A 144179-nucleotide genomic window follows, 5' to 3' on the forward strand; every position below is an offset into this window, starting at 1 on the left:
GCGCTACGGACACTCAAACAAGGACCCACTTGCCCACTCTTGCATGCCTGGGTTGGAGTCTGGCTTCTCTTTCTGCCCTTGGGAAGTCATCTGTGGATTTCCCCTCCTGGGTCCAGGGGACTCAGGAGAGTCCCCTCTGATCTGCCAAGGCAGGAGCCACCAGGCCGAGCCACCTCCACTCCGCCCCAGGTGCTGGGGCTCAGGCAGGTCTGGCAGTCTAGGTAGGAAGTACTGACCTCCGCGATGCGACCAGAGGCGCAAGAGGAAGACTGTTCGCCACACAGCAGCTCCCGCCAGGAACCGTTAGAAATGGGCGTCAAGCTCGAGTCTCTGTTCAGCTGTCCGCGTCCTGCATGCGGAAGGATTTGGGGGAGAGGGGGGTGGTCAGCAGAAAAGGTTCGTTGTGCCCCTGCACTGTGTGTGACCTTTCCCTTCGTTGCCACTCAAGGACCATTCCTTCCTTGAACTGCAGCGCCTCCTGTGGGGAAGTGAAGCCAGCACAGGGATTAAAGCGTGAAACAAGGTTTGGAAAAAAGTGAGCCATAAAAGAGATCATAAATATTTGTACTAAACAAATAATACTTTGTGTGTGTGTGTATGTATATATATGTATGTGTGTGTGTATATATACACACACACACACACATACATATATATAAAGGGAGAACAGCTAGGTAGAACACCATAGGGCCAACCTTTTCTCCCCTGTTTTACCAGAGCCTGGTTTCCACAGTTGCCACATCAGTGCCCCTGTCTTTGAACATCCTGTTAACTGTAATAGAACAACATGGGTTATAAAGATCGTAGGGCTCTGGGTCCCTCCACCAAAACTTTATTCTGGTAGCGGTGTTTCCTAGTTTCTGTGCTCATTTCCTCATTGTCAATCAATAATCACTTCTGGCTGCTACCCCCAGCAGGCATCCACACCCACCTCTGCAGTCCCCTTCGCCCAGGTGAGCCCACTCCTCCTCCCACCCCCTTCCTATGACTTGCTTCTTCCAAGTCCCGGCAGCTTAAGGAACAGAACATGCCTTCCTTTTAGGATCGCAGGGGCTGATTTCAAGGCTGGTGAGCTGACACATATTCCCGAAGTTGGGGTGTGATAAACAGGGCTTCATAAAAAGGTGGGGCGGGAGCTGAGGTGGACCCAGGGCACCAGACTGAGGAGGTGGCTCAGCGTCTCCCCGGTGCAGAGAACAACAAAAATACTCAAGTTTGACAAAGCACCGTGCGTGACACAGGCGGCGTCTTAGGAAGAAGAATGCAATTGGATGCCCACGATCTGGAACGTTATAAAGAAGAACTCTTTTGTGCAATAATTCATACTTCCTTTGTTTTATCAATTGTTGGTTGGTATCAGCTCATTTAATTACATAATGAGTTATTCATGGTTTAAGATTCTTCAAACATTCAAAAAATTTACCAGCCCTGGCCGCTGGCTCATTTGGTTGAAGCATCATCCCATTTACCAAAAGATCGTGGGCTTGATTCCCAGGCAGGACACATACCTAGGTTGTGGGTTCAATCTCCGGTCGGGGTGCATATGGGAGGCAGCTGATTAATGCTTCTCTCAAACATCAATGTTTCTCTCTCTCCCCCGACCCCTCGCCTTCTTCTCTCTCTAAAATCAATGAACATATCCTTGGGTGAAGATTAAAAAGATAAAAACTTATCCTTCCTTAAGGACACTGAACATTGTCCACAAGTAATCATATTTAATTAGTCAAGTTCAGGCGGTAATAGACATCATTCTTCTCTTCAGTTGAGAAAATTAATACAGGTACCAGGTGGTCAAGTAACTTGCCCAAGCCCACTCGACCGGAGAGTGGCCACGCGGGGACTCTGTGTTGTCCTTGACTGACATCAGCCCCTGGGACTAGGCTGCGGTTACCTGGAAACACACTTTGGGATGAACCTCAAGTTGGTGCTGTGGGGAGGCTGGCCGATGGCTGTTTACCAGGGTCTCTGAGGCTTCTGGAGGAAAGTTAGTGGGTATGCCTCCCTGAATTAAATGTCCCAGCCCCAATTCAAACCCAAGCAGCATGTTCTCTAGGTGCTGGGGTGAGCTGGGAGCTTGCTTGAAGGGGACTTAGGAGAGGAGGCATTGATTCAAAGCAGATGGGGCTCTGACCTGCCCCTGACCCTGGGGAAGGACCTGTTCTGCTTGGTAACAGCGTGTGAGGATCTTGCTGCTGGGGGGTGGGTGGTGGCATTGGCATTGGGAACCTCTGTCAAGCCCACCTCCATCCCTCAGTGCTGTGCCATCTCCGCAGAGCCCTGGGAGGGGCCAGGCCAGATCCCGCTTTCCAGCCCCTGGTTTTCAGCATAAAGGAAACTGCTCCTCCCAAGGAATCATTAAGGAACTGATAAACATCTGTCGCCAAGTTGGTAGAACAGAGAAATCACTCAGACCATCCCCAGTGATGTAGGTTTGCCCCCAGAGGCCATCTGGCATGGAGTCAAGAAGCCCGTGCCCATTTTTTTCTGCGCTTGCAGTTTTCCTAAAGGCCCAGGCATGGGAAACTCGGCAGCACCCCTGGCCCCTACAGCCAGGGGGCACAGCGCTATTTGTCCTCCCGCCTGGGAAAGAGAAGGGTCCTTTGTGGAGCAGCTCGAGGAGGCCCCGTGCCAAAGGCGCCTCTCCTAGCCCTTGCCAGGGCTCCCGGCCCACAGAACAGCCCGTCAGCTCTTTTCAGGGCTGAGAAAGCCAGGCTTTCTGCCCGCCTTGGCTGGGTGGAGGGACTTGGGTCACTGGTGGTCGGCCCAGGATTCGCACAGAGGGGAGCACAGAGGGATGGGAAATGTCAGACCTCTCCCTGATTGAGGATCTAGGCGCCTAAGAGCTGGAGGAAAACTTTGAGGGAGCCCACTCCCCGCAGGGCTGAGAAACGCTGTTGGCCACGGTCCCACAGCCTCACATCCAGGGGGCCGCCCTCCCAGAGCTGGGAGATCTGAGCCAATCGGGCACTGGCCTGGCGCCTCTGTTTGCTGGACAGTCCCTGCGGCAGCCCCTCCCCCCTTGTCACCTTGTCACCTGGCTCCTCCGGGCAGCACTGCACTGCCCCTGATGGTCATACCCCAGGAAAAGGTTCATTTCCAAAAAAAATTCCTCCTCCCTCTCCATGCAGCCGCCCAGGCAGTCGGCCCCCAAGGCCACCCCTGAGCACCCCTTCTTGCTCCAGCATCTGTAGGGACCCAGGTCCCGGAGCAGCAATTCCAAATGCTCTGCGATGTCATTGAAGGCCGTGACCGTGGAGAGCAAACAAGGACTCAAAATCAGGCTCTGCCACTGTCTCACAGTTTCTACATTGGTCAGGCTGCTTAATTTTTTGTGCGCTTCAGTGACCGCATCTGTAGAATGGAGACAGGAGTTTGCACAGAGGGAGGCTTTAAGAATTAAATGAGAACATTGAGCACGCACCCAGTGTCATCCTGGTCACTGGCAGCTGCCGCCCTTTGGACTCCTCTGTCCCACCAGGCAGGCCCCTTCGCTGTGGGCACTTGCTGACTGCTTTCTTGGGTGATCTAGGCTGCAACTGCTATCATTTCAAGTAAATGCATTTCCTCAAACATTCCCTGGAGACCTACTGTGTGCAGGCCTGGGCCGCGTGCTGCATCCTGCCCCTGTGCTCACAATGGAATGAGAGACAGGGAGAGAAGTGAGCCCAGAGGAGCAACTTCACAGGGTCACGGGCAAGGCACAGGTGTGGCCTGGAGAAGCCGGGTGAGGGGTTGGGCGCTTCAGGAGCTGAGCATCGTCTGAACTCCTCCCGTACTCCAGCAGGAATCTGGTTCCACCTCCCATGCCAGGTCTGGGGCTTGGGCTCCATGGCAGGGAGCCAGGCTGGGCAGACAGACTCTGAGGGGCAGTCTGAAGCCAGAGCTCAGAAGAAGAGAAGGGCACTTGCTCTCACTTTCCCCTGTCCATTCGCCATGGCTGAGCAGGTTTCAGGAGGTGAACTTACTCAGTTCAACAAATAGTTGTCGAGCGTTTAATGACATTGCCACCCCAGGCACCTGGCTGGTGTCCCAGGCAATTCCTAGGTGGGGGACGGAACTCCACTTTTATTTGTAGGTTGAGGACCAAATCGAACCTCCAAGTGCAGCGTGGACAGGCCAGCTGCCGAGTGGTTAATCGGAAAATCTGAAATCCAAAAGGGTCACAAATAAACACACTTTGATGGAAGGATGGAAGGATGGATGGACCTTGGACAGGCACACTACTGTTTCTCCAGTCATCGGAACACACTCCTCCCAAAGCAGTCTGGGAGGTCGACACCTCCGTTGGGAGACAACCCTCTCGGGGCAATAACGAGGGCAGGAGGGCTGTTACCGGGCAGAGCCGCTCCGTGCTCGACAAGGCAGATGACACCCTGGGAGCAGAGTGGGCTTCCTTGTCAAGTCATTTACAGCTCTTTCAAGTTCCCATTTCCGTCCTTGAGAGAGAAAGACAGACATCTTGGCTACATTGTTGCTTCCAGAAGTGTCCTATGGAAAATAATTTACCGAGCTTAGAGCCCGGTCATTTTCCCCCATGACCGTTCTGAGGGACGGTGGGCTCTGGGGTCTGAGACCCGAGATCTGGGTGTAGCCACTAAGATTTGGAGAAAGTGGGGTTTCTGTTAAGAATAGCTGCATGGTTTAGTGGTTAAAATGTGGTCTTTTAAGTCAGACAGAGGCTGATTCTAGAGTCAATATGGCTTGTCCGTGTGATGGAGTCGACCATTTGTGCAGCCCCGACTCTCCTCAATGTCCCCCTCAGACATCTGTGTGGCTTTCCTGATGCACCTCCCACCCCCAAGAAGAGCCGTGCGGCTGAGCAGCGAAGGTGCCAGCTCCCGTCCCTCTCTGCGTGGGCGGGGAGTTCTTTCTCTCCTCCCACCCCCCACGAGCTCAACATAACTTTGGTCCCAGCTACTTGGATTTTCCCTCTTCCCTACCTCCTAAAGAAGAGTTCAGTCTGCGTCGGCCAAGTAATAAAAGGTTTGGACAACGCTGGAAACAGGGGCAGCCAGGAGGTGCAGAGCGGTGGGCGGAGTCTGGGGGAGCCTGGCAAGTGGGGCATTCCGGGGCACCTGCCGTCTGCTGGGAAAGAGACAGAATCGGGACGGGCTGGAGGAGTTAGGGATTCGTTCCCCAGTAATATTCCTTAATTCTTCCTTGAAAGACAAAACGTAACTTGGTTTTAATTAAGTTTAATTAATTTTGGACTGTGTGTTTTTAAATGCGTCTCAGTGCATAAACTGGGCTGTACCCAGCCTCAGAATGTGTCTGGGTTGCAGCGGTACCTTCAGAGCCCAGGCTGGAATCTGACACACACCAGGTATCTCATCAGGGGGGTTTGGGGAGGGGGCCAGAATGACAGACCGCCTGAGCCCTGGCGGCAGGGGTGGAATAGGATGGGGGAGGGTGGGGATGGGCAAATACCTGAGCCATCCCCAGCATCACAGCCACAGCGATGCCACAATAAAGGGAGCTGTCGTAGAAAGGTGCAGAAATCTGGACAGATTTGCTCATCTTGACAGTAGATCATTTAGGGGTACATTTTCTGCTCTCAGTAATCCCTGGAAGCCATCTTTCATCACATGACAAAGACTGCGCCAGCCGCCCATGCACCATCCACCCACACAGACGCCTCGGATTCTCTCTCCTTAGAGCTTAGAATTGGGATGAACGCAGTGGTCACAGCCTGGGCCTGTTCCTTAGCCCAGACCCAGCAGCGGAAACCTGTCTGCAGAGACAAGGAAAGAATGGAGACACGGAAGAGGGAGCAGTAAAGAGGCCTGTGTGCCCTGCCAGGGGGCGCTGCTGGTCGGAGAGCCATACCTTACATCCCCTGTCCCGGCACACACAGGAGGCAACTGATCGATGTTTCTCTCTGTCTCTCTCTCTGTCTCTCCCTTCCTCTTCTCTAAAAATCAATAAACAACATACCCTTGGGTGAGGATTTAAAGAAAAAACCTGTTGAAAAATAAGCTGAACTAAACAAGCTGAACTTGAGTCCTTTCTACCCATTGACCCATCATGCCCTTGTTGCCCGGGCCACGGCCACCTCCGCGACATCCCCTGCAGGATGGGGGCCCTGTGGAAGCAGGGCCTGAGAGCCGCTGGATGCGGTTGAGTATTTATAACCACTTTCCTGGATTTTAAAGAAAACCAGTTAGGATGCATAATGAGGCCATGGAAATCCCCGTGCTTTCTGCCAACCTTTCTAAGAATACAGTAGATCTGAGAATTCCCAGAATTCAAAAAAAAAAAAAAAAAAAAACCCACCAAAAAACTGCAAATGTTCAGGCTGATGAGCCTGGCAGCGGGGTACAAGTTTCCACCACATAGGGGACTGTACCATTTGTCCTCGTCAGTGATGGGACGCTCTGGAGAGCGGAAGGGGCCCTATGAATCACCGTTCCAGGACGGCAGATTTATACACAGCATGTCCCCGGCAAACAGGGACATGCAGTCACCTCCTCCACAGGCAGCCGAGCTCCCTGCCAGCTGGTTGCCAGCCGGCAGACCCTCTAGTGCAGGCACAAGCACGTGCTGGTCCCCCCAACCTTCTCCACGTGGCCGGTGGGGGGCAGGGTGGGGGCGCCCCCACACGCGGGGACCCCTCAGGGGGTGGACGTGCTGGAGCAGGTGCACATTCCCCCTTCGCTGTCACTTCAGCAGCAGAAACTGACCCTCCCTAACAAGTGCCCTGTGTTCCAGAAGAAACCGGAGTTGGAGGTAAATGTAAGGGGAGGCTTCCAAGCCTTCCTCCCAAATTACCAAAACGATTAAATCCAGGGCACCACCCAGTCCGCACATGGGGTTCCTGTGCCCGGTGGCCAGGGGCTGGGGACCCAGAGAATGGAGTGCCGTGTGTGGGAGAGAGGAAGCCCTCGGCCACGTGTGCTGTTTAGAGTGACCGGCCCCAGACTGGGGAGGCAGACAGGCACCAGCGCTGGGGGTGCGGAGGAGGGAGGGGGGACTCTAGCTGGGGAGGCCAGGGACACTTTGTCTGGAAGGCGCAGCAGGCAGCCAGGTGGCAGACGAGGAGGGGGACCCGGCTGGCAGAGAGAACGGGGTGTACGGCTCAGCGACGTCCAGGAAGGGCGATGAGAACAGTCTTGATAGACTCACCGGAGGAGATGAGCAGAGAACCAAGAGTCGGGGCACATGCCAGGCCCACCCAGAACTGTGGGGGTCGGGCAGGAAGACAGATAAAGACCCCTGGCCCCTGGCCCACCCTAACCCTCCACCTCCATCTCTTTCCAAAAATGGCCTTGTGAGCGTGTGTGTGTGTGTGTGCACACATGCGGACACGTCGGCCCAGTCCCTCCACACCAGCCTGCAGACCTGGGCCACCCCTAAGGCGCATGACCAAGGTCTTGGGTGCATGACCGTCACACCGTCTTCCTGGGAGGAGATGACCTAGAGAGGAGGCATCACAGACTTGGATGCAGGCTCAGGGTGCTGGAGTAGGTATTTTGGAGTCCCAGCACCCAGTGCTTGGTGGCAAAGAGAGTCCACAGGCTCTGGGCAGCTAGGTTCCCTGAGCCGCGAGGACACCACGCCTCCTTTGTCAGAGGCACAGCTTCCCTGGCTTCCTGTGTCCCCCGTCCGCATATGCTGCAAGGGGTGTGTTTGCAGACGGAGGCTGCCTGATCACCATGGTGACGGAAACGTGCTGCTTGCACAGCACAGGTGTCCTACATACTTAGAGACAGCAATTAGAAAGGCTGCCGTTGCATCCAGTTGGGGCACATTACTGGCTGGTACGAGCATTATGGTGCAGTTGCAACAATAAATAATAACAAAGAGGTAAATAACCATGGGTCGTGACCCTACCATCACATTTGCGATGCACAGGAGACCGGGCGCTCCCTCTCAACCTCTCAGTTCAGAAGAGCAAATAATTAGCAACCAAGACATTGAAAAAATGTAGTACTGCAATCAATTAAGTAATTCATTATGAAACAATGAAACTAAATGTTTGAAACAGTGAGATTTTCCTTTGCAGAACTGTTTGGAATTCAACAAACTGCCGTTCATTAACCAGCGTATTCTGCTCCTAATCAAGCTTTCGTTCCCTCAGGCAAGTCCCATCTCCCAGACTGTAGTCATTCAGCTGCTTTGAAACAAAGAGAAGGTCAACTTGAGGTTGAAGCCAGGACTTGGGACACAGTGATCACTGGCCCCTGGGAAGTCCTAACTGCCCCACATCTGAGCAAGACACAATGGTGATGATATTCCAAAGAGGGGGTGCCAGTTCAAGAAGCGAATATGCAAGGGAAACACCCAAATCCTGGATCCGTGAGCCTTGAACTCCTCACCTGCCTCCAGTGGGAAGGGCCAGGCCAATGGTGGTAAAGGGAAGGGTTCCTCCAAGGGGCCACCAGCAGAGAGCCCCACACACTGGGCCCCACCTCTCCACCTGGGGGCCTGGCTGCCTGTCCTCACCTCCAGCCAGCAGGCCTGGGCTTTCCTGGGCAGCTGGGACAGCTCACTCTGTCTCTCCTGCCGTAAATGGCACCTGGGGCACTGGTACCTGGTGCCCACAGCAGGAGCAAAGGCAAGTGGCCACATGTGGGTGGCCAGCACCTGCAGAGTTCTCCTGGGCAACAGACGACACCCAGTGAGGGTGTAGGAAGCTGCAGGAGGCACCACCAGGTCCTGTCCCAGGGGAAGCCTGGAGAAGGGAAGGGGCAGGAGAGAGGCAGCCAGGCCCTTCGGCACTGCAGAGCAGTCCCCACAGCCCGAGTTCAGCCACCTGCACGATGGGTAACTGCAAGGGGGCTCAGGATGGCCGGAGCCCAGGGCACTGGGGGGCAGTGGGAGGGGACAGGGAGTGGGCATGCTAGGAATCCAGACACTATGCTGGAGCGGGGGGGATGTGGGGTCTTGGGAGGTATTTTAGGTAGGGTAGGTAAAGGAGGAAGGGACCAGGGTCAGACCTGTGTTCTAGAAGGTCAAGGCAGCTGAGGTTGGAAGCCCAGCCTGGAGAAATCCAGGAGGAAGGCCACCAAGGAGGCTACCGGAACCACCCGAGCAAACGCTGGTGCCTCTGTGCGGGTAGTGAACGCCACGGAATCGCAGATGACGCTTTGAGGGGTAGACTTCTGGCATGTGAATTCTGACGACCGAGGGAGCACAGGAGGGCGCGGACGCCAGAGACATCCAATCACTGGGACGCCCTCCCCTCTGCCACCCCAGAGCCAGGCTGGTGAGCCCAGAGACTCTCCGGGAATTTTCGATGGCACTCTGACCTGGATCCAGTGTGCTCTCCTTGTGACAAGATGAAAACATCATTATCTTACAGTTAATAACGTTTGTGCAAAGAGCAGCCCTCAGGCAGATTCTCTCCCTGGGCCTGAAGTTCCCTTCTACTGCCTGCCATTGAATGATTTTTTTCTTACTTTGAAAACCGCTGAGATTAACAGTCTTCTATGCTGATTCGAGTGGTAGATGGGTAATAATAATATTTTGATTGTTGACTATATGCCAGAAAACACAAAAATTGCTTTCCATTTATTTATATTGCAGGTGAAATTCACCTAGCATACCATTAACCATTTAAAAATGCGTAATTCAGTGACATTCAGTGCATTCACAAATGTATAACCATCAGCTCTCTTGAGTTTCAAGACGTTTTTTAAAAAAAGGTTTTATTTATTTTTAGAGAGGGGAAGGGAGGGAGAAAGAGAGGGAGAGAAACATTAGTGTGTGGCTGCCTCTCACATGCCCCCCCCACTGGGGACCTGGCTTGAAACCCAGGCATGTGCCCTGACTGGGAATCAAACCAGCCACCCTTTGGTTCGCAGGCCTGCACTCAGTCCACTGAGCCACACCAGCCAGGGCTAATTTCAAAACCTTTTCAAAACCCGGAAGAACACCCCACTCCATTAAGCAGCCACTCCCCATTGCCCATCCCTCTGTCCCCTGGTATCCATGAGTCTGTTTTCTGTCTCTAGGGATTTGTCCATTCTGGATATATCTTAATAATATGTAACCTTTTAGTCTGGCTTCCTTCAGTTAGTGTAATGTTTTTGAGGGTCATTCAAGGCATAGCAGATATCAGGACTGCATTCCTTTTTCAGAGCCGAATAATATTCTGTTGTATGGATATACCACAATGTGTTTACCCATTCATCCGTCAAAGGCACATATATTACTAACTCACTTAGTCCTCTCCACAACCTGGTGAGGACTGTTTTTACAGAACAAGAAACTGAGGCACAGGGAAGTGAAGTGATTTGCCCAGAGTCATATGCGAGGTAGAGCAGGAATTGGAACCCAAGCAGTTTGGTTCCCTTCAGTGCTCTGCTTCTCCACAGAAGAGCTGTCCCTTGTTGGGGTCACAAAGTGACACTTGAAAGACCCATGTAGAGAGCTTAAAAAAAAAAGTGGGTGGAGCTGCTATAAATGTTGGTAATTTGTTCCCAAGGAGGAGGAGAAAAACAAAAAAGAGGAGAGGGCCGGGAAGGGGGAGACCGAGGAGTCAGCAGGGGAGAAGGCACTGGGGCCAGGGTGAGGCGCTCAGGGAGAATCTCTCGAGACAAACACTCATTCCGCTGGTTGCAGCCAAGTTCTTCCACAGGCAGCCATTTGTTTTCAGTGTTACATTAGAGGGACTGAGAACACGGGGAGATCTTTGCCCGTGGTTTGGGTCGAAGGAACCGCAGAAACCAACAGCAGGATGCAGAGAGGAGAGCGACACTTGGCAAAGAAACTAATCCTGTGGGAAATCGATCGCGAAAAAACACCAGGAACTCAGAGGAGCCTTGCCTGGGCTTCAGACCTCTGCGGTCAGTGGAAAGGTCTGGGTCAAGTTCACCAAGGTGTCCACAGGTCCCAGACTCCAGTCACCATGTGGGTCGAACCGTGGGAATGAAGGGTGCCACATCTTTCCAGGGAGGAGCTGCCTAGCCCGGCTTCTGGGGAGGCGTCACAGACGTCTGGGTTCTCATAAAAACATCACGTGCTGGGCCCCCTTCCACCAGCTGGTGGAAAAAAGAGGGAGGTGGAAACTTAGCAAGTCTGTCCGGAGGCTATAGACCCAGGGTTCATGGAGAAACCTGGCTCTGCCAAAGCTTCCGGAATTTGCCCTGTTGCGTTTTATGCCGTCCTGGGCCCCAGGCCTTGGTAGGAATGAGCAGGGACAGAGTTCAGAAAAGGTTGACCAGAAGTTCGGCCTCCTTCTCCCTCCTCCCCCTTTCTGGGGATGGTTTGTCTTTGGCGATGGAACCGGCCAGCAAGGGGGAGGCCCTAGAGCAGGATGTCCAAGGGTGGGTGCCATAAACTGTCTCCCACTCCCCACCACACTCACCCGAGAGGCTTTCAGATGCTGCCAGATTTGACTTTGACTCTCTGTGTTCTCAGCTCTTCTGAGGCCAAGCCAGTGTGATGCTCTGCCAGCCCCGCTCACCTGCCACGGGGAAACCTAGTTCCAAAGGATGGGCCTACGCGTCCATTTGCCAAGGTGTGCCACCTGTGCGTTGCTTCACCGTGGGAATCGCTGTAGGCCTCCTGCCTGGACCATACGTCTAGGTGCACACCCAAACCCTTTTAGCACGAATTCCTTAAACTGTACGTAGGTGCAGAAGAGATGGTGCCAGTTGTTCCCTGCTGTGAGGATCTGCACCAAGTTCATGGCCCTCCCAACTCCTTTTACTTCCTAAAATCCAAACACAGCAAAGCAGCCGCAGGAGCTTGGAGCCCCATCAGCCGCAGAGGAAGGAGCCTGCCGCCTGGGCAGTGCTGCCCCCTGGTGGCCACTGGGAGTTGTGTTCCCAGCTCTCCCAAGGGGGCGTCCTGCCCCCCACCTGCCTCCTCCCCCTCCATCTTCTTTCTAAGACAAGGCAGGGCAGCGGTTGGGGCGGGCCCGCCTCCGCCCCACGCAGTTCCCATGCCAGGTCCCTGCCAGGCGACGCCACCAGGTTTTTCAAGCCCGCTGTGTGCTGTGACGACCCCAGGAGGAGCACACGAGTGCCCGTCGTCCCAGAGGCTCCCATCCACTGGGGACACGGGGAGGACACTGGGGACCCCACATCCCAGTGCCTCACTGCCACCTGGCCACACTGGCGCTCCCCCCAACCCCCCCCCAGGGGGCTGCAGCCCTATTGTTCTTGATCCCCACCCCAAACGGGCACGGACGGTGATGCCCTCCCCTGCACGCACACCCTGCTTCTCCACGACCCAGCCCCGGTTCCTGAGCGTGTCCACCGGGCCCTCAGGCCGCTGCAGTCCCCGTCCACTTCCGCGCGCCCTGCTCTTCCCAGGCCCGGCCTCCCGGGGCTGTTCAGGCCCCTCGAGAGTGCTGAGAGTCCGGGGGAGAAGCCCCACCCCGGGGCAGGACGGACAGGGCCCGATCAAGACTCAAGAGGGGCTGGAAACCCACCACCCCACCTCCAGTTCGGAGGAAAATGGGGGCAACAGAACCCCAGGCTCCGGCCAAACCCTCCTGTCCCGTGGTAAGACATCGGCGTCTCTTTAAAACAGGTTAAATCTCCTGCTTCACGAAGGTCCAGGGGCTCCGCAGCAGCCCTTGCAGAGGCAGCGCCCACTGCCCGGCGCACGCCTTCCCCGGAACCTCGCTCAGAGCCCCGGGGCCCAGCGCCAGGGCTCCGCACCGTGTCCCTGGGCCTCGCTCGGGCTTTGTCTCCGTTCGTTTGGGGCGCCTGACAGCGACAGGGGTCCCAAGGTAGCTGCCTCTTCGTTTTATGCTGCTCCTTCCCACGAAAGGCCAGCTTTTACCGGCGCGCTCCGCCGTCTCTGCCTCCAAACGCAGTGGGGGCCCCGAGAGACGCTGACCTCAGCCCCCAGCCCCGGGCCGGCCCCCGAGGGTGTCTGAGAGCAAGTCCCCGAATGTGCACGTCAACACTGTTTGTTGTCTGACTTGAAAGTAAACCACACGAAGCCTGAGTCGCGGGATCACACGAGGTTCACCCCCGGGAAGAACAGCCCCAGCTCCCCAGGTCCCAACCCGAGAAAACAGCTGCGCCTCGGGTCGTGAGAAGTGCGGCGCAGGCTCCCACCCACACGGGGTCTGGGCCCGCGAGCCCGTGGCCGCACCCGGCATCGGCCACGTGGCTTCATCACTGGCTTGTCCCGGACACGGGACACTCTTCTGTACCCACGAGCAAGCGGACATACACTCACGCAGGGAGGAGACCAGTGAAGTTCAAAGACAACAGGATAAAACGAGGGGAAACTCCCAGCTCCGCCGAGTCCGTGCAGCAGCGCATGCCGGGCCGTCCAGCCCTTCGCCCCCCGACTCTGCTTTGCTGCTTCCTTGGAAAAATCCAGGGCGACCGGCGGCTCCGTGCAGCGCCCCTCGCCTGCTGTGAGGAGGGGGAGAAACCCGGCATTGGTGGGCACCCACTTCCTCTGTCGCCCCCGCCTTACGCCACAGACGTCGTTTCTCAGAGGCGTCAACCATTCAATCCCAGGGCATTTCCAGGAGGAAGCCTGAGCGGCCTCAGATGCAGGCGGGTCCGCAAACATCGCACCCCAAACAGCGGTTGTGGGTGGCCAGAACCCACAGAACCCAAGGGTAGCGGTTTCGGGCTACCCTTGGAGGGCCTGGCCTTTCACTCGACCCTCCTTTGCTAGCACGAGACTGTTTCGCTGGGCCCCGCACCCCATGGGGCTAATGTGCGGGCCAAGAATGGTCTTCATTCTTCCCGTGACGCTTTGAAAGGCTTCAAAAGGACACAGGGAATTGTCAGCCCGTTTTCTGCTGCAAACAGCTGACACTAAACTTTGAACATTCCATGGAGTGATCCCAAATCATGGCAACCAGATTTGCTTGAAAAAGCATCAAAGTTTTCATCAGAGATACTCCGATTAACCATCTCGGCCTTATTTGCAAAGAATGACATTTTTTGTAACTCCCATTACTAGCACCATACAAAAAAAACGCTTTCCCCTCAAACCACCGCATTTCCATGCTGTGCCCTTTTGTTGGAGCATACTTCATTTAGCGACTCCAAAGGGCTCTCTCTGCGCACAAAGCAGCAGGCACCACGCACGAAAAGCAGCCATCGCCTGGAACCGGGGAAACGACGCTCCTGATCTGCACTCACCCAGCAGTCAGAGGTAACCGCCTGAGCCCGGACGCCCTCGCACCTGCGGTCAGAAGTAACCTTCACTCCAAACCAGCACGGGAGGCAAGGCCCTGTTTTACCGCCGAAGGAACATGTGCTCAGAAGGGAAAAGCCACCTGCCCAGCTCAAACACAGCCGGGATTTGAACCCAGGGGACTCACGTTTTCTAGCGCACACACGTGGCCGTACAACAGGACTGAGGCTCACAGGCCCCAGTGTCAGCAAGCCTGGTTCCCACAGCAGCTCCGCCAGTCTCCACCCGTCTGCGGGCGAAGTCGCTGAACATCCCCAAACCCGTGTCCACTCTAAAACGAGATGATCTGGTTTCTACTGAGGGGTAAATGAAGATAATGCAGATATACCATCTCCCTAATATGTAGACAGTTACCATCATTACAAAAAGAGCAGGAAAATGAACTACACTGAGCTCTGCTTACATTTGCAATCTTTTTGATAGAAAGGATTTCAACTCACTTGGGTGGCAGACGACAATTTTTCTTTTCACATCCGAGAGGACACACAGCAGTCTTCACCAGGGTGGCCCTGGGGATTTAACAAGTGACTGCTAACAAGTCTACATACTACTTACGTCACTGGCTTCCACGGTGGAATGTGCTAGATAGTTCGCTGGGGCTCAAGGAGAGCGCTGAACTTTCTCCCACTCCTTCTGCTCTTGCTGCATTACCAGGCCACCCTCCCCTTTGCTCTTTTTTCTCACCTCCACATCCTTAGGTCACTTTCTCCACGAGGGTTTTAAAGGCATGAAAGGTACAGGGAGTCAGAAAGTGAAGGTGGTAATGTGTGACAAGCTAATGGCTCCGAGAGGCAGGAGTCTGTGTCTCCTCAGCTTCCAAGATTACAAACTGAGTTACACAGAAATAAGGCACATGCCCAATTCTTTATCAGTATCCCGTTACTTGTGAACTTGACAACGAAACAGTTAGACCTCACACCACTAGGTGGCAGTAAAACTCTACCACGCGGTGCCCAACTTGGTCCTAAGCGGGAATTAGAAGGCAGTGGTTAATGAACTACTTCACTGCATCACGCTTCTGACAAAGGGGACTAGGCACTGCCTGCCTGCGGGCCTTCCCTCATGCTTTCCTGAATGTTACAGGCGTTGTGGACAGCGTAATCAGCTCTCTGAAACACAGGCCTGTGGCAAACACAACCCTCAATACGCTTGAAAAGCCTGAAGTTAATCAAAAGACACAGTAAAGTCGCATAGCTCCCGTTTTAGGTTCAAGGAAAACCTCAGGTGTGATGATGGACGAAGACTTGTGACAGTTTTCACTGGGGTGGTAGAGTAAAGGTGACTTACCACGAGATACAGAATGAGAACTCGTTTCTAGAAGCAGCTGCACTTCGCCCGTTAGGCAGGTGGTCTACACAAATGTCTTCATTCTGCACTCTCCAAATGAACACATTGTTCACCACTCCCTAAAACCAGACTTTTCCCTAGAGGTTAACCCACTCTAACACAAGAATGAAAACGAACAAATGAAGCCCCCTACATATTTACTATAGTTATTTCTGAGTATCTGATTCTGGCTTAGAATAACAGCCAATTTAGTTCTAAAAGGACTTTGGCACTATTATGCTGTCCAATGGAAAAAAAGACATTTTAGGTAACAAAACATTTTCCAAGACAAGTTTTAACTAGTGATGGCAATCAAGCAAGGACAAACGTTTACTGTAGTATCCCTAAATCGTGTTTTAATGCCCCATAAATCTGCTTTAAAAAGAGTACCTGGGGGAACTTACATGTGCAGTGAGGATCCTAAAATGTGAATAATCTTCCTAAAATATATTTTACACTTCAGATCTACCTGTCTTTTAAAAGCAACAATATCTTTCAAGTATACTATTTAAATCCTTCAGCCTCTGAAGAAAACAAAAAAATTAATCAGGATTATCAGTTATTTCCTACCACTTGGATCCTTAATTTTAAGTAACAGACATGGCAGAAGTTTTTAAGATAATGAGCTGGCATACATTCATTATACTTAACATACGATTATGTTAATAAGCATTATGTTAAAATCGATATAATCTGACGATAGTGAAAAGAAATCATACCACCCTCTTTCCCGATAAAAAATTTGTTTCCAGAGACTAAAGCTTACCTAATGAATGTGCTGGGGTTTGTTCTCAGAAATAACATTAATGAGAGAGTAATGAGCAGAGAGACACTGAATCTCAGAAGAAAATCAACACGTACACCTAAGTGAAACATACAAAAAAAAAAAAAGAGTTGCAATCGTAGAGTTGAAAAGTTTCTTCCCCAAATATCCTAGACTTGTACAGCAACTGTAGAATATTTAAGACCCACACTCTATTACATCACAACATTGTTTATTATGTGAATTTTTTACAATACAAACAAAAAAATACAGAGATGCAATATATGAATACAGCTAAAAGCAGAATGGTGACTTTTTTTTCTTTTTAAGAGGCCATGATTCCCATTTCTAGTAAAATAAAGAGACTGCACATAGATAGAAATAGGTTGGTCGTTAGCTCCACAATTTTGCCTAGAAATGATCTATAAATGCATTTTCCCCCTGCTACTTACCATAAAGTGTAAAAAGGGAATTAAAGGAAAGTTTCCTTTAGATGCTATATTCTATTTTAGCAGGGCCAATATATGGAAAATACCTAAATTAAATGTTATTACAAAAATGAAGCAGTAATGAGATTCAGGCTAAAGAGGGCACTAAATGAGAATAATATATAAAGAATCCAAAACAACAAACAAACAAACAAAAAAGGCTGTTATAAAAAAGCTCTAGGTGCAATGGTAAGCATATACGTTCTTTTTTCCATGTGTATTTTTAAACAATGGAAGTGTCAAAAAATAGGGTCAACTGTGTTAGACTAAATTACATTATTGTATACGCTGCATTGGATGGAACCTTTGTATTATAATTATCAGAGAGAAGCATAGTTTGCATCATATTATGGCAATTTATCCTCGGTGAAAACCTTTCAGAGTCCTTTTATTTTGGAATATCCTGTAAACAGTCAAACCACCAGAACATGATTGTACAATAGTAAAATGTTTTCTTGCATTAAATTGAAGACATCTGTTTAATTAAAAAAAAAAGAAAAAAAAATGTAGGAAAGGTACTTAGAGCTGTTAGTTTCTAAGTACACAACACCCTAGACAATTCAAGGCATCTTAATCTCCATCAAGAACAAAAAAATAATAATAATTTTTGTCATGCTGTTAAATCCATCATTAAGGATAAAACTGGTGCAAATTGGTCAAACGGATCCAACAAACACTGATGTCCAAGCTGGCATATTGGCAACTAATACGTGACTGGTGGTCAACAGAGGGTTTAAAAGATCTTCCCTTTCTTCTTGTTCTTTTCCAAGGTTCTAAATGATTAAAGAAAAACAATCAAAATGACTACGTCATAAATATTGTAAACAACATACGGTAGCAACAGCTAGCCCAACTACAACTGTGTAAAATTTTCAGACACCACTTTTTTTTTTCAATTTTTCATTTGAAAAATTGAAAGACTTAGATGTGAATGATGAGGACAGTGCTAGTCCCTAACAGTATTGCCTTAGAAAATCAAATATTTGACATAATTCCCGGATAAATACAGTAAATATCTGGCAAAACCCCATTTTCTATCTAACGAAACCCCATTTTCAAGATATGAGACCAATTCTCAAATAAAACAGTGCAAATTTAAAAGAAAACCAACTAACATCTAACAGGGTATCCTTTTCTCCTACTGCTATTTCCACTCTGAAATGCATTTGCTTTTACAGTTATATTTTCCTCTTCTTTGGGGAAAAAGTTCACAGAACAAATGTCTAATCTTGAAAACGTTTAGCAGTGAAACTAAACTGTAGAATTCTTATAGCAATTCAACTTTTCAGTTTTAAATGGGACTAATGAGGGAGTAAAATCCCCAAGGTACAGATATTACTGAGTTTTTTAATAAATAAAAAGCAAGCAACTATTAACTATATTAGGAATTAGAAGCCAAATATTTTATCTTAAGAATTTTACCCTAAATAAATAACTGAACACAAGTAAAACATACCTCTAAATTCATGAAAGATCTTTTCAGTGGTGTTCTCTACATGCTCACCCCAAATGGAACACAACCGTATGTCCAACATTTGGAGGGGGAGGTAAGAAACTGACTATGGTGAGTTAACTGGGAGAATGTTATAGTTATAAAGATTGTTAAGTGATGGAAAATGATTGTAGTAAAAAAAAATTACTATTGTATCAGACAGATTACATTCATTTATATTAAAATATTCATCCATAAAAAAAAATTCACCCATTAAATAATCGTGCTTTGGATGCACAACAGTGGGTGATATCTTTTAAAATGTTACTCTAAAAAATAAATAGGAAAATAATTCTTTAGCCCTGGCTGGTGTGGCTCCATGGATTGAGTGCTGGCTTGGCAACCAAAGGGCTGCCGGTTCGATTCCCAGTCTAGGGCACATGCCTGGGTTGCAGGCCAGCTCCCCAGTAGGGGGCTCATGTGGGGCAACCACACATTGGTATTTCTCTCCCTCTCTACCCCTCTCTCTAAAAATAAATAAAAATGAAATCTTAAAAAAAATAAAGTATTCCCTCTTAAAAAAAAGAAAAGAATTCTTTAAAACATTCACACAGACATTTCTTGGGAATCTTGGTATTAGTTACCTTGAAGAGTTCTGTTGTTCTAAAATACGTTGTTGGGCTTCCCAGTTTGCTTTCTCATCCTCAAACTGACGACGTTTTTCCTCTAATTCTTTGTGCTGTGCTTCCAAATTCTTTTTCATTTGCTCATGGCGCCGCTGGAGCTAAATCACAGCATGATATATAAAATAAAACTGGTTAAGAACTCAGGAGCACAAGTGCAAATTACTCACCCTAGTTTTTGTTAGAAGGACGGGCACTGACTTTTTGTGCTGTGAATTCAGAGGGCCATCTGGAGAGCACTGACCTTCCTCTTCCCGTACGACTGGCCACCCCCAGGAAAGGTCATCCACCCAAGAGTGTGATCTTGAGCAACAGGGAAAGGAGGGTAACGAGCTTACAGCTGTACAGCACCGTGTAACAGATCTATCCTGTCTCATTTTTTGTTACTCACAAACATGTAGGAAGCTTGGCAAGGAAGACACAACTGTGTTAATGAGCAAACAGTTTAGAGTTTAAGTCACTTGGCATGATCATTACCCAGAAAGTGGCAGGAAACCAGGATTTGAACCTGTCTCCTAATTCCAAGTTCAGAAAGCTGAGACAAGTGGAAAGAAAGCAGAGAGATAAAGACCTGAGAGTTCCAAGATCATGGTAAAGTCCCCTGATGGCTTTGAAACACGGTTCTCAAGTATCAGTCTTCATACAAATCACCTGGAGTGCCTGTTAACAACACAGAATCCTGGACCTCACCTAACTGAGTCAGGGTCTCTGGATGTCTAGAAATCTGCATTCTCAACAAGCCTCAGTGACATGAATGCAGGTGATTCTTCCTACCTTGAGAATTAAGGTAGGAATGCTGGCTGAGAGGTGGCAAACACTCATGCAAAGTAACTAAAGCAGAAACAAAGAGCTATCTAAAGGTTCATTAAATAATTTCATTTAGACAACAGTCAACCTACTTCTGAAGAAAATAGTCATGCAAAAAAAAAAAAATCAGATTAAATCTAACGATACTGAATACCTAAGAACTATTCGAAATCTTCAGATGTGCACCAATTACGTTCTATTAAAGATCATATTACACTGGTGAGTTAACATCGTGAATTTGGATAATAATATAACTTTGCATACAATTTGTTTTCTTAATTATTTTGTAAACCCAAAAAGCAACTTCATATTCATTCCGATCACAAATATTTCATTCAATTCCTACAAAACTACCTAAGATAAATTTAAGCAAATTTGAACTAACATCTTCCTGGTGACAGCAAACAAGTTACGAAAAAAACATCATAAAACAGGGAAAGAGGAAAACGCCAACAGTTACTTAAAAGACAAATGGGAGGGCATTAAACACACAACTCAGAAGAGTTACTGCCAGGAAGAAGAGAGATGGATACTGATGCTGCCGTGTTTAAGCTGGGCAGCAGGTTCACAGGCACGCATCATTCTTTTCCTTTCCTTTCCTTTCCAGTCCTGTCACATGTACGTATCTTTTCTGTTAACTACATTTATGTCAAAAGTACAGGTCACAATCCCTCACTCTCAAAAAACCCGCTGGGTAGGAAGGATATGTTTCAAAGTTCAGAATTTTTCAGATTTTAGAAAGATAGTACTACTCACGAAGGTATACATACTATATTTACGAAACACCTTGTGGGCTTTCTAAGGTACCACCTACAATCAAATAAATTACTACTTTTTTGCAGTAAAATATATAAATATTCACGTGAAATAAAACTATTAGTTCTATGTCTGGTTTTGCAGTGTTCAGAGCTTTTCAGGATTTGAAATTGTGGACTTGTCCAGTGGCAACGAGCAAACAGAGTTAAGCGGGTTTAAATAACAGCTTAGAACTCTGCAGCACTGACCAAGTCAAGTCACCCCTCCTCCCAGGTGGAAAAGGGAGATGCGCAGGAACATCCCCCGTCAGGGCTAGGGCGTGGACAGGCAACACCGTACGTGGGAGGCACTCAGTGCTGTGCCTCATGCACGGAACTGCTGGTTATTAGCTGCGCTCCAAATATTTCTAGCGTAAGTGAACTTGAGAAAAACTGTATTAAACCAGGTTAAATAGGTTTCTTCACCTATACATTTGCATACTTATATGGCTTATAGTATTGGGGGGAACTTGGTCCAGATCTCTCTACAGGTAAGTCCTTTCAATGGTAAGAAAGATTTCATCCATCGAAAGAGCATGTTTCTGAAAACTCACTTGCACCATTCACAGAAGTCATAAAAACTCTTGAAGGTTCTTTGGCTACACCTCCATGACTATTTGTTTATAACACTCTTGGGAGCAGGCCCTAAAATATTTCTATATCAAAAACAAATTTAACTAATTTTAGATTTTCATTAGAAAATCGAAATATGGAGATAATATTCATGGTTCCTATTTTTATTTCCTTTCTGATATAGATTATTTATTAATTAGTGAAGGGATAGAGACTCATTTAGATTTAATAATAGGCTGATAAAAAAACCACTAACTTAATCTCCAAAATGTTATCTTAGTAACAGGTGCCAGGAAGCTAGTCCTGTAGTACTTAGCAGTCTCAAGCAAGAAGGAATTATTCCACGTCCCTAATGAATTAAGTCTAAGACAAATACAACAATAGTGAAAAGTTTTTTTTTTAATTAAGAGATTACATGAAAGGCCCAATAACATAAGAAAATTCTAATGTGAAATAATATTTCCTCAAATTTACTGAATATTTTACTCCATGCATTCTGTCTACTCAATGGATTGGATTACGAGTACTTTTGGTTGTGGATTAAATCAAGAAGGGTTTCAGTATTTTTTATGCAGTAATCACAAAAGCAAAGAGATAATCTGTAAGGATATAACAGAATAGATCTGAATCTCCTTATATATTGCATATTAATGTTATCCCATATATATTTAAAAATAATTTTGAGCACAGTGACAACAAATCTGTGCTGAGAAAACTTCGTACTGAAATCACTGATCTGTTCCGTGTTCACCCATAGCCTCCTTAGAGGAGTATCACACCCCTTCATTCTCTCCCCTCTGACTACAACTTACCCAGGCACGCTCAGTTAAGACAGGCTCTTTCTTCTCATGCGCATGCAAATAAGTCTGATCCACTATTATCCTAACACTAGTTTTTATTCTTACGTCCACTCAAAACTCTGATCTCTACTTTTCTTATCTTGAATATGTAGAATGACTTAAAATTCCATTTTTCGTAATGTGCTCATTATGACTAGTAATTCATTGTAAGTATTCTATTATGTCTTTCTACCAAGTACACTCGTGTCCACTTACATTACGAAGTGTATATATGTCCTTGTAAATACAGTGCTTGCTCTCCTTTCTCCATTTCATTGTATTAGGGTGTTATATTCAATTTGGAAAAATATTTACAGAAAGGTTATACTATCTACGAATTTTATTAATATTATTCTGACAAGGACTATTGTGTCTGTAAGAAGTGGAAGCATTAGGCTGATCACCTCAGCTTCAGAGTCCTTCAGTTTCTGAACTTTTTCTTTGACCTTCATCTCGAACACCTGCTCCATCTCCATCTCCATCTTCTTCATCTTAGCGACGTGCTCCCTTCTTTCTTCTTCCATTTGTGCCAGAGGGCTCCTGTTACAGATGTGAAGAGTCATCAGTACATGTCCAGAAATAGAAAGTTAACACAAAACTCTGAGTGATGAGAACAAATGAGATACTGTATGCCATTACTGAAGTCTCCACTGCTTCTTGTAAATATGTTTTAAAATAATTTTTCAATTATTCTGATACTATCATAAGTAATACAGACTTGATGTTTCACATATAAATATGTTAAAAATTCTCTAGAAATTTCTAGAACTTCCAAAAATTTTGTATCTAAACTTGAGTCTCTAATAAATAATTGTGAAAATAGATCTAAACAACAAAGGCAACCGTTAGTGGGATACTTCTCCAAACCTAGTGCTTATCAATCTAAGGACGACCCATTAAATAAAGTGTGGAAGGAAAACGGGAACATTCCAAAATACATTCACAAAATGGAAAACTAGAAGAAAATTGTTTCATTTTGTATTTTCTTTAAACAAAATGTTAATGTGAAAAAAGGAATTGAGTTAATAAAGTATATGCAGAATATTTTTAGTTCTATGAATCTCCAAGGGTTATAATCTCTTCTTCTAAGACAACTACTGATATTACGATTATACTGTTAATTAATAATAATTCGAATTTATTTTGGTAACTGAAATGACATGCTGGAAATGACTACCAGTCAATACCTAGAGCATTCTTCATTTAGATAGATAGAGAATATTTCTAGTCGACTTTGGTAACTTTCATGCTCTTGAAAATGTATTCCGCCTAACTCAAATATTTCACTTCTTAATTTTTAAAGATGTTCACAGTGATAAAACATACACAAACACACACACACAGGATCAGAAGCAAACAAATGTCTTGATAATTATTTTTGATATGCCAGAAAATAGATACAAGCATAGTTAAACAAAAGTAGTTCAGTATTCCATTGACATTAAAAGTCCACCGGCTCAAATCCCTGCACAATTTTGTTCAAAATATTCATGTTGAAAAATAATACACGAGCTTTATGTTAAAGCTAGTATATTTACAGACCCGAGAGAATGCCAAAGTATGGGTAACCTACTACAGCCCCGGGGCCAGAAAAAAGTGTGCCCTGTGGCTTTGAGGAGCTCTGTAAACTAGTCAGCACTGGGACAACTCAGCAGGCAGCCTCTTTTCTGACTCTGCTGATAAAACATGTTTAATTGGCCCCCACAAACAGGCTTTGACCACTGAATTTTACATTTTAAATTGGTAAATTTTACCTCAATGAAGTGATTAAAAAATTAAATCATGGCTGAAAAACAAAATCAGGTCTTATAAATACCACCCACAACTTCGAGGCGAGTCAGAATCCTAATCTGACAAACACTGGATATGCTATGCTGACTTCTCTCCTTATGAGGCTGAGTATTTCCGATCCTTACAGCACCCTTCCTCCCTATGAAAAACGAGGACAGGAGAGCTCCAGAAGAAACAGGAAACAAGGCTACTGCTTTCTCTTAGCAAAACAGAACAAAGACGTGACGTACTGCTGTGATCAAGACTGGCATGTCTTTGCAGTGAGTGTAAATCAGAACAAAATGGTATTTGACTAGCAGATATTTCTTCACCAAAAGAAAACTTACAAACCTGCAGTATATTTTAACGATTAAGCAATGAATCAGGAGTTCTGAAAACGAAACTAAGCCAAACATTAACTTAGATTAAGAACCTGCATTCAAAAAGTGCAGTTAACAAGTAACAGAATTTTAAATGTAAATCATTATTTCAATAAAAGCTGATGAGGCCCTTTTAATAAAATATTTCTCATCTTTGCAGCCTCAGAGCTCTTGGACAGAGTGTCACCGAATCCCCTGAAGTGACATGCCAAATACGCATGTGTTCACGTGTGTGCACATGGGAGCATTTTTCTGGTGAGAGGGTCCAAAGCTGCTGTCAGACTTTCAAAAAGGGTCTATAATCTCACTTCTTTCTCCCTCCTAAAACTGTTTAGAGAATAATCGAATAACTATTTTTGAACTGAGTCTTAGTAACAATATAACTGTAAATGTATTTAAGCAACTTAGATTATCCAACAATACTGTTGTAAATTGAAAGCAAATAGTTCAACACTGTAAATAAATTTAAAAAGACGGAATTCAGCCCTGGCCCATGAGGTCCAGGTGGTTGGAGGGTCGTCCCAGAAACTGCAAGATTGTGACTTTGATTACCAGTCAGGGCCCAAGCTTAGGTTGTGGGTTCAGTCCCCACTCACATGCATATAGGCTACCTATTGATGTTTCTCTTCCTTTCTCTCTCCTTCCCTTACTCTCTCTTTACAATCAATAAGCATGTCCTCCAGTGAAGATTAAAAATTAAAAAAACAATAATAATAATAAATTAGAATTCAGATAGAATTGTAATTTTAAAGTTAAATATATATTCCTACTTATAACAACCTATCTACAAAATGCTCTTTTAATTTTATCCTTGTGAGGAAAAAGGCAATTCATGTAAATTTAAAGAATTCATAGTAAAATTTGCATGTGAAAAGGCTACCAGTTTACCAAGAGTAAACACTGTCATCTAAATTATTATTTAAATGACTCAGGAAAATAGAACACTTTTATAGCAGAGAAACATGCTGTAGTGTTTTGAAATTTGCTTTTAAATTCAAAATTTAAATATTTAAAATCCCTATATACTAAACCTGCTATGTCTTCGGAAAAACAAATAGCCACTTACATGCCTTCAACTGTGTCATATCTAAAAACACAACACACAGAGACTTAACATACTTAAGTAAACCGCACCAAAAAGAAGCAATTAAAGGCAAATTCATAGATTTTACAATTAAATAAAATATGTTCCCTAAAAGTTTATGGCAAAATTTGATGCTATTTTCTTTTCCAAAATTGTTAGTGATTATACCAAGTTATAAAACTAAACATGCTGCAAAATCTTCTTCTTCCGGCCTGCTTTAATTTCTAACCCTATGTAAATGCACATATGTGTACCTTTAAAAGAAACTTATATTTCACGTTTGTGGTACTTTAAGTTTTTGGCCTTGTAAAAATACGACTCCTGACCAAATGAATTAATATGCCAGTATCATATTTTACAAATGGTCACATATACCCAAAAATGAATTTTTGAAACCTCTCACCACTCAAAATGATCTTTCAAATCTAATTTTTAAATAGATCTCTGTCTCACTTCCAGTCATCTTTATTAAAGTGATATTTAGAAGTAATGCAAAATTATGCTTCTAATATAGAAAACAAAGGCAAAAGGATCATTTTTAGTCATATTTCATTTTTTTTTCAAATAAGACCATTTTAATTAGATGGCTGGAAAAAAACATTTAAATTATATTACCTGCCTTTTTAATGGGAAACTCTTCTTCACACTCGGATACACTAAAGCTTATTAACCTAAACTTGTCAGAGAAATTTAAAACAACTCAGCCAAAGAAAAGAAAAGGCGTGGTGAAGTTTTACCTTTTTTTAAAAAAGGATAGAACTTAACGAGAGAAATTAGGATTCAATGAGACAAGCTCAGCAATTTTTCAGATTTTAACTACATAATCGAAATGCTGGATTTTCTCCCAGCTTTATTAAGATACAATTGACATAAAATACTTTGTAAGTTTAAGGTGTACATGTGATGTGTAAATCTTGTTGAAGTCCTTCCAAAATATAATTGTTCCAGGGCCATTCATGTAGCAGAAAAACATTTTCAGACATAAAGACCAAATATTTTTATTTTTAATCCATAGTTCAGTACACTCTACAGTCCATCCAAAACTGCCTCACAAAATTAAATATTAGATGAATCAGTTTATTTTACTACTCAACACCTAATATTAAGAAATTAGCTTATATTCTAAAACCAAAGTGTGACTAGTACTCTATCGAGTGTACAGAGCCACAAAAAGGTTAGTATGACTATATATTTTGAATAGATTCATACGTATGTGCAGTTGACCCTTGAACAACATGGTTTTGAACTTCTACAGAGATTTTTTCCCCCCCATAAATACCTCAACTGTTTTCAATCCCCAGCTGGGAGTCTACAGAGGCAGTAGGCTGTCTGCATGCATTACCTATGTCATTTTATATGAGACTGGAGCATCTGCAGATTTTGATATTAGGGTGGAGGGGGGCTGGAAACAATCCCCTGTAGATACCAAGGGAGAACTTAAGCTTTTGGGGAGTCAAAATTTATACATGGATTTTTGACTGTACAGGACTTGGCACTCCTAACCCTCATTTGTTCAAGGGTTAAAAGTGTATGTGTATATATTGTATAAGGGCCATGAAAAAACAGGTCCATCAATAATCAGATGAATAAATGACTACATATATATATTCTCAAATTGCCTGTAAATGCTACTTTAGACAGCATATAAAGTAATAAAGTAATCAAAATGACTCCCCCTCTTTTTTTTTAAAGAACCAAAGAAATTGTCTAATTTAGTGGTCTTCACACTGAGGTCTCTATATGAAATCTTCCAAGAGTTACTTCAGCTTCTGCAGTTTTAAGAGAAATCAACTTCCAGATCCTCACCTTTCATACAGTCTTGCTTAAAGGGACAGGCCTGAAATTTCCAAGTTACCGATAGCCCATCTCTCACTCTACAAAAGAAAGGCTTTCTCTTACCCATCCCTTACTTAAGGTACAAAGTGGCAATTTGTTTCATGACTTAATGAACCTCTTCCACTCCAAGCTCCCCAGCGCCATTATCAAAGGATGCACTGCTACGGAGGGAAGGGTTCCATAAAGGTCATACAAATAGAACATCGACAAGAAGCCTAAGCTCACTTTTGCTTACTTCACGTATTTATTAGCCATTTCTTTCAGTTATTCACGGATGGGTCTTTAGCTATAAAGACCCTTACATGTAGCACCTTACATCAGCAAAAGCACCATAAGTTGCTGGCAGGACTTTTCTTTTTTTAAGTCAACTGGAATGTTTTCTAAAATTGCTGATTTTTAAGACAATATAAGATATACCCCATGGATAAAAGTTCCAACAGACTTCTTTCAGATTTAGTATGTATTATGCAATAAAGTAATAAAACCTAATTTAACATAACATCAATACCTATTGTGACAGTCATTCCCCAGGTGGTTCAATGTTTAAAAGTATTTGTTTTTCTACTTACTATTAACATAAAATAATATACTAACTCCTAAGGCAATCTGCTTTTTAGCAGTACAACCATTTTCACAGGCACAGTTTGGACATGATTCATCTCATCAAGAAATACATTTCCAATAGAATTCTACTTTTCATGTTTTCACCTGGGTTACAGTTTAACTCAAGTGATCTACTCCAGAATTCTGTATATGCAGAAGAATTTTTAGCAACACTAAGTTTTATTACTTTTCTCTGAATTACACCTCACCTTTCTGCAACCAATAGCAGAAATACCCCAGCACTACTTTAAAAGCTTCATTTTTGAAATACAAAAACAAATAATTTCTTATATCTAAGTAGCAAACAAATGTTTAAAAGAAGAAAAATAAACATTAAGTGTATACACTTAATGAAAAATATATAATGATAGTATATTTCCCTTTAACATATAAAATTATCAGATTTAGTGTGCTTTTCTTAAAAGTTAAAAAGTTCTGCCCTGGTTGGTGTGGCTCAGTGGATGGAGTGTGGGCCTGCAAACCAAAGGGTTGCGAGTTTGATTCCCAGTCAGGGCACATGCCTGGGTTGCAGGCCAGGTCCCCAATGAGGAGTGCGCGAGAGGCAACCACACACTGATGTTTCTCTCCTTCTCTTTCTCCTTCCCTTCCCCACTCTCTAAAAATAAATAAATAACCATTATGCTGTACACTTGAAACTAATGTTGAATGTCGACTGTAATAGAAAAATAGGGTAAAATAAAAATGTAAAGACCTGACTGGTCTTTTAAGAATATACTTAAAAATTAAACAAAATAAAGTGGACTAGGATCTTATTAACAATATTTATTATGATGTATCCTTACATTTGTATGATAAAGCTGAAGCAAATTTTGCTTAAAAAAATAAAGTCTTTTTCTCATGTGCTGAACCTTACCTCAAATACAATCTTGTATTTCAAATACTAAAATATTGTTAAAGTAATAACAAAATCAATTTTCCCTAGAAGTCAAGATTTTGCAAAGCATGAATTACTAATCACCTATGTCAGAACCACCTAGGGTGCTTATTAAAAATACAAACCTGGCCCTGGCTGGTATAGCTCAGTGGACTGAGCATGGGGCACCAACCAAAGGATCGACAGTTCGACTCCCAGTCAGGGCATATGCCTGGGTTGCGGGCCAGGTCCCCAGTGGGGGCCATGTGAGAGGCAACCACACACTGATGTTTCTCTCCCTCTTCCCCCATCTCTAAAAATAAATAAACAAAATCTTTTGAATAAATAAATAAAAATACAAACCCACAGGCCCATCCCCCATCTACTGAATCAGAATCACCTGCTAATTATTGAACTTAGAAATTTACTTTTAAAAATCTCTCTCACAAGATCCTTGAAACCAGAAAACCCAGGTACTCATTACTGAAGTTCCTCAAATAAGCATGCTATCATCAGCATAGGAAGAAATTCAAAGTTAAGTAAGAAATTAGAGCCTATGACCCAAAAATCATTAAGAAAATATGGAAGAAAGTAAACACAGAGGTAGGTCTAAGATCAGTTTTAAAAGAGAACTGCTGGTAACTGCCGGAGACTATTCATGCTTTGTGTGCTTTCTTCTGAAATGTAAAGGCCATGTGGAGACATAACTAAAAAAGAAAAAAAGAAACATTTTCTTTTCCACTGTGAGGGACGTTGGCCACTGTAGAACACAGTACTGCTATGAGAACTTGCCTTTCTCATTATTTATTCAGATGATCCCCCAGATCACCCTTTAAGCGTAGTTAACACTTGGCTACAAATGTACACACATTGTTAAAATGGGCTTCATAACACTTATGATCCTCAAGGATCCCAAGTAAAGAAAAACAGGGCACAGACATTGTTACCACCAGTGCCTTCACACATCTCCTTTCCCCAGCCCCTGGTGAAACCACCACTCTGCGGGGCGAAGCCTGCACTCCAGAGTCACTCACAGCACTCTACCAACAGGGGGAATCCGCACTCCAGCTGACCGACTCCGTGTAAACACACAACAGGAACAGAGGAAGTAGTAAAGGTGACCACGGCTACACTCATCTAAATGTTCCTTTTGTCTGGTCCTGTCCTTTGCTTCTATATGATGTGAGTGAAAACTCTGCTATCCAAAAGGCTTATTTTAAAAAGACATAAGAAAAGGTAGAAGCTCTACATTTAGTCTCCTTCAGGAGACAATGAGATGTTTATCTTACAAGTAAAATGGGTTAAGAGATCTTGATAGAAACTTTTCTTCTTCCCTTAAAAAAGTATTTTCTAAAAGAGCTGTTTTCTAATTAGGCTGTGTACAGATTATGAAGATGATGGCAAATGACCAAAAGGGAATACAAGGCTCTTTCTCTTAAAAAACACGGTAATAAAACACTTCTTCCAACAATTAAACAGTAAAATATTAAACCGCCAATACAAAGCCTATCAATACAAATTTCTGCTGTTGTGCATACAGAACATTCCAATATTCTATTGAGTAGCGAGGAGAAATTTGATGAAAATGAAATAATTATAAACTCCATAAACAATACTTTTTTTGAAGGAAACAATGTATACTTACTTAGTAAGCTGCCCTTTATTCTTGTTATTATCGACTCCATTATAAGTCACAGCCGCCAGTTTTCTGCTCCGGTAGTTCTCATAGTGTACATTATTAGTGACATCTTTCAAGTCCTGCATATGTGTCCTGTCGTAAATAACAGAACAAGAGTTTGCTTCTATTAAAAAGCAGAGCAAGGTACATACAATGCACTCACGTGACACCAATGGAAATTTAGGTTCTAAATGACAATTTAAGAGCCATACATCCCCTCAAAGCAGTTACTAAAGATGACATTCTACAGAAGTCTTTACCTTTATACTACAGTTTAGTGCTCACTTAACATCACTGATACAGGTTCTGTGACTTTAAGCAAAATGAAGTATAACAAAACCATTTTTACTACAGCCTAATAGATATAAACAAGAGTTAAGTTCCTATGGCATCTCAACATTATCACAAAACAACATTGAACAAAAGGACATTATTCAAGGATCTGCTGTATAAATTTTATTTTACTAGAGAAGGGAAGTAGATCAGCTTCTACTAAAGCTCATAAAACCAAAAGAATTTCTTTTCTTTTAGCTGTATTAATATTTGAGTTTTTACTATGGCAATAAATTCCCAGGGACACTTTAGATAACACATCAAGTTGAATTCAAACTGGGGAGTTTTAATTTGGAATAAGTTTCTGTTTATTCAAACTGTCCACTGAATGTGGTATCTCGGTTAAATGAATGTTTGCACACAGTATTTCTGTAATACATAAAACCAATACATATAAACTGTACAACACATAAGGCAATTTCATCATTCCTCAATGATGTGAGATCTAAAGACAGCCTGAGCTGCCGCAGGAGCTCCTTGCACAAAGCAGGTTCTTGAACACACGTGGTGTGGCAGTACTATGTATTATCCGATCCTCCCTTTCCTCACAATCCATTCCTGCACCTGCCATCTGTGGTCTCCACCATTTAAATAAAACTCCCTCTGGGAGACAAACATAAAGGTGCACTCTGCTTTTATTCTTCCCGATATCCAGGAAACATTTACTATGCCCTTCCCCTTTGCGAACAGAATGTGATGTTCAATCACTCTGGTTCAACTCCTACTATCTCACATTTCCATGCAGTTCTCTGATAGTTTACTTCCCCCACCCAGTTGTAAGTCTGGGTTTTCCACAAGTCTCCTCTCTCTTTATACTCTGCTCCTTGATGAAGTTATCCTCTCTCTGGCTACCAGGTACACTGAAAGCTCTACCCCTCCTCCACTTCAGCCAAGTCAGGCAGCTCCTTACTCCAAGCATAGCCAGTGGTTGAGAATAAATAGCTTGAGCTAATTTGTCACTGATTCTCCAGACTTGGAGTTCCACTGCTTTGGAAGCTCTCTTCTCAGCCATTGAGTCAAGACAATCGCTCCTTGGTTGTCACTCATTTTTTTTGTTGTCAGTGTACATTATAGGTGACACCATATAATCTCTTCAACTATAATCTCCCTGTTATAAAAACATGCCTTCAAACATAGCCTTCCCTTCCACTTTCCCCAAACCTTTCACATTAAAGAAGAGCAAAAGAAAAGTCTTTTCCTTTCTACTTTCCTTAACTCCATCAGTGTTAAAACCTCATGAGAAAATAAGATGATAGAGACATTTTTCCTATATATCCCTAGCCACACAGGTTATTTTGTATTTTTGCTAATGACTTTAAAACCCAGGTGAAATAATCCAAGTTGTCTCCATGCACCACTTGCTTACTTCAGTGCTAGAATGAAGACGATTTAAATTAGCTACATTTATATAATGCAAAAACTAATCTGTCCAACTCTACCTTTATTTAAGAGGGAGAAAAAGCTTATTGTTTTCATCATTGCTCACACTTACCTTATCAACATATTTCTTAGAATTGTGAAATCACAATGCTCACCATTTTCAACTACAAGAAAGAAAAACAGACCACATACATTATTTCCACTAACCCCAGGCTTTTCAAAGGATATTTCACAGGAAAAAATGGGGTTAACAACAATAAGAGAATATACAAAATAGCTTAGATCAGTTTTCATTAAGGTTTTATTTTTGCTCTGTGCCTTTGAGTGACAGCTGCCACTGGCACAGTCCCAGGGCAAGGATGCACCCAAGGGCTTTTCTTTCAGCACCAGCTACCAAATCCTGGCCCCACTGCCTGGGGGAGGACCTGTGAAAGTGCTGTTATTAAGGTAATACAGTAGTTAATTTAAGGACAGGCCAGGCAAGTCTCCTACAGTATTACTTTGTTATAGTTTCATCCTCAGTGATAAAAATATATAAACCTAACAAATGAGCTCTTCAGAACAACACTTTTGAGATTTTGAAAGGGGAGATCATATGTTCTTCTTTACTGGTAGGGAAAACATTAATTCCATGATTAAATAAATGCATTTTAAAAGTTTAGTGTGGGGTGGGGGAAGTAAAAGGGAAAAACATCCTTAAGCTAACTAACCAAAATGAAACTTCCTTCTTTGTGGGGGAAAAAACCTAAAGCTAGAAATACAAAGCAAATTCTTCAGCATAGATATCAAGGGTTGTACAAATTCAAAACCTCAGCTCAGCAACTGAAGGTTACCTAGGGATAAGGGAGCTAGGAATGAGTACAGTGTCACTGGTAAAGTAAGTCACCGATAAGGATGGTAACTTGGAACCATACCCTAAAAATTACAGAAATTTTCAGAGTAATAACAAATAGATAAAACAATCATGATTCAATCTTAGTTCCAAGTTACTGTAACACAGAAGATCTTAAGCTTTTTATTAGGTTAAACCAATATAATAAAAACAAACTTGGGAAACACATCTATATAACCGGGAGACTTCTGAGATTTGATGCTACAGATACAATTTTACTGGTGTTTAAAACCCCTTACAAAATTAGTAGAGGATCTCTTAGTCAGGGTTTATTTTAACTCTAAAGATCTGAGGCCAAAAAAGGCAACATTTGTCCTGAGGAAAGGAAACCATGAATGCTTTAATTGGGCTTATTAAAGTTGTTCTCAATCATTCTTGAATGTCCCAGACCCACTGGAGACTCAGATAAATGAATCTCCTTTTCTCTAAAATTGTGTTCACTATCAGAAAGTTTATCAGATCCCTTAGAAGCAATCTTTGGAGCCCTGGTAAAGAACACCTGCATTATGTTTTCAAATGAGAAAACAGAAATAGACCTAATGATGGGGTGGAGGTAGGAGGGTGGGGCACTGACAAGTGACTTCTTAAGTATTATAGTGTTAGGATTTAGTGCGTACTTGTCTGACTTACCAGGACACAAAAATCTGAGCAACTGGAACGTTTGAGAAAATGAGGCTAAATGAAATTGAATTCACAACTACTTTAGAAATTCTAGAATGTATTAATACAGTGAGCTCTTATAGAAAGTCGTTCACTAGAGAAAACCTTACCTTCAGCAACACCCCAAGGATACTGCCTTCCTCTGACCCTTTTGCCATTAACTTCAATGATAGTATTACTACCTACCACAGCGAGAGGTAAACGGTCCTATAAAACAAAGTATTCTTGTTCAAATACATCTTTGTAGTCCTCGCAAATTCAAGAATAAAAAAATCACATTATGTAACAGATTAACAAAAAATTAACGTGATAGTCTCTACATTCACTTTTATAGGGCATCCAATCACTATTTAGTAAACTGCCATTACATGGCATTCTCACCAAAGTAAACAATGAGTAAAATTATATTTTCTCTGAAAATTTTAGAGTACTAAAGCATATACCGATCAAATTATTTTCTAGAAAATCATTCCAAAAAGAAGCTGTCCCACACAGAAAAAAATAAAAAGGGTTAAAAAAATATACTGGCAGGTAGAGAGGAAAAATGGCACTTGTGACTAGCCTACCTACTTGGTGATAAAACCACCCCAACAGCCCTGGAAGCAGGAAATATTACACTTGCTAAAATCTGCCACTGGCAGTCCAGTGGCAGATCTGGGAGGCTGAGTTACATTCATCCAGACTACCAGAATAGTCTTTCAAAATTCTTGTGGCTCCCAGAAATACCTAAGAATTTTATGTAAAATATACAGACATTTTATATAAAACCTCAAAAATTCTTTATTGGCAAGGTATGAATATTTCATTATTCCAAGGAAATTATTTGCTTATATAATGCCATTAATACATCATTTTTAGGTCCAGGAAACTAAGGGAACCAGTATAAATTAAAAATACAGAAAATTATGTTGGTATAGATTTTTGGTTGGTTTTTACAGAAGAACAAAAGAGAACATACTTTTGTCTGGCTCTTAAAACCAAAGATTAAGTAAGCATAATAGTGCTTAAGAATAAATCCTCTCCCTTCTCATTATCTGTTTTTTAAAGGGAAAAATTATATGAAAATGGGTAATTGAAAACCATGTGAAGACTGTTAGTATTCATCTCTCTATTCCACATAATGCCTTATTACATACAATAGTCACTCAACAAAGTTAATTGCAAAGTTGAATTCAACATAGAATAATCTCCCAATTCATTCTGTAAGCCAACAATTTAAAAACACTGATATTTTTGGTGTTTCTAGTGGATATTATAGTGTTTTTAAGTACCTCAAACATTTTAGCATGTGTATGAGAATGAACCTACCTTTATCTTTTTAACAAGCTTATTTTCTTCTTCATCATCCGTCTCTGGAAATTCGTATATTTTAATTTTATGTTCTTGGATTTCTTTCATTATCTAAAATGGAAGAGAAAATTAGCAAAAGAGCACTACACATAATTAGTAGTACATTAGCTTTATTTTTATTATACTTTACTTAAGTTCCTATGAGCCCTCAGCTTTAGATCCTTTACTGTTTTTCAATGATGTAAAAATTGTAATCTAAAAACAAAGTATTATGCTGGTCCTTAAAAAAACTATCAAGTTGAAATATAAATACCATTGCCAAAGTTCAGTTACTTCAGAAGTGTTAAAGTCATGTGGTTACAATACCAAGAGAGTTCTAAACACCATGTCAGATTCCCAAAAGGGCTTTCTCTAGTTGACTTCTACTATAATGGCTTTAGGTCCTTTATTTATAAGGACTGAGATTCTTTCTCTAGATAATGGCTCTCTCTGTTTTACTCAGCTGAATCAACAAAGCTTAAGCTCACCTAAAATTTTTAGCAGAATTTTGCTAAGATAAGTAAAACTAAATACAATATTGGCTTCAGAAGAAAACTTTCACACTGTTGGAAAATATCCTTGCACGAACATGTGCACATGCACAGGTCAAGGAACAACAAATACAAGATCAGCAGGCACATGGAGAAAATACGCCCTGGAAATGAAGGAGCTAAGGGAAGGCATTAATGAGGAGAATGCAGAAAAAAGAAAGACAAATTATTAACATCAGAAATAACCTAGTTCAAATTAAATTATTTCATTCAAATACTCTAAATTCTAAATAGAGTATGAGTATCCAAATAATGTTTAACTACCTACCCTATTCAAACTCATGACAAACCAGTAACTGACTGCCTAGAACCAGCTCCCCACTTAGTTCTATAGTGTGGGAAGCTACACTGCAGCTAGTGTGGTGTTTTAGTGCTATTTTCACTGCAAGGGTTCCCCAGCAGCAGTAAAGGGAACCTAAACAAAATGTGTTACATGGTTACTATACTATGAAGAAATAAAAACTACCACTGAAAAAAGAACAGGACCACACATGTTTTACAACTGTGGTATGTACCTATATAGGAAAAAAAAACCATGAGACTAAATAATAATGTGTCAAATGCATGGCTAGAATAAGAAAGAAACACTAAAAGCTAGCTTTTAGAGCAGAGGTTCTTAATGAGAGGTTGTATATTAAAAGGGCCTGAATGAGCATCTTCAAAATAACAAACTCCAAAGCTCCATCTTCATCTACAGAACCAACTGGTTAAGGACACAATACAATAACTAATTCTGAAAAAGTTCTCTAGATGAGTTTGATAGGCACCCTGGGTTAAGAACCACATTTTTAAGCTTATGAAAAAAAAACTGTATAACCATTACAATGTAACCAATTTGGAGATCATTGCTTATTCATCATTTTTGTTAAGTTCTTAGTACTGTTCCAAAGCAAGATACATAAAAATCAAGATAGAAGGGGAGAAATGTATATGATTAGTATTTGGACTTATGAATAGCACATTACAAAATAAAAATGGGAGTGAATAAATATAGAGAAACATATACTCTTGGTGGAAATACCAAATATAGTAAAAACAATGTACTAAAACAATCTAAAATTTTAAACAGATTTAACACAATTTCAAAACAAATTTCAACAGGTTTTTGTTTCTGTAACAGGTTTAAGGTATTCTAAAATTCACATCGAAAAAGGTGAAAAAACAAAGTTTCTTGTTACAAAGGGAACAAGGAAAATAAGAGATAATTAACTCTAAGTCTATTTTTTAAAATACTATACAAAATAGCTGCAGTTGAAAAAATGTAACATTGGCCTAAAATAAAAATAGGCTACTGGATGAGGCATACATAATTCTAGAAATTGACCCTACAGTTCATAAAATACATGTAACAAACCAAATACAACATTGAGAAAAAAAATAAACCCCTTCTTTAAAAAGTGTTCAGCTTCTATGGAAAATTAAAAGTTAAAGAAATGATTAGGTACCACTTTATTCCAAAAAACTTTTTTTAAATAAAAATGACAAACAGTGCTGGCCAGGCACTGAAACAAATACACCCATTAGAGAAGGAATTTGATTGTATTATTGGGAAAGCACTATGACAAAAGGGGGCGAGGGGTAAAAAATAATCACACCCTTTCAAAAAGTGATCTTCCTAGAAACTCAGTTCATGAAAATAATTCTAAAGGGTGTGGGGAGGGGTGCTGGTAAAAGTTGTACAGAGACATTTGAAATCGCCCTTAGGCGACAAAGGATGAGGCCCTATGACAACAAGATCTTTGAGGAGAAAACTAAGGCAGAGGATTATTTTCAAAAGTTATTTGTAATACAGTATATACAACCATTCAGAAAAGTAGCAAGAGAAGTACACTGTAACACATTATACTGAAAATAAGAAAACTGCAAATCACATGAATGGTATGAGAAACCCAAGAGTTCAAGCTCATTCAGCCCACCTGTTTTTTAAACTGTTGGCACTCCTCCGGTGTGAGTGTGTCCGCTTTGGCAATAAGTGGAATGATGTTCACTTTTTCATGCAAACGCTTCATAAACTCAATATCCAATGGTTTAAGTCTGAAATACAAAATATTTAATATGACTGAAATGATAAGTTTGGAAAAGCAGCTTCTTCACACCCCCAACGCTAAATGAAATACACGGGGAGCACTTCACTTGGGTATCAGAAACAGTCCGTGAAGATGCGCCGCACAGCAATGGTTAGGGAGGGCGGGACTTGTAAAAGCACAGCGGCGGCTAAGAAGGCATTGACTCACTCCTGTCCTGGTCATAGCATTTTTGCCCTAAGGACGAATTAGGAACACCTGAAACGCTCCTAACAGGCTTTCCTAGAAGTGCCTCTATATTACTAAAAATTTGAGAAATCTTTGTTTTTAAGAATCCCATATTCGGTTCTTGCTACCAACTATGTTCCTCAGAGAAAAGGCTCAAAAGAGAATCTTCTTCACCACCCCTTAACCCATTACAATATGGCTGCCCCTCCACTCGGACACTGTGCTTACAGGTCACCGAAGACTTGCCAGCTGCTAACTGACAGAGACCACAGGCTTTGCCATGCTTTTTAATGGGCTCATGAGGCAGCATTTGGCATTATTCCTTCACAAGCTGCTCCCTTAGGGTACTTTTCAGGACCTCTTTGTTAGCTGGTCCCTTAAGAGGTATTCTCTACTAGGCCTTCTTCTCTTCTTATTCTTCATTATTATGCTTATCATCAACTACAATAATTTCTATTATCCTCTATGGGTCAATGACTTCCGAATCTTCACACCGATCCAGATCTCACTCTTTATGTTTCAGACTTGTGTTCACCCAGTAGAAATACTACCTGGGCATCCCATTTTGGATGCTCAAAATCAAAAGCTCACTGGAAGCTCAAACTACCCCACTTCTGTGTTTCTGTTTCAGTGAATGGCACTACAATCCACTCAATTGCTCAAGGCTGAAGCCCATAGTCTTCCCTTCTCTAACTCTTACTTCCAAAGATTCACCAAGACCTGCCGAACAAAGAAGTATGTATGTATCTCCATTTCCACTACCTTGCTTCAGGCCACCAAGACCTTAGCTATGGATGATTACAAGAACCTACCTGGTCTCCCTTCAAACCATGCACAGTACAGTCAGAAGAGGCTTTCTAGAATCCAAATCTGGAACATGATCTGACTTTGGGTGGTGGGCACACAGATCATGTATCATAGAAATGCACACTCGAAACCTATTATGATCTTATTAACCAGTGTCACCCCAAGAAATTTAATTTAAAAAGTAATTAAAAATAAATAAAAATAAAATAAAATCCAAATCTGATTGAATAATTCCCTGACTGAAAACCTTACCAGATCCCTTAGCTATTGTGGCCTACAGGCCTCGGAAGACGTAGCCTCTCCAGATGTCCTCATCCCTTGGCATTCCTTCACGTCTTTTGCCATCTCCCACTTCCAATATGCCTGCCTTTTTGAACTCTCACCTTTGGCCTGAAGCGGGCATGCTCCATTCCCATCCTCCTCCTCCTTGGCCTGCCTAATTCCTATTCATCTTTAGGACTTGGCCTACAATTCTCATTTCATCTGGGAATCCGTCTCTAACTTAAAACTAGGCAGGCACCTTTCTAAGGAGTCACAGCCCAATTTCCCATAGATTTTCCTTTTTCCCACTAGATCCTCAAGAGCAAGGGTTTTGTCTCATTCATCTGTATCTACAACACCTAGTATAGTGTCCACACTGGAGAAGGTGCCCAAATATTTGCTGATCAAAAAAGTAAACTACTGTGACTTCATTATGTCCTTGAATAACTCTAAATGAAAACCAAAAATATTCCTCACATCTAGAATATATTGTAGACTAAAAATCAGTATTTTACAAAAGGAAATAATATAATGGAAATATTATGCATAAAAATATCATCCTGAAGTGGTATTCTTTAATTTTTATAAAACCATGAGAAAAATGAAGATCTAATTATAACTTTTACTAATATTTTTAAATAAAGAGATAAAATATATAAATATATTTATAAATATACATGGTTCTCTTAAAGTACTACAGTGTGTGTGAGAGAGAGACAGAAGGAAAGAAAGAAAAAAATAAAAAAGATGGGGGCCCAAAGACTAATGAGGTATTCCTTTTCACTAACAAATAATATTATACCTCCTAGTAGTAGTGATGCTGACTGGCAGAAGACAGGGGTCAGGAGGGGAAGGGGCAATAAGTTAGCTACCTCCTATTCTAATTCTCCTTATCTTGAATCCTTTGGAATCTGATATTGGCATTTAGAGAATAGGGAACACTACTCAAAAGTATGACTGGAATAACACTGTATTATCCTCAAACAGCACCCTTGCCTACGAGTGCTAACTGAAAGAACCTATCCATCTGCGAAAAACATTTAAATTTTGCTTCCTTCCATTAATCATTCATACAACACTAAATATAGAAGCTTTGGCCAAAACAATCTTAGATTTGTACATATTTATGGTTCATTTTTCAGATTATACTCATGACAAATTAAAATTACTATCACCATCACCTACTTAAACCAGTGACAGAAAAGAATTCAGTTAATTAAAATTTTAATAAGTCTTAAGAGTATTTAATATAAAATATTAAAATCAAAACCCAAGGTAAACAAGATTTCACACTTAAAAGTAAAACAATACTTTCTGAATGTTTATTATATTATTGCAATTTTTGAATAGAAAGACCCCCAAAATTAACCATGACAAGAAGTTGGGAAAGTCAATTTTTTAAATATGAAATGTTTATATTTAAATATAAAACAACATTTTATATTTAAAAAATTAGGACATTTAAATCAGCTTAAAAATTAAACTTCAGAAAAAAGGTAAAACCTTTTATAAAAGCCCCAATAAAACCCTTCTGCTCCTTTAAATTAGCATTTAAATTTCAGGAGCTTACAAAATGTCAACAGTAGAAAACATTTAGTTCACATGTACATTGTTTTCTGTTTGAAATTTTTCCTCTGTCCATTTAGTTCTATTTCAGGTCATGTTTCCCCACAAGTTTAGTTTTTAAATGTTGTTTTTAAACAATGGAAAGTCCTTTAAGAATTTATAGAAGATAAACCCACATTAGAGGGAAAAGGCTATTTATTTAACCTCAAAGTCTACAACAAAATAAATAAATAAAGGGCAAATGACAAATATTTATAATAAATACATATATGTGTGCAAGTAAAAAACCTTATATAAAACTCACTGTGTGACATTTTCAGTGGCAATAAATATTCAAAAGGGTAAAAACACCATTTTAAAGTTCAAGTCCAAGTCAGTTTTATATTTTAATAGCAATTACCAACCACTGAACAAAGAAACTGAAGCAATTGCTGAAATCATAAATTAACCCTGTGTGTTCAGTGATGACACTTGGTAGGGTGAGATGGGGTCCTGAAAATACACTGCTGGAACAATTTGTAATTACTCCAAAAACAGGATCTTACTAAAAAAGAAATCCAGGGACTACCCATAAAAGATGGAAAGGCCCTGATTCACCTATCAGATTGCCTGGAATTTTAGTTTATAGTGAGCAGGCAATTTGCAACTCTCAACACAAAATTCAGTGTCCTATTCTTTCACTTAATACATAGTGAAATACAAATGGACTTTCACATACAAATGGACATAACTTTGGTCACTTCCAAAAATAGTTAAGCTGAGAAACTATTCAAAAGCACATTTTTATACATCGGAAATAAAAAATTTGAACTCCCATTCCTTGTGACAAACAATAAATGGCCCAAAGCCACTACACATCATTTGAATCATATCAAAAATTTTTGCTTAAAAATATCTTATTTCCCATGCAATTTTAAGAAATATATTTTCCCCTAGGGAATAGAAGAAATGTGATTTCATGAGAATTACTAAATCTTGGAGAGAGTCCAAAAGACCTAAAATAATAAAAGTGGATACAAACTGACCAATTTCTATTGACTTAACTGCAGATTAAGATATTACTCTGTTGGTGTACAGGGAAAAACTCTAACCAATTAAACCAAAATGATTAAAAAATATATAAATTCAGCGAGAAGCTAACAAGAACTAATAAAAGGCCATACAGCGTGTTCCATTTTTTTTTTAATCCTCATCTGAGGACATTTTTTTTCCGTTGCTTTTAGAGACACAGAGAGACAGAGACAGACAGACAGATATAGATTGGCTGCCTTCCACATGCATCCTGACTGGGGATCAAACCCACAACCTAGGCAAGTGCCCTGACCAGGGATTGAACCCGCAACCTTTCCGTTTTAAGGGACGACGTTACAACTGAGCCACACCAGCCAGGGTGTGTGTTGTATTTTTGAGATTACTTTTTTAAAGCCTTTTGAGATGAGATAAATTTTGTGTTTTATTCACTGTAGACAAATATTAGAAATAAAAGGACATTTGCACCACTACAATCTGACAGTGCAAAAAAGTGGTAAAGTACATAATTAAGGCTTTATGTAGTGATCATGCTCAACCAAGACAGTAGTAAGGGGCAAAAGGCAGAGAAACAAGTAGGAAATAGGAAAGAAGGAACTTTTATGAAGGAACTGGTGCACACTACTATAACCTGGGTGTCGGATTATATAGTCTGATAATATGTAATAGTCCAGTTCCTTTTGGTGAAGAGATGGTGGGCTTACAATAATCAAGTAACTGAGTTATGTTAAGTCATTTACCCAAAGAAAAATATTAAAGAAGCGTAATTACAAACATCTGCAGTTGCCAAGATATGCATATCTACTCAAAATGACAGAGGAAGTACAAACAACAAAAAAGGGAGTACAGGCTGGCCTTACAAGCAAACAGAACAATCACACCAGATGAATGTCTAGATATTCAGTTCTTAACCCCTGATAAACAGGTTAGTACTAATGATATGATACTTAACAAGTGACTCTGATGGCTAAGGTGAAACAGAAGGTAAACAGATTTAGCGAAGAGAGAAATGGCACATGAAGACTTTGGTACTTAGATTTTTCTGTAACCTACTCTGGCAGATCTATTGTAAATAATATCTTTGGGGTTTCTTAGAATATATCTAAGGTAATCGTTATGGCTGGTTCTCCTTATTCAGTGGTTCAATTAGTGACAGAGTAGTCAAAAAGTAAGCTAAATTAGCCACAGTGAGACATAACCATGATTGAAACATTCCATGAAGCAGGTAAAAAAGCCTTATGCATGAGAAACTAAGAAGTAAAAATCATTGTTAACTTACCTAGGACTTAAAAAGTTTTTTTAATAAGCCATTTGTACATGGAATTTGGGACTTTACAACTGGTATAGACATATAGTAGAAATTTGTCTCAAATTAAATTTGTATCAGAGAAATAAGGATTACTAAGATATAAACCCAAAGCTGAGTAATAAACAACAACGAAAGGTTGTCAGAAGCATCAAGGCACTGACCCATGTCCTGAAGGAGCGATGAAGTATAAACAACACTGCACCCTGTTATCAGGCATCTGCCGTCTGTTCACGCGGGACTCTGCATTTAGGTAGTCCTCAAATTTACTGTCAATGTAGTCGATAACAGGCTGCCAGCTAGAGAATGCAGATAAACAGAAAAGTTAAGTTGTAGCTCTACATATAAATGTACAACCGATGACTTTGTTAAAGGACAATAATCAATAGTTTTAAATTGACAAACCAATCTAACCAGTAATTATTCTACCTATACTGACTTAAAAACAGGTATAAATTATGTTCAAAAATCTTTATTTGTTATTTTTAAACTTTCCAAATGAAAGAAAATTGTTTAGAGTCAAAACATAGCTAACTTATGATCATATTATTTGTACTGATAAAGATATCAATGCTAAGACAATTTGCAGTATGAAAAATTATATACTGAAAGCATTTTACATTTTAAATGAAAAGATTAAACAATATAGAAACCTCACGATAAACTTATTTGGGTATTTTAAAAGTTGACAGAAATTTACTTAAAAAAAAAAGTGAAACTCAAAAAAAATTTAAATACCGTTTATAAGATGCTAAGATATTACTACCAACTAAAATGTCACAGACGTTTTCTTCATTTATGACACATGGAAAACCAAAGGTCTAAATTCAGAATGTGAGAGAAATTAGAATGTGACAGAAAATAATGTATACAAATGGATAAAATTATAGTAGAGGAAAAAAGTTTTAAAATTCTTATATATATGTTGCTTTAGAATTTGTCTTCATAATAATCCTAGGATAGGTTATTATTTCCATTTTGTAGAAAAGAATATCAGTTCAAAGAAGTAAAACAATACTGACAACTAAGTGGAAAAGTTGGTGTATGAACCCAAGTCTTAGCATTTAAAGTTTAGTGGCCTTTACTAAGGTGCAAAACTTTAAAATGTGAAACAGGACATCTGAACACCCTGAACCCCAAATACAATGGAAAGCAGTGATGACACCCCTTTCTTACCAATTACTATTATCCACTGCATCTCCAAATCCTGGGGTATCAACTATTGTGAGTAGCAACTGAACCCCACCTTCTTTGATTAAAACTTTGGATTGTTCCACCTGTAAGAGTAATTTGTGCAGATGTTAATACCGGAACATTATATCTGTGGTTTCCTACAAGGTAAGTGGTGGTGAGATCAATCAAAACCAATCAAGAAGCTTTTTGCAAACTAAATCTACCCACCCCCACATTTTTAAAATCAATTATTTTGGACATCGGAAGTCCTGGTTACTTGAAAGAAGAGCACAATGTAAATAGTAGGTTTATGGCTCACAGGTGGTATAAAGAACGAACAGATAAATGGCAATAATCACTAAAGCTATATCATACTTATATAACCTAAACGCACATCTAACAATACAAATAAAGAATGTTCTTAAATGATTCAGTAAGTCAGAGATTAAATGTGATTAAGCAGACAAGTACATCTAATGTACCACTTACCGTAAATGTTTTCCTGGACTATCTCCATCTACTGTGGTCCAAACCAATTACTAACATGAACTTATTACCATCCCCAAATCTTTCTCAGTATGTATGTAATTATTTACACTTGTGTTTATGTGATGGCTAAGATCCAGTTCTCTTTCTAAATGTGGTATTGCACATTTAGGCCAAAGCAATCAGCAAAGGTCCAGGCACTGAAAAAAATGTATTCTGGTAGGGTAAAACCCTATAAATTCTCTGATTAAAATCTTCAGTTCCCACAGAAATGGAGATCATATGGAGGGTTATCAATAGGGGATTGGGAGGGGGAGAGAGGGGGGAAAGGTACAGAGAATAAATAGCATAAATGATAGGTGGAAAATAGACAGGGGGAGGGTAAGAATAGTGTAGGAAATGTAAAAGCCAAAGAACTTATAAGTATGACCCATGGACATGAACTATAGGGGGGGAATGTGAGAGGGAGGGCGGGCAGGATGGAGTTGAGTGAAGGGGGGAAAATGGGACAACTGTAATAGCATAATCAATAAATATATCAAAAAAAAATCTTCAGTTCCCTGTAAAGTTTGGAGAAATGTTCTATTTGAAAAAGATTATTGGACTTAAACAATAACAACAGTTCTTTCTACAATCTAAGATTTTCTGTAACCCTAAGCTCTGTATCAGAATGTATAAATCATTCATCTTCGGCATATGCTACTGCTAGATAAAGCAAACACTGATTTAACCAGGAAAGAATAGTAATTTTCCCATTCATTGTACATTTATATCAAGTGCTTACTAAGACTAGAGACTCCTCCAGGTATGCATAAAGGCTAATGTAAGAGACAAGAATTATATTAAAACTTAGAGCATTAAGTGCCATAATACGGTACAGCTTAAGTACAATACTACCAGACTTAGGGTAAACTGTAATCACAGACATGTGAAAAGCAACTTCAGTATTTTATGTTGATTAACAGAGTTGGGAAAGGAAAAATGACTAATTTCTGGGTAAAAGAAGTTTGGTGTACCTTTAGAGATTACAGAAACGATGATGTCATTCCATTTTCCTTTGGCATTTCTTAAAGATTCTAGCTGCACAAAGAGACTGAGGGGATGAAACTAAGATTGCTGAGAAAGTAAGTCTGTAGCAGCATTATTCAAGAAAGCTTTGAAATGGTGGAAATGTTCTGTATCTATACTGTCCAATACAGTAGCCGCTTGCCCATGTGCCTACTTAGCACTTGGAATGTGACCAGAGTAACTGAGGAGAATGTGTAATTTCATTTAATATTAATTAATTTAAATTTAAATAGCCACATGTGGCTTAGTGATTACTGAGTTGGACAATGCAGGTCTATAGCAATTAAGTTAGTCTGTTAAAAAAGAATCTTGTTAAAACTGAAAACATTTCCTGAGATTTGGATATGCAAGTCCATGGAGGAGCTTCTAATATTTTAGACAGGTAAGAGGCAAAGGTCTTATCTTTTAGACTGTTCTAATCCCGGTATAAACTCAGTGAAAAATTTGGACATCCCAAATATATTTATTTATCTACCAAGTACATATAATTGGCAATCTGAACATTAAATATTAGTAAGTATTAATTTCTCTGTAGTTTAAAAAAGTAAACATCAAAAAATATGGGCTCTAATATTTTTTGGTCATCTTCAGTACCAATGATGGATGACATCACTTGGGAAACCAGTTTCATACCATAGGGCCAAGATAATACAGCTTGTCTGATACTAGGTTACTCTAATAATATGAGGGAGGCAAAATAACTGAGAAAATAATCAGACCCATCAGTGTTACAGGATCAAAACTAAAAACAAAACAAAATACCTTTAGGTGATATTATCTCATGAGGCTTAAGAAGTTCACATTTCATATACCTGGTAGTACTCTAGTCAAATGACAATCTGGTTATATGTCAATTGCATTTTTTTTTTTTTTTTTAAAGGAAGACCTGGCCCTGGCTGGTGTGGCTCAGTTGGTTGGGCATCATCTTGCAGGGCAAAGGGTCAACTGTTCGATCCTAGTAAGGGCACATGCCTGGGTTGTGGATTTGGTCCCCGGGTGGTGTGCATGTGAGATTCAGCAGATCACTGTTTCTCTTCCACATCGATGTTTCTCTCCCTCTCTTACTCCCTCCCTTCCCCTCTCTCTAAAAATAAGTAAATAAAAATGTTAAAAAAATAAAAATAAAAAAATGATTTGATCAAATCTAGTAACTGGATATATCTTGAATTCATCTCCATCTCCTTCATAAAAACAGGTCACCCATTTATGGGAACTGTCTTGAAGCAGAAATATCCAAAGTAATCACACCACCCTTTTACCCAATAATTCTTCTAAGTGACATAGTACTATATACTAGAAACTGAGGCAAAAATATAATTTTCCATATGAATCATCTCCCAATTTTACTTCAAACCATTTCTGGTTCTCTTATTACTAAACAAAACCCATTTCTACCTTCAGAAATAAATTGTATATTAATTACACATACTAACAGCTTAAATTTTAAGAGCTTTGTTTCCTTATTTTTATTTAAAAAAGTTAGTTTGTTGACGTCGTAAGAAAAATGACAATCTGTATCTTACATACTTTAAAGAGTCTGTTTATAAAAGCTTCTTTTCTTCTCTGGCCTATGAAGTTCTGTGTATCCATACATGGTCAAATACAAAGACAACAGCAACATATGGAAGAAATCCAGAAAACATAACTGTAAATGAGTACCCTTCACAGGATCCAACTGTATCCTATCATCTGATTCTGCAAGTATCCTCATGGGATCCATGGAAAACAAATCAGTTCAAGTCCAGGAATTTCAAACTTTTCTTAACAAATCTATTCCAAATGGCCACTTTCCCATGCACTTTACTTAAGCAGGTCACATCAGCATATTTTATGGCATCACTCAGAGCTCTCGACGATTAAACTCATAATTTAATACTGAAGGAATGAATCAAGGGCATTTTCAGCTCTGTTTCTCTCTGAAAAATATGACTGAAGTCCTTATATTGTTTATGTATAATTAATTTACTGAGGCCGCTTTTGGATTCCTAGATTCCAGAAATCCCAAGCACTGTTTTCTAATATTGTTTCACTTTTCAATCTGAGGGGAAAGTCAAACCTTCCATGTTTATACTGCTTCATTTCTTTCATTTTCAAAGACTGTTAAATACAATAAAATTTTCTAACCTAACGTTTAAGAGCCATTTGTTATGGTAAATAAAAATGTAAATTAATTATATTAAATTTTGAGAGGGTTAGAATTTTCTATCAGTAGCTTATTTCTACTACACTTCCTCAGTGTAACAGCCAAAGCTCTGCAGAGACTTCAACATCCTAAGCCTGAGACATTTCATTTCGCTCCAACACAAAAACTATGTTAATTATTTAATGGCTTAAAAGACAAACATCATCTTAAATACTTCATTATGTTCCACAAGAAACTAAAAGAAGCAATGACCAGTAGATTAGTTAGGCCTCAAGACTACTTTGTTCTCATCGACTCCCAGAACTAGTTCATTGAGAAGTTGATCTAAAAATTCTAATTGTGCCTTCTACTCTCTGAACCCCTGCACCTCATTCCCCTGTCTCCTTTCTGTGCTGGGATCTGGTGATCCCTTTCCACTGCAGTCATCTTGACAAATGTCTACACCATTTCCCCTGTATCGCCAACCTCTCATGCCTTAGAGACTGTGCACAGCATGTAAACACTCTCAGATCTTTTTTGAAAATAAAAGTCAATTGACTCTCTCAGTCCCATACGCTCAACCTCTAGGTATTCCCTCTCATTCCTTCCTTCACAGCTCTCCCATCTTCACTTTTCAACCCACTGCCAGCTTGCCCCCCATTCCTACTACTTCACTGAACTCTACCTTGCCAAGGTCACCTTTATAGCACCTTATAGCAGCATCTTTCTCACTAAATCATATTTGCTATGTCCTTCACTTGATTGTAAGATGCTTAAGAATTTTGACTGTGACCATCATCACTGTAGCTGCATCACTATAGCTGGTATAAAACAAGCACTCAAATGACTGTTCTGTGACTGACTGGTTCAAAAAAAACCCCACCCAAATCGGAGAAACATCAACAGGATTAACCTACAATAGTGATTTACAGGACTTCACTGACCAAGAAAAAAAGTTTTAAAGGGAATCAACATAAGGTTCCCAACTAAGAACCTAAACAAAAATCTAACACTATCATTTCACAAAGGAAATTAAAATGGATTTAGTCTCAGAAAAACGGGCAGTCTTTCCCTAGCAGATAATTGGCAACCTTTCACTGACATGAAATGATTTAAAATCTTTAAATATAACAAAATCATAAAACTTGCTGACATACATAAAATGTTTTTCTTAAAAATATTGTTAATATTTGAGGTTGGAACATAAAGTGGAGCTCAAGAGTTCAACTGTTTCTATCACTTCCTTTTAATTAGCCTGTTGGAGAAAACACACACATATATGTATTTTATATATATAAAGAGAAGTAACATGATGCTATTTCATTTAATTTGAAATACTCTAAAAACTAAGGAAAAACAGCTCAGTTCGTTCTCTCAGTTTTCCCACAGAGAGGATGAAACAGTTTGTAACAGGCCCGAAACTCTACAGAGCAGTGGCTCTCAAAGTGTAGTACCAGACCAGCACCCGCATAGTCTGGGAACTTATTAGAAACGCAAATTCTTTGGGCCCCACCTCAAACCCACTAAACAGCAAACTCTGGGGTGAGCGACTAAGCAATCTGTTTTAGCAAGCCTTCCAGGTGACCGTAAGGCACACTCAAGTTTGAGAACCACCAGTATAAAGAACTCCGGGGACGAGAGAATCAGCTCACACTGGGAAACGCATGGCTTGTGGTCACGAAGCCCAAGACAGGTGGGAACTTAATCTCAGAGACTTCTATCTAATACTGAAAACTTCACTGAAATCAGAACCACTTATATATAACAGGAAGCCCAGAATCATCTCTCAGTTCAATGTAGAGAGCTTCTTCTTCCTTCTAAGAGTGTGACTGTAAGGGAATTTCTTTTTAAGATATGTCTTAAAAATGTATCCTGTAAGTAAATAGTTCTCAGGGAGGAGATTATGAAACTGGTGGTCTGTATTAAAATTTCACTCCCTATTTTGCCACATCATAGGATTTTTCCCTCCCCCTCCCCCTCCTCCTTCTTTTTCTTCTCTCTCTCTCTCAACAGTAGGAAGTGTTCAGAATGATTTCAGGTCAGAGAAATTGGAAACATTTGCCTTTTGAAATTCAGGATTGTATGCTTCTCCTGATCTGACACGTCTGGGCTGAGAAATAATACTTCTGACCACTCTCTACTGAGAGAATTTATGAGCATCCAAGAGCAGATCATCTGATAGATTACTAGGCCTGGTGAAGAGGCAGTCAACTGCAAAAGAAAATTACATTCTATTCTCTAACTACACTGAATGACTTGGAACAAACTGTGTTCTCCCCTAGGTAAGTGGGGAAAGAGTTTCAATGATCTTCAACTTGGTTCAGTATTCAAGGAATACCTCCATGGTACAGTCAGGAAACAGGACTTCTCTGGGATTCTAAATCAGGATCAATTCAGTTCTGAGATTCTGTAAGTCTTATTTTGGCAAAAAGGGGGAAATTTAACAGTGGTACACAGGACTTTGCATCAAAAATCTTACCAGAGATACTCTCAGGCCTAATTACTCCTTTGTTTTTAAAAAAGGAAAAGTCAGGAAGATAATCACAATAAAAGAGGACACTGTTGAAGTATCACCTTAAAGAAGGGTCAAATGAGTTTAGACTGCATTATTTTGGAGATAAGCCAATGAAAAAAGAATTCTAACAAATTAAATTGGGAGCCTCTCCCAGTGACTTTAACAGACGTAGCCTGGGAGAAATTATCTGCAACTTCTAAAATGTAAGGGACCATTACCTAGATAAATAACTCTTCCAGATCAGGAGGGAAAGACTGAAAATATTAAGATGGTCAAAGCACTTCAATGATATCTGAACACTTAGTGAGTATAAAAAACATGTACAATCATGTAAGAAATAAGAAAAATAAACAATGAAATACTTTTATGTGTGTGCATGCACACACATTCATAAGAAAAATGAGTGCCTATGTCCACCAAAAGATACATATAATATACAGACTGCAGCACAAATAATGCCCCTTTTTATTATAAAATCTTCTATTACAAAATCATAAGCATGTAACTTTGTAATATAACAGTATCACCCACAAGGACACCATATTACATTTTAAGTGAAATTTTCAAATTAAAACTATAAATTATCACACCCATGTTATACCCTACCAACCTCACTCAAGCAGGCATTACTTCTGCTGGACCCTGTACGTATTAGTCAAAAACTGAAAATCCAAATGCTCATCTACAATAGAAAGAATATGGTATGATATATTCCCATAATGGAATGTTATAGAGCAATGAAAAACTACTGCTATGCAACATGAATAAATAGCACAGACATACCCTTCAGTGAAAGAAATCAGACACAAGTATGTTTAGATGAACAAGAACATCCATAGAGACAGAAGTCAAAAAGGTATTATTTAGGGATGTAATACTGAATGTGGGAACAGGCACAAGGAAGCCTTCTGGGTGTTAGAAATGTGTATCTTTATCTGGGTGGTGGTTACCTGGATATAGAAATACATACAAAAATTCATCAAGTTCTCCTTAAATTTGTGTCTGTCAGTATACAATGTACACAGCGATGAAAAATTAAATTTTTAAAAATGTTGCTCAAGGCAAAATGAAAATAAGGTCCTCAAATTAAAAACTATTCCATTTAGCCCTGGCTGGGTGGCTCAGTTGGTTGCAGCATCATCCCATACACCAAAAGGTGGCAGATTCAATTCTCAGTCAGGGCACATACTTAGATGGGGGGTTCAATCCCTGGTCAGGGCGTGTACGGGAGGCAACCAATCAATGTTTCTCTTTCATATCAATGTTTCTCTCTTTCTCTCTCTTGCCCTGTCCCTTCCTCTCTAAAATCAATAAAACATATCCTCAGGTGAGGATTTAAAATAAAAGTTTAAATTCTTGCCTAGAGTGATCACAAAATAAAACAAGCAATGTGGTATCAAGTTTTCAGAATACACTTTTGCAGGTAATCTGAAATCTGATGCTCTATGAGGGATACAAAAATACTCCTAAACAGAAAAAAGCTTTAAATAGGAGAAATAAAATATTCATGTCACAATTACTTCTCAGGGATCTACTTTCTATTCTGCATCTTGCAGTTTGATATACGATGTCTGTTCTGAAGGTATCCAGCCATGTACTACAAAAAAGAGAGACATTTACTAAAGAAAATACAAGGTACAAGAAACAGTGTACATAGGACAATGACGCCTCAGTCCCCTTCAAAGTAGGTACCTTTGGACCTCACACAGTTCTCCCAATTGCCATCAGCTGCCCCTTCCTATTTTCCTGAATCTCATCAATGATCTGAAATCTCTTCCCCTTCAAAGGTGATTTTAGTTTTGGGAAAAGCCAGAAGTCGCAGGGAGCCAAATCTGGGCTGTAGTGGGGCTGAGTCACCTGGGTGACTTGATGTTTTGCCAAAAAAACTTTTCATGGGACGTGGAGCATGAGCAGATGCATTGTCATGATGAAGCTGTCCATCACCAGCTGCCCATAGCTGTGGCCTTCTGAATCATCCGAATAGTTCCCACAGAGGAATGTTCAAGCTTTACACAAAGTGTGATGCAGATTCATTGCTCTATTTGTTCAATCATTTTGCATGTGACGGCCACACAGTACACATGCTCACTCAAAGGTGTCTACCACCCCCACTGACTAATACAGTGAAGTCGTCATTGTTCACACATGTGCATTCCAGTCCATTCTCCTTGGGTGCCAGGTTACATCACTGTGGCACAAACCATTTTCATAATATTAACAATGGCTGGACTTTTTCCAGCTAGACCTCATGTTTTTGCCTGAAATTTCCAGACTGTCCTTCCACCTTGTGCACAAGGATAATCTCTGCCAATCCTTCAAATCCTGCTTCAGCATCATTACTTCAGTAAAGCCTCCTCCAGACAGAATGGTCCATAGCCCTCCTCTCTGCTTAGGTGCTGCTTCAATCCGCCAACAATTTTTTCAATCAATGAGCACTGATACCCAACAAAAATGTAATGTAAGCCACAAAAGTAATTTAAAAATTTTCAGTAGCCACTTAAAAAATAACAAGTAAGATTAATGCATTTTATTAACCTAATATAACCAAAATGTCATCATTGTAAAATGCAACCTACGTAAGAAAAATTATTAGATACTTTACACCAGGGGTGTCCAACCTTCTGGCATCTCTGCGCCACACTGGAAGAAGAGGATTTGTCCTGGACCACACATGGAATATAATGTGACACATAATCACAAAAAAATCCATTTTAAGTAAACTTACGATTCTGTGTTGGGCTCCACTCACAGCCATCCTGGGCTGTATGCAGCCTGTGGCCCACAGGTTGGACGTCCCACTTTACACTCTTTTTTACATACTAGGTCTTCAAAATCAGACATGTATTTTATACATGCATAACACCTCAATTCAGACTACCCGTGTTTTACGCTCAACAACCGCATGCGGCTATCAGCTACTGTACTGGGCAGTGAAGATCTAGAGTCTGTATGTAGTATGGTGTATGGGCCAGCAGAACAGCCACCATCTGGGATTGTGTGAGAACTGCAGAATTTCAGTCCGCCTCAGACCTACTAAAACAGAAACTAAATTTACCAAGCTCCCCAAGCGATCTGATTGCACATGCAAGATTGAAAAGTACTGAACCAGACCATACATAGCTTGGGAGCCTTAACAAATTGCTACTGCCATTCAACCTCTATGTAGTAGTATATTACTAACTAACACAGAATGCTGTAATTAAATAATAATGGCTTTTCCGAGAGTTCTGTTTTCTCTATGCTGCTGTTCAGCAGAACTTTCTACAATGGTGAAAATATATATGCACTGCCCAAGTGGTAGCCATTGGCCACATACAGCTACTGGGCACTTGCAATGTGACTATTGCAACTGAGAAACTGAATTGTTTTTTTATCCTCACGTATGAACATGCTTATTGATTTTAGAGAGAGGGGAAGGAAGGGAGAGAGGGAGGGAGAGAGACATCAATGTGAGAGAGAAACATGGATCAGTCGCCTCTTGTACGTGCCCCAATTGGGGACTAAACCTACAACCCTGGCATTTGTCCTGACTAGGAATTGAAGCCATGACCTTCAGTTTATGGGACAATGCTGCAAGGGTAGAAAATGAATTTTTAACTTCATTTACTTTAATTCATTGAAACTTAAATAGCCACTTGTGACAAGTAGCTAACTTATTAAAGACAGTGTAACTAACTCTAAGAGTATTACTTACTCCTATAATTATTACAGTGTAATCTCTATTAGGGTCTTCAGGACAAATTTGGAAGGTTTTATTCAACATAACTCCTCTGATTGGCTGCATTTCTTTCTTTCTTATCAACAAGTTTACCACTGTATACTAGTGGAGGCCAACTCTGAAACCTACCTCTAGGGAAGCTTGATAAAAGTTATAGTATGTGATTTTTGTGTGCTAACATTATTCCAGCTTATCATCAACTAACAATACTAACACACATACCTGCACTGTCTTTTTTATTCTATGGGAAGGACCTGGATACTCTGGAGAATACAAATCTGTGAGGAACAATGAGTTGATTAGCGTTGACTTTCCCAATCCAGATTCACCTGAAAGAAACAGGGGGGAAAAAATCTGTTAAAGTGAGCCGTGTTGACTTTAATATTCATCCAATCCTATAATCAAACCTGCGTATGCAAGTACTTCTTGGTGGGACAAGAAGGTGACATTAGAAAATATCCTATGAAGACTTCCTATTAGAATAAGTTCTTTGTCCTCATTTTCTTATCAAATTAGACCCACATTTCCAAGGATTATTTTTAGCTTTACACTTTTACAATCTGTGTTCTTTATAAGTAATATATCTGATGCATTAGCCTCCATTTTATGAGTAATATATTCCTACAGGTAAAAGTCATAAAGGAAACACTGGCTTATATATTGCTGCTTTAGTGAAATAAAACATAAAAATGTAATAATTAATGAATGACCAAAGCAAAGAATCATACAGCTATGAAAAATAAGAATCTGCTGATAAAAAGAAAAATAAACAAAAATGAACCACAAAAATAATTCTAATTTATCCACCCATATACCATACAGCCTAAGTATAAAAGGTGCTTCTCTATAAACTGGACTCAAAAAAATGATAGACAATTACTTTTTATACTGCTTCTGCCTGAGGTAGGGGGTAGAAATGGATCATGTAGTCTTCTTGACCCTCCATGTCAAGTCTAATATATTACACCATATGCAGTTAATTTTTATCAAAATATAAATAGCTTCAGAATATATATAATACAAGGTTAAAATAAATTACAAATCATATTATAACATATTATATATCATAAATATAATTATCAATGAATATGGCATAGGATTAAATAATCTAGTTATTGCTAGTTTAATAGTCTTTAGCCTAAATAACTGATTTCACAATTTTAACCTTACTATTTCTATATCTAGGTTGAGTTTTCATATTTGTTCTCAAGAAGGTAAGAACCATTCTAGGTGGTCTGGGGCTCATCCCCTTTGAATGAGGGGATGCCAACTATTTCCTAGATGTAAAAATTCCAGAAATTTCTAAGTCACAGGAAAGTAACTTATAGTTCTCCATGCCTGCTTCTTTCTTAACTCTTATAACCCAAATAAAGGAGGAAAGACTAGGATAAAACCCAAGCATTTGCAGATATCAGAAATATCTACAATATTTTCATTTAGAAGCACAAATGAAAATTTTAGGCACTGATGAAAATATTTTTGATGTTAAATTCGAAAGGATGTGATCTTTCTTATAATTTAGAGTAAATGACTCTACACCCAATTCCACCTATTGGTTACAGTATCTTTCCTCAGGGCAGTGTTTTCATTGTATCTACAAAATAATCCTTGGAGACAGTTATTTATGACTGAGGGAAAAACCCTGACTGGTATGGCTCAGTGGTCCAGCGAACCAAAAGGTCACTGGTTCCATTCCAGGTCAGGGCACATGCCTGGGTTGTGGGGTGGGGAGAGACAACTGATCAGTCAATCAATGCTTCTCTCGCACATTGATGTTTCCCTCCCTTCCTTTCTCCCTCCTTCCCCTCTCTCTAAAAATAAATAAATAATCTTTAAAAAAATAAATAAAAGAAAAACTTCCTACCCAGAGAATAAACATATTTTTCAAATACCTACTGAATACTTACATAATGTGATCATATATTTGACTACAACGAAAACCAAGGCTGAAAAACTCAGAAATCTACAGATCATATTCTCATTACAATGCAGTGAAATTAGAAGTTAACAACAAAAGAGTATCACAATCCACATGCTCACCTAGATATAAAACATCACCTCCCCTCAACTCCTCTTATCTGAAAAATTACTCAAATACTAAGAAAGTGAATACTACACATGAAAACCTAAGGGATACAACTGAAGTGGTATTCCGAGAAACACTTGTGCTTAAACAAGCCTGAAGAAAATAGATCAACCTTCGGGGTAGCTCTTGGCAAAATGTTAACTGGTATGGCTTTTCTGAGACACAATTTGGCAGCCTATCACAATGTAAACGCACATAGCTTTTGACCTAGCAATTTCACTTTTAGAAATACACATTATACAAGCATTTATGTTTGTGCCTAAAAATCAAAAAGCTTAACTAAGCATTGTTTGGATGTGGACATCCATATCCACAAATAGCAGACTGAATAAACCATGATAAATATGTACTATGGGATGCCACATAATTGAAGGATGAGGTAGGTCTTTCTGTACTGACATGGATATGTGTGTGAGGAAAAAACACTCACAGAATAGTATTTATAGCATGGTACCATTTAGATAAAAAATACTTATCTACATGGAATGAACGGTGTATGTAAAGTTACACAAAAAGATAGAAAGCTTCTAACAACTTAATAATGCTTGTCACTAGAGAAGGAAATGGGACTGAAGGAGAAGGAAAAAGGAACTTCACTGTTTTATTAAATGTCTCTAGAATTTACTTTTAAAAAAAATTGTTTATTATTTTTAAAGACTTTTCTTTTGGAGGGAGTGGGGAATATACGTGAGACATATGACAATGGGTAAAAGGGAAAGATTGGAAACATAATGACCCTACAGGATACTAGCCTCAAATTAAATAAAAAGGAATGTTCAGTGCAGTGAAGCTATACCTAGTGTGAACATTAAATTATTTATTAATTCCTCCTTAATAGTCACCTCCCTACCAAAATGTCAGAAAACCTATAACCATAAGACAAAATATAATGGCCTTGTCCTAACACTCTAAAGGTGCCTTATAACTACAACTGGTTCTTCCTAATTGGCTTCACTTAGAAAACAATAGGCACTAATGCAAAAGAGAGCACTATAATTAGTCCCACGAATTCAAATTCTACTTAAACACAACTTATGAGACAACCTCAATCAAGTTTATCTTTGCATTATTTAGGAAACATTTAAGAATAACAGCATTCAGTGTTATACATCCTACATTAAGAATAAAAAATTATTCAATAAAATATAACAGAATGTCTATGTGTAACATTCCATATATTTTCCTAAATTTTTATTTATTGATTTGAGAGAGGAAGGGGAGGGAGAGAGAAATATTGATTTGTTGTTCCACTTATTTATGCATTCATTGGTTGATTCTTATACGTGCCCTGACCAGGGACTGAACCCACAACCTTGTGGTATCAGTCAAACGCTCTAACAACTGAACTACTGGGCCAGGGCCGCATTTTATATTTCTTTATAACTAATGTTAAGATCTGTTAAGTGATCCAAATTAATGACCATTTTACGTTTATTTGACTTTGAAACGCACTATATGCATTCTGCAACAAAGCCATCATTCCTCATTTTACTGGATTTTACTGGGAAATAATTTAAATTTTTTTCTGACCTTGTTAAAACAATATAGTGTAGTAAGACTTACAATTTAAGATGTCATATTCTTAGTAAAAATTCTAAGAGTAACTGAAGTCTCCTACACCTGTGCTTTAACATGGTATGCAGGCTAAAATAACCCACGTGCTCTCTCTCTCTTACATCTAGCCCCTGAAAGCTGTGCACATCCCATCACTGTTTAAGAATATTACATTTCAAGCCCAAGAATAAAACATTCATGAAATGCTTATTTGTGAGGCTTTGAAGAAAGTCACACCAATGGTTGTAATAGTCACACCCACATTTAAAGATGGCCAGTGGAAAGAAGCCAAGAGGCATTAATTATCACAGAAAGTGAGAAGGAATTGCAAGGAAAAGTGGTCAATACCACCAAATAAGCAGTTAAATAAAAAGTGACCAAGGGATGAGGTGGCCTTTTATGACCTTTAATAAAAGCAATTTTATATTAAGAAGTCAAATGGTGATGAGTTAAGTAATAGACGGGAAATTCAAAAGTACAGATCTATTCAGTAAAATGCAAAGGTCATACCACCCAAGAGGTAGATAAAAATGTTATCTAGGGAAGGTGCTATTCTTTGTTTTGCTTTTTAATATGCTTATCTCTGAAGATTTACTCTAACAAGAACAGTTTAGATTATACTGGATACTGATTATTTCCAAGATTCCATACATATATGTGGCCTGGGATTTGCTGTAAGACTATTGCATCTTCTCAGAATCTATTAGGGTATCCTTGACATAGAGACTATGTACATGCTAATTCTAAAATGCAAGCTGAACAGGTCCCCTATGACCTGGTTTTGTAATTATCTAAACAAGTTACTCTAATTATAGTAACTGACCACTAGCTTAAGAGTTAACAATTCTGCTATATAGTTAGTAGCAAACATTCCAACCAGCCACTCAACAATTATCTCATTCACTGAGTTAAAAATTTTTTACTCCCTATGCACCTAAAGTTGGGAGGTCTTAAAGGAGGATGTTTATGATATTTCTTGCTACACTCATATAAAAGTCCTCTTTTTATAGCCCAGTTCAAGAGGATAACTACTTTTATTAAACAAATCCTGTTACCAGAAAAAATCAAAATGTCTACATGAAAAAAATTTTTCGCAATTATTTCAAAAATGGGTTACCATCATTCTATGGTTAAAATGTACTGTCTCACTTAGGCTACGGTCTGCCATCTTTTGGAGGCTGTAATTAAGTTTCTGTTAAGTTCTTCTACTAAAGTGAAAGCACTCAAATCAACAGAACTTCCCAGACTTCCTCTTTGTTGGCATGGTTGCCCTTCATGAGGATCACACCCAGGGTAAGTATCAGGATGCCGGTCTTCAGCACATGCTTCTCACCATGCAGCATCCCATCATAGGCAAGGCCCATTTTGATGCGGAGGCCATAGTAGTGGCCTGTGGGATCCACTTCCTTCATTCACATCAAGGCCAAAGATTATCTCTGTGAGCTCAGAGGCTCTCAGAAGATCTCAATGAAGTGGTGTTCATACATTTTTAAAAAATTGATTTTAGATAGAGGCGAAGGGGTATGGGAGAGAGAGAGGGGTTGATTTACTCTTGAGCAGGGAGCACATTCCACAAAGTGATGTTAAGGAGTGCCTTTCAAAGATGAAGTGAATTGACTTTGATCTTTTGAACTAGACGACTCACAGATTCTCACAGATTCTTTCAAGTTCTATAAATCTCACACACAAAACTTTATATCCTAAGGACCAATGGTGGGTTGCATGAATCACACTGGTGATTGTGTGAATCTGTATTTCTTTAAAAAAAAATTCAAGTATGCATAGTAATGACATCCACAATAAATAATTGTTAGTTGTATAAATATGCTTAATAAAAAGACAAAAAAAAGTTTAAATCAAAGGCATGAAAATTAAAATGTGGAACCTTACTCTAACACTACATTAATCACATTATTTTACTTTATTTGGCATTCTTAAAGATTTCTACTCAATACTGGCAACAATGAGACAAACGAACATTCACATGTCTGTGGTAACTATATAAGTTGGTATAACATTTTCATTTCACACCCTTCATCATGTCATCTACTTCTTTCTGGGAATCGAACAGGTAGGGGAAAAGACTGCAAAAAAGTTTTTTAACAGTGCATGTGGGGGGAAGGAGAGGACACTTTTAGGTAACACAAGGAGACAGGCTAGGTATACGATAATATTCCTATAAAAATAATATTAATCAACCATTGAGAATCACTTTTGAAAACCCATTTTACATGAGAAAATGTTTGCCATAGTGTTAAGTGAAAAATGTATTTTAAAATGAATATGGTAATTACAGCTATGCACTGGAGACACAAACAACATGCCGTAATCAGCAATGGTGATCTCTTCTCTCTTTAAAAAATTCCACCTACTCCTCTGTATCACATTTCTTATAGAAAACAATTTTGTAACAAGTACGAGTTTCTGCAGGAAGAATAACTTAAAGCTACATATATCTTAATAGCTTTGTTATACCAAAAGACATTTGAGTTGCCAAAAAATACAACTATATTTCAAAGCAAATATAATTTGAGTCCTTTCTCTGAACATTAAAGATTCTTTAAAGCAGTGCTCTTTAAACTTTAAATTGGCAGGGAGGAGGGAGATAGGATGTATAAGGGGGATAAATGATAATGGAAAAAACTACAATAAATAAACAAACTTTAGAATGCAGAGCAAGGGGATGCTCTTTCAAAATGCAGATCCCCACATTCCTGGAATGAACATCTTGAATAGGCAGTCCACGTTAATTTTGATTAAAGGTTTCAGAGAAACACAGACTTAGAATAATAAAAATGTAGTTCATTTGATTTCTTTGCTTATTTGTCCTTTTATATGACTTAAATTTTATAGTTTCCTCCTTAGACCAAAGTTATCTATAATGATGGCCTGGACCAAAAAACACTACTGTTAACTGCTAAATGACATTAAATCTGATTTTATTGAAACAACTCAACAACAAAAGAAAACACCCTCCTATGTGAAAAAATTATTTTTGACATTCAAAATTAATATCTTAACTGTCAACCTTTAATTAAATACTGTCCCTAAGATTCTTTTTATCACTGCCATTAAGTACCTGACACACTCAAGGGAAAATAAGATACTTAAAAGGTCTGCAAGGGACAGCCTTAATATTGTGGCAACTATAAAGCAAGTACACCCTTAATTAGCGATGTCACATTAAGTAACTTGAGCACAATACTTTAATATATTTACTGAAATGCACAAGATAGGCAATACAATATATTTTGTTAACAAGAATGCAAGCTACACATCTTAATCTTATTTATAATGGGGGAAGAACAAATCCTTAACCATTTTCAAATCAGCTAAATCTAACTCTCACCAGGAAAGAGCTTTGCCCAGCCATCTACGCTGAACTGCAAATTCAGAGCACAACATGTGTTTACCGAAATGTTTGTAATTGAAGGAGTTCAACACAGCAGAAGTTCAAAGTAAGGATTAATAAATATTTAACATATTAGCTGCCATATCATTCTCAACCATCTCTGATCTTTGTCTTCTCTTCATTTCTGGTATTTGGATCTTTCAATTAGGTCATAAAAATATAGTAACACATATACGCTTACAATAATATTTTGTTTAGTTTACGGATTTATTAGGCACATTATTATATACACAGTATTTACAAAAGGCACATTCATATGCACAACCGTCTCAAGCCCCTATGAGGTGGGGGGGCAGTTACACATAAGGCATGGCATTGCTGTCCCCTTGTTTCCACTCCACCATCCACATCCTCAGGTCCTTAGTGTGCGGCTCTTGTTTTTAATCTCGGTGCAGTTCCTGGTTCAGGAAGACTAGGTAAATGTTTGTTGTGGTACCGAAACTGAGATTCAAAGTGATCTGTAGAAGGTCAGAAAGCTCATTTGTGGCAGAAATTGGAGATTAAAACTAGGCTAAATATATTCTTTTTGTAACACCACTATGCTTAGTATTATGAAATAGATTTAAGTTAAATATATGACTGATTTTTATAGTATGCTAAAAATGAATAAAAAACATTAGTATAACTAGCTCTTTTACAAAATCACCAAAATATATTATACATTTGAAATTTAAGTACAAGAGAGAGCTATTGGTTTCAGGACTCTATCCTGTAAGGCAAATAAGATGTTAACTCCAATAAGCCCAAATAATAACTCTCCTGACTCTTTACACCTTAAATGAACACTACTAAAGCAATTATTAAATTCAATTGTAATTAGTATGATGCATTTCCCTGGAAATTCCCCCCAAATCACTTTGAGGGTCAAAGTGGTTGTCTTCATTTTATATCACCTGCTTAGTCCATAATTCCTAGCACTTTACTCCTGATCAGTACATTTCGTCTGAATTACTAATCATTCAATTAAAATTGAAACCTCCAGAGCATGACAAGAATGCTACGGAAATCGCACCATTATGTAACTGCTGTGATTATTACCCTGTAACATAATAAGCAATTCACAGTCTTCTATCATAAAATCTTGAGTTCAGAATGAACCACAAATCTTGATTCACAATCCATTCCTTGATATACACAATTTCCTTGTGTTTATCATCTGCTTACTTGACAGTTGTAGGCAGTGCAAGAACAGAAGAACCAAAGTCTAAAGCTTTCTTCCTTCTAAATATTAACCCATTTGTCTCAACCGTGAATAAATTTGGAGGCCCTCCAAAAGTTTACCAAACTCAGTTTGTCCATATATGTAAATATAACATCTACAACACTATACATACCTGCAAATAATTTTCATTTCCAAGCTAAAATTCTCGTTAGTTTTATCTCCATTAGTCACTTTTTTCCAATGGCAGCCCAAAATTACAATTTTACCAATTTTTCTGCCTTGTTTTAAGCATTAAAAAACCAATTTTTTTCTATGTAGATGTCACTTAATTCTACAATAGAAGTAAATATTCATTTTAAACCCTTCAAAATTATTTCGGCTTCCTCTTCCACTTCCCTTCCAAGTTTTCAGTCCAGAAATCATTATCTGGGGCTGAAAAAGGCAGGTGCACCTGCTGGAAGGAGAGTCCCAGTAGTCCAGAGAAGGGTGCCAGAGCTGGCCAGACAAAGGTTCCACGGGGGCCTGGGGGAAGACCTGAACCCAGACAGGAAAGGCGGGCACCTCCGTGAGAACAGAGGCCTAACATGGGTAGCACAGCACTTGAAGGGGGTGAGCAAAGTCATTGCACAGAGAGGGGAGGAGTATGGGAAATAAGGCAGAAGATTAATTATACACAGGGGATGGATCAAATAAGCAAACATATTAAGATAATGGTTTTTCATGATCAGAAGGACATTACAACTATAGAAAAGATAAAAAGAATGAACTGAAATTGGAGGTTATCAGTGTAAATTTAATGGTTTTCAATATATATATATAGCTAGATACAGAGGTCATATAGATTGTCCTTTGATCGAGGATTGGGTAAGGAAGGTGCGTCACACATACACAATGGAACACTACGTAGCCGTAAGAAAAGATGAAATATAGCCATTTACAACAACATTATGCAAAGTTAAATAAGTCAGTCAGAAAAAGCTAAGAACCATATGATTTCACTCATATGTGAAATACAAACTGAAACTCGTGGCCATAGACAGCAGTGTGGTGGCTGCCAGAGAGAAGAGAGTGGGGCAGGTGGAGGAGGCCTACAGTGACTTTATAGATGGTTTGACTTCAGGCAGTGGACACAGTGCAATATACAGGACCTAGTATCACAGAAATGTACACACGAGACTTTTATGACCCTACTAACCAATGTCACCCCAATAAATTTAATAAAAAATTTAAAAATACTATGCAGATATTAAAATCATAGTTAAAGTGTTGACGAGAATTTCCATTCTGTAAAATATTTACTGCAGCATTATGATGAGATCAAACACAGCAAAAACCATTCAAATGTCAAATGAGAAAGCAATGGCTAAAATCTGAGATAGCCCCAGTTGAAGTATTATGCAGCTGTCAAAAATCCCTAGTGACTCTAAATAGATACCACCATGTTTATTTACTTCCTAGAAAGTAACACAATTTGGCCCTAACCAGGTAGCTCAGTTGTTTAGAGTCATCCCAATACACCAAGGTTGCAGGTTCAATCCCCCATCAGAGAATGTACAAGAAGCAACCAATGAAGGCATAAATGAGTGGGACAACAAACCTCTCTGCCCCCCCTTCTCTCTAAAACAAATAAATCTATTTTAAAAAGAAAATAACACGATCTGTAATTATTTTACATATTATTTTCTTTTTTGCCTATCTCCCTAAATTAACATAAACCCTATAACCCTAGTAACTAGTAAACCCTAGTAAACCCTAGTTACTTTTTTCTACACAAATAACAGCATAATTATTATAATTTATAACTATAATAATGTAGTATTTATATAAGAAGAACTACAGAATGTGTTTGAGAAATATTGAGAGAGAGAAGCAACCAACCGCATATATTTTTAAAAATCGAGCTTGTAGTAATGGTTTTGGGAAGACTACTTAACCATTTAAAATATAAACATTAGATTCCTGACTCAATCTCACATCTAAAAAACCTGCATGGATTTAAGATTGTAAAATAAAAAAAGTTTAGCCTATATATCTTAAAATCTTGAATGCCCAATAACCTTGAATCAAGCAGAAGGACATCAAGGACAAAAAACATAAGAAAAAAACATTGCATGGACAATATAAAAATCAAGTTAATATAAAACACAACACAAAGAAAATTTTGGAAGAAAATGCCAATAACACACAGCAACAAAATAATAATACCCTTAAAATATTCATAGATTACTAGGGGAAAAAAATGAAGACAGTTTTTGAAAGTAAATTAGACTATTTCAATTACAAAAGTACCAATACAAAAGATAAATAAACATGAAAAAATAATAAGTTGACCAACAACAAAATACAGGTGAAAATAAGATGCCAATCATTACACATTAAACTGGCAAAGATCTATAACGTCCTGCACTGAGAGTATGCAGGACAGAGGGTGCTGACAACACTTGGTGATGTGCAAAATAGTGTGCAGCCTACTATAGGGCAATTGGTATTATGTATTAAAACCCTTTTCAAGACAATGCTTAAGCCTTAAAAAAAAAAAAAAAAAAAAGCAAATTTTCAAAGCTTTATCATAAGGAATTCATTAGATGTGCCGGCAGATATATCTGTATCCGTATTTATTTGTAACTGCCCTGATGTTGAACAACATGGCAATTTTAGGGCATTACAGGGTAGAACAAAAAGTAGGTTTACAGTTGCTCGTATGGCAAATAACACAATACTTAATAATACAAGAATAAACTGTGTTTCACGTACTCACAACTGTAAACCTACTTTTGACCCACCCTGTATATTCAACCTACACAAGCCATTCAAATCTAAGATTGAATCATATCCAACATCAAAAGATGATCATAGTTTGCTGCCAAATTTTAAAAAACAATCACACAACATTATAGATACATAAAAACAAAAATACTATATGACTCTATGCTTAAGAGACATCACTGGTGATGTATTTGTTAATGTTTTCATTTTGCTCTTCTGCATTCCTAATTTATAAAAATAAAGCATTATCTTTATTATAACAGCACTTTTTTAAATATACAGATGAAAAATCTAGAAAGAATACTAAAATTAAAATAGTGAACATGTGGAAATATGTGATTGCCCCCCACCCTAAACTTTTTCTGCTTTGGTTAAATTATTTCCTTTAAATGAGATAAAATTCACAGAACAGAAATTTCACCATTGTAAAGTATACAATTCAGTGGTTTTATAGTCACCATGTTGTGCAATCATTAGTGGTTAAATTACTCATAACTTTTATTAAAAATAAAATAAAGAGTTCAGAAAAAGTGTTTTTTAATATTACTAGAAACATTTCAACTATCCAACATCTTAGTTTCAGAATTAAATATAATACCAATAAGTGCCCCAAACCCTAGAAACAAAGTGAGGCAGTATTACCTTTCAATTTGTTCAAATAACTCTGGGTGTTACTAGAGCAATTCAAACACGAACAAGAAGGTGGGGGAAATGACAACTAAGACAGTCACTGTATGTGCTATCACTGACTGAATACTCCTAAACTTTTGCTGATAAATCATACACAAAAAACATTATGATAAACCTTGAATCCCCCAAATGGATAAACCAACATGTTCTAAGCTCCCTTACACTAAAAAAACAGAAATACCAATTTGTTAGTCAAGACATTTGGTGTAAGTCAAATACATTATGACAAATCATGTAATTTTTAAAAAAAAATCTCTACCACAAAAATTTTATAAAATTAAAGAAATGATCAAATGATCACAAAATAATAAAAAAATAATAAAATAATAAATAATTAAATTGTGGATTTTTATCTTCAAAGGATTCAAAATAAAATATTTAATATCACTTGTTTTTTCAAAATAATTTCTGGTCAGATAAAGCAATCTACAATCTTTCTGAATTCTACCTCCTTGAAAAATTCTAGTAAAATCAGGACCTTACAATTAACATTTTATTCTTAGAACACAGTCAAATCTAATTTAGGAGCACACAAAAACAGTCAAGTTCCAAGCACAAACAGGTTTGATACTTTGCTGACTTAGAGACCTAAATGTCATTAGGTATGCCTGACATACCTAAGGGCTTTACACCAAACTTTTTAGTTTTACTTTTATTTTAAGCCAAGAATTCAGGTATTCTTATTCTGGTGGCATTCAAGATCTTCAAAATCCAGGCTAGGTTTTCCAGCCTTACTTCCAATTATTATAAAGTTACATCTTAGAAGTCAAACCCTAAAGTCAATGGGCAATGGCAATTAATCTTGAAAATACCTTATATCATCAACTAACCCCAATTACATAAAAACTGGCAACCTGTTTTTCTTCCTGTGGGAAAACAAATCCTGTTTCTTTGAGCACATAAAAAGTAAACTAGTTTGTACTAAGATGCCATATTTTTCACTAGGCTAACATTCAGCAAAGTGAGATGATTACAACATGAAAGTATGTGTAGAAGCTAATAATGACTGCGGGAATAAAAAACGCACCTCTCCATCCCTGGCTGGTGTAGGTCAGTGGACTGAGTGCCCGCCTACGAACCAAAGGGTTGCTGGTTCGATTCCCAGTCAGGGCACATGCTTGGGTTGTGGGCCACGTCCCCAGTAGGGGGTGTGCAAGAGGCAACCACACACTGATGCTTCTTTCCCTCTCTCACTCCCTTCCCCTCCCTCTAAAAATAAATAAATACAATCTTTAAAAAAAATTCACCACTTGTCTAATTCTCATTCACTCATCTTGCTGTCTTTTTGGTTTGTTTTACAGAAAGCACATCTTTATTTACTTATTATTTTTCTTTTTACAGAAAACATCTAGTTGAAATAGCGTAGGTTCAACCCATACTGGATGCACTGTACTCCGCACTATATCCAGCACCCCCAAATGAGCCTCTGCATAGTGCTTAAGAACACACCAGAATAAATGAGAAACAGACTGAGTTTGGTTCTGCCACCTGCTAGCAATGTGACCATGGCAAGTAACCAACTCTCTCCATGCCTAGGTTTCTTCATCTCTAAAATGAGGATAACAACAATATCAACAGCAAAGGGTTGTTGTTAAGAATTTTACCTAGAATGCTGCCTGGCACATAATATTATATAGCTGTTGGCTATTACTCTCCAACTGGACTGCCACTTCAATGTCTATCCCAATTCTATTCTTAAAAATCTTCCCTAATTCCTCCTCAAATATGGCAATAATAATCTCCAACCAGGGACAGGCTCTCTTATATTCCTTAAACTTCTATGACTCTTACCACTAAAAAATTTCTATATGATTCTATTGGCTTATACTCACTTGCTGGAAACATTACTTATTTTTTGTGTACTTTATGTTGTCATAAACTATAGGCTCATTTAAGAGAGAAAATATGGGGATACTCAATATGTCTCTTTGATACAAAGAAGTCATTCAAGAAAGTATTCAACAAATATTGCTTATGAGGCTAGGTTACTAGATAGAGGTTTTTCCAACAAAGAAAAAGGAGTGCCATAAAGAAAGCAAGTGTTAGATATAAATTCACAGTTTGTATCAATGTATAAGTCTTAAACCAAAAATTGTTATAAAAGCCAAAACTGCTCCAAGTTTAAATCTCAAAAATGAGGACTCAGCTCTTAAGTAACAGCTTGCATTCTCTAAGTTAAAATTACTAAAGCAAGGTTGGTTATGGCTTTCTATGATTTGCAAACAATGCTGCTAGATTTGGCCTAAAGTCTGAAAACAGACCAATGTATGACACACACTGTTAAAAGGTGATATGCAACTATGTAGATGAAAAGATTTAGTCCTTGCACTCAACAAGTCTGCACAAAGATAGCTAAGTACACAATAATGTTCAAAGTGCAGTGGGGAAAACCCCCATTTTCCTTTACCTGCAGTTGAAGTCTTATCAAGGAAAACACAAAAGCTGTCATTCACAAAAAAGACTGACAAGAAAAACTAATGAATAAGATATATTAAGAGATTGCATATTTTCTCTAAAAATCAAGATCGTATGACCATTAAATTTTTTTTATCTGGAAAAATCTCACAGAGATTTTAATTCCAATATCTGGCCTTCATCCTCAGATATTATTCTAAGTGTATGTTCAAGAAGTTATTCTTTAAACTAAAATTTTAATATTAAATAATTTTTGAAAATTGTTATAAATAATTCTCCTAGTGGACCCCAAAGTTTTCTTACAAATTAAAAAAAAAGATCATATATTTATCTACAGTTTTTCATTTAAGATCACTAACATTACATATGTAAAGGTAAGACGTACTATTTCTTCACATATAATAATCATGTTACCAACGTACTGAAGAAAAGGCATGTTCTACAGATGTTTAGTCCATCCATCCAAACCCACGTCTACTCCACAGCAGTAATTTGCAAGCTAGGTATATTACGCTTCTACTCAACCAGACACAGGCAAGTTTACTAACCAAAATATTCTGGTCAACTGATAAAATATTCTTCCCTTCAATGAAGGAGTGTTTTATAGCTAATTTAATTAATCTAATTCAATACCAGGGATTGACTGTATTAGTAAAAATTAATGCACACTACACAAAGACCCAAAATAAATTCAATTTTCTTTGTCAAGGATAGTCAATCCATTATCCTGCCTTTAACCTTCTTAAAAAGTATAGAGAAATACAATAAAGTTGCATCATAGTTAGGATTTATGTTCTAAAGTCAGCCTATATAAGGGGGAAATATTACATTCATTTAAGATTAACACTGTCTGTTAAGATTACTAATCTTACATATGGTAATGTGTTTCTTCATAGATAACAATGTTACCAACCTATAGTCAAAATAACCCTTAAAAATCTCTTCAAATGGACTACAAATAGGGTAAGGTATTCAAAGGATAAAGCATAGGAAAAATGAGACTGAATGAGAGAATAAGGAGGGTCATATTTCACTTATTCCAGGACTTATACTCAATGAATAAATTCCTGGGATAGTCATTTGCATGACTATGATCCTTTCTACTCTATCCTTCTTTTTCAAATCGAGAGTACATATGTTTAAGTGAAATGCTCCAGTGCTATGAAGCTACTTGCATATACAGGGTGGGGCAGAGAAGGGAATCACCCTGGAGAAACGAGTGATCACCAGATGCTATTTCCTCTTGTAGCATTACCAATTGAAGAGAACTTCTCTAATGCTATATCCCCGCCCCCCCCACCGCCTGCCACTGTTTGTCAATTTTTTTGTTTTCAAAATTGTGCCACTTTAAAAAAGGAGACAAGAAAATATATAAATCCCATCATACCATCAAGCTAAATTTTAAAATGTATTCACATAATAAGAGAAAATATAACACATGATCACTGTAGTTATCTGAACTATTGTTTTCTTAAATTCATTCATAGTTGATTAATAGTTTAAAATTGAGATCAAAATTCATTTTTAGTGAGAAATCATATCTTACCCACAACCATAAGTGTGAACTCGAACCCTCTCTTCACTGATTTTCTGTATACTTGATTTGGGAGATTTGCAAACCCCACATAGCCTTCAAGGTTCTTCTGTTGCTAAGAAAAGAAAGAAGGGTCAAGTTATTCAACAGCAGCAAAACTCTTCTCTCACATATTTCAAATTCCCTTTGTTAACCTATTTTAGAAAACTATAAGAAGTATTAATCATAGTGAATCAAACTGATTTTATAATGGTGCCAATAAAAATATTAATTAATTGCAACAATGGACAAAATGAATTGAGCATGAGTTGACTGACAATGTAATAGTCAATTAGAAAAATCCAAGGAAATAAAATAAAAAATTTAAAAATCTGCCTGAGAGCAAAGATCTCTATTTACAGTAAGTTAGTTACAATAAGATTCTGACCAATCAACTTAAAAAAAAGTTTATTCACCAAAAAAATCAAATCCCCTTAAAATTATATTACAAACTTTTCTATTATCCAATTGTTCATACTAATTACCACAGGTATGAGTTTCTTGAAATTTGTCTTCCTATTCATAAAATGAAATTAAAATGTTGAGTTTAAAGCAATTTTCCCGTAAACTCTTGAAGGTGCTCATGATCAGTGTCAATCAGTAAATAGCATCTTTCCTGCTGCTGTACCAGGTCCAAGTATGTCACTTCAGGGTTTCACACAAACCTGCTGCCTCTACTATCAGGGACATCAGATTTATCCAGGTTTTACATTATAATTCAGTTTTCTGTATAGTTTTGGATTCTGTGATGACCTCAATAGTAGTTTCATGAGTAATTCAAAGACACCTATTTCTAAAATGGTGTAGTAAATTTTTAACTTACCCATTGGTGAGAAAAACTGTCCATAGTTCAGACCATCTGAGTAGAGTCTTACTGGATAATTTTACTTAGAGGTAGGTCTTATTCATCATTAAAATATAATGACAAAATATTCCTAAGAGGTACTCATTTCTCTTAAGTTTTTGTCACATTTAAATTCTATTTTTAAAAATCTCGTAAGTTTAAAGCATTATTTCAGCACATTTGGATTTAACAAAGAACAGTCTGCATCCCTCACTAGTATCACATATGTAGCTAAATATTCCATTTATAACCTTTTACTTTTTTTTCACTCATATAAACTAATTTTTAAGCCAAATGTTGACAAAATACGCAAGCCAGTTAAATTGAAAACCTAATTTTGAATATAATAATTAGGATACTGGTCAGAATATATTTTAAAATCAAATATCTGAAAGCCTACTGTATGTAGAGCTAAAAATATGTATTAAATTTAAGGTTTCCTTGGCTCATATTTCATCCAACTGTCAGTTAAATTTAAGTTAACTTAAACTGAAAAAAGTATGTGTATAAATTGTCTAGTGTACTCACAGCTACTTTGTAAAGAACACATTTCCATCATTCCAGTGTTCCAGATTCCAACAGAACAGATCCACAGAAGAACAGTAAATGAGGAATTCCAAGAATTGTAGATGATGCATTTAGTCCAAAGAGGAGAGGCAATCCATTGGAACATGGCAAAAGATAGGGAAAAATAAAAGTTACTTACATGTAACTCAAAAAATCAGAGATAAATTACAAATTAATTGAAGGCAGACTTTTCTCTACACATGTCAATAATACTTTGTTGTGTGTGGGACACAAGGCCTAAAGAATTTAATTCATTTTCAACATCTCTCCTGATGAAATATAGATCAAAAGACTTCCTATCTTTTTATAAAAGTTAATTACTATGTGCTGTACCTGAAGTCTTACAAAAAATGGTGGGAAAGCTATAAAAAAGTTTCAGGAAGGTATACAGGAGTCAAGTTTTAATCCCAACAAGAAGAAAATATAAATTTTGCTTTGTCAGTCACTGGGTTAAGACAGCCCAGATCAGCCCTGGCCGGGTAGCTCAGTTGGTTAGAGCATCATCCTATAATACGCCAAGGCTGCAGGTTTGATCTCCAGTCAGGACACATGCAAGAAGCAACCAATGAATGCATAAGTAAGTGGAAAAACAAATAGATATTTCTCTCTCTCTCTCTCAATTAAAAAAACAAAACAAAACAGCCCAGATTAGATAAAGACAAATGTTTTAGATAAAATATTTGCAGTGCTGTATTTCAAGTTCTATTAATTAAACTAAAGTTCAGAATTGGAAGAAATGTGGGCTTATGGATGGATACACTAAAGGGAAGGAAGCTAAAGAGGACAAGCAGTAACAAATGGAAAACTGAAGAAAATGGGAGCTGTGGAAACTGAAAGACAACTAAGGAAGCACAGAGAAGAGAGGAGACTACCCTTGGATAAAATGTCTACAAAAAGTACGCATCTTTATTGTATACTGACATGAATCTATGAGTTCTATCGCAACCTGGAATGATGATAATGATGCTGCCTCTTCATCCATCACCTTTACAGCAAGGCCCGCCCTGACCACCTTTATCTAAAATTACAACCCCACTCATCAATTTGGCACTCTGTTGCTTTATGATTTTCTCCTTTGTACTTACCACCATCTAACACACATTGTACTCATCTTGTTTATTGCCATCTCCACCCTAACCCACCTCCAGTGTAAGCTTCATCAAGGTAGAGATTAATGAATTATATAAATTGTGGCATCAAAAAAGAAAAAGCCATCTGGGAGAGCTAAAGAAGTTTTAGAGAAAATATTACCCGCACATTTTAAGGAACCCACAAGACAAAAGGCATAAAAAAAATGCCTCAGAGTCGGCCTGGGTGTCTTATTCAGGGTGCTTTATCCTCAACTCCTAAAACAGTCTTTGGCATACAGAACAAACTGAGGTCTCGATTAAGAAAAGGGGAGAAGTATTCAGGCAACGTGGTGGGCTCTAAAAGTGGGGGTGAACTTACTGCTCCCAGGAACAAAAAGGTACATGAACTACAATGATGTGAAGTAGTGGACCAGGGGATAAGGGATAGAAAATGAGGTCAGCAAGGTAGTCAGGGGCCAGATCACGTGGGATCCAGACAAAAGAAATTTGGATGTTATTTTAGGTATGATGGGAAGTCACTGGAGGGTTTCACACAGGCGAGTGACCTGACCTGATTTGTGTTTTAAAGATAGCTCTCACTGCTAAGAGAAGGAGGAGTGAAAATAAGGAAACTAGTAAGGAGCATACTGCAATAGTCCAAGAAAAAAAGATACACTAACTTTAGATGGTGTAGAAGCAAGAAGAGATAAGGAGGAGTCAGAATATGTTTTGAAGGTAGAATTGTCAGGACATTGCTGATGGACTGGATTTGATTAGTGAAGGAAAAAAGAAACCAAAGATAACTACAGGGTTTTGGCTTGGACAACTCCAAGGCTAGTGATATCTCTTAGGGAAATGGGGTAAAACAGAGAAGAAAAAGGCTGGGAAGTGAGAGCCAAAATTGCCAAAATCAAAAACAGCCTCGAACGTGTTAAGTATAAGGTGTCTATTATATATTCAAGAAGACATGTCCAGCAGTCAGTTACATAGATGAATACAGAAATTCTAGGGTTGGTTGGTGCTGAAAATAGAGATTTTGGAATGATAAGCATATAGATAGTAGTAGGGGAGGAATGAATTCCAAGGAGAGACTATATATAAAAATGGGTCCAGACAGAGACCTGGAGCACTCCAACCTTGAGATAGATACTAGGCAGAGAAAGAATGAGAAAAATCAATCAGTGAGGAAGAACCACTGGCTCAAGATCACTCAACTGCATTAAGCTCTACCAGAAGGTCAAATGAAATACCAAAGATGTGACCATAAGATTTTGAAATAAGGTTACTGGTAACTTTGGATAAGAGCAATCTTGGTAACATCGTGAGGAAGAAAAGTGACTATGTTGGGAGTAAAAAAAATTCCATGTAACTATTATAACATTTTAAATAATTGTAAAATTAAACATGTTACTTGTCAGTCCCCACATGACTAATTTTTCAGAGGGAAAGAACCATGTCATTTCTACATTCCTAACAAAGTGCCAATACACAGGTGATATTAAAAGCTGAATAATTAAAATACATTTTCAGAGGAAGAAGCTGTGCCAAAAGAAGAAACATATAGATCTTTCATATATAGTAAGAATCTTTCCTTACCACAAACTCTAAAATCAAACACTCTGTAATTCACAAGACTTAAGTACCCACTGATGCTTTTTTCCTGCACAAATGAAATGTTCACAGTGCCAGTGTGAAATATAATCTCTGGATAAAGAAACATTATTTTTAGGTGTGAGTGATACAACTCTGACATTTATAAGCATGTGAAGATAGATAAAAATACATTTACTAAAATACCTTTAGGTCTTAAGAGTATTATTTGATTTCAAGCATCAGTTACATAACAAGAAACAGTTATCAAATCATATTTTCTAAAAGCTATATGTACATTTATAAAACCTTTTAGTTATTGGCTTGTCCAAAAAGTTCATTTGTTTTTTTCCGAAAGATTGCTCTAGTAGTGCTTAGGTGTCTTTAACTTCATTCAAAACAATTTTGTTACATTGTATTTATTGTAAAAGCTGACATATCAGCATGCATTAAAAAAACTGGCAGGGGCTGGGAGGAGCAGTCGAGGGAAAGAGGGAAAATGCAGACAACTGTAATTGAACAATAAAATAATTTTTAAAAAAGTATCAAAGTTGGTGGGGTTCTGTATAGCCATTTTAATATTGAAGAGGAAAGAATATGCAACATTTTTGGCATATTATGCTTTATTATTTCAAGGAAGGTAAAAAGGCAACTAAAATGCAAAAAAAAAGATTAGTACAGTATATGGAGAAGATGCTGTGACTGACTGAACGTGTCAAGAGTGGTTTGTGAAGTTTTGTGCTGGAGATTTCTTGCTGGATAATGCTCCATGGTCAGGTAGACCAGTTGAAGTTGATAGTGATCAAATAGAAACATTATTAAGAACAATCAATGTTCTACAATGTGGGAGATAGCCAAAATACTCAAAATACCCAAATGAATAAGTTAACCATGAAAATGAAAAATATGCCTTTTATTTTATGGAAAAATACATATGAACTTTTTGACCAATCCAATATATAGAGATGCCAAATCTCTATGCAAAAATTCATAGAAAATCAAATTGCAGTTCCACTGCCTGTTGTGTCAGTGCCTGTGGAAAAGTCAACATAATAAACACAACATCCAATAATTTCAGTGTTAAACTTATTTAACCTTATTTCTAGAAATCAATTATATTTGAAGAACAAGATATTTCACGCAAGTACCAATGGGTAGTTTATTGGAACCTTTTGAAATCCTTTATAGTCTCTTGCCATTTGTTCCTATTCCAAAGAATAAAGTTACCCAAACTGTGACACCTAAAAATCCCATTATCATTTTTAAAGGTTTGAATATTAATATTTACTTTGATAAATTTTCCCAAAGAGAAAAGCAGCAACTTATTTTGGAAATTGCTAAATATGCTTTTCAGCAACAATAAAATTTATCAAGGAGTGTTGTAACACATTGGAAGCCTGACAAAATTAGAATTTGAGGGAAATTAAGGAGTATTCCTGGTAGGATCTAGTAAAAAAAAAAACAACCTTCATTTCCCCCTCAACACACCTTTACAAAATGAAAAGTTTAGCCCAAATTACCTTAATAAGACCAGAATTCTATCTCTCCCCTTAGTAACTGCAATTAAAAAAAAAATCAGGCTACAAAGATCCAAGGTTTCTATCAATAACTTTCCATTTCAAAGGTAAACATTTGGGGTTTCCTAAATAACTTCAAGTTCAATTTGTACCCCTGTAGGTTTTAAAACACAGGTATATTGTATATTGCTTTACACATTGACAAAAATAATTAAGTTTCTTTCTCCTAAAATTTAAGTAATTCTAAATATACACTACACAAAAGGAAAAACCATTAATTCATAGATTTACTTGTCTACTACTTAGTGTTGTTCTTAAGTGAAGCCTTACATCATACACATGGATAGTAAAATTCTTACCATCTCTTACATAACCCAAGGAAAAAAATGAAAGAACTTCATCAATTAAATGTTTTAAAAATTTTAAATGTAAGTGGTACAAAAATACCCTGACTCTAAGTTTACTGTAACAAGAACAGTAAGATATCCTAAATACTAGCTTTGATGTCCCCTCCCCTACAATATTTTTAAAGGTTCAAGTCTTAGTTTGAATGCTCCCTGCTTCCCCCTTTCTTACTGAGATAAGTGACTTTGTACTGAGGGAACAAACTTTTATTGTCTTACTTCCACACTTCCTGGTTAATCTGTTCAAAAGATTTTAATATTTAATTCTATGAACACACGTCAGAATGGGGTAACTCAAAATTTAAATATATTTTTCTTCATTCTGAACTTGGAATTTAGAGCTCTACTTATAGAATTTACTGACCACACTTTTCATTCATTCAATATAGCTATTGAACACTTACAATTACGTACCAGCAGTTACAGATATAAAAGTGAATAAAAACAAGGTCCCTGCTTCTGAAACTAAGAGTCTAAAGTCAGGTAAGTTAGGAGGCAATTATAATAACACAGTGATAAATACAACTGGTGTAGGCAAGCACAGTAGGATAGCTATGAGAACAAAAAAAGGAAGGATTTGACCTCAGGATAGGGGTCAGATCTTTCAGATCCTGAAGGACTAGTAGGACTGGGTCTGATAAGAAATGTGGGTAGGTGCTGGAGAATATAAGTCTTAGGCAGACTAGTTGGTAGCTACAAAGGCCCAAAAGCAAGAGGAGCGCATGATTTCTTTACAGGAATTGCAAACAGTTCAATACAACTTATTTTCAGGGCCTAGAAGCTAAAGCATAGGAAAGTTAAGCAAAAGTCAGATCATGAAGGACTGTTAGCCAAGTCAAGGAACTTAGATTAGACTTCATCTTGAAAATTATGTACATCATTAAAGGATATGAAGCAGAAGAACACACAATTAACACTAATTCATATGCAGTCATATTCATATTTTAGAAAATTACCACTAAAAAATATTGAGGTTGAACTGGAGGAGAGAATACTAGCAATCCCAAGAACTGCTGTAGTTGCCCACGGAAGAAATTAGGATTTGAAGCAGTGGAGATGAAGAGAAATATAAATTGGAACTCTAATGTCCAATAAGGTAGCAACGAACTACACATGGTTACTGAAGACTTGAAATTTAGCTAGTCTAAACTGAAATACACTGTAAGTGTAAAAGCACATGCCAGATTCTGAAGACCAATGAAAAACCCTAATTTTTATATTGATTGCATGTTAAAATAAAATTTCAGAGATGCTAAATTACATAAAATACTAAAATTAATATCACATGTTTTTGTTTTTTAAAAATGGCTACTAGAAAAAACTTAAATTACATTAGTTTCTTACATTACTTTCTTTCTACTGGGCAATGCTGGGTTAGATACTGAGATGAACTGACAGGTCTCTGTAACTAACTTGTGGGAAGCTAAGATTCAGGTTTCTGAATTTAGGTTTGAGCAACTGGATTAATAATGGTACCAACTGTTAAAGACAGCAATTATCTGAGTTTAAGGTGCTAACTGAACTTTAGGGAGACAGCTGTGTACATAAAAGTTAGATGTTCTAAAAATGTCTTGATTATACAGATACTAACATTTTAAGCAATCAACATTTAAATGGTAGGAGGGCAAGGGTATAAATGCAAATATAGCACGTAAGGTAGGAAGCAGTCCAGAACCAATACCAAAATCACCTACACAAACCTAGAAGAAAGTGAGAGAGAAAAGAATGAAGTAGTTCATGAAAGAAGTTCAAAGAGGTGAACTGTAGTGGCCTCTTTCTTCAAGAAGTGATCAACTGTACCAGATGCTCTGGACTGGTCAATATAAAGATACAGAAGAACCTACATATTAACAGGGACCACTGTCAGAGCAGTGGAAAGACAGAAGAAAAAGGCAGGTTGGAAGTAAATAAGCAGTCAATGATTGTAGGCAGTGAGTGTAAACAATTCTTTCTGAATGCTTACCTGTGAAGAGAAGAACAAGTTCACTAGAGGATAGCGCAGGATCAAGGGAGGGTTTTAAGAATTAAAAAAAAAAAAATAGTTGCATTTGTTTAAATGCTAACAGAGCCCTAGTAGTGTGGCTTAGATGGAGCGTAATCCCATCCAAAAGGCTGTAGGTTTGATTCCCAGTCAGAGCACATATCTAAGTTACTAGTTCTATTCCAGCCTGGGGTACATCCAGGAGGCAACCAATGTTTCTCACATATATGTTTCTCTCTCTGTGTCTCTCTCTTCCTCTCTCTCTAAAATCAGTAAGTATATCTTCAGGTAAGTATTTAAAAACATGCTAATGAAAAAGATCAAGTAGCTGAAAAAAGATAGGTAAATTAGGATATAATGTTCTCAACTTTCTATAAGCACCAGAGATAAAATCACTTGCTAATCTTGAATGGGGAGGGGAGACCAGGGAATTTTAAGAGGTAAAGATTTAAATCAGAAACCATAAGAACAGGGAGGAAGGCTAGGAATACAGAGCAACTAGTCAAGAAATTCTGTCCACTAGTTAAGACTAAAGACCACAAATCTGTGTGAATGTATACATGGAATCTTTCTCTAAAAGCAATTAGTAACTCAGTATAAGCCAACAGGTTGTAGGATGCATCTGAAACTGTTATTTTGCAGAATGAGTAAACAAAAGTACAAGGGATCAAGGAAGTTGAGAAATATAGTTGAAATATTTCAGTGAACAAAAACAAAGAGGGTCAAGGATGAAAGGTAGTAAGGAAGACAGCTAAAAGACTGAAACTGTGGTTAGAATGGCCCATAAAATTAAGATTTTAGAAGTGGAACAAAAGTTCCAGATAATGACAAAATGGAGCCATTAAAATGACGGGTCAAGAACAACTGAAAAGATATAGGACTAAATTATTGAAGGATTTTTACACATCAGGGCTAAAAAGGCCCCAGGATGATGATAGAACTTGGGGAGGAAAGGAAAACTGAGTGTTCAGTGCCATCTTTTTTTTTCTAACAGATTTTGTTTATTTATTTGCAGAGAGAGGGGAAGGGAGGGAGAGAGACAGGGAGAGAAACATGGATGTGAGAAACATCAGTTGGCTGCCTCTCACACACCCCCAACCAAGGACCTGGCCTGCATCCCAGGCATGTGCCCTGACTGGGAATTGAACCCGCAACCTGAGTTCACAGGCTGGCACTCAATGCACTGAGCCACACCAGCCAGGGCTCAGTGCCACCTTTAATGAATAAGGAGAAAACACAGATATGGAAACTGACAAATTTAAGAAGCTGTTAAAGAGCACAGGCTTTAAATAAGCAGGACTTTTTAAAGAGAGAATGGTCTATGGTCTAAACCAGTGCTGCCTGATAGAAATACAAGGTAAATGATATATGTAACTGTAAATATTCTAGTAGGCATATTAAGGAAGAGTTAAAAGGTGAAATTAACTTTATTAATATATATTATTTAACCCAATGCATATACATTATCATTTCAACATGCAATCAATATAAAAAATTATTAGGCTTCATTTTGTATGATTCATTATTCTGCATTCTTTTCTTTTAGATAATCTTTGAGGTATAGCACACCTCATTTAGAAATGTTTACATTTCAAGGACAAAAAAACCAAATGAGGTTAGTGGCCATCATATTACATATACATCTCATAGATAAAGAACATTTTCATCACTGCCAAAAGATCTACTGGAGAGTGCAAACTGAAATGAATAGTAAGTAGTACCCTATACTGGGTGAGGATGTGGGGAAATAGGAATTCTGCTACATGACTAGTGATATAAAATTTAAAACACTTCCCTGAAGAGCATGCAGACCAAAAGCTTAAATTTTCATGCTCTCAGATTCAACAAATTCTACTTCCACAAATTTAATCTTGGGAGGATGTAAAATTTAAATAAAAGAACACTTAACAATAGTAAAAAAACTGTAAAAACCAAGTTCTCAAGACAAGTGAACAAAATATAGTGGTAGTCCCATATATTAAAATACCACCCAGCCATTAAAAGAAAAGTTTTAGAAGGATAGGAAAAATAACTATATATTGAATGGAAAAACTATTACAGGCATCCCCCATTTTTCAAAAGTTCACATTATGCCACTTCACTTTTATGAAAGCCCTACATTAGTACCTGTTTTCACTAACAAAAGAAATCCAAAGGGTTTTTACTTTTGGGGGAAAAGAAAGTGTGAGGGGAATAGCATTAAGTGTTTGATTTACAGCAAACCTTTACACAGGAGGCACACCTAGAGCCACGACAGTGGCACTTAGAAGCTCCTTCCCCAGGGAACTACTCACTCACCATCTCAACATCAAGCTGCTATAGCTTTGAATTGTGTCTATTAGAAGATATATTTTATCTCAATTTATTTTGTGCATCTGTTATCAAGATGTGTCCTGAGGTATCAGAAAAACCAAAGAGAACACTAAGGGTATTATGCTTAATGTAAAACTGGACGTAATTAAGCATATTTAGTATGATTTGTTAGGTTATTTTGGGGATCTGGAAACACTCAGAATTTTTCTATATAAATAACTGCTTCTTTACTTCACACATTTCAGTTTATAAAAGGCTTCAAAGGAACATTCTATTTTTGGATAGCAGAGGAGACCTGTAGTAGTGGGCACATTATTACATACCCTTAAACATTTTCTTGTGTATACACTGGAGAACAATTAAAAGAACAGAGACTGGAATGGCATTAAAGAAACTGGCAAGAAAAGATCTCAGAAAATTCTCTGTTTAAAGTAATGAGAAAACTGGCAAAATTATCAAAATCAACTTCTTCACAACCCTGGAAATTAAAAGGCTTGCAGCAATCTGAAGAGTCCTTACTCAATAGAAAGAACTGAATCTCAGCAAAAAAAAAAACAAACCAAAAACAGCAGCTCTTGTTGCATTTTAACTTGCCCATTCTCCCCTCCCCTCCCCAGCTCCACAGTAGCCTTCAAGACCAACAAGCAAAAATGAGAGAAATCAGCAGCCTGTCAGCAAATGGAGAGGAGGCAGAATAGGCTCCTTCAAAGCCCCATTCCCAAAAAATCCTGAAAGATCCCACGAGATAACCAAACCACTAAGATAACCAGAGATTTCAATGACAACACATCACAAAGAAAACAGATTTTATAGAATTAGTTCCCCAAAAGTCACTAAACAACAAATAGCAACAATAAACCCTGGGGTGTGGGTAGGAAGGAGAATCTGACCAGAGTCACCACAATGTATTATTTAAAACTCCAGTTTTCTAGGAAAAAATATGACAAATGCAAAACAAACAAACAAAAACAACCCACAAGAATGTATGGTCCATGTACAGGGGAAAAAGTAATCAATAAAAACTATCCCCAAGAAAACCCAGACATTAGACAAAGACTTTGAATCTGCTTTTAAATATGTTCCAAAAACGAATGGAAACCATAGCTGAAAAACTAAAGGAAAGCTGGAGAACAATGTCTGCCAATACCAAGTATCAATAAAGAGATAGAAATTATTAAAAAGAACATGAATCTTACCCTTTAGTGTACTTAGATTTAATTAAATGTAAAAGGATTAAACATTCCGACCAAAAGGCAAAGATTGGCTGAATAAATTTTAAAAAACAAACAAACCATGATTCGACTCTATGGTGCCCGTAAGAAATACTTTTTAGAATCACAGACACACCAGCTTGAAAGAAAAGGTTTAGAAAAAGTAATAAAAAAAGAGAGTGGCTACAACACAGACTTGAAGACAAAGATCATTACCACAGAAAAAGAATGCTTTATGTTGATTAAAATATCTATTCATCAAGAAGGCATAACAATTACGAACAAATATGCCCCTAACAACAGAACCCAAAAATACAAGGACTAACAAAATGGAAGGGAGAAATAAGACAATTCGACAGTAACTGGATTTCAATACCTCATTTTAAAAAATGGATAAAACAACTAGACAGAAGATAAACAAGGAAACAGAATTTGCACACTACCTTTCACATATGATTTTTATATCTCCTTTGTTCCATGTATCTTCTCATTTATGCAAAAATATCAGACGAAACTAAAAACTTAACCAGACACTAATGAGACTGATTGATTACCCACATGAATAGGTGGAACTGTGGTAGAAAGGGCAAATCAGAATAAGGTAAAAAGAGATATAAGGTGTGAGGGAGGCTTCTGGACATACTGTTTTACAGAACTGACTATTAACACCAAAATAATGTTTCATGTATTCCAATTAAAAAAATAACCAGTATCAGCCAGGAAGTGAGAAGAACACAAAATAAACTAGAAGAGAAGTAACAAATGAAGTTAACCATATTTCAAGTCAGTAACATAACTATATTTATCAGAGGGGGAAGAAAAGAAATAACAAAACTGTATTTTGACTTTATAAGACAAAAGACAAAAAATATACACAAATACCATACCCTGGTAAGTAAATATTTTAACAGCAATTCTGAATCTACATTTATGTATATACCAAAATTGAACAAACATGTAGATAAACTGTGGGTTAGAGCCAGGTTTTTCACTGTTGAAGGAAGGAGTGACAAATAGGGAACAGAGAAGACTAGACTGAAGCTTGTGTTAGTGGACTGGAACTGGTGTATCAATAAGAATTCATGGTTTTTACATCAATATACATGCATACAGTATTTATACTCACCTAGATATATAGAAATTAATATGGATGTGTGAATGTATGTAATTACACAATTTCCTAGGTCTGCTAAAGACACCTAGAAGCAATGATACCACAAAAGCAATGACCACTTTTAGTGTTCAGACTTTGCACTCTAAATACTATTCCCAAATAAAGGAACCTGGACTCCTTGGAGAAATGACTGATTCCAGGGCTTAGGAAAGAATGATATAAGATGAACCAGAAAGTAAGGAAGTGCACAAAAAAATTGATGGGGCATGTTGAAAGTATGATTAGGAGCCAACTTGAAATAGCTCTCAATAGTCAAATCCAGGGCAATCTGACAAAATTAATATTCACATGCCTATATCAATATTAACAAATAACTGAATGAATGAATGAATGAATACCTAAGAATGGTTCTTCTTTACAAAAGAATCCAATTTTTAAAATCTAGAATAGAAAATCACTATTAAAGCAAATAGCCCAATAACTGGGTAGGCAAGAATTATTGACAGTGGATAAAAGTACAATATGATGAGAAATAAGTTATTTGAATAGTTCAACAAAGGACTAATATCTAAAACATACAACTCAATAATACAAATAACCCAACTTAAAAATGGACCGAACATTTCAACTAACCACCAAAGACACAGATGACAAATAAGACCATGGTTAAAACCCTCAACATCCTTAGTCATCAGGAAAATGCAAATTAAAATCACGATGAGGTATCTCTACAATTCTATTCTAAAATTGAGTGACCACCGCAAGAGCTGGTGAGTATGCGATGCAATTTAGACCTCTCATACACAGGTGATGGGAACGTAAACTGTTACAACTATGTAGGAAAATAGTTTGGCAATCTCTGAAAAAGTTACACACACACCTACCTGTGACTTAGCTTAAGGACCAAAGAAAAATGCAATCATGTGCCATAACCAATTACTGCTTTTTAAATAGTTTACAAAAAAAAGCTTGAAAGAAAATATACGCAAATTTTAACATTGGTTGTATTTTGCTAACTGGATTTGGAGATAATTCAGTTTTATAATATCTTCTCTTTTCCAAGTTTTACTGAGAAACCTGAAGCATTTCCATTTTAAAAAATCACACAGAAAGAAAATGAAGTCATGTTCACCACAGGTTAGTATGTTTTTTTAAATAGATAAATCAGATGTTCTTTATTTTCCATTTCTGACAAGTTCATTAGATTGCAAAGGAAAAAATTATAGAAGATAACTCTGAAAAGATTTCAATCATGATGTGACTACAACCAAGGGAGAAAAATAAGGCTGGAAAACTGTAAAATAAGATGGACTAATAGTTGGTTAGTTGTATGTCAAATTCAACAGAATTATACACTATAAGGATCCATCCGTAATTAAACCCAGATAACATCATTCAATTGACAAAAACAAGAACGATATGCTTGTCACACTGGCAGATGATAAAAGCTGAGAAAGGTAACAAAAACATCCTATGACACACTCAGAACCCAATGAAATTTAACGTGGAAATACGTGGACCTAAAACCATGTCCTTTTTCTCCACCCCCAAACCACAATCTGACAGACAAGGTTTCAGGTAAGATCAGAAATATAAAATGAGACTACAAAAATAAGAAAATGGTAGGACTTTTTTTCAGCCAATCAGCAAGTTCCTCTAATTACCCCCTACCAAAAGTGAAGAAGATAAAAAAAATAGCAGGTAAGAGGAATAAGCAGAGACATCTTAGCTGACACTGAGCTCCATAAATCAATAGCTACCCTAAAAGGTAGTTTAACTTTGGGTCTCATTAACAAACTTATATAGCAAGTAAAATGAGACAAGATGGTTGTATGCTAATCTGCAATTGTAAGATCACAAGATACTCGGTTTTTGGGTGTCAGCAGGGATATGTACCAAATAAAGTTCAGAGGCAAGTAACAACAATGGTTAGAAGGACATAACTCCCTGCCATTGTGTGGAAATACTAAAAGTCTCTACAAAAGACTCAAGAGGGCTATTTTCAAACTATTAAATAATAATATTAAAAAGAAAAAGTAGATTTATCTTTTTGGTCCCAAGGAGTAAATCAGAACTTCTGAATACAAATATTAAACTTCAGGTACATACAAAAATAGGAAGAAAAAATTAATAGCGACAGCTACTCAAAGATGAAATGTACTTCCTCAGAAAGCAGTGAGTTTTCAACTTATGCTAGACAAGCTCTGTCCATTAGAAATATAACACAAGCTACACTAATTTAAAAATTCTAGTAGTCATATTTTAAAAAGCAAAAAGAAACTAGTAAAATCAATTGTAATAATGTATTTAACTTGCTATGCCCAAAACATTTCAACATGCAATCAATATAAAAATTAGTAAGATATTTTATATTCTTTTCAAAAAAGACTTTAAAGAAGCAGGGCTCCGATCCCATGGGACTGATACTCTTAAGAGAAAAAGGCACTAGACATCTCTCTCCTTTCCTTTCCACTTGTGCAGAGTAAAGGCCACGTGAGAACACACTGAGAAGGTGGCCATATGCAAGCCAGGAAAAGACCTCACCAGAAACCAAACCTGCTGGCACCTTTATCTTGGACTTCCAGCCCTCAGAACTATGAGAAAATAAATGTCAGTTGTTTTAAGCAACCCAATCTTCAGTACTCCATTACGGAAGCCCAAGCAGATTAATACAGTTCCTAAGAAAGTAATCTTAAAAACCTATTGCAAACCAAATTATATTATTGTTAAAATTATTAATAAATTATGGCAAATGTTTATGTATTTTTATAAACTTATTCTACAACCAAAGACTTGAGAAACCTGACTTGTTGAGCTACTAAGTAATCAAAATAATTTGATACCTCAAAACTATAAATTCTAATTTTACTCATATACATAACCAACATCTCCAACTTATATTTCATTATAAAAACAGCATCCTACTCATCATCTGTACTATATACAATAAAGGCAGAAATCGGCGGGGGGGGGGGCGGGGGGGGGGGAGAGCATACCAGCCATCGCAATCCCACCCCACAAACAATATTTGTAGTATTAAACAACTAATACATAAAAATTGACAGTACCTACCCACTAAGACAGTTGTCTTAAAGAAGTTCAAAATAAGGGAAAGATCATCTAAGACTCAGATAGTTTGGGAAAGTTTTCCAAAATGAGTAGTTTTGATCTGGGCCTTCCTTAACAGATGATGGAACTTCAAGGGAGAGAAGAATAGCCTAAGTAGAGGCAAGAATACAAAACAAGATTTGATCTAATAGATGGAAAAAGCCAAACCAAGGAAGACCTGAAATGACTGCCTCAGTTTTTAATGAAGGAACACAGAATCACAGAGCAATAGAAGTACAGCTAGAAATATGCATTCCAGTATCTGCTCTTATAGCTATGCCCTGGTGGGTAAATTACATTACCTTTCTGAGCCTTAGACTGAGATGATGTCTTTATGAGGTTATTGTAAGGTATATATGAAATATTCGCCACTTCACACACAATAAGTACAATGTGCAATTATTAAGGCCTCTGGGCTTTTATATTGCAAGGTAAGTGATTCCCAATCCTGGCTGTCATCAGAAGCATCTGGGGAGCTTTATAAAAACAGATACCCGGGCCTCAGCCTAGAAATAGAGAAGAAGAATCTTACTGGTAGGCCCCAGGAAACAGTATTGTTAACAAGAACCTTAGAAGCCTATACTATTAATAGAAAGATATTTAAAGCTCTATAATAGGCCAATTATGAAAGTAGCATTTCGGGTACAATAATCTCATGAAGATTTATTAAATGAAATGGGGAGACTGGAAGCAATAAGAGCAATGAGGAAACTACTCAACAGGATAGCCAGTCCTTTATTCATCTTGGTTAGATTCTATTTGTTAAATGGAGTCCACACTCACCTTTCAACTAAGAAAAAAAATTAATGGAATCTCTCAGACGTACCTCAAAATGTCTAACAGATTCAAATAAAAGTTTCCATCAAGCACAAAATTCCTCCCTTATTCCCTTAACTCCAGGCAAGTACTAATGTTGATAGTACATCTATCTCATATAATATGATATATTTGCAAGTCTGTGTTATTTCTTTCTGCATTTCCTCCATATTGACCAAATACTTAATTTTCATAAAGGTAGGGGATGCAACTTTTCAGCAAGTCTAAAATTATTCCAAAATTTCAAAAAGGAGAAAAAAAGAACTACGTCTATGTAATTATCTTTCTAACGGGACAACACCATGGTCAAATGCAAACTTAACTTTCTGGTGAGTCCCCCTTGCAGCTAAGTTATTCTAGTTATCTTGTCAGCTCTCAGCTGAATGAATCATCTCATAATGTAATTCCTAGCTGTTCTGTGTTAGACCAACTTTTATATTCTAATGCAAAACCCCAAACAGAACTGACTATAGTTCTATCTAGGATTACTAATTTCATCCTTTCTGCCAAGTTCTCTTGTTTCCAAACTTAGGCTAGGGATATGTTAACTACTAGATTCGCCCTTCTCAGCAAAAAGAAAACTAAGACTACAAGTTGTCCTCTGAGCATGAATGATCTTTGCAAATTATACAATGACTACATGTTTTGGTTTTTGAGGTTCTTTTATATTTGCACCTTATTTTCCATGCCCATAAAACATGAAACACTTCTCCTTTATTCCGTTTTCACTCGGCATTTCAACTATATAGAATGTAGCTGGAAAACAGAAATGGAAATCTAACTCAATGCTTGGTAGGTAGTAGAACCTCCTACAGAAATGAGTCAGGAAATAAAAGTTGAGCAACTAAATCACAAAGATTTGTAACAGCAAACTGGATAGCCACAAACTTCAAAGATAGAGGCAAGTAGATACATCCACGGAGCAGAAAAAGGTGAAAAGCAATGTTAAAAAGCAAAAATAACCATCACACTGCATTAGTTAATAGTCCCATATTATATGTTACAGCACAAAACCAAATATTCCTGATCGTGATTTTAAGAAGTTCAGTATATTCTTCTGAAAATAAGGAAGCTAACTAGTTTATACATAATAAATCTCTCTCCAGTAATGTAAGAAACAAAGTAAAACAAGTTCATGTACTAAACTAACAAATACCCCAGGAAAATAACTAGGGAAAACAGAAGAGGTTTGCTTGAAGATACTCTTTAAAATAATTCTAAAATACTGAAATTACAACATAAAATGGCTAGGCAAATTAGGATATCAACACTGAATACCATATACATATTTAATACATGTTTAATCCATATTTAATTCAGATAGTTCAGGAGTGTCAAACTCATTTTCACAGTGGTCCACATCAGCCTCATGGCTGCCTTCAAAGGGCCGAATGTAATTTTAGGACTGTATAGACGTAACTACTCCTTAACTAGGGGCAACAAGGTGCTGGGCCAGATAAAACAAGGTGGAGGGCAGATTCAGCCCAAAGGCCTTGTGTTTGCCACCTGTGATATATAGGTTACACCAAAAACTATATTAAAGTGAGTATCATCTTGGTTTTGTGTCAAATTTAAGAGATTACAAAGTACTTTTACACATATTACCTCATAATAGATAATTCATGCCAGAAGTTATCAACTCTACTGGTTCATCAGAATTAACTAAAACACTGACAATGAGCACTTTTGAACCCCACTTCACACCTAGTGAATTAATGAGCCTCCAAGTGTCAATCAAGCATTGGAAGTGTTTCCAATGCCTGACCGTGATTTAAGAACCACTAACCACTAATATACCACTAATTTCAACCATGAAAAAATATATATGTAGTTTAAAAAGAACACAAATTAACATTTAGTGATTGAAATAACTTAATGGCTTTCCCTGCCTCCTGGTTAATTTGTTTAAATTAATCATGAAAGGAAATAAATATACCTATGAAACTTATTAAAATTAAAAAGTTTAAAATGCTGATGTTTAAAGGTATTCAATATATTAGTTACTGAAAATTTTTTCTTTGTTTAGATCACTTCACATCCCAGAATGCTACATGTAACAAGTGAAGCAGTACCCTGGTTATTTTAATAACAGTATAAACAGAAAGCACTAGGATGAAATTACTATGAATGTTTTGCCCCCATTCAATAAATAATGATGTCACAGAAAATATTTACAATATTCTCTAAAACTGATTGCTAATCTATACCAAAATCTTTCTCAAAAAGAACTCTGATTACAATCCAATGGACATAAGGATACAAATCTGAATACATAAAGATACAAAATGTCATTGTGTAAAGAAAAGCTAGCATTATCCTTGGCTCCAAACAGCTAGTGCTGTGAAATATACCAGTAGAAACTTTAAATAAATAAACTTATTTAAATACTACTACTATTTTAATACTACTCAAGAAACGGGTGACTTCAGTCTGTCTTACTTTAAAGGGTTCAGAAGTTTCACACAAATCACTTATTTCCAATTTCCTTCAACTCTACTCACCAAAGCAAATACCAACCAAATCTTAAAAACTAAAATTAAAATTTAAAACAAAAACAGTACCAACAAATTAAAGACCAAACTACAGTATAGCTTTTGTTCAATAAGTCATATTCAAATACTAAACATAAAAATTCAAAGCACAAATGAGTAAGTTTATAATAATCTTAAACCACTTAGAAAGTCCCCCAAGACTCTCAGTTTCCTGTTTTAAATTACCTATTTCAAGAGATGGTACTTACTCATCACCCATACACTCCAGAAAGCTCAGATATTTCTGGATTCATTACCCACCATTTATATCTCCTCACATACCACGCACCTCACAACCATCCCCTATACTTCATGTCCTTTGCCACTGCCGTAGTTAATGTCCTTCATCTTTTATTCCTCAAACTGCTACCTTAACCTTCCTTAATTCACTGGCTCCACCTTGATGCTCTCTTTCCCTACAGGAATTATCATGATGCTCATAGTTACCACTCTTCTTTTAAAATCCTTCAATAAAGATTTTTTTCTAAATCCTCAACATAGCACACAGTATCTCTGCTTACCTCTGTAGCCTTATAACTTACACCACCATGATTTCTCAGCTTAGAATAAGTTACCCTTCCTCTGCCAAATCACTTGCCCCCACCTTTAGAGAGTCATCTTTTCCACTTTGGAAAAGGTGTCCTCTCTACTCTTCCCACTGTATACCTACCTTTAAATTGTATCACAAGTAATTTACTAAGTAAATGCCAGGTTGGGAATATAAAAGTGAACAAATCGCAGCCCTTGACTTTGAGAAATTTATAATGGAGGCAGAAAAGTAAATTGTCAATTGTCATATTTTTTTTGAGAGCTTGTTGTTCTCAAAAAAGAACACATCCCCTAAGATTTGAGAGCTTGTTACATGCCCGGCTAAGAACTTGCCATGTATTATCTCATTTAATTTTCATTTAATTTTTCAATAATGTTAGAGTCCTTCTTTACAGAGAAGGAAACAAAAAGTTTTATTTGCCCAAGGTTCAGTTAAGTTTTTGGGACATGAACCCAGGCCTGACTCTAAAATCTAAGCTCTTAATCACCATGCTTTCTATTTCTACTGTCACAGCATTTAACTCACTTTCCCTAGTAAGACATATATTTAAGTGAATGAACTTCAGTGCTGAAGTCCTAAGCCAGTAACAACTTACCAGTGCTACCCCTTTAACTGATAGTGTCTTGTGTCAAAGATATCAGAAGCTATGACATATTAACACATGAGAAAAGATCAATGGCCCAAGTTACTCATTATGTCGTAGTTTATGTAGCAAAATATTGGATGCATTAAACAAAATACTGGGACATGTTAAACAAATCACAGCCTATCCACATAGCTATGTGCCACTTAAAATGGGGATGTGTTCCGAGAACATTGTGTGAACATCAGAGCGCATGTGCACAAACCTTGGGGCGTACGGCCTACTGCACATCGAGGCTGTACAGTCTGGCCTACTGCTCCTAGGCTAAACCTGTACAGCATGTTACTGCACTGAATGCTGTAGGCAACTGTAACACAATGGTAAGTAGTTGTGCATCTAAACATCGAAAAGTTAACTAAAAATACGGTGTTACAAGATTAAAAATGGTACACCTGTACAGGGCACTTATATACCGGGCCCTGATTGACCCTCATGCATGAGGTTCATTAATTCTGCTTTGGAAAATACTGACCTAGTATTATGTAATATTGTATGTCCAGTAACTACCACATTTTGTAAAAATTAATTAAATGATAAACACACACAAGCTACCTAGGTGATTCTGATTCCCACGTCTGAAAAACACTAAGTATTAAGTGGTAGGAGTTCTAGGAAGAAGAATGGACTAGATGGCTAAGAAAGTCTTGCTTCTCCATTTCCTATGATCCTTCGATGGCTCTCTTACCACCCAGTGCAGTGGTCCTCAATCCGACTTTGAGATGAGCTCCTCTCAAGCAGTAGGCCCCAGGTCTCTCCACCCACACTTGTTATATGGAGCACAGAATAAATGAATCCAAATAAGGCAAAGCCACATGGACTTAACAGCACTTAAAGTCTTTCCTCCTCACACCAAGACCTCCAACCTCTTGGACATACTGCACCCCACCTCAAGTGTTTTTACCAACTTTTTTACCACAATCATTAATTAAAAAGAAATGTTATACCCCAAACAATACTTATAAAACAAAATTTAATCCCCCAAATTGTTTATTAAGTACAATGTATTGCTTTCTATTTCTTCCCTACTTTTTAAAAAGCACCAGTAAAAGACTATACTTTCAGGGGTCATTTCTATAGTTCTTTAAAAAGCATCAGTAAAACTCCACAAAGCTGACTTCAAGACCAACTAAGAGGTCTCAACTTGCAGTCTGCAAAACTCCCTGTAGAGACCAACAGTCCACATTTAACAGTATGCTCTCATCTGGCAGGCCTAACCTATAATCATGCTACCTTAAAATTCTTCTCTGCAAAAACACATCTTTTCTACATCAGCTTCATTGTACAATTAATCTTATGACATTTACAGTTCAAAGTTAGTATATTAAAAAAGAACATACCAAAAGTTTTGTCTTAAAATTCGGTAAAATGCATAAATGTTAAAATAAAAGTTTTCAACCTCTATTCAAAAATTGAAGATAGCTTATTAGCTCAAAATGTGAAACACAGTTCTCACCTGACAATTTAGTAGGTAAAAATACTCTTACGGGCAAAACCCGGAGTAGCGCACACGGTGAGTGTGTGCGTACCAGGGAATTACGAGGGGTCCGAAACCGAGGAGCTCTGCCGCGGTCTTCTCTCTGACCGCCCCCGTCCCGGAGACCTTGGAGAGCACAGCTCTAACTCTTCCACCTCCCCAAGCTTTTTTTTGGGGGGGGGGGGGCGTGCGGTGGGCAGGACGTGGAGGGGAGCAGCTGTCTGTGTTGCTGTTAACCCCCCACAACCGCTTTAAGGTCTGTCAGGAGTCCTACCTTGTCTCAAACTCGCTCCGAAGTTCTGGCGAGGATTTACTTAAGATTATTTCTACGGGGGAACCTCCATCAATCCAAGCAACTTTTGTAACAAACTTCTGAAACATAATCTATTGGTAACACTACCTTTCACGTAGTTACGTACTGAATACCTTATCTCCAAACAAAACCAGAAACCAAAATTCTTAACTAAATTACAAGGATATACCTTTTCTGTAAATTAAAATCTACTTGATGAACACAAAATGAATTTCCAGAGTCAGTTATGAACTTCAGTTCCGTAAGCCTAGGAGCACACGCCGTATTTTTAATAACTGTATGAAGCAGACCAGGCTCCACCACGTCGTCCCACCACAGCCTGACGCGGGCGGTGCAAACCACCCGTGCGGCGCCCACGTGTATTTCACCCTCCCCTCAACCCCGCCCCCGGCCCCGCCCACTCAACAGCTGGGCGGGAGGAAGAGTTTCCGGCCCTCCCCGGCCCCTCCCCTCGCTCTCCGGCGAACGAGGGATGCAGGCTGCGGGAAGGAGCTCAGCAACTGCCTCCATCCTGCCAGGTACCATCCTTCCGTCTCCGGGGCTTCCGCGATTCTCGTCTCACCCGTATCTACCGGCACACCTGACGCCTGAATCCCCCCAGCTTGCCCTCTACCCCTGGGCGGGGGGGCTGGCCGTATTCCTCGCCCGCGTGCACAGAAATACGCGGAGCAAGCAAGGCGCGTTTGAGTCTGCACTGCCCGTTCATTTGGACTCTCAAGGGCACTCCATAGAATACCCCCCCTTTATCAAAATAGAGCCACAAGAATTCCCAAAGTTCAAAGTTGAACCGTAACAATAAACTCGCCAGAGCAAGTTATCTCAGTGAGCGAGCAAGCACCTGATGGCACGAATCACTTGCCGTGCACAACCCGACCCCGGAGTTGAAACAGGGCGGTGCGACCCGGCAAGTGAAAACGTGTCGGACACTCTCCGCGGCCCGTTTCCCGCTGTACGCCCGAATGAAATGGGACTCGGCAGTGGAAAATGTGAATGAAGCGGCCTTGCTCTTTTTCCAATACATGGGGGAGGAAAGAAAATGAAAGGGCTTCTAAGAGAATACCTGAAAATACTGAAATATTTTCAGGAAATCACTCCCTCCAACATCCCCCGGCCCCATCTCCCGCAGGGTCCCTCCCTTCCGCAGCGACCCTCCCACCTTTCCACTCCTCGGGAGGGCGCCCTTCGCTGGCGTTCTCTCCCCTTTTCCTAAAAAATTAAGCCCCAAACCAGGCTCCCGACCCTCCGAGCTCAAGCCTCGCCCGCCCTCCGCCGGCCTCCGGGGCCGCGCCTGCGGAGAGGAAACCCCGAGCGGCGGGGAGCGAGCAGGCGACGCGGGTGCCCCAGCGCTGCAGCCGCCGCCGCCTTCACCGCAGCAGCAGCCCGGCGCATCCTTCTTCCTCCCGCCCCGCCGCCGCCGCCCTCCGGGGCCGGCCCACCCACCCCTACCTTCGCGCCAGGCCCGCGCCCACGAGGAAAGCTCGCCACGGGCGAGGCGGCGGACCACGGGAGAAGCAGGGCCGCGGGCGCCGGCGGGCCGGGCAAAGACGACCCCCTCGGGCTGCTCCCGCCGCGGCGCCGGAGGCCGCGGCTCCCGTCTCCCCGCTCCCCGGGCCTGCCCGCCGCGGCGCAGGAAATGCCGCCGCCGCTGCTCTCCTCACGTTCAATTCAAACTGTCACCGCTGCCGCCTCCCCTCCCCCCGGCTCCGCCGCCGCGCCCCGGGCCCGCCGCCGCCCCCACCCCACTGCTTTGGCGGCTGCCCCCGCCTCGCCTCGCCCCGGGGCGTCGCCCCGGGGCGTCCCCCCGGCCCGGCCCCGCGGCCGCAGAGCTCCCCCGCGGCCGGAGCCGCCGACCCGAGCCGCGGCGGCCCAGAGCTGAGGCTCACCCATGGTGCTGCTGTTGACGCTCCTCTCCTCAGCAGCAGCGGATCTCGCACTGACCGACATCCCCTCCCCCTCCGCGACCAGCCCGGGAGCGGCGCAGCCCGCGGATTCTCCAAAGGCGCCTACGCCAATTCCGCGGCGTAGCCGCTCGGCGTCGCTGCCCTGCTTACGCAGCCGACAGTGGACGCACTCCACGGGCGCTCACCCGACTCCCGCTCCCTCCTCCGCCCCCGCCCCTCTGCGCAGGCTTCCGGGCCGAGCGGAGGCTGGCTTGGGTCTCGCGAGATCTCTCGCTCCCCGCCTCGTCGCCCCACTCCGAGGCAAGCATGACTTCATTGGTGTTCGCACTCTTTTGCAGTTTGGGTGCAGCCGCCATGTTTAAACTGGCGGGGTTTGGTCCCTCAGAGGTCCTGGGTAGGCAGACCGCTATGCAAGTCTCTTCGATATGGTCTCTGAGTTTTAACCACGTTACGATTGAAACTGACAAGCCTGCGGACGGCGAGAAGGAGGGGCCGGTGGGTGCGAGGGTGGGGTTTTGCCCGAATTAAAGATGGCCGCCGAGAGTGCCGCCCCGCGCGTGTTCACGTCACGTTTTGAGGAGGTGGATGCCGCCCGGTTGGCCTTAACGCCTCCTTACGGAATTGGCGTAAGGCAGAGAGGCGCCGCTGGAAGAGGCCAGACTGGGGAGCGGCGCCCAGGGCGGGGGCCTTGTCCACGCCTGGGCTCCCAGCTACTGACCTGGCGGCCTTGTGAGTGAAAGGAAGAGACACTTGGAAGCAAGTGTCTACGCCCCCTCCCATCCAGCCCCATTTCCTCCGCTTCCTTGACTCGGGTATGAAAGTGAGATTAGGCCCTGGTTGTCCTGACATTCGCCTAGCGCCGTCTCTTTGGTGGCCGGGCACAGCCAGGGGGTTGGCTGCCGCAGCTTCCACTCCACGGTCACGCTGTGTCGTCTCCCCTTGTTGGGCCCGGGCCTGTCCTCGTGGAGCTCACACTCTAGTTCGGGGAATGAATGGGCACACGTGGGACTCCTGGGTGACAGAGTAATCAAGGGCTAAAGTGGCGTGGCCTACTGGAGCAGTGACTGTCCCTCGGTCATTGGAGCCATCTCCAAATGCTTTCTAGCGAAAGTAGCTTCACTTGGCTCTGTGCCAGTCCTGAAAACGAATGTCTGTCTTTGTTGTACAGTTCACGCACACGTGTTACCTTTCCTGTTAAGCTGCATGTTAAGGAATTATATGTCTGTGTGAGCTGGCACAGCTATGTTCACAGCAGCATTGCTTATATTAGTGAAACAATTTATCCGTTGCAGAAGAAGAGACGAGTAAGTTACATTGTTGGACAAATTGACATACACAGTGTACTAAATGGATATTAATGACCTAAAGCTACCAGTGTTAATATAGAAATCATTAACATAATGTTGGGGGGGTTCCAGAGAGACATATATGGTATACCATACATAAAATTTTAAAAACAAAGTCATAGGAAAATGATGGACACCAAATTCAGAATGGTGCTTACAGAGAAGAAGAGGAGGGAGTGTAATAGTGCTCATTTGTATCTATAATGTTTTCTTTTCTGCCGAAAATGTGGCAAAACCTTAAAGCTAGGTGGAAGATACATGGGTGTTAAATTGTAATCATTTTCTATACTATTCTGTATACTTGAAATGTTTCCAAAGTAATTTTTTTTAACGAAGGACATTTTATCTAAGGAAACAGCTCGTTTTATGTCTTGATATCTACTGTTTCCTCAGTTTTCATTGGCTCCCTTGTTTCTGCTCAGCACAGAGTAGAAGCCATCAGAAAGGGACCCCAACAACTTCCCACCTCCACAGGCATTCGCCTACCTGCACCCACCCCACCCCACCCCACCCCACCCCACCCCACCCCACTGAGGTCAGACAGCACAGCAGGCAGGTATCTGCCCCACCTGCGGCACAGAGTTCTACGAGTGTTCTCTGTGTTTTATCTCCATGTGTTATGCCTGTCCTCTGGATTCTGTCTCCTCCTGTCTTCCCTAGAACGCCCCTCAGTGGATTATTTATTCGATGCTTCTGAGTTCTGTCCCTACCACTCGCTGAGAGTCTCAACAAAGTCGTTAATATCCGTTCAATCCAGTGGACCCTTTTTCTTGCGTTACTTACCTCTCTGCAGCACTTGATACCAGTGACCATGGCCTGCTGCATTCACAGCCCTTGATTTGTGAAACCACACTTTCCTGGCTGTCCTCTGGCTTCTTTATGTTACAGTATTTTAACTTCCAGGGCCTCCTCCTTCTGCCTGTTACTTAAACGTCCATGTGCCTCAGAGTTGTGTCCCTGTCACTTTATTCTTTCCTCACTTTTTATGCTCTCCTTTTGTGATCTCATTCATTTCCATGGATTCAGGGACCATCCCAATGCCAATGACTCCTAAATGTAAATTTCTAGTTCTCTTTCCTTCCTACACAAATCTACATACCTGACTGCCTTCAAGATGTATGTGCTCATGTTCCGAGGTATCGCAAAACAATGTATCCCAAATGAAATCCTTGTTTTCAGTATACTTGTTTCTTTGTTCTCAAACTCTAAATGGTATCATCAATCCAGTTGCCTCAGCCAGAAATAGGGCTTTTATAATCAGCCCGTCCCTGTCGCCGTCAGAAAGTCCCGTGAGTGTTTCCTTCTCATATTTGTTTGATCTCTTCTTTCTCTCCATTCCCGCTACTCCTGTTCTCACTGTGCCAGTATTCCCTCCTGCCTCACCTCTGTGCAGTAGCCTTCTGCCCAGTTCTACTCCAACTCATTCTTCGCTTTGTACCCAGAGTGACCTTTCCAAACTTGAACTGTGTATGTCAGTCTCCTGTTTACAGTCTTCAGGCTTTCCCTCGGGAAACTTACACGAACGTTTCCTCATTTCTAGCCAATCTACCATGCCTTGGGCTCTCTCTAAACTCTAGCAAGCCTTGCTGTTCCCTCTGCCTGGGACACTTCACTCTTTTGGCACTTGGATTTCTTACCTGGCTTTCCTTTCAGTCTCAGCCCTTGCTACAAGCCTTCTCTGATCTCCCAAAATGACAAAATACCCCCTTACTGCACCCTCCCTCCCATAGTATCTTGTATTTACTCCTATGGTAGCCCAGTTTTATACATACTTGTTTCTTTTTAAAGTATTTGCAATTTTTAAAAGATATTATTTATTTATTTTTAGAGAGAGGGGAAGAGAGGGAGAGAAACATCATTGTGTGGTTGCCTATCATGTGGCCCCCACTGGGGACCTGGCCCACAACCTAGGCATGTGCCCTGACTGGGAATTGAACTGGTGACCCTTGGGGTCGCAGCCAGCACGCAATCCACTGAGCCACAGCAGCTAGAGCCATACTTGTTTCTTTCAGTGGCGTGGAAGCTCCTTAAGAGCAGGGACTCTTGTTCAGCTGTTAATCTCCAGCACCTAGCCCAGGGTCTTGCATTCATTACTTCATTCAGGAGGTACTTCCCGTCGTGACTGGGTACTAGACGCTAGCACAGCGGCTAATGTGTGGGAAGGGGAGCCCTTGGGGAGGCCTCTGAGAAACACGGAGATCCACGACGTCAAAATTACTTTAATTCCAATACTAACGCTTTTTTTAAAAAAACCTTTTTGATTCTCATTTGCTCATGAGCATATACTGCAGTTTTGCATAGACTACGTAAAGTGTGGTAAGTGCAACAGATTGAATGTAGAAACATAAATAATTTAGCTCATATTAAGCCAGATATTAAAGGGATTTGCAAAGATGTAAAACGATGGCACTATTCAAACTAACTTCTTTTTGTTTTGGAAGATAGGGTTATTTTTCATTAAAAATGTGTTATTTATGTTAACATGTAATGGATTTTTTTAATGAACAAATGATATTTTTAAACTTTCTTAGTTTCAATTTCTAGTAAGTATTAATACATATATTCCACATCAACAAAAACTCTTTGGGGTCCTCAATAATTGGTAAGAATGTAAAAGGTCCTGAGCCCAAATGTTTGAGAATTGCTGTACTAGCGTGGATTATATGTATGTCCAATGTACATGTGGTAAATAACTAAGAATGTCAGTTTGCCGGAACTCTGGCACACAGCTCCTTAATGTTTCTTAAGCAAAACGTCCCCCCAAAATAACCAGAATATGTCAATAGGCAAAAATATATCCTAAATATATGAATATGCATATGTGAAAGTATTCTTTAGGTGAATGTGCTTTGTAAACTGTGCTGTATTATACAAATGTTGCTGTCTTGGTAATTGTCTATGATAAATATGGACCAATGTTCTAGCTTTGTCAGCAGAACAAGAATTACCTATTAAAATCTGATAGTTGACTTGATGATGAGAATTTTTATAGCCAGCCATGTCACATCTGTGTAACTTATATAATTCATAAAACAATTTTAAAGATAGATATTAAACATTACCCTCAATTGTGTAAATGAGAGGAGTGAAGTGATTTGTTCAAGGCCTCAGAATTTGTAAGAGCCTGAGACACGGTTCAAAGACCTCATGCTTCTCCAGCACATACGACCTCAGGTGAAGAGACTTGTTTCTCTGTTGTCCTGCGTCCTGCCTTGCTTTACCATTTGCTAGGCATTTGGTCTGGCGAAAGGGTAAGAAGGTTTTCCCAGTTTTCGAGAACTTCTGCCTTTAGTGCCAGCAGAAGGACATGTGGGTGGTATTTGGTCTAGAAGGTTCTCTGGGAGAGCCAACTCCCAACTGACAGTATGAATGAGATGACACTTCTTACAGAACAAGTCTGTCCTGTTTTCGACAGGGACAAAACTTAGCAGACTAGTCAGGTTGGGTGGTAGGGGTGAAGCTTGAGATTTCGGATGTGTGTTTTGTGAAGTGGATTAGGCAATCTGCAGCATTTCCCTGTTAACAGTAATATTCAAAAAGCCCCCAAGTGCCTTTTCTTCCTTTGAAGGACAGTAGGAGAGGATTGAGAAACGATGTGGAAAATAAAGAGCCATTAACTAAATTTTTTTCTTATGAAATTGAAAAATATATAATTTACCCAAAAGCTGAAACTAATTTAGTTTCATATGAATTTAATATTGGAGTATATTTTGTTCACATCAAATTTAGAATATGAAACCTCATAATTCAAGATATTCCTCAAGAGAAGTATTCCACCACCCACAAAAATCTCTTTTAAGTGTCATGAAATACAAATTCAAGGAATCAAGGTAAGTATGGTTTAAATATTTTTGTATTTAACTTTTAAATATATGAAAATGAATAGTGCATTCTGGTATTAAATTCATAATTAAATAGCATAGTTAGTAGAGAAAGTTCTGTGGAGATCAAAGGATGTAACTGAAATGTTTGATAGTGTGAATGTTCTGCAAATGGAAGGGGATGGATATTGGCATGCTTTTTTATAGAGCAAGAATCGATACAGTACTGGAAGTCAAGTGACATTTGCAAGGTTATACAACTAATGAGCAAAAATTAGAAAAAATAAAGCCTCCTACTTCCTCTTCCTCTGTAAAGATCAGACTTCACCCCACAGAGGAAGAGAAGCCAAAAGACATAATGGTGATAACAAACAGAAGAAAAGAAAATGAGAGAACCATGAAACTTGAAGACCAGAGATTTAACTAAATAACTCCCCTTCTTAAATTCTTTACCTTAGAAGGAGGGAGTTTGCTTTTTCCCATCAGCCACGGAAGGAGTGGGAGAGAAAGCAGAGCAGAAATAGGATGTCTGAATCCTGACTGCCCTGCGAGGTCTGATTTATCGCAGCTTATCACTGGAGGCTCAAGGAATTCTAAAATTCCAAGGCTCTGCAGGAAAGCTCGTTCTTAGGCAGATGAGAGCCCCGCTTCCCTCTGAGGACCCCATGTCCCTGGCAATAGACGGGCAGCACAGAGGCCTCTGGGGCTGAGGGAAGAGAGGCAGCCGTTTACCTTGAGTTTTCCTGCCCATCAGCACCTTGTTGTAGACGGATCCAATCTGATTACACAGTAAAAATACCACTGGGCACAATACTGGAGAAAAATCCAAAGTACATAAAAGAAAATCTATTATAAGTGGAAAAGGCCATTTGTTGCCAACTCCCTTTGGCATTTTCTACCACTGAATCATACACTGACTGAAATAGGAAATAGGGACACATGCTTCTATGGGAAACCAGCTGCCTTCAACAGCCAGGCTTAGTATATTGACTTTGGCAATGATTGAATACCTCCTGCTGTATAAGAGGCTAGTGAAAGGGAATTGAACCGGACTTAAGGAAGTCCGTGTAGATGACATGCCTTAGGTTACAGCAAGGCTATGATTTTAGCACGCAGTTGGAAGCTACCCTCTCCAAATCGTTCTTCCTAGCAGACCTCAGAGTGAGCGACTGTTTCCTGAAGGCTCACCTCAGAGAACCTCACATCCAGGAAAACAGGAAGTTCAGAGAGGAAGCACATGCCTCTGCCACACGAAGGTGCTTGCTTTAGGTGAAGCAATTGCATTGGGTTACCATGGAGACTTGACGGGGGGCGGGGGGGGGGGGGGAGAGGACATATGCTTACAGACTCTTTCTTACACTATATCTCTCTAATCAGTTGCCACTGATTGACTTCTAGTTGAGGTAGATAGTTAAGCATCTAATAAAAAATAAAAGAGCAAATAATGGTAATGTTATTTGTTACCCATGATGTGATCCATTTCATGGAAGGAATCCCGAATGAGATTTATTTATGGTTTTTAGTTGATACTCTCTTTTTCCCTGATTCACTTCCAGAAATGTGACAGTAAACGATAACAATCTGCCAGTCAACCACTAAAAACATAGATTTTATTGAAATCAAAATAATGGCCATCTTTATCATCCCAAATAGTAGGAATACAGCATTAAACGCTAATGTTGAGCTATAGATATTTCCCCCTGGAGTTCTTATTCCAAAAGGCTACATTTGTGTCCTAATAGAATTTACTATTTTAAGAATTGGAAGAGACTTTATAACTAAATCAACTACCTACCAAATTCAAAATCTTTCTCAAATATTACTTTTTCACATCATGTATAAGGTCACAATACCAACTATTAAAACTATAAATGTTCGCCCTGGCTGGTGTTGCTCAGTGGATTGAGTGCCAGCCTGTGAATCAAAGAGCAGCTTGTTCAATTCCCAGTCAGGGCACATGCCTGGGTTGCTGGACAGGTCAGGTCCCCAGTGGGGGGGAGGGGGGCGCACCAGAGGCAACCACACACTGATGTGTCTCTCCCTTTCTTCCCCTCTCTCTAAACAGAAATAAATAAAAATCTTTAAAAAGAAAACACTATACGTGTTAAAATTTGAGCTTAAATGAAGTGGATGCAGTGCAGATGATACTATATCACTTTACAGCCCTGCCATTCACGGGTGTTCACACACTGCATGGGTGTAACTCTCCTTTTTATGATTCAAATTTTATGACACAAGTGAGCAAACTCTTCTGAAATCCTTGTTTCTGACAAAAGTGTTCATTTAATTGTTATTTCAAAACGTGTTTTTGGTTTGAGCTAAGTGTCAGTGACATTTAGATGCTGTCAATGAGCTCTAGACAATGAAAATGTTTTCTCTTGTAAAATGTAGCTGGTTTTGCACACTTGTGAGCAAACACGACCATGAATTACCTTCACTATGAAACTGCAGACCTTGAAAGTGGGTTCAGTCTTAGCCCTCTTTTCATCTTGTTCAGACCTAGCATAATGCCTTGTACATAGTAGGCGCCTAAATAGTTTTTGGAAATAATTGTGTATACTTTTAGGGTTCATCCGTAGCTTAGGAAACTAGACTAGAAAAAGCAACACCAAAAAAGGGCAAAAGAAAAAAAAATGGAACTTGAGTATTGCAAATACAAAGAAAGTATTATATCTTCATATTTGCACCTTAATTTATTCCCAACTTCCATTACACACACACACATACATCCAAACACTTTGAGGAAAAAAGTCAGGAAAAAAAACAAACACCTTTTCTATATAATCCCCCCCCCCCCCCCCCCCCCGGATTTCTAAGGGCGAGGGTTTCTTTGTTTCTTTAGCATCTCCTTGAGACTCCTGTGTTTGTTTTGGGGGGGAGGGAGGAGGCAGGCATCCCCTCACCGGTCACAGGAAAGGCTCTGCTGGTCCTGCCACTGGCAAGGGTGGAGCCAGAGCGCGGGTCCACCTCACTGCTCCTGTTTCAGCCCCGAGGCTGCTCATCCTTCTCCCGGCCTCCTGCTTGGTTCCAGGTCACAGGCAGGCCTGGCTCTTAGCTTCCCGAGACATGCTAGCCCGCTGGGGAAAAGTAAGTTGAAGCCTTCCCACATCTATGGTGCTTAAGCAACCGAAGTGAACTCTAGAGAGAAAAGAAAAGGAAGAGATTCCAAAATTAAACTCTCTTCTCAAACACCCTCCCTCACCCCCCTCACCCTTTCCTTTCGTCACCAACGCACAGCTGGCCGTCTCCAGCAAAGTGGTCTTTCCCTTCGCAAGTACAAGGCATTGCTGAAGGCAGAGAGAATATTAGGGGACCTTGAGACCGATTATTCCAGGCACTGTGGCTGTGTGATTCTGGGTGAGTCACTCTTCTTCAGGAAGTAGAAAGAATGCGAACTATGTAAAGGCTACTGAGGATGGCTGCGGAGCAAAATGAAGATCATCCTGCGTGATTTCAAGTTTCCTCTCTCTGTCTTCCTCGCAGAAGCATGAATACCGGATGTAACGAAGGCGGAGGGACAGCGGTGGCCAGGGAGCAAGAATGTGGTAAAACAGCTGCTAGGGGCGTGTTAACTCCAGGTAGCCACTGGATTGATCTCTGGTGATCTAATAATCTAAAGATTTATCTAATGGATTTAAAATAATTTACAAAGGTGAGCTATGTACCCCCATAAGTCAGTGCAAGAAATTAGAGATGATGTGGGAAAGATTTTCTTCACATTGTTCCATAGATCCTCTGATGAAAAGAGAGGATACTTCGGTGGGTAAATACCTTCATATCTTCTTCCTGTTATCTCAATGTGCCAGAAAGAGATACATTGAAAAAACAAATTGTTCACAAACATCCCAAGATCCTTGAGAATCCCCAGCGTTCACAGTACATACCCCTTATTAAACAAACTGCAAAGAGCAAGGCGGGTAAGGACAATGACCAAAGGGACAGAGAGAGCCTGGGAGCAAGTGACTAGAACATCACATGGACCTCAACTCAACGCAGAAGGGCCACCAAGGCTTTGGGAATAGCGCTTCTATCTTAATTTGCTCAGGCTCCCGTAACAAAACACCACAACCTCAGTGGCTAAACAACAGAAATTTATTTTCTCACAGTCCTGAGGCTTGAAGTCCAAGCTCAAGGTGTCAGCAGGTGTGGTTTCTCCTGAGATCTCTGTCCTTGCAGGTGGCCACCCTCTCCCTGTCCTCACATGATCTGGCCTCTGTGCACACACCTCTGGTGTCTCTCTCTGTTTCTCTTTTCTGTTGTCTGTTTTTGTGTCCAAATTTCCTCTTCTTATAAGGACACCAGTCAGATTGGAGTAGAGCCCACCCCAATGGCATCATTTTAATGTAATTGCCCCCTTTAATAACCTTATCTCCAAATACAGCCGCATTCTGAGATCCTGGGCCTTAGGGCATCAACATAGGAATTTCGAGGGGACACGGTTCAGCCTGTTACACTCTCCCTGCAAGTTAGCTGTGTCTAGTTATATATGTGCACCCTTTGACTTACCTAGTTCTAAATTTACCCTGGAAAATTAGCATATATGCCAAAATGATATTAACATTAAGATGTTCATTGCAGCACCAGTTGAAAAAGCAAAAAACAGTAAGTAACCTAATTGCTCGTTAATAGGAGATTTGTATGATAAAATATATTCTAACTATACAAATAGAATACTAGGCCTGGAAAGATGTCCAAGATGTTATGTCAAAAACTTACATTACAAGCACAATATATAGTACAAACTCAAGTTTAGAAATGTTGTATTTGTATAGGCCTAGAAAAAGGTTTGAAAGGATATATATCAAACTGTTATCAGGGGTTACATCTAAGGTTTGAGCTTTGTAATAGGGCTTTTTTTATACTGATGTATTCAAATAATTTGAATTTTTACAACAGATGTCTTTGGTTTAATAACTAAAAATGAAACCATTAATTTTTAAATTATTCCCTAAAGAACGTGGAGTAGACAGGTTTAAAGCCTATACAGTGTGACAAACTCTGTAATAAATAATAACAACTATCTTTATTGAGCATCTACTACTTATTCATTCAACAAATATTTTTGAGCCTCTATGTCCCGGGCATTATTAGGCATTTTACATATATTACACCTAATGCTCACAAAAATGTCTCAAGGCAAGTTTTACTATTTTTATTTTATTAAGGCAGGAAATAAGGCTCCAAGAACTCAAGCAATTTTCAAAAGTTGCACAGTTAATAAGCAACAAAGCCAAGTCTTGGTCCGCTTTATCACGCTGCCTTGTGAAATTACTGTGGGTGCTGGATGCAGAAAGTTGTTGTCCAGTTCGACATTATCTTAGAGTCAGACTTACAGCTCATTACTGAATTCTCTCTCACACCTCCAAATCTAAGCCGAAATCAAGCAGTCTGTCTGTCTGTCTATCTATCTATCTATCTATCTATCTATCTATCTATCTATCGGATATATTTTACAGCCAGTAATCAGAAACACTTGCCAGAACAATTTTGAACTTACAAGTAACTTTGGTAAGAGGAGGGAAATTCCGTGACCGTGTGTGCTTGTTGAAGGTGGCGGGGCAGGGCGGGGCGAGTCGCTCCTGTTTACTCTGTTTGTTGTAGGGTTGGGCAGTCCTGGTGTTTGGAACACTGATACAGCAGGGTCTGGGTCTGTAACTCCAGTTATCAAAAGAAAGAGGCTTTGATGGATTCTGTCCTCTGATTCCCATCTCTGAGAAGCACCCACATCCGTATTGTCCCCTGTGAAAACGAGGACTTCACACAGATGGGCTGGCGCAGTGGTTTGGAAAGTGCTTCAGGAGAGTCTCAAGCAGCAGGACTCTTGCTCATCCTACATGCCGATATCGTATTTCTCTCAGACAGCAGTAGGACCCAGTGGGAGGTGCTGCAGCCTATCTACCAGTGTGATTCCAGGGAACTTAGCCTGGCCTCCCCATCCTTCCTAGCTCCTGCCTCTGGCATCAGTTCATTCCTCCAGGCGCCTGCCCGGTCCCCCAAGCACAGTGCTGTCCTCTGCCATCAGACGCTGTTACTTGGTGTGAACAGAGGTGAAGGGTGTGACAGTGGGCCCATCCTCAGGGATGGGGAAGAAGCAGGTAACATTGCAGGGACTGGGGGCACAAAGAGAAAGCTGGCAATTTCCCAGGACATAGAGCTGGGGATAGTGAGGACCCTGTCAGTCAGGAGTCATCAGGAGTGTTGTCACTCGCTAGTGAGTGGAGGGCGGGAATAGCTGCCTGATGCTCCATGTGGGCAGAGTCCCTCACACTCAACCACCTTGCTGGCCAGTACCCTGGGTGCGCCTGCCGGGCCTTGTCACGAGGATGAAATGAGACTGTGTAAGCGAGGAGCTGTGTGCAGTGCCGGCTACACAAAGGGACCCAATATCTCACAGTCTGTCCTTTCTAGGTCCTTGCTGAGAACTCCTCCAGGACCAAAGCCCAGCCTTGAACCTTAGCCCAGTCAGCTCTGAGTTGTGACCCCTCGCCTAAATCCTGCTCAGTTTTTTCTCTTGGGCCGCTTTCACATCCTTTCCGCCATCAGGATGCAGCTTCAGACACGCATCCTGCCTGCCTTTCACCCACCAGCTACATTCCATGGATGGCCACCCCAGCTTCAGTCCATACAGAGCCAGCTCTGCCCCCCTCCCTTGGACTTAGTCATTTAGACCAATGGTTCTCAGCTCATCCTGGCACCATGCCAGACCTGAACCCCTTGGTGTATGAAGCGTGAGCATCTGCACGTTTTAAAAGCTCCCCTCCCCTCCCTGCAAGGGCCCCTCCCTAGTCTCCACTCACCCCTGCCCCCACGCAGAAGTTCCCTATGCGCTGTGTAACCAAGACCCGAACTTCGACTTTGCAGACAGTGGGCACTTAATAAATGTTTGTTGAGCAAGGGAAGGCTTTCTGTTGGGTGCCATTTTTTGCCTTACACAGCTATTTAGCTATAGAATTAAAAAACAACATTAAAGTAATAGCACATACTAGTCCAATAAAGATTGGTTCATGAATGATTAAAAAATGTTTTCTTTTGGAATGGATTTTTTTGGGGGGGGTGGAGAGGAAAAACAGTTTGGGAGAATACCTGTGGTACAGAAACTCCACAGAAATAAATGAAATAACAGACCATGGAAGAGTTTTAGGGAGCATGTGGGAATATGTGGAATAATGATGTTAGAACCACCCACGTATTACTATGAGCACATTCTAACTTGTTCTGGAAGAAACAGAACTCAGGTAAGCAAGTTCTCAAAGGTTACTATGTATGTCACCAGGAAAGAGAAAAGCAAGGAAGGTTCCCACTTCTCCCAGCTATACAAGCACAATAAAGACACGTCACCTTTCCTTTTTCTTATTTCTTTTCACTATGGAAAATTTCAAACATACACAAAGGAGAACAGTAAAATAAAGCCTTATATCCATTGCACGGCTTCAACAATAATCAACATTTGGCCTACATCGCACCAACCCCTGTGATGCAAGAAGAAGGCCTCTGAGTTTACTTTCAAATAGTGTGAGAAGAACGTGTAAATAAACACTTCGGGACTAGGTCAGCATTCTCTGGGAAGACTTAGAGGAGGCGTGTGCTCCCAGGGCCCATTTGCATATATTTGCCAACATCTGACGAACAATTCCTCTTTGACTTGGTGATGACCACATCCCAAACTCTGTGCAATTGCCGTTGAGAGCGCATAATAGAGTCACTGTACTTGTCCCAGAAAAAACAACAGTTATGTTTGGAACCTTAGAAAATTGTGACTGCATCTCCATCTGGGGTACAAAGGTCCAGGGAGCCCAGTGTGCTGTGGTCCCTGCGTGCGATGGCTGCCGATGCGCCAACCCCAAGGTGGTGGTGTGTCCATCCAGGGGGAGACTGGGTGAGGCAGGCCATGGGTCTGGGCTCCCTGACTGTAGAAAGAGTCTCTGCGTGTGAAAGTTTATGCTTGAAGGCAGAACATCAGGCAGTGATTAGCAGTTTCACTCGAATACAAGCAATTTCTCGTCAATGATTTGTCCGACCACTTATTTAAGTACATGGTGATGTTACTGGGTTTAGCTTTTCTATAATGTTTTTTCTCCCAAGTAACCACTTTTATTTTTTACTTTTAGTACAAAGTCATCAGGTGCTAAGTTGTACCCTCTGACAGCCATAAGATATTAATATTAATTAAAGTATTATTTGAGAGGAATCCACCATATCATGCTTATGAAACATGAAACTATTTCAGTTTCAGGTTAAGCACATGGCTCAGTATCTATTGAATGAACAAGGCTGAGTGTCTTCCAAGTATTTTTCTAGCTACTCATCTATTTTAATACTACATTAACATGGGGTTTTTTTTTATTAAAAAAATCTCCGCTAGAACTAGAGTATTATTCTTTGGGATTCGATATCCACGTGGATAATCTTTTCAACCCTCTGGCCCACTTCCCGATGCTTGGTTCCTCTCCTTGGTCTCTGTGACCCGTCTCATTCTGCCCCAGGTCCTCTGAGTGGAGCCACACCTCGGTCGTCACCATCAGACTTTAAAACCTGCCTCCAGCTGCTACCTGTCTGTCTCTCCTGTTACCTTACTCCTTCTGACCTGCTCTTCACCTTGGGGACCCAGGCCCCTTGCTCTTTCTCCATCTGCCAGCCTTGCTGGCCTCTCAGGACATCCCGGCACCTCATAGGCCTCAGGGACAGTTCTTTCCACTGCGCTCACACCTGCACCCTAATGACCCTCTTCTCCCCGATCTTCTGTCACATCTGTCCTGACAAGCCCCAGCCCTGCTTACGACAACCACCTGCTTCTCCTTTTCCCTTTTGCAGGCAGCAGAGCACTTCTGGACAGAATAGCATAACCAGGTAGGCTGGATGCTCTAAAATGGACTCCTTCCAATTTGTCTGGGATTCAACAACAGTGAGAATTCCTTTCCTCGCCCCTCAACAAATCACAAGAAGCTGGAGATCATCTGATGTGCATACTATGCACTTTCTATTTTGTCCACATTATCCCCCACTCCCTTTATCTGTCTTCCGGTCTCTGAAGAATGTTCCTTCCGAAGCCAGCGTTTCCATCTGTCTTTACCCTCCTCCCTCCCCATGTCCCCCTTGACTTTGCTCCCCCTCCGCTGTGTCTCCATCCACTCCTGTTTCCTGGGCCTCCCTCCCTTCTCTCTCCTTTGATACCTACAAACCTTTTCTCATCTGTTTTACTACTCCACCTTGAATCTAATTTCTGTTTGTGGTATTTCTGTCTCTCCTTCCTCTGCATCCATAAACTTCATCTACCTGTATTATTCTCCCTCTTAATCCTCAGTGCCATTAGCCCCTGGAAAGTTCTCATGCCAAAAACCCTTCCTAGACCTTCTGCTCAGCTGCCGTTTTGGGCAGAATTTGGAAACATTCGCCACCCTCTTCTTACTGGAACTCTCACCTCCGCTGGAGCCCATGGGACATTCCACTGGCCCTCCTGCCTCATGGCCAGCTTCAGTTTAGTTTCCGTCCAGAATCCCTACATGCTACTCCCTTAAAACAAGCCCTTTAAATGTAAGATTTCTGAAGACTCAGTGATCCATCCTGTCTTAACTCTTGCCAGTCCCTTGGTGATCTCATCCTCTCTTACAGCTTGGTCTGTCTAGGATCCCCTTTATGAGAACGACCCCCAGCTCTATTCCTCGATCCCTCATCTGTCTTCCCCTAATCAGACCCTGTTCCTAACTACATGCTGAGCCTCCCACACTGATGTATTGCAGATGCCTTAGACTCTGATCTAAATTAAACTCATCACTTTTCACTGCTCTGTTTTTGATCTTGGCTAATCAATCCACTGGGGTCTCCTTCCACCGTTATCTTTCAAATCGGTCTCCTTCTGTTCACCACCCTTCTTCAGAACTCATTAACTGGAGCCTCCTAAATCGTCTCCCTGCTCTCACTTGGTTTTTCCTCTAGTTAGTAGAATAACCAACCTTGCCATTCACATAAGTGCTTTTGCATTTCAGAATAACTCTTCTCCCTTCTTTGGCTCATTTAATTGCCTTTCCCCCAACAATACCTTAAATGTTGGCTTTTCTGAGTGTTACTGCTGGAGTGACCTTCAAAAGGTTCAGATCTGGGCATATCACTTCCAGCTGAAAGACTTTCTTTCCTACCCATTGCTGGCTGCAGTCAAAACCCTCCGTGATTCGGTCCAAACCCATCATTTTAGCCTGATCACCCACTCAACTGCGATAGCCTGGCCTGTGACACGTGGTCCCAAACAGGCCTTGTGCTCAGGTGCTTTTCCTTAAACTATTGCCTCAGTCAAGGTGCCCTTCCTTCCAGATCAGCTTTTTCCAGTTCAAATCATTCTCCTTCAACATGCTCTCCCCCCATAGCCAACATCAGAACAAGAGGCTGCCCACATTACCAAATACCTGGTTGATATCTGGAACACAGAATTCACCACAGTCTGTCTTGGCATCCAGTTGTTTGTTACTCTTCTCCATCCAACCAATCACTTAGAAGAGAGGGACAGAAACTAATTCATTTCTGTGTCCAGCCCAGTGAATGTAAAGTATTCTCATAGTAGATGTTTTATTGTTTACTGAGTTGTTGCATTTTATATCGAGTTACTTTGATTTAATTGAGTGAGTTAAGAATGCAATTTAGGTTATTTTGGGGAGCAAGATTTTTATGTTGTCCTCCTTAATGACTTGGTCTTTATTGCAATATAAATTTTCCATTCATAATAGAACTTCTATAGTAGAAATTATTCAGTGGGCAAAAATTCATGATGTTCATCATATCGAAATAAGTCATTGGCTAATATAACAAACAATAATGTTTTAAGATGAGAACACAGTGCGAGTGAAAGAATATATACAACTATCATGGAAATTTCTGATTTTAATTAAGAGAAAATGTATGTAAAATGCTTGTTCATTATTTGGTACAGACTAAGGGCTCAGTAAATGTTACCTAATATTATTATGCAGCAAGTAAAGGCACTGGAAAAAATTTTTTTCCTATGTTGCCTGCATAGTTTTGTGTGACAGCTGACACTAGCTTTGAACTGCATTCAATTTTAATGCAGAACCTTGTGCTCCCATAAAAAGATATGTCTTTTTATGATAATTTCAAGAGCAAGGCACAAAGAATAAGGCATGTGAGGAGAGAGCATGACATAATTAACCACGTGCACTACTGAGGAGGACTGGGCTTCCCTCCACACCATTTGATATTCAGGGAAATAAATAATGGTGATAATTGTCACATTCCCAACAAAGACATCTGCTAAACCAGGCAGCTCCGGCAGAGCTGTTTGCTACTGACAGCTTGCTTTAAATGTGAACGTGGCCATTAAGAAAAAATAGAGTTTCTGTATTTATCACATTACCTAATATGTTGTGTTGGCAGTGCCTCATCTTGGGACCGAAAGACCTATGCCTGATAATAAAATTCAACATTTAAACTTCTATATTTGCTTAGGGGACTGTTAGAAGATCTTTCCTTTTGTCGTTGTTGTTTTAGTGTAAATGTAATATATCTACATGGTAAAAATAAAAATCCAACAGTTAAGAATGGTACCAATGAAGAGGAAAAGTCTCATCCATTCCTCCTACCACCATTCCTCCTCTCTAGAGATTATCTTTTGAATCACCTGCTATGAAAAAAATAAAAATCAATTCCACTTTATTTCATACATGGCCTTGAATTTCAGGAAATCCCAGTGGTGCATGAAGCCCAATACAAATCATTGCCTCTTTGGATTTTTTCTCTATTTGTCAATTAATATCATCATTAAAAAGGCCTCCATTTCAAAGTGTTATTCCAAAGGACCCAGAAGAACGAAAGGCTTACTTATTGTCTATTCCCACACCTGATGATTGATCACCAAGAAGTAGCAGGTTCACCCTTAGAACAGATGAGAACGGCCCCTCATCCTGGGCTGGCAACTTTTGAAGATCCTACTCTTGCCTTCCTTTGGTCCCGCCCCGCCCATGAGTAAGATGACATGCCCACTCAGAGCCTCTACCAGACCGCATTTGGGGTAGCCTGGATAGAAAAACTAATTCCCAGCTCCCATGGTCCAAGCAACTCCCATGACTTCTTCCCCATGTCTTCCCTCACAGGGATGGGGAGCCCATGGGCTGGGGGTCAGCTCTCTTTCTCCTCCGTGTTATTTTCCAGTATGGATGGAACTCTGAGAGTCTGAGAAATCTAAATTCAACCCTAAGCTTTTAGGTTGTTTTGAAGATGTAAAGGTAGGAGGATTTAAATATTTACTTAATTTGTTAGCTTGATTTACAGCTTTAAAATGTTTAGATACATGGCATATTGACTTCAATATGTACTTTTGATCTGGGCTGACTTGCATGTCAGGGGGTGGGCTGACTTGAGATAATGTTATTGTGAAGATCATATATAGTTAAATGCCTTTCCATCTGAATTGTGTTTCTAACAGTTCTTTGAAATAAAGGCAAAATAAATCTAACTCTTCAAATCCCTGGGGTTTTTTTTTAATGAATAACCTTCAATTTCAAATTATTCTATTCCTCTTATATACCTACTGTTGAACTATTCAGTGAGGGAATATCTTACCAGAGGTAGAACATAAATTGACTTTGTTAAGCTTTTTCAAAAATACCCAACTTTCATAGCTTGCTCTTCATTTCAAAGTTTTTTTATGGATCTCTCATTCTGCACTCACCACCCCCCTTTTTTCCCCTATCCATAAATTACCTCTTTCAATCAATAATAAGAGTTTTTCAAAACAGAAAATTTTATTTAGAGCTATCCTCATTTTATTGAAAAAAGACACTGGTGATACTATGGAAGGGTCACATGATCTTTTAGGCAAAGTCATTTAGGAGTTTTGGTTCATAAAAGTTTGGCAGGCTGATATCAGTTATGTTTTTATTTTGAAGTTGTTTTTTAAATGAATCCATAGAGACGTAGGAGGTAGAAAGAGTAATCATTTGGGGAAGGAGATTGCTTTTCAGCAATATTCACATTTTACCAGGGGTCCATCTCCTTGCTTAGAGGGTCCTATAGGCAAGAGTTAACAATCAGTGTGATAGGCATTCCTTTTACATAGTTAATATGTGTGTGTAATTTTTTCTTCCCACCCTGTTCTCCATCACTCTGCTGTTCCCACTCTAGCACTGAGAGATGACCACCCTTGGTAGGTACTGGTGTGTGCATGCAGGTTTCTTTAGGCAAATACAAGTTCTTATAAGACTGCTTTTTTCACTTAAAAGCCTTGCAGATCTTTCTTTATCCATTCAGACAGCTTCCTTATTCTTTCTTGAATGTTACATAGAAGTATGCCATTGTTTGGCTATCTTATAATTTATTTTTATTAATAACTTTCATTTCTTAAGAACTGTTTTACATTTACAAAAAAAAATTGTGAAGCTAGTACAGAGAATTCCAATATACCTGTTTCTACCTATTATTAACATTTTACTTTAGTATGGTATACTTGTTATAACTATTGAACCAACGTTGATACATAACTACTAACTAAAGTCTGTACTTTGTTCAGGGTGCTTTAGTTTTACCCTTTTCTGTCCCAGGAGGGCATATTACATCAGCCATCATGTTGCCTTTGGCTCCTCTTGTCTGGGACAGTTTCTTAGACTTTCTGTGATTTTGCTGACCTTGATAGTTTTGAGGAGTGCTGGTCAGGCATTTTGTAAAATGTCCCTCAATTGAAATGTACATAATTTATTTTTGTGACAATTATATTTTTCACAAAGCAGTCTTTGGATGAATGCTTTTTCCCCCTAATTGTGCGCCATTACCAGCAAGGCTTCTGGGAGTCCCAGCGTTGCCTCTGCAGGGTCGCTGTCAGCCACTTCACATATCGCGGGTATAAAGGACAACTTCCCACAAGTGGCACTGGCAGGTTAAGGGGGAGTGCGTTTGTAACTTTGACCCTGTTGCCAAACGGCCTTCCACACGGACTGTGTCAGTTCGTACTGTACATGTGAGAGTGCCCGCTTCCTGACAGCTTCGCCGACAAGTGCGCCGTCAAACTGCTGGATTTTTGCCTCTCTCCTACGGGAGAACGTTGGTATCTCAGCATGTTCTTGATAAGATTTATTATAAGTGAGGATGCAGTTATTTTATGTATGTAATTGCTTATTGTCAATAGATTTTCTTCCATTATATATCCTAAGCACTTTTTCACGTGTATAAAAGCTATTGATTTCTGTATAATCATTTCATAAGGTAGATATTACTTTAGCTCCGGGACACTTGTCATGCACCTCCGTGTTAGATCTTGTACTCATGTACTGAATCCTATCCTCAAATGCAATACTTAGCTGCTTGGTTTCTATCTAGACATAATAACATGCTCCTAAGAAACCATTGTTAACCATCCCAAGAGATGTCCAGGGAAGGTTTCATTTCTGACTGCTAGTAAGAATGATCTGTAGTATGTTTTCTTTGCCACCTTATGCCTTCTTACCCTAGAAGCTGCATCGACCCATCACCCTTTCTGTGGACGGCGGAGCTCATCACTCACATATGGATGTGAGGCCTCAGCTCTGTCCCCACCTGATCAGCAAGCCACAGAAACGTGGCTGTGATGTCTACCAGGGAGACACCGGTCCAGGTTTTCACACTTACTCCACAAAGGAGGAGTGTGGTGTTATCATTGCTCTGGGAAACAAATTCATCCAAGAGATTTTGAAGGAAGGGGTGGCTATCTGCTTGTTCATCTTCACAGAGAGCCCTGCCCACCCTGTGTTTGGGAAGATCGAACGAATGATCTCAAGAATAAGCTTTTCAAACACAGGTGATGACAAAATCCCGGCTTCGAGGTCAGGAGAAAACCGCACAGTTCCTTCTTATCCTCTAACTTCTGTATTTTCCTTAATTTAACATTTCAACTATCGTTATGGGCCCAGCATTTTGTGAGATGCTGGTAAGAGCCCTGGAGATGTAACCAAACTGTGACACTCCACTCCCTGATGTCCTACACAATTATAATTTAAGTGAGGGAGACAGGCTTAGAAAAAAATAGTGATGAATTTATCTTTTAAGTGCTATCCCCAAAGGAGTGCTACAGAGACTACACATAATTCTCTAAGGGTTTGGAGACAGGAATGAGAGGAAAGCCAGAGGAGGCAGAAGATCACAGAAGAGATGAGACGACATTTAAGGAGTGAGAAGCACGGAGCTCTCTAATTTCACATGAGCCTCCTCCAGCTGGTCAGCTCCCCAAAGAATGGCACTTTATGCTGGTCATTTGTATGATGATTTTACGTGGTATACTGACATGACTTTAAATAAAACCGATTCACTTGGAAAATTATTCTCTTTGAATTCTTCTCATTAAATCAAGGAGAATGTAACCAATATCCTTTTTTATATCTTCTAACATTTGCATTACTTTTTATATGTAGACATATGGAGCCTCAGAGAATTCAGGGAGCAAAAGCATTTAATAACAGTGTATTATTTCCACTGTATTAATTTTGAAGATTATTTTCTATTTCTGGTGAGTGATACTGGCTTTCATTTATAGTTGTGATGTAAAGTTTTGAATTCATTCATTCAATACATGTTTTTTGAGTACCTTCTGTGTGCCAGGCACTGTTCAATAAGCTTGTGGTATGTTGGTGGATAAAACAAAATCCCCACCCTGATGGCCTTATTATAACACAGCTAATTATTTGTTGAATGACTGGGTTTTTTTAATGTTTAAAATAAACAGGGTCATTATTAAAGAAGCTAGTCAGAAAACAATGGTACAGATGATAGCAGCACTGGGGACAGGAGGGATTAAGGGTGAAGAAGTTAAGACAAACTCTGCATCACACTGCCTAATGATGAGTCCTGATGTGGTCCCTTATTTGTTCTGTGACCTTGAGTTAGTCATTTCATTGTGCCTCGATTCCCTCCCTGTAAAATAGCGTGAGAAATCAGTAAATGTTGATCAGGTAGGCGAGGTTCCTGAAATTGCTATTCAAATGCCCAACTCAGGAGAAATATTGGAACAGGTTGTTTAAACAATCATTTAAAACAAGGCAGGATCAGGGCTTTTTGTTTTTAACTTTTTATTTTGAAATAATTTTAGATTCTTAGAAAAGTTGCAAAAATGCAACAGTTTTTGATGCAGCTTCTCTGAATATCAATACTTAACATCACCATGATATAAAGATCAAAACTAACAAGTTATCATTGGCATAATACTATTATTAACTAATCTGCAGACTTTATTCGGATCACTCCACTTTTGCTAACAACCTTTTCTATCTTCCCATCCAAGGTCTTGCATTGCATCTAAATTGTCAGGTCTCCTTGGTCTCTGCCAATGCGGACCATTCTTCAGTTTCTCCTTGTCTTTGATGACTTTGCCACTTTTGAAGAGTACTGGTCAAGTTCTTGCAGAATGTGCTTCGGTTTTGCTGTGACTCCTGTTTTCTCGTGATTATGTTGAGTATATGTATTTTAACCACAATACACAGAAGTGTCGTGTCCTCCTCGGGACATCCTAACCCGGGAAGTTCACGATATTCGTATCTCATTACTAGGAATGCTAACGCCCATCACTTGGTTAAGATGCTATTGCCATGTTCCTCTACTCCAACATGACTACTTGTACTTTTATAATTAATAAATATTTTGGGAAGACACTTTGAGATTGTGAAAACATCCTGTTCCTATTCCACTGATTTTAGCATCATCCATCGACGCATCTTGCCTGTAACAAATATTCCTGTGGCTTATTTTCAGTTTTCTATTTTCCTCATTTCTTCCACATTTATTAATTTCAATTTTTGTGTAAGACAGACTGTCTCTTCTCCCCCATTTATGTTTTAATTCAATTATATATTTGTTAATATCACTATGATTCATGGACATTTTATTTTACTCTAGGGGTTATAATCCAATGCGATTGTTATTTATTTCTTGCTCAAATGGTTCTAGCTTTGGCCACTGGGAGCTCTTTCTGGTTGGCCCTGGTGTCTTCTTGACATGACGTCATCGTGTTGTTGTTTGTTTGTTTGAACACAGCCCTATTTTTTTCTGCATCACCAGGTGCTCCGGACTCACCTTACATTTCCCCTGCTCCAGCCCTGGGATTAACCACTTCTCCAAAAAAGAGCTTAAATAAAATAAGGTAAAATCTTACAGTATAAATATTAAAATTATGAAATTTTTAAGAAACATTTTAATTTGAAAAGAAAAGTTTAATTTTAAAAATTAAAAAAATAAGACAAGGTTGAACATGGGTGAAGATGGCATAATTTTTTTCCCCCTTAGAATCTGACTGCTGCTGGAATCACAGTTTTCCATTTCAGTGCCAGGTTGGCAGTCAGCATTGACGAGATAATCACACATGACGTCATCACGCAGCGGAGGGGCGTGGTATTTCAGGTGAACAATAACCCAAGTCATAGCGTAATTAACAGCATGCACTCCAGAGTCAGATCAGCTGGGCTCCGATTCTGGCCTAACCACTTACTAGCCATAGGATGTTAGGCAAGTTGATGAACTTTTCTGAGTTCTCGACCCTTGATGAGTATAAAAACTTACCACTAATTTACAGTGCTCTTTAAATCTCACAAAGGACTTCCAATTATATTAGCTCACTTTTGTCACCAATAGCACTTGGTATCTTACTGTTTCAAACTTCGTTGTCACTAATGTGAGCTGTGTAACAAAGTCGGGCGATGGGATACTGTCACGGACCCATTGCTGAGCCAGTCGCTCCCTCCTGCTTTCCCTACACACTAATCTGGAAAAGTTTCAACTCCAGCTCCATCCTTAAACATGAGGGTAAACTCGAGCGTGTTTCGTCACATTTCTATCTGTCGTAAGTGGAATTAGGAATAAGTATTGACGTTGTAGAATGTTCTCAAAACACAGGATCCTTAGTGAGTTCACCTCTGGCCTTTTATAGGCAATGGCTAGTCTCCGGTCAGGAGTGTCCCCTGGGTAGGCAGGACTGATTCCCCCCAGGGGCAGAGCCACCATGAGGTCACACAGACTTGAGCTGCAGCGCTCACTTAATTCATTTTCCTCTGGAAGGTATTTCAAATTTTAATTTTTAGTAAACGTAGTTTTTCCACATTTGAATTCATGCTACACATCTCTTGACTTCATCACTTAATTCAATAGCAATTCAAAAAATCTCCTAAGGATGGTAAGTTTGCTCTTTGGGTTAAAGATAAACATACACGCTTTTCTTCTTTCTGGCTGGGCCCAGCTCTTCAGCCAGGAAACAGAGCATATGTCTTACATTAGAGAGTCTTATCAGGCTCAGAAGATGTACTCCCACTTCCTGTCCATACCACGCTCACGTGCTGGAGAGCTGAATTATAATCATAGCTGCTTTGCTATTTTTAAAACGCAGTTACAGTTTGAGTTCCTGGCTTCCTTCTAAAACCGTGACCACACTGCCACTTTCTCCTCACAGGCACTATTTGACAGTATTCCTGGGCTGAAATAAGAAACACTTTAATGCTAACAGCCAATAAACCTTGCTACCTTGCTGAGAAGTTTATTTGGTAGATGAGATGTACAAGAAGTTTCTTTGAAAACTGAATAAAGGGCTTTGATGTCTGAGTTGCATTCACCTGTTTAACAGAGAGACTGGGGGTGGGGTGGTGGGGGGTGGAGGTGGGTAGTTAATCTGACAAGCAAATGAGAAAAATAACAACCTTGTTTTAACATTAAGCAACAACTTTGCTATATCCTTTAAACCAAGTAAAGCTGAGATTGCCATTTATCTGTTACTTATTTAATCTGGGGGAAAAAAGGAGGTTGTGAAGTTGAGTTTATTTGTTGGTGGGAGTTGGTGTTGGCTGGTTTTTGTTTGCTTGCTTGAAATATCTGGCCTGCTGCTTACAGCTATTAAATCAGCTAGATAATTCCGTGCTTTGTAGGTTCAACCATAACCTGTTACTGGTTTTCAAATGTAAGAATCTGGGGATAAATCGTGCTCAGAAGGGCCCTCCTCCTGGTTTCATAATTCAATTTAGAGAGAGAGTACTCGAAGGGGAGGGGAAGGAGACTGAAGTCAGACCTAGACAAGCGACTGCTTTTCAGTTATTAATATTTCCATTTGACAGAAATTTTTATCGCTCAGAATATAAATGGGCACAGATAAAAGGATAGGTCAGCCAGCCACAGAATCAATCTCCTTCAACTGTTTGCTGGGGGAAGAGTTACTGAAGTCATTCCTCATATGTTACAATTCTAACGTTCCTCTTCAGAGACCTAATGTTGGCATCAGAAGTTGGATGATTTGGGTTCAAACATCTGTTGTTTCTGGATGGCTTTAAAATTCCATTGCAAGCTCAAAAATGCTCAAATTGCAAGGCACGTCCTTCTGAGAAGCATGTATTTGGTGTGTGTTTGCCCTTCTCTTTCACGGACCTTTCACAGACACTTCATTTGGGCCAACCATTTCTGCTCCCTTTCTCTGCGTGGAAGAGTAACATGAAGTATTTCTTTCACTCAGATCCCATGGAATGCCATTCCCTGCTAAGTTTATTCTTTATGTGCTTGGAATGTGCTGGAATGTATGTTAATACTTTTCAAGGTCACGACTTGGTGTTCCTTCCTCTCCTACTTGCTGTTGCCTGACCGCTCCATGCCAATTTCTGTTAGAACTTTGCAAGTTCTAGCAAGACTTTTTGGAGAGAGATAAATGTAATCAAATAGCCCTTAAAGGGCAAATGTAGTCAAAACAGACTTATTTTTCCGAAAAAGCGTTATAGCTTTTTCCCATTCCATGCAGCACCCGAATGAAGAGGTGCGATTGTAGGCAGAGCTGAATTAGTGGAATACATGTCCTCATATCGAAAAGACAGTGTCTTTGATGAACACATATTGAAGAGGGTCAAGTTCTTAGGGCTCTCCCATCAAGCTACTGAACTCCCTATTTCTGCATTCTTCCAAAAATATCCAATATGTTTTAAAGTCAAAATAGATAGACATGAAAAGTAGAATTTTGGTGGAGGAGACCACACCATTGCCAATTTGACTGGATTCCGATTCCGTTAAAAACAGTTGGAGTTAGAACAGCCCATCAAAAGCGAGTCTTAACATTGATTTCCCACATGCAGTCAGATACCTAAAGAAAACAATTGTGGAGATTTTTTCTTTGGTATACAAACTTTGTGTTTTCCCTCTCAACCATAAATTAATATAGAATGGACTATCCTAAGAATGACGGTTTATTAAGTAAATGATTTATAGCAAAACTAAACAAACCAAGGGAAGGCCTCAGCCTTCAAGGGCCCTCTGGTGTTGGTGGTTAATTCTCAACTTCTCGGCATCTCTGCTGTTCCGACGGTAGCAGCTGCTGCTGCAGTTATTAGGGGGCGACTGCCTTGCAGGTCATTTGTCGTCGCTTGGCCCTCTGACTCCTTATCTCCAGATGCACACAACAAGTTTGAAACCCACCCGGCCACTGACTTCCTGGACTTTTCCCCCCTCAACCTTAGCTCTGCTTTTCCACAGAAGTAGTTGTGATGTTTGGAAGGCTGCCCATCTCAGAGTAGGCGCTGTGGTTTCCGCTGTTCTCCAAGCTCTTTAGAAAAACATCACACACAAATGAAAGGTTTGCTCTTTTTAAGAAATCATTGCTACCCCTTATCTGTTGGACCGAGAGGGTAGTAGTATTGGGTTGCAGTCTGCCCCTTTTTATTAGATATAAAAATCCTTGCTACTGGGTTCCGAGTTCCTGGCTGGGCTGTTTTCATCTTTGTCCTTTGCAGGAATGGTCAAGCGCTTGTCCCTGCAAGCAGAAGAGTTGAGAGATTTTGCCCCCACTCGAGGCCCATCCCTATTGGAGAGCTGGCTCTGCTGTGTCCTAGTGAGTGACACTTGGGCCACTGTTTCACCCCCATAAGCCTTGGTTAAATAAGATACTGTATGTAAACCACGCAGCATGTGTTTTGTGCACAGTCCTTACTCAAAATGTCAGTCATTAGGAGTATGTATGTATGTGTTGAACCAAAGGAAGAAGGGCAGCTGCTCTGTGAATGCCTGATCTCCACCATTTCTGGAGCATGCAGAGGGTTGCAACTCTCTGATGTAAATATTTATACAAATAGCACATGTTTATGCAAACTAGTCAACAAAATCTAAGGGGCAGCCATTTCTAAACACTGCTGCTAAAATGAATAATTGCGGTTTTCAAATCCAAGTGACCAACTGCACGGACAGCCCCAGCCCCAGCAGAGTCTTTGAGTGTGTGTTGGGCACAGTGGCTGGCAGTGACCTTAGGCAGTGGCCTGGTGGCTGGGATATCAGACACTCCGCTTGGCCTTCGAATCTGAGGCTGGCAAGTCTGTCTTGCAATGAAACTTCTCTAATCCATGGACCCTTGGAGAATGTGAAGAAAGCTATTCATAGATAAACACATGTGGTAGAAGGTGGGTGATGGGGGAAAGAAGAAAGAAGAGGGATACAGAAACCGAGAGGGAAGAGAAGAGGAGGGAGAAACAGGTCAAGAAGCCTGAGTGGGAGAAAGAACCAGAGAGAGGCAAGAAAGTACCAGGCTCTGGACTAGGACAGACTTGGTTTTAAATCCTCATTTTCAGGCTGTGTGATTCTGGGCAAGTTACTTAACTTTTCTAAGTCTCTGTTTTCTTATCTATCAAAAGGAACCACAAAGAATGCCCACTTCAGTAGGTTGTTGTAAGGAGCAAACAAGATGATACGTTTAAAAGCACTCAGCCCCGCAGACACGCCGTATTATAACTTTCTCACTCCATAACAGAGTGAAGACCCTTCCTCATGTTTGGTGTTTGTGTTTATTTGTTTACTTAGGTGTTAGCTTTATTAGAAAAATGCCCCACTGGGAACAAATGCATATGGTCTGGTCAACCAGAATAGATTCTCATCCCTGTTTGTGCAGGGGCAATTGCTGATAAGTGACACTAGGCAGCTGTTTTCCCTTCTAAAGGCCTGACGTGCCATTTCAAGAAATATTGATTTAATGGTTCAAACACTGAAATGGGAGTCACAAGGCATTCATTCGATTGTTTGTTTGTTTTTTCATTTGACCGGAGTTGACCAGGGCCAAGGCTAGTGCTCAAGTAGGAACTGGGCCTGCGGGGTGGAGGTGAGCACACAGTGGGGAACTAGACAGAGTCCCTGCCCTACTGAGTCCAGGGATTTGTTTCCTTGCAGTGTCCCTCTGAGGGGCAGGGGGCCATTCTCCTATCACCCCCGAGTGCAATGCCAGGGCTTCCCAAGTTATCGTACTGTCAGAAGGGCAAGGAGATAGAAAAGGAGCTGCAAGGTGGACTCTGGACCGCATTTTTGCCCTCTGGTCCCAGGCTCATGTCGTCCTATTCTGACTCTGACCCACTAGCTCCTGCCAAGCCGCTCCTCACACTTCAGTCACATCTGCACAACGGAACGATGGTGGCGATGGTCACTGCCCTCCCACCACGGACTGCAACAACTCGTAAAAATAGATGAGTTACACTTGGAAAGCATTTTAACCTCACAACGTGAAAGCAGAGAAGTGGTTCAAGGTATAGTTTTTATACCTATTGCATTTGATCATTTTTCTTCCAGGTTATGTTCTTCAAAATGGGCATGGATGTTTTCAGTTTAATAATTCAGCCCAACTATCAACCTATATATTGAGCATCTCTTACAAAAAAGATAGAAAAATGAATAAGACTCCACCTTTGCCCCTCAGTTGTTAAGTGGAAGTACTTTCAGGTTTCATGTGTGCGCTCCCAACACGACCTGTTTATCCGATTGCACGTATCCATGAACATTCACGTCACTACTGGATCCTTCCCCACCTCATCTTCCAGGTGCATCCACAGAGAGGTCAGAAAGAAATTCCACTTTTGGCATCTGATGATTTTGGTCTAGAAAGATTTCTGAACACAAGGTACATCCAACAGGAGGGGGGTCTATCCTATTTGCTAGCTAATGACTAGGGTGACATGGGAGAGGGAGAAAGGAATGTGCAGAGAGGGCTCTCTGTTGACACTTGGAGAGCCGCTCTCACCGGTAAGAACTCGGTCATTTCTCACAGTCTTCTTTCTCCTCTGCTTTGGGCTCGCCCAAGGCTTTCCTGGGATTTGAAGCCTACCCTCTCGTTTACAGACTGAACTCAAGTGTGAGGATGAAGCACCACGTTTACTTTCTGACTCAGTCTCTAATGAAGCTTAAACTGCTTACCTACAGGTCATCTCCAACTCGATACCTTCCCATCACTTCACCAGTACACGCCAAGTCGCCACGAGGGGTCACAGACCTGCTTTCTCTGACTCCCTTTCCTCTGGGGCAGCTATAGCTGAGATTGCACCTTCACAAGCAGGTCAACCACTCATTATGTGCAAACCTCAGCCCTTTTGTACAATGCAATTCTTCTGCTAGTGATGACACAAAAGATGCAAATGGCAATGATCACAAACCTGTCATAGTCCCAAATCATCCCTGGCATCAGGGCCACAGACGCCTTGGAAGTAAAATAACTGCTGTAGTGGTCAGCAAATGCTCTCTCTCCTTCAGGACGCTACCTCGGGAAGGTAGAGTGTACCTGGATCCTCCAGGCACACAGAATTGCTTTGGAAGGTAACTATCAACAGCCTGCTAGGAAACTGAAAGACAAAAAGATGGAGTATGGCCCAGAAGATTATGCTGCAAGTCTCAGAAGTCGTAAGCATTCAGGCCTGGGATCCTTTATCCTGGCCATGAGATAGCCCAGCCCATGTGAAGAAAAGACTGGCGAGTTTTCCAGCATAACATGGTATTTTATTTCACCATGGTAGACTGCTGGGAAATCTCTGGGGGCCCTGGCAGCTGCGTCTTGTCTTTAGTATGGAGCTTGGGGGGTGGGGGCGGGGGGAGGGAGAGAAAGAGAGACTCATAACTCACACGAGGCACAGCCTTAAGAAAGCCATTCTGAGTAACTGAATCAGACACAGAGGGGGAGCGGCTATTCCATTCCTAAGTCAAGAATGCTTTTTGTCTTTCCTTCTCTCCTTATCAGCTCTGTCCTCATGAAAAGATCATTTATGGATGGTGGAATGAGGGCATCAGAGCCAGCTTCTGTTTCTCCTCTTTTCTTCCCCCATTGCTGCAGTCCTGGTAAAAAGACCCTTTGTTAAAGACAGACAGCAGATGCAGCTCAGATATCGTCAGTAATTTGGGGGGGGTGTATTTTATCTTGAATTGGTCTAATACCATTTGGGGGTTGAAAGTACTTCGACTGCCCATCTAAACGTTCTAGGAAGTTGAAAGACCCAGACCAAAGTGGTATTTTACATGTAGCTCTCTAAGATGATGTGGGCCTGGGAAGAACTGAGAATGTTAATTAAATGATATACAGAAGAAATGGACATACAGTGGCATCATGAGCTGGAGAGAATCAGGGAGGCCTTGTGGAAGAGGAATTAATAAAAAGTGTTGGGTAAATATGAGGAAAGGCATGGAGCTAGGAATGGACTTAGCAGGTGTAAAGGTAAGAAGACTTGTTGATTAGGTACCTTAAGTTACAATGGGTAGGTAGAAGGAAAAGGCAGTCTGATCCTGCAGAAGCTAAAAATTAGATTTAAGATTTGAGACTATTTCAATAATCAGTGAGTGGCTATCCATGTGCATGTTTGTGAAAAATGTTTTAAATGTGGATCACAACAAGTACAATTATTTACAATCGCCCTGGTCATAGAACAACTAGGGTGAACGTTCTGGTGTTTTCTTTCACAGATTTGTTCGTAAATTCATTGTCCTGCTTTAGGTCCCCCAGAGGCAGATCCTGAGACAAGGATTCAAGTGCAAGTTGTTTGTTTAGGAGATGATTCCAGGAAACACCAGTAGGGGAGTGAGAGTAGTAAAACCCAAGGCAAGAAAGCCCAAAAAAGGGCATGTTCTCCATGTGTCAGCTGGAATGCAGTCACGTGGGGAACTCGGAGTTGTCCCACTGAGGGATGAGGGAGCTAAAGAATTTACATAGAGCTTCGGTCAGTTGAGAGTTGATTTTCTGGCACATGAACTGTGAACAGGTCTCCCTGGTTTAGAAAAAGAACCCTAAAAAGGACGTTGCAGGTATTTGCAGCCAAGACCCCTCAGTGTGTCCTGGGGATATGGGTGCTACATGAATATACCCCAATGATATTTTTATTGATAAAAATAGCTTTCTGTGCATCAGGCTCTGTAGTATGCGTTTTACTTGCATTAGCTCATCTAATTCCCACAGAAGCCCTGCAAGGTAGGGGCCACTCTTGTTCCCTGAGGGTTAGAGTTAGGGATTCAAGGGTGGTGGTAGATATGAGGGTCATACTCATGGAGATTAAATATCTGAAGTCACAAACATGACACATTCTCCCAAAGAGTTTTAATGACAACTTTATTCACTCAGCAACTTTCTTCTGCACACTTTTTATTCCTTCTGTCAACAGAATTTTTCCTTTGCAACTGCAAAAGTCTTCTCTGTTTTCAGAGACATTTGTTGGAAAACAAAACCAAACCTGGAGACACAAAGGATCTGTGATGAATACCTGTCCACTACGTCTGTTCAGCATCTCCCTTCCCATCTTCCTCTGGTATAACACGTTATTTCGCTGGGGAGAATGATCCACCCCTTCTTCCTTGTAGCTTCGATGGGCTGCCAAGCCAAACTTCAGTCCACAGGGGTGAGCATAAAATCCGGACTTGGTCAATCTTAGTCTCCATCTGCTTGGCCACAGTGATTCACTAGAAATGTGTCTATGCATCCAGCCGAGCTCATTGTAGTCTGCCCCTTGGAACTTTGTGTCAGGCTTTCGGAGGAGGACGCTGATGTCACTAGACTGAGATGATGGTACTAGGAATTGTCTGAACCATGCTCTACTTCCTCTCCCCAGCAAGGTCGTACCCACCCACCTGCAGCAGGAGAGGGTGTGAACAGGGCAGAGAGCTAGAAATAGGGGCAGATAGCTGGGTAAATAGATAGATACGTAGATACACAGATGATAGCCCTGACTGCAAGGCCAAGTCCCCACAATCCCTGGGATCTCCTCACCCTGGACTTCCCATTGCATGAACCAAATAAACAACAAACCAATAAACAATAACCTTACTTCTTTCTTCCATCCTTCCTTCTTTTTTTCATGTTTGTTTAATTATCTGCTCACTTGTTTGCTTGTTTCTAGCTGGTTCGTCTTGGGTTTTCTGTTTCTTGCAACCACAGAGTCTTGACTAATTCGGGACCTAGTACATTCTGACCAGGATGTGTATTCGTGGCCCTTAAGTTACATGTCGGTGTAAGAGAGCAGGAGGTAGAGAGAATCAAGTTATGAGAGGGCAGGAGTGACCTTTCTCCAGGCTTCACAATGTTATTTGCTTCTGTGATTCCCAGATTGATTCCAACTCTCTGAGGCATGAAGGAGGCATCTGCCTTCAGGAAGTACTGACCGGCCACGGAGACATGGGCCAGAGTTTCGTGGTGACTGCTGCCTTTGCCTGCAGCTAGCAATAGCATTCCCCAATAGGAAGCTAACCGATTTGATTTTTCCCTCCTACTCTCTGCAAGTCAAGGACTTGGAGGACTCTGGTTTTAAGGGGCATAAAGTGATGGTTCTGTGAGTTCTAAACCTGCCTTAAGCAGCATTTGGCTTGTGTGATCCTCCAAAGATTCAACAGATGTAAGATCTCGACATTCTTTCATTCCTCCACAAGCCATCAGACCATCCTTGAAGTAATAGCTACCATTTATTAAGCACTTACTGTATGCTCACACTATGCACTTTGTATGCTATTATAATGTAATCCTTGCAGAAGCCCGCCAAGTATTACCCCACAATGATCAATGAGCTCCAGAGCCCAGATTGCCCCTTAGAGTTCTGTGTTGGATAGAAATAGCCAGGCCTTTGTACACCAGCCTTACTCAGTCATTGGCTAGTGTTGTCTTGAAATGAATGTAACCTTTGCTGGAAAGCTAAGGAAGACCCTGAGGAATCTCAGCTAGCCACATTCTTCCCCCCTGGGCAGCCAGTCCTTTCTTGAAGGAGGTATTTGGGCAGCATTTTCCCAAGTCTCACTCAACCCAAATTGTACAATGGGGTATTGCCTTAGGTTATGAAAACCTCCCCTTTGATCCAAATAAGGGAATACACTGAAATACTGGTTTGGGGGTCTCATCAATCAATCCATCAGTGTCAAGAAAGAGGGATTGTTCTAGATCAATATTTCTCAAACATGTTTTTCATTATTGCCTATCCCTCCATCCCAGGAGCATTTTTAGACATTTTTTTCCTAATTGTTTCCCCACCATGAAAAAATTTTTAAAAGATTTTATTTACTTATTTTTACAGAGAGGGGAAGGGGAAGGGAGGGAGACAGGGATAGATACATTGATGTGAAAAACAGTAATCAGTTGCCTCTTGTGCACACCCCAACTGGGAACTGAACCTGCAACCCAGGCATGTGCCCTGACTGGGAAATGAACCTGTGACCTTTCATTTTGCAGGATGATGCCCAACCAACTGAACCATGCTGGTCATGGCACCCACCATGAAAATTTAATATTAGACTTGTACCGTTGTCAATGAAAGAAACGTCCAACCTATTGAGAATTTTTGTAAGAGTTTCTTTGAATCAAACTGACAACATTGACAAGAAGCAAGATATCAAATGCTCCAGAGAATGATAGTTTTGCAATTTCTTTTATGCATTTGAAATTAAGGAGGGAATGTAAAGAAGAGTATGAAGGTGAGAGAAAGCAAGGTGGAAGGATTGGATTACAGGATGGTTAACAAGATTATGTGCTCTCTTGAGGGTGGTTTTAGACCCAAGGGTGTGAAAAAGAGGCATTTTAAATGTGTGTTAACCTAGATGCACAAGAACAATGGGCAGGGCTTTCTTAAGCAAAGATAAACATTTTTCTCAGGTGGTTATAGGCCCGAGGCATGACCACCCACCATCAACAGCCCAGTTAGGAATCTATGACCATCCTGGGAGGCTATTTTTGGTTAGATTGATTACAGGAGCCCCTCTTTCATCTACACTGTTATAGGTTCATATACTATATGGATACCTGTACTTTATACAATACATAAAAAGAGTAAAAAAATTTTTCATTCCCCAGGAGCCAATTTTTACTCCTTTGGGGACAATATCACCCGTCTTAAGAATGTAAGTTCTAGATTAAAAGAGATTTAAGGGATATAACAACAAATCTGATATGGCCCAGGTTTAGGTCCTGGGTTGGATAAACCAGCTAAACAGGAATCTGGGGGATTTGTGAGAACTTTTAATACAGACTAGATACTTTTGTTACGTGTGACAGTGCTATTGAGGATGAGTAGGAAAATTTTTTTTTTAAAAAAACAAATCTATATGGGAATAAAAAAACATGAAAGAAATATTGACTTGGTGAATTGAAACCAGAAAGGTTGGTGTTCATGCTGCCGGTCACCACCAGGAACAACAGGTAGAGACAAGGACTGAATCTTTATGGGCTCTTGATTAAGATGCCAGCAATCTGAGAAGATGGCGGGTTATGTACACTCAAAAACCATCTCAACATCTCATTTCAAGCTGACCTTTTCATAAGGAAAAGAAAGGGAGGGTAAGGGGTTTGGGAAAAGGTTAATTGGGTAAAAGTTTCCCGTGATTTTCCTAGCACTTCTTAGTCTGTTGATCAACAATTCTTTATCATCATCGCTGATGTTGTTCCTGGGAATACAATGGCTCACATTCCAACTCCACCACTTGCAGACTCCCTGGGGCACCAGGTTGAATTACTTGTCTACCTCCTGGAGTCACCTAGGTCACACATTCCAGTTCCTGCAATAACAGCTTTCCACAGGCATTAATCACTTAAGCCTATCAACTAAGGTGAAAGTCGTTAACTCTTGAGTTCCCCCATCAAAAACACCTGTATTCATTATCAGTCAAGTTTCCCTATGGAGACTTCCCTTCTTTGTCTATCTTACACGTATTTCTGTTACTGGTGAAGTTTGGCATCAGAAGTGCAATAATTGGCCTTTGTGGGCCAATTATTCTGGATTTGGAACAGCTGAATATTGTAAGTTAGTGACACTGATTCTCTTAAAGTAAACTGAAATGTAGGAAAAGCAATATTTTAAAAAAACATTGGATAAAACTGGTTTATAAAACTTTTACATGGTTTCTTTAAGATTCAGGTGTTTTATTCACTGGGAAGTGAAAAACAATTTTACCAAATAGTGTCCTGAGATTTTTACCCCAATTACAATCCATCATCGTCTTATCTTACAATGAAAATTTTAGATGACAACATAAAATATGTGAGCAGTTAGAGTTTTAAAAAAATTCTTTGGGGCTTGTGTAAGCAACATATGTAAGGATTCCGGGGCTAAGGTAATATATTTCAAGGAAAGGAGGCCTCTCCCTTGCCTCCTTTTAGTCTCTTTCCTCCCAGGACCCAATGGCTAATTATAGGCACACAATACTCCTGATTAGGATTCCAGGGAAAACATAGCCCTTTGCTTTTGTCAGCGAGAACCATTTTTATTTCAACAATCTTTTCTTTTTCCTCAGTGGTAGATGTCCACTGTCACACAGCTATCGCACATCATTAGAACTCAAGAATCTTTCAGCCTGGCTGGAGTGGCTCAGTGGATTGAGCACTGGCCTGCGACCAAAAGGTCGCCGGTTTGATGCCTCGTCCAGGCACATGCCTGGGTTGTGGGCCAGGTCCCTGGTTGGGGGTGAGTGAGAGGTAACCAATCACTGTTTCTCTTGCACATCGATGTGTCTCTCCCTCTCCTTCTCCCTCTCTTTCCCCCTCTCTAAAAATAAATAAATAAAATCTTTTAAAAAAAGAAACTTTCGTAAAGCTGCTGTTGCTCCCTGCAACTTTTCAAGCTGTGGTTTACAAACCCCACTGCTCAATTTTCACAGCCCCCCTTCCTGTTCGTTGGTGGATGAGTGAGAAATCATTCCAAATGGCAAAGAGATTACTTGTGTTATTTCCAATCAGTGTTAAGATTGAAAAGTCAAATGTGAGGGGCTGTGTGTTTTCTCAGACAGGATGAACCATTGGCATGCTGCTTCGAAGGGTGTCTAAATCCTTTCACACAGCACACGTTTAGACAAAAAATCTGCCCGTCAGCCTCAACCTTCTGGCATGATACACATTCTTCCAGATTTCTCGATAGTCTGAGCTTCTCAAGGCACGCTGTGTCCCACCTTTCCGGGGTTCTTTCCTGGGGTTAATTTGCTGGCTTGTCTCCCTGTCAGGTCGTGCATATAATTCTCATTACTGCTGACTTTGATTGTCTAGTCTTGGCCTAAGCTTGGAAAATTCCAAAGAAGAATGTTCTACCAGTTTGCCGGCCAGAAGTAAAATTCTAGCAAGATTTGTTTACTGCTCACAGAGCCTGCGATTCTTGGGAGATGATTACAGTCAGCTGTCGGGATTTAGACGTGTTACACCTGCCAGATCTCAAGCCCTCGCCTATCTCTTCACTCCAGGCCTCTGTTTCCAGCTGTTTGCCGAGCACGTTCTTTGTGAAAACCCACTGTGATGGCAAACTCGAGATGTCTGAGGTGGAACTGCTATCCTTCCCTTGCCATGCTTCCCGCACGGGTTGCTGTTCGAGAGGAAGCTTTCTGCAGTGCTCTTTTGATCTGTCATCTCTTGCTCGGAAGCCTTCAGTGGTTACCTTTGTCCGTAATATGAAATGCGGATTGTTTTCCTGACATTGTAGGTCCTGTAGCTCCAGTTAGACTGGTCCAGTTAATGTTGCCCACGCAAGCCTTCCACTGCAATCTATGTAGGTTTTTGGTCCAATGTTTCCCACATTCTGGAATGTTTTGTTTACTTTCCTCCATTTATTTGTCCTGCAAATATTTATATTACTCTTCAAGTTTCACCCCAATAGCTGTGTGGCTTTCTCCTCCTTTCCTTGAAGACTGCTCCAATTGTCGACACATGAGTGAGAAGCTGACTGGTAAAGAAGAGCCCCTCCCCCCACCTCCTACCCATTCCCTGTTTTATTTTACTCCTTACTGCTTATCACCATGCATTACTTATTCATGTATTGTTCATCTGCCTCCCTGGGGCACAGGGACTTTTGTTAGTGTGGTTGGTTGTTTCATCCTCAGCGACCAGAAGAGCGCCTGGCCCATGACAAGCACACAGTAAGAATTTATTCATTAAGAAAGTGAATGGGGGACTGAGAATATTTAAGGGCATTTGGCCTGTGTCTGGCTCTCTCCTGGGTCCTGTAGACGTGGATATGAACCAAAGGGGGTTCTTTTAGAAACCCACAATCTTATTGGAGAAAAAATGTGAATGGCAACATTAAAATGGAGGCAGGATAGTAAGAAGCCAAGAAAATTCCTTGGCAAGTGGAATGGGGAAACTGACTCAGCCTGACTCACCTACCTCCTTTTCCTTTTCACGTCCACTCCCTTAAGCATTAAGCCCTCTGGACAATGAGATTCTGATCAGCATCAGATAATCTTAGGGACAAAGTGTCTCAGACACACATCTTGGGGGGTGGTGCACGGTGTCTGCTGACCACAGAGACAGAGTTTCAATCAAACTGGAGGTAACATCTAGGCCTCATCTCTGTTTCAGCTCCAGGCCCAGAAAAACAGCAAAGCCGTATAAGGCGAGGCCATGGCTGCCTCAGGACCAGCTGCAATGACCAGTGACCCCCTACCCTAAGTACCGACCAGTCGGTAGAGATCATGACCCTGATCTTATCCATTTGTTTTGATGAACCAGTATATTAAAGGCCACACATGGAAAGCTGATGAATATTCTATTGAGATCCTCCCCTGACACCTTCCCTAAAATTCCTACCTTCAGAAAACAAATAAAAACCTTTAATGCAAAGGACACAGTGTGCGCTCTTTCTCTAGAGCAGGCCCCCAGCTTCTTTCCTCAGGTGTGTATCTTTGCTTTCTTTCTCCTAAGCTCTAAGGGTCCCCACAAGACTTGCAAGCAGGGGCGCAGCAGGCAGTGGCAGCTCATCCAGGCTAACTTCCCTGAACCTGTCTCTGAGGGCCCTTCTTTGCTTCTGTGACTTGTTTCCTGAGTCCACGCAACCCAGCTGGCTCACTTCTTCTGCCTCAGTGACTCTCTTTCTAAAGGGCCAAGGCAGCTCCCTGAGCAGCCCACTCAAGTGGACTTTCACTTTGCACACTAAACAAATTTCCTTTTGCACTAGTGTTCATGGTTCTGAATTCTTTCTTTGCTGAACTTACGAACTGAGAGCCAAAGTCACCAGTAACGAAACTAAGTTGAAGTTGGAGAGTATGGTGTTAGGAATTAATATTATTGAGCTCCTATTATGAGTAAGGTGCATTTGTTTATGTATGTGGTCTCAGTTGAACCTCACAGTGATGCAACCTGATAGGTTTTATTATTCCCAAATTTGAAGATAAGAAAAATAAAGCTCAGGAAAGTTAAGTAATTTCTCCCAAACTTTTATGCTAATAGGTGGGTTAAAATGAGAAGGGACTTAAAGGCATGTCTTCTCATGCAAACATCAGTACACTGTGCATCATACTAGGCTGCCTCTCAAGCCATTAGGAATCAAACATAGTTAGTTAAACCCCAGGAAGGCGTCCTGTGATTTGGATGATTAACGAGAAGTTCATCAAAGCAGAGAAGAGACGGGAAGACAGTCACCCTGTGCATAAACTTTACAGCCCACTACTTCTGGGAGCCTTTCCCTTCTGACCTTTTATTCTCTTCTGTAACATTCATTCAGTAAGTGTTTATTAAATACTTGCTATGTGCCAAGCAATGTTCTAGACTCTGGTGCTATAGTAGTGAATAAAACAAAATCCCTGTCTCCATGGAGATATCGTTCTCTAAATATTTTACGTGACATTGGGAGAAAACAGGGGATTTCAAATGTAGAGAGCTCAGATTGAAGTTACGGTTTCATCCCAGTCCAGCTGAGAGGGAGGACATTTAAACTTTCTGAATCTCAGATTCTATATTTGGACAATTACCAAATATAGTTATCTGGATTTCTGTATTTGATGAGAGTAACTACCCATCTCACCAAAAGGTGCTGTTGTCAGGCTCAAACAAGATGACAATAGTTTGAACCATGAAGCACTAGGTCCTGTGTTTTAAGTCAATCCAACATGCCATTGATTTTAAGAAATACTGTTATTTTACATTCCACTGAGGAAAAAAAAATCCACCAATTATGACATGCCATTGATTGTAAGGCCCATTCTGATTTCAGAATGTCAAAATGTGGGGAAAAATATGCATCTTAGAACAGTTGACATATCATGTAAGAAAGCTATTATTATCATTCTGGATGGTGCACGGCATATGGTACTTGTTCAGCGAGGAATGGATTTAGCAAGATACACTGAAGGAGATCAGCAAGGCAAGTGATGGAATATTTCTTAGAGATATCCAAGGGTCTACCTTTCTTTGAATACAATTATTTTTTCCAACATTTCACTATAAAATTTTTTAAATATCTAAAAAAGGTGAAATAATTTTATAGCTCACACCCATATACCCACCACCTGGATCCTATTATTAGCCTTTCCTGTACTTGCTTTAGCCACATCTATCCATGCATCCATCCTTCTTTTTTAAAAATTTTTTTTAATCCTCATCCAAGGAGATATTAGAGAGAGAAGAGAGAGAGAGAGAGAGGGAGAGAGAGAGAGGTGAGAGACACATCAATCAGTTGCCTCTTGTCTGCGCCCTGACTGGGGATCTAATGCACAGCCTGGGTATGTGTCCTGACCAGGGACCGAACTCACAGCATTTGGTGTACGGGACCACACTCTAGCCAACAGAACCACCCAGCCAGGGCCGGCCATCCTTTAAATTATTTTTTTGATATATTTCAAAGTAAACTGCAAGCATCTATATACTTTACCCCTATACATTTTAGTATGCATATCATTAACTAAAGTTTAACATTTGGTTATAGGTTTTCTGTGAGGTTAAATTTATAGTCAACCAATGCACACACCTCAAGTGTGGCATCCAATGGTTTTTGACAAGTGACCGCATTTGTGTAACGCAAGTCCTTGCCAAGACACAGAATATTCCCATCAGTCCAGCAGTTCCTCGTGACTCTTTCATCCCCACAGCCTCGGAGGCAACTCTGTTCTGGTTTTTTGTTCACACCACAATTAGTCTTGCCTGTTTTAGAACTTCATATAAATGGAATCACACAGCACGGGCTCTTACATAAGTCTTTCACTCAGCACAATGTTTTAAAGATGCATCCACACTATTATGTGTATCAGAATGCGTTCTTTATACTGCTGGTGAGTAGTCCATTGTGTGAACATACCTCAGTTTGCTTAGCAATTAAAGCTGCTCTGAATGTTTTGTGGAAGTCTCTCTGTGGAAATGCTCTCACAATCCTTGGCTACATACCTAGGACTGCAGTTGCTGGGTCAGAGGGTAGGTGCATGTCTAGTTTTACAAGAGACCGTGAGACCTTTTCCCGAAGTGATTGTATCATCAACAACGTATGAGAGTTTAGGTCGCTCTGTGTCCTCCCAACATGCAGTGTTGTCAGTTTTAAAAAAAATTTTAGCCACTCATGTGGGTAGCAGTATCTCGTTATTGCTTTAATTTGTATTTTCCTGATGAATAATGATATTGGGCATCTTTTAAACTGCTCAGGGGCCATTTCTGTATCTTCCTTTGTGAAGTGTCTATTCAAGTCAATCCAAATTGAGTTTTTTGAAACATATTTTTGAGGCATGGGAGTTCTTCACATATTCTAGATACTAATTTTTTTTGTCAGATTTAGGTTTTTTAAGTATTGTATATCATCAGTCTGTGGATTTCTTCTGTATTTCATTAGCACTGTTTTTTATGAGCAAATGTTTTACATTTTGGTACAGTCTAATTTATCAATTATTATTAAATGGTTATTGATTTTGTATTCTAAGAAACATTTGCTTACCCTAAGTTGTGAAGATTCCCCTTTTTTTCTTCCAGAAGCTTTCTAGTTTTACTTTCACATTTAGGGCTGTGGTCTCTCTTAATTTTTTTTTTAAATATCCCAGGAGGTAGGGGGTCAAGGTTCATAGTTTTTCTATTCGGGTACCCAGTTCTGGTACCTAATCTTTTTTTTTTTAATTCTTGCATTACATGTTTGTAGGATCCCTCAAATATTCTCTGGAACAAGCAGCAAACGGATTCTGCCTGCGGCCGAGGGTGCTGCTCTGAGTGCCTTTACAGCCCGTGGTGTGTAATATTCTCTCGACACAGAGCACAGTTGCATTCAGATATGATCCCCTCCTCCCCCAATACAAAGCGCGGCGTGTTCCTTAGCCTTGGCCTCACTCTTCACTCTTCTGCCTCTCAGAAGCAGTGAAAGGCAGCTGTGTACTTGCCTGCCCGTGATGGTTGGCTTGGTCCTAGCTGGCGTTTTGGGGATGGGGATGAGGCAGGAAGATGCTTAGGATTGCCAGTTGGGTCTGGAGTGTCCTCATTGGGTTTTCCGGAGACTCCACAGCAGGTCCTCAGGACTTTGGAAGCCAATTGGCGCTGGAGAACTTTTTGAAGTCAGGGGAGTTAGACTGTGATGAGATCTGGTTTCTCACTTCTGAATGGGGACCTGTTGCTAAGAGGAGCCTTTCCTTCATTCCCTTGTAAACTGTGTTTTTCTATCTTTCTTCCCTTTGCTCAGCAAAGAGCTTTGGAATCAGACATTGTCTAGGCATGTGCCTTTATGTAATATATATTTATATATTTATTTATAGAAGTAATGTTTTCCTAAAAGTTATATAAGCTCATTGTTGAAAACTTTGATAGTACAAATAATGTATAAAGAAGAAAGCACAGCCCTGGCTGTTGTGGCTCAGTGGACTGAGTGCCGGCCTATGAACCAAAAGGTCACTGGTTCAATCCCCAGTCAGGGCACATGCCTGGGTTGTGGGCCAGTGAGCAAGAGGCAACCAATTGATGTTTCTCTCATACATTGATGTTTCTCTCCCTCTCTTTCTACATCCCTTCCCCTCTCTCTAAAAATAAATACATAAAATCTTTTAAAAATATTTTAAAAGAAGAAGAAGAAAACACAAATCAGCAATAATCTGACGCTCAGAGTTAAGCCACGGTGACATTTTTTTTTCTCAACTTGGAGTTTGAATCTCTGCTCTGCCTCTTACCAGCTTGACACATGTTCTTACCCACCTGGGAAATGGGTACAACCTCCTTCGTGGACAAGTTACAGACATGAAAGAGGATGTCGATAAAAGATTTGGCGAATAATAGATCCTTCACAAATAGAAGTGCACTAACTGTTACTATTCAAGATTATAGGAAGTGAGGGGGTGGTACAAAAAAATCTCACTTCCTTCCTCCTCTCTGTTTTAAGTTTTGTTAATAAATTAAATTCCTTTAAAGTCAACAAAACTAGAGGAACAGAAAACAGAAGCATGGTTGCCAGGAGCTAAGGGTGAGGGAGGGGTTGGTTACAAAGGGCTTTTAAAAATATTCCTTTAAAGTAAAGTCTTCAATGTCTTCATTGATTTAAAACTGGTCCTTTCAGCTCCTTTCTGGCTTTCCCCTCCGGTTTACCACTTTCCTAGACTCCTGAGGCCGTCTTACCTTCCCGATGGTAGTCTGAATGCTTGTTTAGCCCCCTGCTCATTGTCATACTGGACTCTTTGTTCCCTGTCCCCCGACTCTGCTGCCTGTTTTATTTCCCTCTTTTGAATTGACACTCTGTTGAGCCGGGCTCAGCTGCGCCCAGCAAACAAAATGTGCGGCTGTTTCACTTGCCCTTTCTGTGCCAGTAGATGCCTGATGAAGGCAACTCATTAATTACACCGAGTGAGATAAGAGAAAAGCTGATCCCAAGTCCCCATGGCAATGGTTGAGCAGAAATCCCTTAAAATCCTCTGGATTGTTCTTTCAACTATGAGCAAAGGACTTGGGACAATTTTTATGCTGAAAAATTAGCATAACACAAGGTCACTTGCAGAACTTGTCATAACTACTTGTCGTAGCTCCTTTAAAACAGACGCAGTTATTTTGAGGTATATGCTGATTACCTATCCTGAATTTTCTGGGTCGGTCTGGATTTCACGTATTTCATGCCAAGTTCTCTCTAGGACACTCATATTCTGTAGGACAGATGATGTGTCTTGATTTTGGTTCATAAAATACAGTTGTCAGACCCCTAAGTTAAATTTATTCATTTATTCATTCATTCTTCATTTTTCCTTTCTGCAAGTATTTAATGAGCACCTACTACTTAGTGCCAGACTCTCCCGTAGGCTCTGGAGAGACAGAGATAAATGAAATCATTCCCGAGAAGCTACTGTTGGGCAGTCTGGAGGATGGGCGGGCTACCAAAGGCGTTCAGTTCTTCAGAGAAGCGTTGCATGCAGGAGAAGGCAGAGATGAGGCAATTCATGTACAACATAATTTACTGAGAAAAATTCTAAACTTTATTGTATATATGTATATATCTTAATTGCATAAGTTACATAAACTTGTTTTACAGCACCAGTATTAGGATGATTTCATTAGACAGCTATGTATAAAAAATGTATTTACATGTATAATATTGTACATACTTTTGTGTATATATATATATATATATATATATATATATATATATAACTCTATACATACATGTGTTCTATTCCCTGTGTTTTTACTAGTATGACTTTTGGTTAGAAATCTTCCTCTGACTAAGCTTGACTACATTGCAGTCACTTCTAATACCAGCTGGTAGGTGTGTCCTGTGTTCTGCCAAATGCAAGGAAATTTGCACACATACTTTCTTTTGCTCAATCAACTCAGTGGAGTACACATTACTCTCCCCATTTCATACACTGGGTAGCAAGTGGGTGTTAGAGTGGGTGAGTGACTTGCCCAGTGCCACCAGGCAACAGGAGGTGGAGGGGAGATCTAATCTGCCTCCTCCTTACTGAAGGCAGGGTGCCCTCGTCCAAGCACACAGCCCTTCATTGTTGGGGTGCTTTGAACTGCATATCTGGCACGCATTTACTGAAATCTCCGTGGCTACCGGAAAGGATAGTGAGAAAGGAGGAAGTCATTAAGATGCAGCTCCTGCCAAAGCAGCCCTGGTAACCAATATCCTTACTGCCGCCAGAGCGATCGGTTGAAATGCCAATTGGGCGATTCCTCTCCACTCCTCAGAACCTGCTGGGTCTCCCGTTGGTTTTAGGCATGCCAGCCTGTTCCTATTCCCCGTCCTCCCCTAGAGCTGCCCCAGCCATGCTAGCCTCTCTGTGTTTCTCCCTCCCACAGCTCTGTCCTATCCTGGGCCTGGGCTCCAAAAGGCAGCTCCTTTTGCCTGGACAACTCCTACAAGCCCTCTCGCCTTCTCATCCATCCCGTTAACTCTGCCTCTGGTTCTCAGCACGCCATGGCCCCTTCTGACAGCCTGCCCTACTGTGCCAACCCTCCTCGCACACGTCTACTTCGTGGGCATTGTCATCAGCTTGTCATTTACTCGTACAGACAGATGCAATTGGATTCTTTCACAGCGTCTCCTCCAGAAGATTGTTCTAGAAAGGCATGGACGCTGCAGCTTTTGCTCACCATCATCCTGGCCGTTAGCACTGTGTAGGCCAAGAGTAGGCCCATAAATAGTTGTTGAAAGAATGAATCCTTCAGTCTTTCCTGTTACTCCCACTGGGTCAGGACCCTTCATCCTAGGCTCTCAGTAGGACCTGAAGTTTTCTTCTCTAGCCCAGTAATTATAGACTTGGCTGATTGTTGGGTTATTTGTTTCCTCCCCTGCCGGCCCCTACAGGCAGGGATGATGTTTACTTTGCTCTCCACTGTGAGCTTAGCACAGGGCCTGAGCGGTGTAAGCCCTCAGTATATTTTTGTGTTGAGGTCAAGTTTGGGGTCTATTGATTTAAAATGGAGTCATTCAAAAGTGTGAGTGTAAAGGCTGCATAATGTGGCTCATTATCTACTAATTCAAATGTGTGTGCATTTAATAAATGATCTAGTAGTGCTGTGAGCAACTTCCAAGCTGCATTATGGCTACAAATGTTTGACAGTGTGAACCCTTCACCCATTTGTAGCCATAATGTGTCATTCAGCTTCACACGGCAGAAGCCCCTTCCCAGGATGGGACTGCCCTCTGGTTTGAGAAGGTCAAGTCCTTCTGCTCCAGGCAGAGGCAGATTTTCCATGAGAAGCTTAAGCCTCACTTGTAGTCACATCCCCAGAGCCCTGGGACAGGTCCTAGCAATGTGAGCAGAGGGCCTGGGTTTTTGTAAAATTAGCAAAAGGAAAACATTTTACATCACCATTAGTTAGGGCCTTGTTTCTACTCTGGCTTCCCTTCTGTCCCCTGGTCTGGGGATTAGAGTGGCCCTGGGTATCTTGGGGCTCTGGCTTTGGGGAAGTTCAGTTGGGGACACATTTGAGTTAAGCTTTGGTGGGTTATAGTCACGTGATTTCCAGACACTTCTTTATATAGTTAAGTCATGGCTGGTGGTTCCATCCTTGGAATGGCCCCTGGAAATACTACTCCTGCCATCTGTGACGATTTACCAGGTATTGTGACACCAGGTGGAGGCGAGTGTCAATGAGGTTCCTTCTGAGAATCATTTGCTTTGGTGCTGAAGGTTGTGGGGTTGTTGACTGTGGTTTCCCTATACTTCCTCACTTCCTGAAAATGGCCTTCTGACCTGTGCTCTCCTGCTCTATCCAGGGGTGGCATCAGCCCCGAACTCCCTGCCTCAGCAACCTTTTAGGAATCAGCTGAAATGCCTAGAAGGGCTCTCTCTTCCTGGCTGACCTCCCAGCGGGCTGCTCTGCCCCTGGCATCAGTACAACATCCTTGCAGAGCCCTGTCCCTGGGCACCTGTCATTCCTTCCACCTCACCTCTGCTCCCTCTTCCTTCTGATGGGCCCTGTGGAACCGACAAACCAAGAGGTACATTTCTTTCTCCCCAGGACTCAAGACAAGCCCCCAGAACTGTGCCCTGGAAGAACAGACCACTCGTAAGAGTAAGAAAAGGCAGATAGCAGACTGAGCATGAGGCAGAGAGAGAGAGGGAAAGGGGAGGAAGATAAAGATAAAATGATGGAGATGGCGGTAGATGGGTGGCTGAGAAAGATGCCGAGAAGAGAACCAAGCTGAGCTCTTTCATGCCAGATATGCACGTGTGCACTCAGGTCCCCAGGTTGATTCGAGACAGCTGCCCCATTCAGGGCCGCACAGGCTTCCTCTCTCACCTGGTTCTCTGCAGTGGTTTCCTAACCGCTTTCCCAGCTTCCTCCCTTGCCCTCCTGAGCCAGCTCTTGCCCCAGCAGCCCAGCGAACCTATTCCACTGTGAGTCAGATGTGCCAGTCCACAGCTCTCACACTCTCTGACCTCACTTCCCTCCACTTGGCCCCCATGTCATCAGCCAGACTCACTGTTCCTCAAACATACGAGACCTGCCCCCGCCTTAGCTTGTCCCCTCTGGCTGGAAGGCTGTGCCCCTGGAGGTCCACCTGCTGCTGTTTTACAGTCGCCCGGTCACCTCCTCACTTGGGCTCTTCTGATCATTGGCTCTAAAACAGCAACCCTGACAGTGCTCCCTAGCCCCTGTCCTTTCTAACATAATGTATAATCTATTTATTTTTGTTGTCTATCTTCTTCCACTAGAATGTAAGCTCTATGTAAAGATCAGACTTTTTCTTTGTTCACTGCTGTATCCACATGGTAGGAGTGTATCTGGTGTTTGTTGAAAGAATGACCTCTACTGAATGACCACATTCCTTGGAGGACAAAACCTGGGCTTAGCAGTGTAGACTACCTTGCCCAGGATCACACGGTCAAATGAAAGAGCATGCAAGTGTTGAACCAGCCTTGCCTGTTTCACTCACCCGGGCTCATCAGGACTTCGCTGCAATAGGCTTTTCCCCTTGCTGTGAGCTGCTGAGCTCAGTATAAGAAAGCTGCTTCTCACACCAGCCTTCCTGTATCGTGAACCAGACCTCCAGCCCATCGGATGGCTTTCTGGAGTTGCAAGGTGAGAGTATTGACAGAAAGAGATAAAGAACAGACTCTTAATGCATGCGCTATGCGGGGAAGTAAAGGACCAGCTCTAAATCCGCTTGGTGGAAAGCAGGAATATGAGCTTGCTGAGGTCAACCTCACCTGGGGTGTCTTGGAGTGAAAAAGGGCTGCCTCCTCACGGCAGGATTCCCTGGGGGCTGGCTGACCCGTGCGTGAGGTACCTGCAAAGCTGGGGCACCTAAAGGCTGAGACAAACATGTGAGCAATGGTTGGCTCTTTGATATTTGCGAAAACATATAAAAGGCGTTGTTGTAGGAAAAGACAGAACTTTGCTGGACTTCCTTGGAGGCGTTTGGCTGATGGCATGGCTTTCATATTAAATCACACAGGGGGAGCAATATACAGACGATGTGTTGTGGGATTGTACGCCTGAAACCTGTGCAATTTTATCAACAAATGTCACCCCAGTAACTTCAAAAAATTTTAAAAAATTACATGTGGGGATCATCATCACCTTTCCAGTCTCTGAAGGTCAATCTGGCCCTGCTGACTCTGGCTGATGGGGCCAGTGGGCTCGTTTTCTCTGTCACTTACTTTCAAAATTATTGTGTAGGTGTGGTTCCCAAAGCATCATTGGAGGTAAATGGGGCAAGAACAGCTGCTTTGTAAATCTCTGAGGAATAACGGTGGTGTTTTGGGCAAGGTTGGTTTAATGCTGTTGTTTTAACATCGGAGTTGGAGCTCCTGGTCTTCCTTCTACACCTGCTCTGATGTCACCCTTGTGCAGCCTTCTCTGCACCTCCCCGAGCTCCCCTCCCCCAGCAATGACTCAGTCCCTCTTCCGTGCTGCTGATCTTATTATATTTATCCCACTGCATCATAATCATTTCTGTTCACTTCCGATTCCCTGTAAGACTGAGCACTCTGAAAGTCCATGGCTCATCCCTTTATGCATTTTGTTCATCTTTGTATCCAGCACACACGGAAGGTTCCAGAATTTTGCCAAAGGCCATTCAATCCATACTCTGGAGCCTAGAGGAGTTTCTAAGGAAAAGACCTTCTTTCATGAATTCCATTGTAAGACATGCCAGGTGCCTCGCACTGTCTACAAAGCAGGTTGGAGCAGTTGCTTCTGGAGCTGCGCACCTCTCACCAGAACTTCTCTGCCAGGCTGCTCAGTGACTCACAGTCTGAAGAGAAGGCATTGGTGCTACACTGTTCTCCAACACCTCCCCCGTCATACCCCGTAAAGCAAGAAATCACAAAAAATAGACTTTTGTCCCTTGGGCTGCTGGGCCCCATCATTTCACTTCTCTGCATTTTGGTTCCTCATTTTGCAGAAGACACCATGAGTTGAAATGCGAGACCTATGTTCCCTTTCTAGGCTTTAAAATCTCTGACACTTTGAGGATGCGCACCTGCGATAACCAACCCATCCCCCGGCCCTCTTCCCACTCTCTGCAGAGCCGGTCAGGCCTGGTTCCCACGGAGCCAGACCTGCACTTGCACTTGGCCTTGAGCCACCATTTGGTGACATGCCTTTCCTGTTGCTGGCAGTGCATTTCTCCTGTGACGCGCCTGCCTGCTGCCGCCTACTTCTGTGCTCTGTGGCTCTGTCCTCTCAGCGGCCACTTTAACCAGATTTCACCCCAATAAAAATGAGGTGATAAATTTAGAACACTGCCTACATCCTGGTGCTATTTAGGTGTTTTATTCTAAGCTGCACACACTGGTTTTTTGTCCGTTTGCTCTTAGATCTATTCTCTGCTCTCCTCCAGCCTGGGCTTTACATCCCTGGGAACTGATTTCCTAGATGTAGGTGTGTTGTTTGAATATCTTTATAAGGATCATGTATTCACATATGGCTTATATAATATTTTAAAATAGTAATAGCAGAAGTGGGACGAATGAGGCAAAACACCAAGTGCCTCCGTCAAAGCCTTAAGCCATGTAGGGAAAGCTCTGCAGACATCACCAACATTCCTTCATGTGGCAAGTATTTGATATTTACCACGTGCCTAGCACTGAGGTCCGGCGGCAAACAACATGGGCATCGTCCTTGTCCATGTTATCTGCGGCAGTTCAGTACACAGGTATGCCAATATTAACTGCTGATCAGTAGGAAGAAGTAAAGAGGGCACTGTAAGGCCTGGGTCAGGAAACGCTTTCCCGAGGAAGTCACTCAGAGCTGAGAGCCGAAGGATGTGCAATAAGTCAGCTGCAGGACGGGATGGACAGACAGTCTGGGAGGCCCAAGGCAGCGGCCACTGAGTGCTTCCCTGGATCCTGGATCTGTTCTCAGGGAGCTGTTCTAACCACGGAGAGTTTGCTGGGAGGTGTTTCTCACTGGAACCCGAGGAGGGATGCCAGCAACCCAGAAGCATGAGAGGTTCCATAGGAGTGGTTTTCCAGGCCTCTAGCCACCCCTCCTAACATGCACGACCCATTATCTGCAGCCCAGGTGGTTCTCACCCAGTGGAGAAGCAGCCCATGCTGTGTGTCCTGTGGGAGCTGACAAGACTGGTCTGGAAGTGGCTCAGAAGCTAAGGAGACTCTGGGGTCAGCAGTGGTACCAGAGGTAGCCACCACGTCCATCCACCCCTCACACTTTGAGGGGAACCACCGACATTTTCTTAGTCTTACGTGGAGAGGTGTAGAAATGACCAAGATGAGTCCTCTATTCACTTTTTTGCCCATATCTGCACTCTTAAGTTCTTCCTAGAAAGAAATGCTGGGACTTGTGGTAAAAAGCTCTCCATGAAGCAAGCTTCATTCTTCCCCAGCTCTGTGTTATCCTCTGCTTGCTTACTCTAAAACAATTCTTTTGTCCGTGTCTCAGTCTTTTGGCAATGACTATAATCTCCTTGTTTTATTGGAAGTCACCAGTCTCATTTTATTGCAAGCCACCGATTACTCTGTAACATTAGGTGACCTATAAAGCAGCCCATTAATTGCAATTACAGTTTAATCACAGCCTGTGCGGGTCTCCCAGACAATGTACAATCAGGCCATCTTTCCTTTTGATGTGCAAATTACAAAGCTAACGACAGGATCTCAGCTCGGGGGCCCCAGGGTCCTCCGGCTTTTTCTGAGCATCGGTCATTCTTGCTTACAAGCCCACCGCGGGAACCTCGTCACCGAGCACATTCTCCTGGTTCTTTCTCTCCCGCTCTGCCTCCTCCAGGTCTGCTTCCTGTGGGGCCACTTGGAAAGTGGCGGTGCTGCCTGTCACTGCCATCGCGAAGGCGGTGCTGACGGTGCCAAGTCCACAGTCGCTGCTAGCGCGGCCCAGCTGGGCAGCCTGGGGCGTCAGAGCAGAGTGGGACTTGGTGATCAAACCGGGAAAATGGCCTCTTCCCCCCAGCTCTGTGCTCTACTTTGTCACCTGGGGTCTGGAACAATGATGCTTAGAACTGAGAATCATAAAGATTTGTGGGGGAAGAGCCTCCCTGTTTTCCAGCCATCACCCATCTAAGCACCGAAGCTTAAAACTAAGCCCTAAAACCATCCCTCTGACCTCCTTGGTTCTTAGCCATCCTAGCAACTACACCTGGGGCTGCAACCCAAGTCTCAAAACAAACGTTCCCAATAGTATGAATGGAGGTGATACAGTGTCTGACAGCTATGCTGATACATGTGGACGCTAACAGTCTAAAATTGGGCTCGAAATATCTTTTATGCAGTGCTCAATAGTTTTAATTGACCTAATAATCGAAATTCCCAGTTTTTAAGTAGATTATGAAGAGGAATACCCCATGTTACAATGTCTTCCCCACAAAAAGACTGACTATCTGCACAGTTATGTGAAAAAAGTTACAAGGACTGAGCAGGTGAGAGCCCGTTTACCCTCCCGCCTCTCCTGCAGGGCCGGGTGTGAGCTGCGGCCGCAGAGCAAGGCCTGTGGTCTCGCTGCCCCTGCCCACTCGAGGCCCTGTCTCACCTCGCAATGCAGCCTCCTCCATTTCCTGGGGGGACCAGAAATGCTGAGAAGAGTGTTAGCCTCTACAGACGTTTATCGTTCTTTCTTTTAATGCTCTCTGCGTTCCCTCCTCTTAGGGACTTTGGGGAATTAAAAAAAAGAGTATAAAACATTCCCTTTAGAACTTTACAATTGTTTACTTATCCCTGATATACCTGCCTGTGTCTGTTACTGCAGATGCCAAAGAATCTCAGCTGGTGGTCACAGGTAGGTTTGTGTTTGGCCATTCTGCAATTTCAGGAGAAGGAAGAGGACAGGATATGAAATTCATGCTGTGAATTTATTCATTAAGAAATGTTTAATTTTAAGGTCACTGCAGAGTCACCTGCAGTTGGAAGAAGTAATGCAGAGAGAGCCTATGCACCCTGCACCCCTTTTTTCCCCAGTTGTGACCCCTTGCAAAGCTCTAGCACAATATCACAACCAGAAAATGCACATCGATATAGCCTGCCGGCGTGTCCGGATTCACGGTGGTTTTTCGTGTCCCCATTTGTGGGGGAGTGTATTCTGTCCTGTGCGATTTCGTCACACGTGTAGGTTTGTGGGTTCACCACCACAGTTAAGCTACATAACAGGTAGGGCTTATGTTTTTAAGGGACTTCTAAACTTTTCTACCCTTCGGGAATCTCTTCCAGTGCTTTTCAAGTTGTGTCCCTTGGAACCCTTGGGGCTGCACCCCCCACCCCTCATGTCAGCCCAAGCAGGGCCACGTGCTTATGCTTTATGGTTTGGGCTTCACCATAAGCCTTCATCTGGAGAATAAATTCCCAGCTTAAAAATAAGTAAGAATGGAACCGATAAAGATAAAACCGATCAAAGGTGAAGGCACCTTTGATAGTCAAACACTGTTAGCTGGATAGAGCTTTATACTTTTTCAGGCACTTTCAGTCCATTATCTCTCTTCAGTCTTAAAACAGCTCCATTGACCAAACAAGTGAACAGACATCTCTACAATCAGTAGTGGAGGGAAGTTTCAGATAGACACAGCTGAGGTCACGGTCATGGAGGAGCTGAGCTGTTGGAGAAGGAGCCCTGG

At 40.5% G+C, this 144179-nt stretch overlaps 1 protein-coding gene and 1 non-coding gene across 3 annotated transcripts; both read right to left on the bottom strand.

Annotated features, from left to right (window-relative positions):
• Window positions 1-16425: 16425 nt before the first annotated feature.
• Window positions 16426-93282, bottom strand: SEPTIN7 (septin 7). Of its 2 annotated transcripts, none has more exons than XM_053926265.2 (13): window positions 93087-93282; window positions 69131-69233; window positions 53722-53828; window positions 43594-43694; window positions 42582-42716; window positions 37113-37230; window positions 34625-34717; window positions 33427-33523; window positions 31877-31928; window positions 30019-30144; window positions 22231-22366; window positions 18775-18914; window positions 16426-17471 (listed from the first exon to the last, which is right to left on the bottom strand). In XM_053926265.2, exons 2-13 carry the CDS (start codon window positions 69138-69140, stop codon window positions 17432-17434), a joined length of 1155 nt encoding a protein of 384 aa, XP_053782240.1. In that variant the 5' UTR covers window positions 69141-69233; window positions 93087-93282; the 3' UTR covers window positions 16426-17431. The 2 variants fall into 2 exon arrangements, with proteins under 2 accessions (XP_053782240.1, XP_053782241.1); XM_053926266.2 differs by lacking the exon at window positions 93087-93282 and adding an exon at window positions 70530-70548.
• Window positions 32075-32204, bottom strand: LOC112307047 (small nucleolar RNA SNORA30/SNORA37 family). Its single transcript, XR_002975013.1, has one exon. It is a non-coding gene; the product is annotated as a small nucleolar RNA SNORA30/SNORA37 family (small nucleolar RNA).
• Window positions 93283-144179: the final 50897 nt, after the last annotated feature.

The sequence above is a fragment of the Desmodus rotundus genome, chromosome 6, assembly GCF_022682495.2.
Source record: "Desmodus rotundus isolate HL8 chromosome 6, HLdesRot8A.1, whole genome shotgun sequence".
NCBI classification, from domain to species: Eukaryota; Metazoa; Chordata; class Mammalia; order Chiroptera; family Phyllostomidae; genus Desmodus; species Desmodus rotundus.

Bases quoted from the DNA above. Each gene is read 5' to 3' on its own strand.
- SEPTIN7 (XM_053926265.2), bottom strand. The intron at 42,717-43,593 runs GTAAGAAAGGGG...TGCATTCTCTAG, and splicing joins GCAGTGGATAATAGTAATTG to CTGGCAGCCTGTTATCGACT. The intron at 18,915-22,230 runs GTGATCAGCCTA...GCTGTGATTTAG, and splicing joins TGAAGGACTCTGAAGCTGAG to CTCCAGCGGCGCCATGAGCA.